The 139256-nt window shown below is 36.4% G+C and overlaps 3 protein-coding genes across 3 annotated transcripts; all 3 read right to left on the reverse strand.

Annotated features, from left to right (window-relative positions):
• Positions 1–65105: 65105 nt before the first annotated feature.
• Positions 65106–115972, reverse strand: LOC106053340 (conserved oligomeric Golgi complex subunit 1-like). Its single transcript, XM_013208881.2, has 28 exons — positions 115927–115972; positions 113888–113978; positions 113469–113513; positions 112668–112734; positions 112251–112357; positions 112066–112135; positions 111708–111887; positions 111281–111328; positions 111017–111103; positions 110526–110730; positions 110264–110326; positions 109442–109523; positions 109132–109237; positions 108938–109036; positions 108249–108343; positions 107806–107964; positions 107302–107472; positions 106157–106249; positions 105937–106041; positions 105737–105832; positions 104249–104342; positions 104039–104116; positions 103786–103862; positions 103311–103491; positions 102860–102991; positions 102059–102262; positions 101663–101834; positions 65106–66504 (listed from the first exon to the last, which is right to left on the reverse strand). Exons 1-27 carry the CDS (start codon positions 115946–115948, stop codon positions 101679–101681), a joined length of 2913 nt encoding a protein of 970 aa, XP_013064335.1. The 5' UTR covers positions 115949–115972; the 3' UTR covers positions 65106–66504; positions 101663–101678.
• LOC129926630 (RNA polymerase-associated protein LEO1-like) lies at positions 72054–73451 on the reverse strand. Its single transcript, XM_056032086.1, has one exon. The coding sequence runs from the start codon at positions 73449–73451 to the stop codon at positions 72054–72056; it is 1398 nt and encodes a 465-aa protein (XP_055888061.1).
• An 11040-nt stretch (positions 115973–127012) lies between the features above and the next one.
• On the reverse strand, positions 127013–136293 carry LOC106053343 (stAR-related lipid transfer protein 5-like). The gene is made up of 6 exons (XM_013208886.2): positions 135956–136293; positions 133268–133326; positions 132458–132593; positions 131584–131698; positions 131383–131476; positions 127013–130777 (listed from the first exon to the last, which is right to left on the reverse strand). Exons 1-6 carry the CDS (start codon positions 136055–136057, stop codon positions 130624–130626), a joined length of 660 nt encoding a protein of 219 aa, XP_013064340.1. The 5' UTR covers positions 136058–136293; the 3' UTR covers positions 127013–130623.
• Between the last annotated feature and the right edge of the window lie 2963 nt (positions 136294–139256).

Below are 139256 nucleotides of genomic sequence, written 5' to 3' on the forward strand. Positions count from 1 at the left end.
CAGGAGAGTCACATTAGTTATTTAGTAGGCAACGATATCAGGAGAGTCACATTAGTTATTTAGTAGGCAACGATATCAGGAGAGTCACATTAGTTATTTAGTAGGCAACGATAGTGATATCAGGAGAGTCACAATAGTTATTTAGTAGGCAACGATATCAGGAGAATCACATTAGTTATTTAGTAGGCAACGATATCAGGAGAGTCACATTAGTTATTTAGTAGGCAACGATAGTGATATCAGGAGAGTCACATTAGTTATTTAGTAGGCAACGATAGTGATATCAGGAGAGTCACATTAGCTTTTTAGTAGCAACGATAGTGATATCAGGAGAGTCACATTAGTTATTTAGTAGGCAACGATAGTGATATCAGGAGAGTCACATTAGTTATTTAGTAGCAACGATAGTGATATCAGGAGAGTCACATTAGTTATTTAGTAGGCAACGATAGTGATATCAGGAGAGTCATATTAGTTATTTAGTAGCAACGATAGTGATATCAGGAGAGTCACATTAGTTATTTAGTAGCAACGATAGTGATATCAGGAGAGTCACATTAGTTATTTAGTAGGCAACGATAGTGATATCAGGAGAGTCACATTAGTTATTTAGTAGGCAACGATAGTGATATCAGGAGAGTCACATTAGTTATTTAGTAGCAACGATAGTGATATCAGGAGAGTCACATTAGTTATTTAGTAGCAACGATATCAGGAGAGTCACATTAGTTATTTAGTAGCAACGATAGTGATATCAGGAGAGTCATATTAGTTATTTAGTAGGCAACGATAGTGATATCAGGAGAGTCACATTAGTTATTTAGTAGCAACGATAGTGATATCAGGAGAGTCATATTAGTTATTTAGTAGGCAACGATAGTGATATCAGGAGAGTCACATTAGTTATTTAGTAGGCAACGATAGTGATATCAGGAGAGTCATATTAGTTATTTAGTAGCAACGATAGTGATATCAGGAGAGTCACATTAGTTATTTAGTAGCAACGATAGTGATATCAGGAGAGTCACATTAGTTATTTAGTAGGCAACGATAGTGATATCAGGAGAGTCACATTAGTTATTTAGTAGGCAACGATAGTGATATCAGGAGAGTCACATTAGTTATTTAGTAGCAACGATAGTGATATCAGGAGAGTCACATTAGTTATTTAGTAGCAACGATAGTGATATCAGGAGAGTCACATTAGTTATTTAGTAGCAACGATAGTGATATCAGGAGAGTCACATTAGTTATTTAGTAGCAACGATAGTGATATCAGGAGAGTCACATTAGTTATTTAGTAGGCAACGATAGTGATATCAGGAGAGTCACATTAGTTATTTAGTAGGCAACGATAGTGATATCAGGAGAGTCACATTAGCTTTTTAGTAGCAACGATAGTGATATCAGGAGAGTCATATTAGTTATTTAGTAGGCAACGATAGTGATATCAGGAGAGTCACATTAGTTATTTAGTAGGCAACGATAGTGATATCAGGAGAGTCACATTAGCTTTTTAGTAGCAACGATAGTGATATCAGGAGAGTCATATTAGTTATTTAGTAGGCAACGATAGTGATATCAGGAGAGTCACATTAGTTATTTAGTAGGCAACGATAGTGATATCAGGAGAGTCACATTAGTTATTTAGTAGGCAACGATAGTGATATCAGGAGAGTCACATTAGCTTTTTAGTAGCAACGATAGTGATATCAGGAGAGTCATATTAGTTATTTAGTAGCAACGATAGTGATATCAGGAGAGTCATATTAGTTATTTAGTAGGCAACGATAGTGATATCAGGAGAGTCACATTAGTTATTTAGTAGGCAACGATAGTGATATCAGGAGAGTCACATTAGTTATTTAGTAGGCAACGATAGTGATATCAGGAGAGTCATATTAGTTATTTAGTAGGCAACGATAGTGATATCAGGAGAGTCATATTAGCTTTTTAGTAGCAACGATAGTGATATCAGGAGAGTCATATTAGTTATTTAGTAGGCAACGATAGTGATATCAGGAGAGTCACATTAGCTTTTTAGTAGGCAACGATAGTGATATCAGGAGAGTCATATTAGTTATTTAGTAGCAACGATAGTGATATCAGGAGAGTCACACTAGTTATTTAGTAGCAACGATAGTGATATCAGGAGAGTCATATTAGTTATTTAGTAGCAACGATAGTGATATCAGGAGAGTCATATTAGTTATTTAGTAGCAACGATAGTGATATCAGGAGAGTCACATTAGTTATTTAGTAGCAACGATAGTGATATCAGGAGAGTCATATTAGTTATTTAGTAGCAACGATAGTGATATCAGGAGAGTCACATTAGTTATTTAGTAGGCAACGATAGTGATATCAGGAGAGTCACATTAGCTTTTTAGTAGCAACGATAGTGATATCAGGAGAGTCATATTAGTTATTTAGTAGCAACGATAGTGATATCAGGAGAGTCATATTAGTTATTTAGTAGCAACGATAGTGATATCAGGAGAGTCACATTAGTTATTTAGTAGCAACGATAGTGATATCAGGAGAGTCATATTAGTTATTTAGTAGGCAACGATATCAGGAGAGTCACATTAGTTATTTAGTAGGCAACGATATCAGGAGAGTCACATTAGTTATTTAGTAGGCAACGATATCAGGAGAGTCACATTAGTTATTTAGTAGCAACGATAGTGATATCAGGAGAGTCACATTAGTTATTTAGTAGGCAACGATAGTGATATCAGGAGAGTCACATTAGCTTTTTAGTAGCAACGATAGTGATATCAGGAGAGTCACATTAGTTATTTAGTAGGCAACGATAGTGATGTCAGGAGAGTCATATTAGTTATTTAGTAGGCAACGATAGTGATGTCAGGAGAGTCATATTAGTTATTTAGTAGGCAACGATAGTGATATCAGGAGAGTAACATTAGTTATTTAGTAGGCAACGATAGTGATGTCAGGAGAGTCACATTAGTTATTTAGTAGGCAACGATAGTGATATCAGGAGAGTCACATTAGTTATTTAGTAGGTAACGATAGTGATATCAGGAGAGTCACATTAGTTATTTAGTAGCAACGATAGTGATATCAGGAGAGTCACATTAGTTATTTAGTAGCAACGATAGTGATATCAGGAGAGTCACATTAGTTATTTAGTAGGCAACGATAGTGATATCAGGAGAGTCATATTAGTTATTTAGTAGGCAACGATAGTGATGTCAGGAGAGTCACATTAGTTATTTAGTAGGCAACGATATCAGGAGAGTCACATTAGTTATTTAGTAGGCAACGATAGTGATATCAGGAGAGTCACATTAGTTATTTAGTAGGCAACGATATCAGGAGAGTCACATTAGTTATTTAGTAGGCAACGATAGTGATGTCAGGAGAGTCATATTAGTTTTTTAGTAGCAACGATATCAGGAGAGTCACATTAGTTATTTAGTAGGCAACGATAGTGATATCAGGAGAGTCACATTAGTTATTTAGTAGGCAACGATATCAGGAGAGTCACATTAGTTATTTAGTAGGCAACGATAGTGATATCAGGAGAGTCATATTAGTTATTTAGTAGGCAACGATAGTGATATCAGGAGAGTCACATTAGCTTTTTAGTAGCAACGATAGTGATATCAGGAGAGTCACATTAGTTATTTAGTAGGCAACGATAGTGATGTCAGGAGAGTCACATTAGTTATTTAGTAGCAACGATAGTGATATCAGGAGAGTCATATTAGTTATTTAGTAGCAACGATAGTGATATCAGGAGAGTCACATTAGTTATTTAGTAGGCAACGATAGTGATATCAGGAGAGTCATGTTAGTTATTTAGTAGGCAACGATATCAGGAGAGTCACATTAGTTATTTAGTAGGCAACGATAGTGATATCAGGAGAGTCATATTAGTTATTTAGTAGGCAACGATAGTGATATCAGGAGAGTCACATTAGTTATTTAGTAGCAACGATAGTGATATCAGGAGAGTCACATTAGTTATTTAGTAGCAACGATAGTGATATCAGGAGAGTCATATTAGTTATTTAGTAGACAACGATAGTGATATCAGGAGAGTCACATTAGTTATTTAGTAGCAACGATAGTGATATCAGGAGAGTCACATTAGTTATTTAGTAGGCAACGATAGTGATATCAGGAGAGTCATATTAGTTATTTAGTAGGCAACGATAGTGATATCAGGAGAGTCATATTAGTTATTTAGTAGGCAACGATATCAGGAGAGTCACATTAGTTATTTAGTAGGCAACGATAGTGATATCAGGAGAGTCACATTAGTTATTTAGTAGGCAACGATAGTGATATCAGGAGAGTCACATTAGTTATTTAGTAGGCAACGATAGTGATATCAGGAGAGTCACATTAGTTATTTAGTAGGCAACGATAGTGATATCAGGAGAGTCACATTAGTTATTTAGTAGGCAACGATAGTGATATCAGGAGAGTCACATTAGCTTTTTAGTAGCAACGATAGTGATATCAGGAGAGTCACATTAGTTATTTAGTAGGCAACGATAGTGATATCAGGAGAGTCACATTAGCTTTTTAGTAGCAACGATAGTGATATCAGGAGAGTCACATTAGTTATTTAGTAGCAACGATATCAGGAGAGTCATATTAGTTATTTAGTAGCAACGATAGTGATATCAGGAGAGTCACATTAGTTATTTAGTAGGCAACGATAGTGATATCAGGAGAGTCACATTAGCTTTTTAGTAGCAACGATAGTGATATCAGGAGAGTCATATTAGTTATTTAGTAGCAACGATAGTGATATCAGGAGAGTCACATTAGTTATTTAGTAGCAACGATAGTGATATCAGGAGAGTCATATTAGTTATTTAGTAGCAACGATAGTGATATCAGGAGAGTCACATTAGATATTTAGTAGCAACGATAGTGATATCAGGAGAGTCATATTAGTTATTTAGTAGGCAACGATATCAGGAGAGTCACATTAGTTATTTAGTAGGCAACGATATCAGGAGAGTCACATTAGTTATTTAGTAGGCAACGATATCAGGAGAGTCACATTAGTTATTTAGTAGCAACGATAGTGATATCAGGAGAGTCACATTAGTTATTTAGTAGGCAACGATAGTGATATCAGGAGAGTCACATTAGCTTTTTAGTAGCAACGATAGTGATATCAGAAGAGTCACATTAGTTATTTAGTAGGCAACGATAGTGATGTCAGGAGAGTCATATTAGTTATTTAGTAGGCAACGATAGTGATGTCAGGAGAGTCATATTAGTTATTTAGTAGGCAACGATAGTGATATCAGGAGAGTCACATTAGTTATTTAGTAGGCAACGATAGTGATGTCAGGAGAGTCACATTAGTTATTTAGTAGGCAACGATAGTGATATCAGGAGAGTCACATTAGTTATTTAGTAGGCAACGATAGTGATATCAGGAGAGTCACATTAGTTATTTAGTAGCAACGATAGTGATATCAGGAGAGTCACATTAGTTATTTAGTAGCAACGATAGTGATATCAGGAGAGTCACATTAGTTATTTAGTAGGCAACGATAGTGATATCAGGAGAGTCATATTAGTTATTTAGTAGGCAACGATAGTGATGTCAGGAGAGTCACATTAGTTATTTAGTAGGCAACGATATCAGGAGAGTCACATTAGTTATTTAGTAGGCAACGATAGTGATATCAGGAGAGTCACATTAGTTATTTAGTAGGCAACGATATCAGGAGAGTCACATTAGTTATTTAGTAGGCAACGATAGTGATGTCAGGAGAGTCATATTAGTTTTTTAGTAGCAACGATATCAGGAGAGTCACATTAGTTATTTAGTAGGCAACGATATCAGGAGAGTCACATTAGTTATTTAGTAGGCAACGATATCAGGAGAGTCACATTAGTTATTTAGTAGGCAACGATAGTGATATCAGGAGAGTCATATTAGTTATTTAGTAGGCAACGATAGTGATATCAGGAGAGTCACATTAGCTTTTTAGTAGCAACGATAGTGATATCAGGAGAGTCATATTAGTTATTTAGTAGCAACGATAGTGATATCAGGAGAGTCACATTAGTTATTTAGTAGGCAACGATAGTGATATCAGGAGAGTCATATTAGTTATTTAGTAGGCAACGATATCAGGAGAGTCACATTAGTTATTTAGTAGGCAACGATAGTGATATCAGGAGAGTCATATTAGTTATTTAGTAGGCAACGATAGTGATATCAGGAGAGTCACATTAGTTATTTAGTAGCAACGATAGTGATATCAGGAGAGTCACATTAGTTATTTAGTAGCAACGATAGTGATATCAGGAGAGTCATATTAGTTATTTAGTAGACAACGATAGTGATATCAGGAGAGTCACATTAGTTATTTAGTAGCAACGATAGTGATATCAGGAGAGTCACATTAGTTATTTAGTAGGCAACGATAGTGATATCAGGAGAGTCATATTAGTTATTTAGTAGCAACGATAGTGATATCAGGAGAGTCACATTAGTTATTTAGTAGGCAACGATAGTGATATCAGGAGAGTCATATTAGTTATTTAGTAGCAACGATAGTGATATCAGGAGAGTCACATTAGCTTTTTAGTAGCAACGATAGTGATATCAGGAGAGTCATATTAGTTATTTAGTAGGCAACGATAGTGATATCAGGAGAGTCATATTAGTTATTTAGTAGGCAACGATAGTGATATCAGGAGAGTCATATTAGTTATTTAGTAGGCAACGATATCAGGAGAGTCACATTAGTTATTTAGTAGGCAACGATAGTGATATCAGGAGAGTCACATTAGTTATTTAGTAGGCAACGATAGTGATATCAGGAGAGTCACATTAGTTATTTAGTAGCCAACGATAGTGATATCAGGAGAGTCACATTAGCTTTTTAGTAGCAACGATAGTGATATCAGGAGAGTCACATTAGTTATTTAGTAGGCAACGATAGTGATATCAGGAGAGTCACATTAGTTATTTAGTAGGCAACGACAGTGATATCAGGAGAGTCACATTAGTTATTTAGTAGGCAACGATAGTGATATCAGGAGAGTCACATTAGTTATTTAGTAGGCAACGACAGTGATATCAGGAGAGTCACATTAGTTATTTAGTAGGCAACGATAGTGATATCAGGAGAGTCATATTAGTTATTTAGTAGCAACGATAGTGATATCAGGAGAGTCACATTAGTTATTTAGTAGGCAACGATAGTGATATCAGGAGAGTCATATTAGTTATTTAGTAGCAACGATAGTGATATCAGGAGAGTCATATTAGTTATTTAGTAGGCAACGATAGTGATATCAGGAGAGTCACATTAGCTTTTTAGTAGCAACGATAGTGATATCAGGAGAGTCACATTAGTTATTTAGTAGGCAACGATATCAGGAGAGTCACATTAGTTATTTAGTAGGCAACGATAGTGATATCAGGAGAGTCACATTAGTTATTTAGTAGGCAACGATAGTGATATCAGGAGAGTCACATTAGTTATTTAGTAGGCAACGATAGTGATATCAGGAGAGTCATATTAGTTATTTAGTAGACAACGATAGTGATATCAGGAGAGTCATATTAGTTATTTAGTAGGCAACGATAGTGATATCAGGAGAGTCATATTAGTTATTTAGTAGGCAACGATATCAGGAGAGTCACATTAGTTATTTAGTAGGCAACGATAGTGATATCAGGAGAGTCACATTAGTTATTTAGTAGGCAACGATAGTAATATCAGGAGAGTCACATTAGTTATTTAGTAGGCAACGATAGTGATATCAGGAGAGTCACATTAGCTTTTTAGTAGGCAACGATAGTGATATCAGGAGAGTCATATTAGTTATTTAGTAGGCAACGATAGTGATATCAGGAGAGTCATATTAGTTATTTAGTAGGCAACGATAGTGATATCAGGAGAGTCACATTAGCTTTTTAGTAGCAACGATAGTGATATCAGGAGAGTCACATTAGTTATTTAGTAGGCAACGATAGTGATATCAGGAGAGTCATATTAGTTATTTAGTAAGCAACGATAGTGATATCAGGAGAGTCATATTAGTTATTTAGTAGGCAACGATAGTGAAATCAGGAGAGTCATATTAGTTATTTAGTAGGCAACGATAGTGATATCAGGAGAGTCATATTAGTTATTTAGTAGGCAACGATAGTGAAATCAGGAGAGTCATATTAGTTATTTAGTAGGCAACGATAGTGATATCAGGAGAGTCATATTAGTTATTTAGTAGGCAACGATAGTGAAATCAGGAGAGTCATATTAGTTATTTAGTAGCAACGATAGTGAAATCAGGAGAGTCACATTAGTTATTTAGTAGGCAACGATAGTGAAATCAGGAGAGTCATATTAGTTATTTAGTAGCAACGATAGTGATATCAGGAGAGTCACATTAGTTATTTAGTAGGCAACGATAGTGAAATCAGGAGAGTCACATTAGTTATTTAGTAGCAACGATAGTGATATCAGGAGAGTCACATTAGTTATTTAGTAGGCAACGATAGTGAAATCAGGAGAGTCACATTAGTTATTTAGTAGCAACGATAGTGATATCAGGAGAGTCACATTAGTTATTTAGTAGCAACGATAGTGAAATCAGGAGAGTCACATTAGTTATTTAGTAGCAACGATAGTGATATCAGGAGAGTCATATTAGTTATTTAGTAGGCAACGATAGTGATATCAGGAGAGTCATATTAGTTATTTAGTAGGCAACGATATCAGGAGAGTCACATTAGTTATTTAGTAGGCAACGATAGTGATATCAGGAGAGTCATATTAGTTATTTAGTAGGCAACGATAGTGATGTCAGGAGAGTCACATTAGTTATTTAGTAGGCAACGATAGTGATATCAGGAGAGTCATATTAGTTATTTAGTAGGCAACGATATCAGGAGAGTCACATTAGTTATTTAGTAGGCAACGATAGTGATATCAGGAGAGTCACATTAGCTTTTTAGTAGGCAACGATAGTGATATCAGGAGAGTCACATTAGTTATTTAGTAGGCAACGATAGTGATATCAGGAGAGTCATATTAGTTATTTAGTAAAGTAAATACAGACATTTTCATTTGTGTGTGTCTACATTAAAAATGAAAAAGTTATTTAAGAGATCCATTACAATATAATGTAGTTCTGTTTTTAACTCGCAGAGATAGGAAGTTTAAGTTATACAATTCTCTAGCCGATTAAGTTATTTGTTTTGTCTATAAAATGTCATTAAACAAAAATGTTATATCTTTAAATGACTTGACAACGATTGGTTGAACTGAACACGACTTGATTTAGCTGACGATAAAGAAGCGACGATTTTAATAACCACAGATTATAAAACATATGCCATTACATATTGCAAATTTGTTATATCATGAAAAAAAATAAATTACAAAATTTAAAAATAATAATATCAAGTAATATTTTATATCTAATATAAAGCTGTGAAGTGAATAATGACAATATTTAATTAGGTCATCGATTTCATTTGTTTTTCAAAGTTTATTTTATTATCTTTAACAAACAAAATAGAGTGAATGTTCATTAAAAATGGATTCAAAAATATTGCTATAAAATTTTATTTGAATTTTTATAAAATGTATTCTAATTTCACAACCCCAAAATAACATTTTTTAAAATATATAACTTTAGAAATCAATCTTTTATATCTCCATATACTTCCGCATATAGTGTAAACATGAATATTGAGGAGTGTTATTTTTACATTTGGAATATTTCATCAATCAATTAATATAGAGGCAAACTAATAATATCATTTATATAGTGTCGAATTAGATAATTACATATAACATAAATATGTTTATACTAAATGTAATGAAACTAAAATAGTTTTTTAATGAGTTTTTTTTTTTATTCATGATGGTCTTTACTTAATTTTGGGAATCTTTTGTCCCACCTCACCTCACCATGTCAATGGAGGTTTTATTACACAAAAGAACATTTAAAGTCAACATGTACATGATGCAGACAGACCAACTCTAAGACAGAGATCTACTGATGGTGAAGTCAAATGAGCTGGACATATTTTTTTTCCATCCACGATCTAAATGACACAAGAGTCTTTGAGTCGAGAGCCTTAAAAGTTATCTCCCTTCCTAGACCTCTACCGGAAGTGCATTGGGCGGCCGCAGAGCTTTCATCTCTGATTCAGTGTAAGATGACTAACTGCCAGTCATTTGATGTGTGCTACACTAAGAGGATGCTAGGAGACCTGGAGAGTGATAGATCTAGATGGAGACATACACTGCTGGAACGTCAAACACACAATTTAAAACAAAACAAAAAACCTTTTAAGAAAATTTAGTTTAAAAAAAAAGCAAGCTTAACTACAAGGACATATTGTTTCATCTGACATTTTGTAAATGTCATGTGACGTCTGTTGTTTTCTACGTCTGCTGAATTATTGGCTGATCTTCTGCTGATTTCCATAACTTACAGCGTACATCGATGAGTCCTTGGTTGTATGTGTGTATTTGTGTGTTGATATGTGTGTATGTAAGCCCTCACAGACTTGAAGGAAATAATTGTAGAACAATCCAAAAATATTTGTAAAAAGCTTTAATTAAGAATTAAGTTAAAAAAATGTTTTCTTTTCCTAATATGATCAAATAAAGAATAGGAAATCCAGACACAAAAAATACAAGATCCCTTGTTTCCTTCTAACTTTCTATTTAAATATTTCTGGGTTTCAATTTATTTCATTTAAAAAGTTGATCAATTAATAAAAAAGTGTTTCTTTCTGATACTTAGTATTAAGCGTTGACACCGCTGGGATTCCTCTGCTTCGCAGAAAATCTTATTCACATTTAAAACTCGCATCAAATGAGATCAAGTCTGTCTCTGAGAATTGTTCACGCTAATTCAAATGGCTGACTCCACTGACTGCATGCTATAGCACCAACTTGCTGGTAGACTACTAAACTGCTGTAGGTTTAACTTATAAACCTTAAATAACTTTTTTGTAAACAAAAGTAAATATAAGTTTTATTACAATATAGACAAATTTAACTTGAGGTGAAACGAAATAAATGTATATTTTAAATAAATCTAACTCACTATCAAAACAAGTCCTTACTAATGGTGCACAGGATGGTAGCTCCGGCTCCGGCCGAATATCCGACCATTTTTAACTATCCGGCCATATTCGGCTCCGGCCGAGTATCACTGCAGTATAGTTGGCAGGATAGTAAAAAGTACACCTTGTGCCTACATTTCTATTAATATGTATAAATTGGACATCGTTCCATTAATGTCTCTTATGGAATTTATTAACGTTTATATTTAAAACATAATAATGTGCATAAAAATATATGAATTTGCACCAAACTTATTTCATTACAAAGACAAGGCGTGTTAATCGAATTAGAAATGAAATTTAACATTATAAATGCGCCTTTAATACAGAGCAGCGACTGTGGGCACATTTTAAAAAAACTTTCTCTTGACCTTTGCATTGGTTAGTTAACATGGAATGTGGATGTTTTTTTTTCTTCTAGAATTGGTGTTCCTAATTCTCTTAGATCTACATAACTGTAGATCTAAACATAGATCTCAATAATCGGCCTACATGCTACAATTTTATCTATGCTTCGGCATCATCTAAGGTTGAAGCTATAAATAGGTGTACTTGCATATTCCTGCTTTTAATAAAATATCATTTGCGCAAGGACCAGAGACGGTCCGAGATGGCATTTAAAAAACAAGCTTGATGACCAATTTGTGATCTGTTAATAAATGCAGTTAAACTTTAATTTATCATTCAGTAATAGAGTAAATAAAAGTAATAAGAATAAATTAATATAAATATATGTATGTTATTTGAAGATTTGCAAAATGTTCAGTAACATGAACTATTTAAAAGTCGTTTAGGTATCCAGCTCCGGCCGGAGTCGTCTGGCGTACTAAACACAGCTTACGACACAGCTTTCGACAGCGCCGCTTATTTTTCATCATTCTACAAGACTAACATTAAATTAATGCTCTCTCTCTCTCTCTCTCTCTCTCAAACAATAAATACTCCATTCCATATCACAAACACACACACACACACTCTGTAACAGTCCACAAGTTGCCCAACATGCCAATAATTGACTGACCTCATTGCAAAGCATCTCACTGAAGCTTCAACAATCCTAAAGTTACACTGGACCTCGGTCAGATGGACGTGAAGATTTGACTGTCCGAGATTCAGTTAGAATGAGATACATTCATGAACAGGAAGAACTTTTTTTTTTTAAATACCAGTTTTAAAACAATTCTTTCTCAAGATAAAACCATCAAATTATAGTTTAGAAATTTCATGCAATCGTAAATTCTAGAAATAGAAATTGATAGAAAGAGAAAAAATGCCGGACATGTTATAACGCATATAACCAAAACTTCATATTTGACCTCTCAGAGTTCCGTATGTACTATACCATAGATCATAAAGTTGAGCCAATTAATTTAATTCGAAAACAGCGTTTCAAATTTAGAAAGGCTGCTGGCTAGATGAACAACAGCATCAGGAGAAATACAGGTAAGTACTTAGCATGGCATCTCGAGATAAGCGGGAACGTACTTTGCATATTTAAGTAAGTTATGGCGTGAGGTAGACTCTCCACTCTTGACTTAGTGTGGTATACGACTTTAAAGCCACTTGATTCAAAAAAAAAAATCCACTTGTCTAGGTAATGGTCTTATTTTGATGACTGTGTATATAATATAATATCGTATTGAGTATGTGGGTAGCGATATACCATGTAGATTAAAGATTGTGAACTGCTGGGGGGGGGGGGGGGGGAAGAGAGGGTAAGTGTTATTTAACCCGCGTGTTGGTGGAGGCTTAAAATATCGTCTGCTACGTGTAATGACTATATGACAGATGGACGAACAAAAGTCTGACCTCTTTATGTTTAATTCTCAAGAGCCATTGTTTCAGGCGTGGGCTAGCCAGGAGAATTTCTTCTTCCTAACATTAGATCTGGCTGATTTGAACAATCTGATCAAAATGACTTTGTAACATTGTCACAAAAGAAAGTGAAATATCAGCTCTTGAAATTCAATGCTAAAAACATTATTAGTAACAATAATTATTTTTTTTTAAAGAATCAATATTCAGTAGTTAGGCATTTCACATTATCTGCTATTCAATGGGAAGAATTAGATGTCAATAACTGACATGATGCCATCCACTCATGGCAGTAACTGACAGTTTGTCATCAACAATCACATTGAATGACAGTATGCCATCAATACGTATCAATAGCTGACCGTAAGTCATCAACACATGTCACTGACTGTCAGTATGCCAATAAAACATGACATTGACATTTTGTTATCAATGCGTCACCGACTGGCAAAGTGTCATCTATACGTCTACATGATATTGGTTTGACAAACTGTAGGCACCTTAGGAAGAATCCTCGCGATAAACCACATCATCTCCAACTTCTAATCAGCTAATCTATATAGTGTCCAGATAATGTCGTCACAAATCAGTCTAGACGTATACGCAATACACAATTATTAGTCAAACCAATTAGCATAGAACTAAGACCACTTGCACACTGCACGGTTTTGACTGTACGAAAAAAACAAGCAAAGAAGGCATGGTAGCTTTCACGTTGCAACGTAATTTAAACTAGCCGTATGGCGCTTTGAAACATCTATTTCTGGCCACAGAACACGATACTCGCTGTACGACTCCTTGGAGTCAGTACGTAACTAAATGCTTGCTTTCACCCTTGATGTTTAGTCGTACGATATGAAGAGATAAACCAATCACAAAGCATTAATTTTAAATGAAATAATAGAAATGTTGAATAGCTAGATACCGAAAGGCGAAATCCCGTCCAATGTGAAGGCTAAATCGACACGAAATAATCTCTTTCAGTATTTGCAGTACGGTCAAATCCATGTAGTGTGCAGGCGGCTTATTACATTTCTTTGTTAGCTAAATAGAAAATTACAATTTTTTTTTATCCCACCAAGAAGAAGAAAACTCTGAATTGAAACCCTAACATGGGAAAGGCTTCAGGGAACAAGCACGAGGATGAATCAGGATCCGACACGATCATTAACTAGCAGCACACAATGCTACACCCTGGCAGAGCCTGCAATGCCTCTAATCCCAAACAGTATCGGCACTTGCCTTGGATAGATCAGCTGCGTGGAGAGAAGGAACTGCTGTGTCCCAGGCACTAATTCCATTCCATCTCCATGAGATGATCTATTGTGTCAGGACTGGAGAACTCCATACTATCTTTAAAAAGTGGTTGCTATTTTTCGTATTTGGGTCACTTTTGTGGTGAGTGGCGAACTTCATTTCCTTGGCCAGCTACGCCTTGATTTTATACTATAGATGTATATACGTCTCATGAATTTGTTTCAGCATTTTCGTAGATACATAGGCAAGACATCCATCTGTTAAAGAAAAAAGGTGAAATAATCATCAGAAATCTAATGATTCTACCTCTATACCCCGTCAAACACATGAACTATTTGTCAAAGAAATGTCCACACAAATGTAGACATGCATGAAGTCTCAGACAACGAACATACAGCGCTAATAGAACACACTACCTTAAAAATGTTGAAATGCACATTATAGTCAACGGGAGCCTTCTAAAAACGTCAAGTGTTACTGTTTCCCAATGAAGATATTATTTTATGTTAATTATTAAGGCACCAGCTAAAAGAGAAAAACAACTACCTGACATTCGGAATGGCAGTCAACGTTTTAATCTCTGTAAAGGTCCTTTCATTTTGAGACCTTCCTCCGGAAATGTCCTCCTTACCATTGCATCACAAAGCCACAGGTGAAATAAATCTGCACTGGAAATAAATCTAAACATGAACCAAAGAAAAAGTCTAGTTCATTAAAGTAGTTATTATGTTTTAAAACGAAGAGATATTTGATCAAAGTGCGTGATCTCGGATCATGGTGCGTGATCTCGTGTTGCTGCGTGGAGTATCACTATTTTTAGACGCTGAGTGACGTCACACCAGGTAAGTTGTCTACATCACTGGAGGATGGTTCCTGAAAGAGAGGGGGGGGGGGGGGGGAGTGTGATGGTGGGGGTGGCACTTCACACGTCTGACTGTAAATAAATAAAAGAAAACGTCTGGTTCTATGTTTAACTGCGTCACAATGCAAGAAAGACGTGAGTTCCTTGTTGTCTTAAAAATAGAATAGATCTATGTTTTTTTTTACCTGAGACTTTTAGAGACATACACACCCACGTTAACCCCCCCCCCCCCCTCGCACACACACACACACTTAAAATTGCTTTTTAACAACCCCGCATGAATTTTTAAAGATATTTTTGACCTTTTATTTAAAAAAATAATAGCTCCAGTGCATTTCTTTCTCCCCCCCCCCCCCCCACTCCTGTGGCCTGACACTTCTAAGTATAAGCAGGTCAAATATTAAGTGTTTGTTCTCAACTAATTCGATATAGGCACATTTACTGGACTACACAGGAGAATGTAGGTAAAGGTAAAGATATTTACACCAAGTGGGGGCGGGGAGGTAGGTGCCCTAGACTCTTAAGTCAGTCTGAGAGAAGTGAGGGGTCTGGTCGGCAGGAGGTCTCAAACTCAAGCACTGACTGTAAACAAGGTAGGCTCAGTCCCCTTCTAACTGAACTTTCCAACTGAAACACGGACATCGCCAGATTACCAACAGTGCATTCTTTTCACAGGCCAGATTTCATGATCTCGGAAGGCGCAATATTGTATGACGTCAATTGCTGGAAGATTAATATTACACTTTTGAACATTTGAAACCTTTTTTTTTAAACTTCACATTACAGAGAGTTCGTTTCTGAAAGTTTCAAACCATTTTGTCTAAATTAATGTGTAGATAAAAAGATTTTCATTTCATACAATCTTGAGATTTTTATTTTGTTCAGGCAGCTCAGGATTGAAAAAAAAAATAGCGGGCTAAAATATATAAGAAACTTAATCAGAAAGTGAACCCCCCCCCCCTCCCCCCCCCAAAAAAAAAAAAAGATCTTGTCTGCCGAAGGTAGATTTTTATTTTCAACAATCTATTGAGAATGCGCGCAATGTTATACATTTGGAATGCGTCAAAGTATGTGTTCAATTTGGACAGGTCATTGTAAAATGTAATCAGTGATTCATTACCAAACATATTATTACAAAGCTCACATCAACTGACTCTGTCAGATACAAAGTTTGTACACGTTATATCTCTCACACCCAATCTCAGATTAAGCTGACATTTCGCACATTTATTTCTTTGACCTGATATCACATGAATCAATTAAAAAAAACAATTAGTTGATTAACTATTGGTAATTAATTATTTTGTTTGATATCTAGAATAAAGTAGTGGTACAAATTGAATTAGTTAGGTCGCCGTGCTAAATTGAAACAAACAATATACAACTCTACAATCTTCTCTAGTCATAAGCACCTCACTAGCAGAGTGGTTAGCTCGTCGGTCCGAGCAAGTGTGAGACACAATTTCGAATTCAGGCTTTTTTTTTGTTTTGTAAATGCTTTTAAAAACCAATGACGGTAAAATCCACTCAGATATTCCTTTCTTTTTGCCACCCCCCCCCAACTGGTTCAGACAAGTGATAGCATCATAGCGTATTGAAAAAAAACTAAAATCATGCAATAGCGCTACACAAAAACAATTGGTAAAAATATTTCTAATCGCACAGATTTATTGTTGGTCTAGATCTATTACAAATTTAATGACATAACTGATCCACTATAAAGGTAGATAGTTAAAGAAGATAGATGTAGATACGATTATTTTTGCATAAGAAACATAATTTCTTAATACACAATCACACTCTTTTACATAAAAGTAGTTATATAAAATAGAAGACTTTGTGTCAATACATATATGGATTGATAGATAGATAGATAGATAGATTTTAATATTCATGTTGTCATTCAACTAATTCTTGTTTCATCACTAATGAATTTGCCTGAGAGTCAGCAACTCAACGTGAGGACCTACCATAGGCCTATCTGTTGTCTGACTAACAGAAGAAAGTGAAGGGGGGCACTTTGGATGGGAGGATCGCAGGACTTGGGCTAGAAATGCCTAGGGATGAAAACAATAATTAAATTAACTGTTGATTGGTCCGAAAGAAAGGGGAGATCATTCAGACACTTGGCGTCCTCACGGATCGATTACCGAACTTGGCTTTAGATAGGAGCTGTTGCATCCTCTATTTTTTTGTATCTTAGTAGGTGTGTGTTTGTATGTCTTCCCATGTGATTTCTATCCTCGTGTGTGTGTGTGTTTGTATGTCTTCCCATGTGATCTCTATCCTCATGTGTGTGTGTGTGTTTGTATGTCTTCCCATGTGATCTCTATCCTCGTGTGTGTGTGTGTTTGTATGTCTTCCCATGTGATCTCTATCCTCGTGTGTGTGTGTGTGTTTGTATGTCTTCCCATGTGATCTCTATCCTCGTGTGTGTGTGTTTGTATGTCTTCCCATGTGATCTCTATCCTCATGTGTGTGTGTGTGTTTGTATGTCTTCCCATGTGATCTCTATCCTCGTGTGTGTGTGTGTTTGTATGTCTTCCCATGTGATCTCTATCCTCGTGTGTGTGTGTGTGTTTGTATGTCTTCCCATGTGATCTCTATCCTCGTGTGTGTGTGTTTGTATGTCTTCCCATGTGATTTCTATCCTCGTGTGTGTGTGTTTGTATGTCTTCCCATGTGATCTCTATCCTCATGTGTGTGTGTGTGTTTGTATGTCTTCCCATGTGATCTCTATCCTCGTGTGTGTGTGTGTTTGATTCTTGATGGAGGTGTTGGACTAAAACGAAGGGAGACGTAAAGTGAGGAAAAAGGTTTGGGGGGGTGGGGGGTAGCAATGTGGACATCTGAAAGTACAACTGATGGTTAGGTTGACGTCACTAAGTCCTGTAGAACGTCCCTTCAAGAACCGTTTCCTGTTTGATGTCTACGTAGTTATTGGGGCGAGTGTTTGTGTGTAAAATTAAAACGTTTAGTACCGCAGACCTTGCCATCAAGAAGGCAGATGTTGGTTGATGGTTAACAAGGGTGTCATGTGGCCTGCACAGCACCTTTACTTTCCCTATGAACAGTGTTAAAGTTAGTAAACTTAGGGCGTCTTAAAAATTCCGAAATTCAAAATCGGCGTCTTAACCGCGATTCGAACCCGCCTCCCTCCATTGGAAGCCAAGCGCTTTACCACTCTACCACCAAGCCTTATTATTTTGTGTGTGTGTGTGTGTGGTGTGTGTGTGTGTGTAATCTGTTTGTTTTTTTACCATCCTATCTTGGTGTCAACCTTTATTCTACAACATTGTTCCCCACTTCGTTCAATGTGGACTAACTATAGAAAACATATCTATGCATAAATTCTGTTATTGATCAGTGATAAAACATATTTGTTTAGTGTGTTTCGGGAGAAGGGTTAAGATTACAAAGAGAAGGGTTACAACGAGTGAAAGGTTAAATCTGACATGTAAATAGTAGAGACGATGACCTACAACGTGTGTAGGCCTGTGATGGAAGCTTACTTTCCAGGAAGTGATGTCATTGGAGATTTTCATGGTAAACTAAATAATGTCAAGGACGCTAAAATGAACTTCTTTGTTGCCAACAAGATAAAAGCTACACACGGAAGGCCTTAGATTCTGCAAAATGGATCAAAAAGAAAAGTTCGCCTTCATGTACTTGTGTCAGGGCCGGCCTTAGATAATTGGAGGCCCTAGGTGAAGTGAATTTGGTGGCCCCCAAATGAAATAGAAAAAAAAATAAATAAACAGCAACAAAATAAGATGACGCGATTGATTTAAAAACCTAGTGTACTCCAACGATAACATGGGGCAAAAGTTTCACTATTTATTCTCTAAAAATTGTTTTGAGTTTTGTGCATGAGCCCTACCAATCGGAGACCCTAGTTTGCCTATCCCCTATGGCCTGCTCTGCATGTGTGCATTACAAAGAAAGAGTTATAGAGCCAATGTATTACGGTAGTGGCAGAAAACAACCGTAAACATCCTGAAACATCCTGAAACATCCTGAAGTCGCACTAAAAAAACATCCTTAAAAAAAAAACAAAGCTTCTCTAAAGGGGAAGAACTGCGTCCTTAAAAATGTATCTACAAATAATGTACAAGCTATTTCCCTTATTTGATATCAATCAAAATAATTAACTATCAATACTTAATTGACTGATTGAGTATTTTTGTTAGTTGATTCATGTTTTGTTAGGTACAATAAATAATTGTATAAAGTATCAACTTGATCTGATAATGCGTGAGGGAGAAATAGCGTTAACAATTATTTGAACCATATCAAACAAAAAAATAATTTACCAATAATTAATTGTCGAATTGGTTACTTTCTTTTTATTGATTTATGTCTTGTGTACGACAATGAATAATTGTGAGAAGTTTCAGTTTGATCCGAGAATGGGTGTGAGAGAATTAACGTGTACACACTTTTTACCAGACAGACAGAGTGAGTTGATAGAAGCTTTGTAAAAATAATTTAATTTGAGATTTGATACAACCAATCCCGTTGTCACACGAATAGTAATCTAACAATGTTCACATCCGCGTTGCACAAAACACAGACAGTTGGCATCAATGTTACGTCAACTTATTTTTATTTACTTTAAAACATGTTAGCCATACCTCCCCCTCCCCACACACACACGTACCAGATACCTGTCACACAGCTCGGCTACACCTCAAAACGTCAGTGGGTTGTTTTGTTTTTAGTGTTCGTTTCACCGGAGCGATGGGGAACAGACAAACTCGCGCCACCTGGTAGTGGCAACAGGGAGTGAAAGGGAAAAACTATTTGTATTTAGATTAGCAAAAAAACAAAACAAAACAAGAAAGTCCTATTAAATGAATGTAGAAAGTCCCATTGAATGTTGAGAGTCCTATTAAATGAATATAGAAAGTCCTATTAAATGAATGTAGAAAGTCCCATTGAATGTTGAGAGTCCTATTAAATGAATGTAGAAAGTCCTATTGAATGTTGAAAGTCCTATTAAATGAATGTAGAAAGTCCCATTGAATGTAGAAAGTCCTATTACATGAATGTAGAAAGTCCTATTAAATGAATGTAGAAAGTCCTATTAAATTAATGTAGAAAGTCCTATTAAATGAATATAGAAAGTCCTATTAAATAAATATAGAAAGTCCTATTAAATGAATGTAGAAAGTCCCATTGAATGTAGAAAGTCCTATTAAATGAATGTAGAAAGTCCTATTAAATGAATATAGAAAGTCCTATTAAATAAATATAGAAAGTCCTATTAAATGAATGTAGAAAGTCCCATTGAATGTGGAAAGTCCTATTAAATGAATGTAGAAAGTCCTATTAAATGAATATAGAAAGTCCTATTAAATGAATGTAGAAAGTCCTATTAAATGAATGTAGAAAGTCCCATTGAATGTTGAAAGTCCTACTAAATAATGTTAAAAGACTAAAAGTCCTACTAAATGAATGCTGAAAGTCCTATTAAATAAAAGATGCAAAGACTCTGACACAATTGCTCTCGGTGTTTGGTCTTCACTATCTGATTGGATTTCTTCAAGCCAAGTAGAAGAGAAATTGCAAAAAAAAAAAAAAATTATAAAAAAAAGGATACATACTAGCAAAAGAGAACTAATCAGTTCGCCCCCCCCCCTCCACAACACCGCCTCTTTAAAGTTTCTTCTCAGCCTTCTCCCTTTCCCTGCCATTGGTACAAACTCAGGGAAACAAGAATCGAGAAGATTATATTTAGAAAATAGGTCGATTCCATGAAACTTTGACGTTTTTTTTCCTTGAAATCTTTTTTTTTTGTGAGATAGATCTATATCGGGCCTTTAAGGGAAGAAAATTATGTGTTTGTAGATATTATGAGTGTCTGGAGCTGCTGTACCAGTGTTTGGAGATAATGGGAGAGTGTTTGGAGATAGTGTGTGATTGGAACAGACGTAAATCACTTGACCAGGGGTTAACAACGGTTTCTTATGTAGCTGACGCAAAGAGAGAGAGAAGAAAGAGAGAGAGAGAGAGAGAAGAAAGAGAGAGAGAGAGACTAAGGAGACGAGAAAGAGAGAGGAAGTGGAAAAAATTGGCTTGAATAGTGAATTAGACAGAGCAGACAGTTTGGGAAAAAAAGGGAGAGACAGACTGAGAAACAGACAGACAGCGAAACAGACAGAACAAGATTTGATGAGAAAGAGAAGAATTTAGAAGAGAAAAAAAAAGACATTTCGCACACACGTCCACTAGAACTATGAGTTGAAACACTAGCCCGAGAGGCAACAAACTAGAGAGGCAACAAACTAGAGAGGCAACAAACTAGAGAGGCAACAAACTATGTTTTCAAATGAAACACTAGCCCGAGAGGCAACAAACTAGAGAGGCAACAAACTATGTTTTCAAATGAAACAAGAGACACACACACACACAGCGACACACCAACATGTTTACATCAACACACGAACTCTCACGTGCGCACGTGCAATCATTGACACACGGGCACAATTAATGCTGGAAATAGTTGAACATAAAACTCTGGACTCAACGAAATCAACGAATTATTTCAAGACAGCCTGACAGTCAATGGATCAATACAAAAGTTTTGTCTCAAAATGTATAATACTTACAACTGTCAAGGAAATTTATAGTAATATATACGTTTGGTACGAGATTTAGTGGCGCGGTAGCTGAAAGGCTTCCCAATGGGTCCCGAGTTCGAATCTCGATGAAGATTGTTTGTTTTTATTTCGGGACTTTTAGAGCCCCCAGAGCCAATTCTAATGGGCATTAGTTGGAGAAAGTAAAATGTTGGTCGTTGTGCTGGCCTCATAACATACTCGTTAACCGTCGGGCATAGAAACAGATGACCTTCACATCATCTGCCCCATAGGTCACAAGGTCTGAAAGGGGTACTTGAGGGTACGAGATGACATAGTCTAGAGTGAAGTCCTAAAATAAAAGTAACCAGTTTGAAACCTTGGTACATACCGACCAAGTCTTGTACTAGCCCATGAACCGGAACAGAACAACAAGTGTAAGCTAAAGATAACCATCTTCAGCGGCCAATGGTTACCGAACGCATCATGTCCTTACACAATGAGTCAACATCCTTCAGTTTTATTCCACTCATATCAGATACCCATCAGACTCAAGAACACCCTAGAGGCTATCATATAAAAAATAATAATGAACAAGTTAGTAAAGAGAGCTTGTGGTAAAGACTGATGGGCAGCCCCAGCGGATCAAACGAAAGCTCAGATTGTTATTCAATGTATTTATTACTAGATCTAGCTAGATCAAGTTTTTTGTTTAAATTGATGTTCCTTTTTTTATTGAAGACTTTCATGCATGGAGGTATATACTTAAATAATAACCTTTTTGTTGTCTAGAATATAAAAGTACATTACGATCTGCTCTAATCAGCCGTTACCCTCTTTTTTCACTTTTCAACAAGAATTTTCTAAGCTTTTTCGCATGTGTGACAAAAGTAATAACAAAGTTTATACCCACTCACTCTGTCTGGTAACAAAGCTTATACCCACTCACTCAGTCTGGTAACAAAGTTTATACTCACTCACTCTGTCTGATAACAAAGCTTATACCCACTCACTCTGTCTGGTAACAAAGCTTATACCCACTCACTCAGTCTGGTAACAAAGCTTATACCCACTCACTCTGTCTGGTAATAAAGCTTATACCCACTCACTCTGTCTGGTAATAAAGCTTATACCCACTCACTCAGTCTGGTAACAAAGCTTATACCCACTCACTTAGTCTGATAACCAAGCTTATACCCACTCAATCTGTCTGATAACAAAGCTTATACCCACTCACTCTGTCTGGTAACAAAGCTTATACCCACTCACTCTGTCTGATAACAAAGCTTATACTCACTCACTCTGTCTGGTAACAAAGCTTATACCCACTCACTCTGTCTGGTAACAAAGCTTATACCCACTCACTCTGTCTGGTAACAAAGCTTATACCCACTCACTCTGTCTGCTAAAAAGTTTGAACACATTTTTTCTCCAGTTTCCCATTCTCGGATCAAGTTGAAACTTTGCACATTTATTCCTAGTACCTTACAAGACATGAAGCGATCAAAAACATTAACCAACTTGTTAATTAATGATTGGTTATTTTGTTTCATATTGAAATAAGTGGAATAAATGCTACTTAATGAGAGATGAGGATGTACATATGGATTTAATCTCCTTATTATGTTTTTATGATGTATATATGGATTTAATCTCCTTATTATGTATTGGCACGTTTTTTTTTTCCCATTTCCCATTCTAGGATCAAGTTGAAATTTTGCATAGTTATTCATAGTCGATGACAATACACGAGTCAATCCAAAAATTAACCAATTATTTAATTAATTGATTTTGTTTTATATAGCAGAAAGGGAGCTAAACCCTGCCATTAAAGATAAATGGCAATAATTAGCAGTTCTTTCCTTTAGTTAAGCGTAATTTTTTTCTTTTAAAGTAAACTCTTTTCTATTGTTTGTTCTTGTTTTTATTATTTAGCTGACAAAAGTCTTTTCACTATGGCGTCCTTTCTTTCAGCATCTCTCCCAATCTTCCTCATTTCATTTTCTTACGTTTATACTTAGGCTCCATTTTATCGCCACCACATTTCTCCATAGCACTTTCCCTTCTTTTTTTTTCTCTGACTGAATTTTGATTGCTTAAAGAATGTAAAAAGGACCTTAAAAAATCAAAGTTTAAAAACAAAAGATTTCTGGGATTACACAGACCTATATATATCCTACATGTCCATGTGTGATTAATTTTTAAAAGTGAAAACGCCCACCAATTAACAACCCTATTTACAGCCAGAACACGTGTTGGAGATTGATACGAGAAACTAAACAATGTACAGGACGCCAAAATGAACTTCAATGTTACGAAGTAAATGAAACAAGAACTGAACTATGATACATATCTCAATGCGTGGCAGGTTGATCTTCAATTCAGATCTCCATTATTACCACTAGTTAGTGGCCCATTTGTTTTTCAACAGATTTCAAAGTCCTATATTCGAAGTGTAACGCTCCTTTCATATTGATATCATTTCATGCTATAAGCGGAAGAGTTTAGAACATTTAAAAAGTGCACACAAATTATCATATACCTCGTTCTTCAGAGGTGTATACTCTATCGAGAGGCCCGAGACTGGCACCTAAACGCCCCTATTAAACAAAAACGTATGATTGGAAATCTACCAGACCTGGAAATCACAGCGGGGGGGGGGGGGGGGGGCACTACTCCGCTGAGCCTTCCAACATAGACTTGAGAAGGAAGACGAAGAAATCTAAAGTGCACCAACACATCCTTGACCTTGTACACTGATACACCAAAAAGTTACTTTACTGGTTTTTTTGTCGCCATGTTTGAAAATCTCCAATAGAATCTTACTCTTACCTAGTCGGCGTTGTGCACACACACACACACACACACAGTCAAGTAGAGGCTTTCCAAAAGGTCTAAAATGCCCATGATATTACATTTAGTCCTGTATTGTTTCCGGATTTAAAAAAGTCTCAAGTTGTTATAAGTTGGTTTATTTGTCCTTTCCCAACATTTTGAATGGATACTACTCAGAGCTGAATTATTTAGTTAAGAAACGAATGGAGAGGCTAATTCAATCTCCACAGGGAACTGCCGTATTGTATAACTCTTTCTATAAGATTCCTTTTCTTTTGAATTTCGGTACTTAAAAAAATGTTCAATCAAATCTGATTGAGTAAGTTGGACGCCAGCATCTGCTCAATGAATCCGAGTTCCAAGTTGTTGTGAAGACTAAACACATGTATACTTTGAGTAACATTCTAAAGACATATTCCTAATTCCATATGCTAGGACAAATTCGTATCAATACTTCTTTCACAGAACTATTAGAGCATGGAACAAGTCTCCTAAATCAGTCAGGAAAACTAACGGCGTAGCATGCACGATTTGATTGACGCCTGGATAGGACTTAATGAGCTCCTGTTAAGGAACTTCTGTAATCTATAAGATAAGATACGATAAGATAAGATACGATAAGATAAGATAAGATAAGATACGATAAGATAAGATAAGATACGATACGATAAGATAAGATACGATAAAGACACTGTGGTAATGTAGAAAAGATAATCACACAGACAATGGCCCAGATAAACTAACAGAATCAACTAACAAACTAAGCTCTTATAATACACGATCAACTCACTCTGTCAACTCACCAAATCAACTCACACCATACAATCACTGTCAAAAGGAGAAAAGAAGATTTTAAAAAGCTGGACGGCGCCCTAACTTAAAAAAATAAAACTTACACCAAGTGTAATTATATCTATTAGTTTGGATCAGTCATGTAATTAAATGTATAATAGACCTAGGTAAACAACAATAAATCCGTGTGATTAGAAATATTTTTACCAATTGTTTTTGTTTAGCGCTATTTCATGCTTTTATCACTTATCTGGAGCAGTTGGGAAAATGGGTTAGTTTGGGGGGGGGGGGGAGGGATATCTGGGTGAATTTTACTGTAATCGTTTTTTAAAAGCATTTACATTTTTTAAAAAGTGGAACGACTTGAATTCGAACTCATGAATAAAGCCTCCTCAAGCCGACATTCTAGCCACTCTGCTTGTAAGGTGTGTATGAAAATAGAAGATTAATTAGTTATCTATTGTTTGTTTCAAACTTACTTTAAAGCGACGACCTATAAAGGAGACCCATTAAGCTTATACCACTACCTCAGTTAATTGCATTTTTTCCCTAGTTCGAGATTTTGAGCAAAAAAAAATAATTACCAATAGTTAATTAACTAAATGGTTAATTTTTTATTGATTCTTGTGTTGTCGGGTGAAAAAAATAATTGTGCAAAATTTCATCTTCATCCGAGATTAGGTGTTGGAGAAATAACGTGTACAAACTTTTTACCAGACAGACAGACAGACAGAGTGAGTTGATATAAGCTTTCTAACAAAAGTACATAGCACCGAGCTATTGAATATTGATAACATATGCTTCTTCTTGTTTCTAGAAATACTGCCGGCTATAGATGATTAAATATCATTTAAAAAATCATTAAAAATTGATGTATTAAAACAACTTTTGATGAGCTTGAATATCAGATAAAATAAAAGGCAACAATTACAAGTTAAAGTAACGAATAAAGATGAAGGCAAATATCAAGTTATGGAGTTCAGTGTTCTCTTTAGGAAAGACAATCTTACTTAATTCAAAGGAAGCTCTAATATGTTGTAAGATAAACCATTAGAACGATTATTCAAAAACTGAATTGATGCACCGAGATGGATGTCAACTTATCTGTATGAGCTTCATTGGCACTTTTACTATGCATCACATTTTAAAAGTACACAATTTACTTGAAATATGTTATATTTTTTTAAATTTGTATCATTGGAATATTAAGTCAAGGGGAAAAAAAAAAGATACGCTGACGCAAGCTTTTAATTTTTTTTTTTAAATGCTCAATTCAAAGGGAGATAAGTGAACTAGAGAGTTAGTGGAAGTGACAGAGGCCAGTCTGTGTGATACATTCATACAACGTCAGAGGGCGTGGTTGTAACAGAGGCACCACTGTATCCGGTTCCTTGAAAGAGAAATATTGTTAAAATTTTTATTACAGACAAAAACAACATTGAGTTCACCGGATGGATACAAACTATGTTGAAGTAACAAGAAATTCATTCTTCCAAATTATTCCCCCTTCAAGGGTTTTTGGAAAAAGTGTGTGTGTGGTTTTTTTTTTAAACTATAAGAAAATATGGGTGTTCGGGGGTAAAGCGTGAAGGTGTGTGAGTATTTGTGTGAGAAAGTGTGAGGATGCGTTATGTTTCTTATGTTTAGCTTTGAAAGATAAGGTAATGAATTAAACTGGTGAGGCTGACGAAACAGGGGATGCAATAACTTTAGGGGGGGGGGGGGAGATACTAGTGGCAATGACCTCCTCGAACATGCTATGGGTGTCCTGCTGAATGGCGTCTTGTATGATAGTATCAACAAGAAGGAGTGTCGTCTGGAAGGAGTGTCGTCTGAAAATAGTGCCGCGTGCTTGTGAACACATAAATGAGATTTATTTCCAGAACTGAAGAAAGAAAGTGTATTTATTTTGTGACTCGAATTTCAGGCATGTTGTTTTTGTTTCTTCGCTTAACTCGCTGCTGTAATGTCTTGAACAAGTGTGTAGCATCCCATAGACCAGTGTTCCCTACCTATGACCCGTAGTCCACATCCGTCCCCTCGAAACTTCCGACCACATGAAGCAGCAGATGTATGATTTTATTGGAATTGCTTTTTTTTTATTGGAAATCACCAGATCTATGGAGCCCAGGCCGAAACAGGTTGTACACCAGGCCATGATCTTTTGAAACTTGTGTCTATCTAAGATTTTAGAAACGCAATATATCCTAGACTAAGATAGGCTATACAAATAATAATGTATATATCAATTAATTTCTCTCCTTAAGTACTAGCAATCGTATTTTAAGACCATATAAAGTTTTCATTAGGACAAACACCCACACACGCGGGCACAGATCTGAAGTTGTATTATTTATTTAGTCCAATTGACATTTTGTTCAATAAATTAATAAATGCTAATTTAAAAAAAAAAAAAACAAGTCTACAGTTTACTATTTGGAAACAAGTTTCTAGAAAAGAAAAAAAAGCTATAAAACTAAAGAGGCCATTCTTCAAGTCCTAATTGTTAAGTCTTTGAATTTTATTGTCTCATCAGAGTCTAGGGTCTAATAATTTATGTTTTTTTTTCAGCAATAATAGTTTGTCATTTGGAAGCGAACTCATTAACCTGAAACTGTACAATCAAAATACAAGGAGCTCATGGGACTCTCTATCTAGGTGACCTTTCTGTTGACCTCAGTACGTCACATATAGATTGGCGTTTTTGTTTTGGGCCAGTGAGTTAACCATTGAAATAAATGAAATCTGCGTATCTAGGATTATTGACTGCTAACGTGGATCACGTGTTAACAGTTTTTCCCCATTGACGCCTTTTTGTTTGTTCCTCCAGTTAGTTCCTCGTGGAAGGAACACATGAAGAGTCTTGGAAGAAAAACTGACTTGTGTGAATGATGCTTAAAAAACAACGCATGATTATGGTATTGTTTTCTGCTCCATCCAGTCAGTCAGTAAACAATGTTCAATGATGTGGATTAGCCAACTGTCAACAAATTAGTTTAAAATAGCTAGTAGAGTGAAACTTCATTGAGAGCTTCTTGAAGAGAACTGAGGAGACCACATCATAACACACCAGTGACTGAATGTGGTTAATAGACCTTAGTGGAATCCAAGATATAAATGACAATACAAATAATCTTTAAACGCTTTGAGAATTGTAAATTACAATAATTGTAGATTTCACATTACAAATCATAACTATTATACGATAGCACACAAAATATACATTCATGCCCCAGTTTCTCTTAAACAGTACTTCTACAATTTATAACAGAAAGTTGTATTTTATTCAACTGTGACTGTCTATCAACAGAACACTTCTTGGGCTTTCCTGATTGAGTGATGGTAAAATATTAAAATCGTGACCTAAAGGTTGTTGTTTTTTTGTTATTGTTTTTTTTTTAGTTTTAATTTTTTTATCTGTCCTAACCATCATACATATAATGATAGCAAAGTATAATTTGATTGTTTCAAATGATCTTACTAGCAGCACTAAGGATTAAATAAAGTGTTTTTTTCTCTACAAATAGCGCAAACCAGACATGTTTAAAGCTTAAAATACTGCATTAGTGAGTATTGTAAAATATTGACAAGGCCTCCACAGGACACTAAAAAAGAGGACATGCTTCTTACTCATCTTTATTTGTTTGGTCCTTACTTAGTGATATAGTCACAATTCTGAATGTGTATGTGTGACTGTGTGTATGTGTGACTGTGTGTATGTGTGACTGTGTGTATGTGTGACTGTGTGTATGTGTGACTGTGTGTATGTATGACTGTGTGTATGTGTGACTGTGTGTATGTGTGACTGTGTGTATGAATGACTGTGTGTATATATGACTGTGTGTATGTATGACTGTGTGTATGAATGACTGTGTGTATGTATGACTGTGTGTATTAACTATTGTCTTTTTCTCGCGGGTGAGGAAATGTTTTCAGGCTTTATAATTAATACACATTTGTACAAAGTTTGCTGCTTCGTCAGTTCAGATTTTCAATAACATTTACTCAATCTAAATGTCTTTTCAATGACTATAAATATTGTGAGAAAGGTCAAAGTCTCTATAAGTCTACTATTTTTTTAATATTAACAAAACAAAACAAAAATTAATGGAAATTCAAATTATATTTCTTATACGCCAACAGAATAAAAAAAAACACTGACAATTAGGCCAAACTGTAATTCACTTGGTCTGTGACACTAACAGGCACGTAGCACTTATCAACATGAGTGTCTTTTGCAAGCATGCTACATCTCATTTTCATTTTATTCCCATTTATACAAGTTGCAAGTGACAAGTACAAGTATTTTAAATCATTACAATCGCAAGAATAATTTACAAAATATACTTCATTCGTCCGCTTATATTTATCTTATCTTACAAAATACAGGCCTTACTTCAAAAAAGAAGATGATTACATCTTATTCGTGTCACTAGGTCAACCTAGTCATGCATGTTAATCAATGACTTAAATTCTGCAAAGTCATTGGTTTTCCTGGCTGACTCAAGCAACACATTCCATGCTCTAATAGCACTATGGAAGAAGCCAGACGGAGCTTTTTTACAAATTGGCCCTAGAACAAGAAATGTGTCTTTAACTTTGTGTCTTTCTATTAAGTTTAGTTTTCGTATTTCAAGAATATTGTCCAGTGCTCGTTAATGTTTAAACTTTCTGAAACAAAATAAATGTCATAGAAATTCACAAAATAGGAGGAAATGACGACTCTTCGAACGCTTCCATCAATAGTGGCTTCTCAATACTGGGCATTGACTGACAAAACGACCATACCAATAACCAAATTCTGCTTAAGGCCGGTGTGGACAGTAAAGAAGCAGAACTTATCATTCGGCGGCTGCGCTGGGTCGGACACTTCTCCTGCATGGGAACACGTGCTGAAGGCGATCTTTTTTTGTTGCGAGCTGAAGGGAGGGCAGCGAGACAGAAGCGCTGGAGTGATCAACTCAGTAGCAATGTTACCGTCACTGGCATATAGGAAAACAGCTGGAAGAGCTCTCACAAAGGTCGCTGGACACACATTAGAGGCAAAAGAAAAAAAAACTCTAGTCAAAGTCAGGCGCAGGAGACGTAAAGATAACGTCACTAGAACCCCCGCTGGACCCCCGTTGGACCGGCGCTGGACAACGGCTTTTTGTCTGCATCCAAAAAATCCAATGGGATCGCAACTAGGTTTGTGTGCTCACTGCACTCGCCCATAGTCTGTAGATTGGAAGTGTAATACCTTTGATACAAATGTACGGCACACAGTCTGGGGTTTGGAAAGAGTAAATCAGATATCATGGAATGGCGTGCAGTTGTAGTAGTGGAAAGAGATTCGTTTCGTTGTTATTGTTAGGTTTTTCTTCCAATTGTATGAGAGGAATTTTTTGTTTTACTAAGTTAAACAATCTGGGTATTTCGATTTAAATTTATAACCTGTTTGTTATTCTTGGTTTACAGATTACCCACTGTCTGTCTCACCTCACAATTCGTTTCTGTTTAAACTAAACTAGATTTTGGAAACTTGAAATAATCCTCTACACACACACACAAACACACACACACACACACTTGCTAATAAAATAATGTTCAAATGTTCAACGTGATAGATTCTGAAATGAAATGTCAAGATAAAAAAGTTTTTAAAAAAACAAACAAGCTATTAAATGTTTCATTGACGTCACATTGAAACAGTTAAAAAGAAAAAAAACTTTCCATCCTAAACAAAGACACAAAGCATAAAGTTTAGACTCAATATTCTAAACTAAACAAATATTTACATCACAATGACTGACTTTCTCTTTTTTTTTTTTGCCCAAGACGTTTCCAAGTTGAAAACGACTTGGATCTGCGTGTGTGGTAAATATGTACCAGCCACAGGAACGGAGAGTTTCACCTGCAAGCATGACGTCACTCGAAAAGCATATTTTCAAAATTAACAGCCAAACAACACTTGAGTCTTAAGTGAGTATACAGTGCATTCCAGTTTTGTTTTTTTCAAAACTTTCTTTAGTGGCTCCATGACCATCTTAACACTTAAATAGCGCCACTCTCTTTATGGGGGACTGTTTGTTGAATCCAACGTAATTTGTTCTTTTTCTTATTGTTTAATTTCAATACTGGTACATTGGCAGATCTGAGGCGCGGTGGCTGAATGGTAAACCGCTTGGCTTACAAACTGGGGGGTCAAGGGTTCGAATCCTGGTGAAGACTGGGATTTTTAATTTTGAGAGTACACCCAACTCTAAGTGGTACCTGACCTTAATTGGGGAAAAGTAAAGGCGGTTGGTCGTTGTGCTGGCCACATGACATCCTCGTTAACCATGGGCCATAGAAAGAGATGACCTTTACATCACCTGCCCTGAAAGGAAAACTTTGCTTTACTTACATGGCAGTTCTGAATAAGTTATTGTCAATGGCCAATAGGCCAGGACCGTGACAGTGCAACGTGGCAGTTCTGAATAAGTTATTGTCAATAGCCAATAGGCCAGGACCGTGACAGTGCAACGTGGCAGTTCTGAATAAGCTATTGTCAATGGCCAATACGTCAGGACCGTGACATTGCAACGTGGCAGTTCTTCATCCGGCGTAACACAAGCAGGATGTATGCCTGGTTGTGTGGTATGTGCTCTTGACTGTCGTCTCGATGGTCTCAGGTTCAAACCCTGCCTGCCGCCAGTGTTAGGATGTAATCAGCTTCAGTTACATCCAGAACGCGTTAAAAAAGACAATCTAACGCCATGTACCAAACACTCAAAGCTCCAAAATGACTACATGCTACTTGAAGAGATACTTAGACATGTTTATTTCTGGACAGGACCAACAACTCCTATAGATTGCAACATGACCTAAAGAGGACATTATAGATGAGGTCCAGCTACCAACAGATGAGCAGCTGCTGTGAAAGGAAGTAGCCAACAGTCTCATTTATTTATAGCAACAGTTTCTTCAGAAAAGCTGACAAGCTAAGATGCTTTGCCATGTTACAAAAGAGATAACGTCCCTTGCTGCTTTGTTTTTGTTTTGTATTTCACCAATGTTTTATTAATCCGCTTTGTGTTCTGAATAGAAATCACTTTGTCAACATTTTCCCTGCAGCCATCTTGTTTTCCAAAGGTTCACTTCCTGTTTTCATATGCACGTGCACTTAGACTAATTTAATCATTTTAGTTTCCTTTCTCCCCTACCACTTTCTCCTCTGCCACCCCACCCCACCAACCTTTTTTAACGCATGCGTGCTACAGGGGGACACAAAAATTGCCTTGAAAATATTTTCAAACTAATTACTAAAGTGTCAGTCACCGACTAGATTCTAAATACATTCGGGTCTCTGTAATCAATCAAGAAACAGATTTTTATACAAAATCAACAATAAAAAAACTAGAGTTGCAAAAAATACAACAAAAACAAAAAAAAAATTGTTATAACATCATACTACATGACAGTCAGCCACGAAGCTTGTATGATTGATCTACAACTTTTAGAAAATGTATCGTTTAAGGTGTACAACAAAATGAATAAAAACTCGTAAAACAAACACAGAATCATCAAGTTGATACCAATGTTAAAAATGTTCTGAGAAGACACTAAAAAAAACAAAAATCTATATGGCAGATGATGTTAAGGTCATCTGTTTCTTTGGCCAACGGTTGTCATGCAGGGTGTCATGTGGCCAGCACAACTACCAACCGCCTTTATTTTCCTCTGCTAAAGTAAGGTACCCATTAGATTTGGGTGGACTCAGGGGTGCCCTAAAAATCCCAAAATTAAAAATCATATTCTTTATCGAGATTGGAACCCAGAACTCCAGATTTGGAAGCCAGGCGCTTAAACACTCAGCCACCGCGCCCCCGAGAAAACACAGGTCACATGAAATATCAAAACATTTTTTCATCAAATCTCTTATTTGAACTTACCTCCAAAACTCTTAGCACAGTCCCGCACTGGCCTGTGAAAAGACCACAGGCTCGAGCGTGCACATGACGTAACAATGTTCATAAAGATAAGTTGGCAGACGTTTACTAGGTCACAGACGTCATTGGCACCGAGGTCATAAAGCTTCCTAACACGTGTTCACTAATAAAGATAACAGCAATAACCTGCACATCCATTGCCCCATGTGAGATGTGGCAATACTACAAGTGCAAACCACAGAGATAAGGTCAGAGTGAAAGTTGTCCGTCAGAAGACAACAACAGTCTGATAGAGTTCAACTTCAAGGGAAATGTTAAACTTTGTGGTAAACATGAAAATCAAAGTCACAAATTATTTTAATGACATACTTTTAAATTGGAAAACAAGAATCTCATTTCCGTATTAATAGAGCCAACTTTCGATTTGATTTCTTTGATACAACTCCTCTATTCAGCTTGCGAATTGATAGGCGAAACATGGGAACAACCTGGACACGGATTTCAAAAACGGCTCAAACAATTTTCCAATTCATGTGACAGCCTATTACCTATGTGTTCACACTGGGGGAATTCTTGTTCAACCTTTATAATTTTTCAAAGTATAAAAAAAAAATTTACAATTGGCTAAAGGGCTAAAAAATCTTTATCTTCAACAGATTATGTCTTTGGGTATTTCCGCATGTAGAGAATATTCAGCATTATTCTGAGACAGATCATGTCAAAGTGGTTCAATAATTTTTTTTACATGACCCCGTCTACTGAGCACATTTTTTGACAGTCTACCATAGGATGCAATAGTCTTGGCAATACGCAAGTTGATTTCATTATGAATGTTTCCTTTTCGGGAGAAAGTGCTACGAAGATATGTGAATCTGTTGACTACATTTATTTCCTGTCCATTTATCATAATGTTTTGATCAGAGTAGGCTTTACCTGGAGCATGCACGTGGAATTGTTATGGGGTGTGTGTGTTGCTATGGTGACGGTGGGTAGAGGTTAGTGATTGGTTGAGAATGATGCAAGATAAGTAACATTATCGTCAGCGGCCTTAGGCAGGACAGGCGACTGCATATTGCTAGACTGAAAAGACTTGTTTTTGTAGTGAGTTAGATTTTACTCAGAATACTATTCTATATAATTACTCAAGTCTACTACATGTATTCATTTTATCTCTAGTTGAATTCATTTGAAGTTTTATAAGTTAAGATATATTATGCCTACAGTGGTTTATTTGTCTACCAGCAGTTTGGTGCTACAAGTCAACGATCATCAACAACAATAAGACTTTAAGTCTTTGTGTGTTTATAGTGAGACCGAAGTCTGAAAACGCTCTTGAAAAGTCACTGACGATGCTCTGCAGATCGATTTCGGATCAGACATTTAGGGAACAGTCGTCAGCAAATTTAGAAGAATTAAAAAGGAAGTCCATGGATTCTAATTTTCTTTGGGTTTCAAAAAAATTGTTTTAAAGTCTTCAACCATGTATTATTATGCCACTATAAGAATGCTTGGATTCTATTAAGTTTTGATACTAAACACTAAAGCTATGTATATCAATATTCTCTGGTTCTCAACAAAGATTAATAAACGATGTAAAATAATGTATCTTATAAAAATCTTATTTGTCAGCAAAATTCATAAAATACTCATTTAAAATGTGTAATGACAGCCTTATGATAGTTGTAATCAGATCTAAGCAGCTAAATGTAAAATATAGTAGCGGTTTCTTTCATTTAGAACTCGTCACTGTACTCTCACTTATTTCACTAACACCCTTCACGTGTTGCTAGGGGTAGATAGAAATTACCCTCGACATTCACATTTACTAGTGGCAGATACTTTAACAGAAATTACCTTCGACACTCACATTTACTAGTGGCAGATACTTTAACAGAAATTACCCACGACACTCACATTTACTAGTGGCAGATACTTTAACAGAAATTACCCTCGACACTCACATTTACTAGTGGCAGATACTTTAACAGAAATTACCCTCGACACTCACATTTACTAGTGGCAGATACTTTAACAGAAATTACCCTCGACACTCCCATTTACTAGTGGCAGATACTTTAACAGAAATTACCCTCGACACTCACATTTACTAGTGGCAGATACTTTAACAGAAATTACCCACGACACTCACATTTACTAGTGGCAGATACTTTAACAGAAATTACCCACGACACTCACATTTACATGTAAGTTGCATATTTGCATCATCTGGATTTAAATGATCGGGGTTACCACTAACCAAAGCTGATTGTTGGCACCAAACCATCGTTTACCACAGCCTCATTAACTGCAGCCTCATTAACTACAGCCTCATTAACTGCAGCCTCATTAACTACAGCCTCATTAACTACAGCCTCATTAACTACAGCCTCATTAACTGCAGCCTCATTAACTACAGCCTCATTAACTACAGCCTCATTAACTACAGCCTCATTAACTGCAGCCTCATTAACTACAGCCTCATTAACTACAGCCTCATTAACTACAGCCTCATTAACTACAGCCTCATTAACTGCAGCCTCATTAACTACAGCCTCATTAACTACAGCCTCATTAACTACAGCCTCATTAACTACAGCCTCATTAACTGCAGCCTCATTAACTACAGCCTCATTAACTACAGCCTCATTAACTACAGTCTAATTAATCACTAGTACATTAGTATCCTCATTAAATTATTCAAATCAAACAAAGCACAATGAAACACATCTTTGCTAATCAGTTATCTCTCACAGCCACACTGCACACATTGTACCCACACTTTGCTATTTCAACCACTCTGTACACATTGTACCCACACTATTCCAACCACTCTGTACACATTGTACCCACACTATTTCAACCACTCTGTACACATTGTATCCACACTATTTCAACCACTCTGTACACAATGTACCCACACTATTCCAACCACTCTGTACACAATGTACCCACACTATTCCAACCACTCTGTACACATTGTACCCACACTATTCCAACCACTCTGTACACATTGTACCCACACTATTCCAACCACTCTGTACACATTGTACCCACACTATTTCAACCACTCTGTACACAATGTACCCACACTATTTCAACCACTCTGTACACATTGTACCCACACTATTTCAACCACTCTGTACACATTGTACCCACACTATTCCAACCACTCTGTACACAATGTACCCACACTATTCCAACCACTCTGTACACATTGTACCCACACTATTCCAACCACTCTGTACACATTGTACCCACACTATTCCAACCACTCTGTACACATTGTACCCACACTATTCCAACCACTCTGTACACAATGTACCCACACTATTCCAACCACTCTGTACACATTGTACCCACACTATTTCAACCACTCTGTACACATTGTACCCACACTATTCCAACCACTCTGTACACATTGTACCCACACTATTTCAACCACTCTGTACACATTGTACCCACACTATTTCAACCACTCTGTACACATTGTACCCACACTATTCCAACCACTCTGTACACATTGTACCCACACTATTCCAACCACTCTGTACACATTGTACCCACACTATTCCAACCACTCTGTACACATTGTACCCACACTATTTCAACCACTCTGTACACATTGTACCCACACTATTCCAACCACTCTGTACACATTGTACCCACACTATTTCAACCACTCTGTACACATTGTACCCACACTATTTCAACCACTCTGTACTCATTAGATGACACTAATACAGTTTCGCGTGTGAACTTTTCTAATACTCTCTTTACTACAATACCAGTCACTTACTTTGACATGCGTTACCAACATTTAACCACATTTAACCTCATTTAACCACATTAAACCTCATAACTATGTAAGTGACTTCGGCTTAATCCAGTGACTAGCTTTCATTTCCAACAGTCGGTGCTAATTATCCAATAAAGCAGACGTGTCACACTCCAGGCCTACAAATCCACATCCCCCCGTTAGTCGGAGGGGATAAAAAGGATGTTGAGATTGAGGAGGAGGGGGGGAGTACAGATGAACGTCTGGGAGGAGGCAAGGCCTGCGGTCAGCAATTTAACTCTGTCCAGTGGTCATTAATGCTGACGATGACCACTACTTTACCCTTCTCAATGGACTGGCTGAAATGTAAAAGAAAAAGTAAAAGCTGCTTCTTTGTTTGTTTAGCTACCGCTATGGAACATATCATAGCCTTGAGGGTGAAGTCCGGTCCAGACACGGGGAATGCTGGGAAGTGGCCAGATATTAAATGTAGACTGGGAAAGGAATCGAGTACGAGCGAAGGAGGATATGAGACAGTGACTAAACAAGTACGATTACTGGGGGGGGGGGGGCGGGGAGATGGGAGGAAGAGAAGGAAATAAGGAGACACGATGTGGAGGAGAGACCACAAGGGAGAGATACACCGATAGTACCGTAGAGCGATAACGTTACAGAGAAGAAAAGAGAAGGATTTACGAAAGAAGGAACAACGCGAGAAACAAAAGAGAAGAGAGAGAGAGGGGGGAGGGAGAGAGAGAGAGAAAAGAGGGTGAAAGGAGAGAGTGAGTTACAAACTAAACACTTTTGCCTTTGAGTAGCTCAAATAGAAAAAAAAAATACTTTTGAGTTAGAGTTTTGTATTTCTAAATCTGTTCCAGAGAAACTCATTTAACCAACACAGCGAGTGATAGGAGCATAGGCTACAAAGTACATTAGAAAACATTGGTCTGTGTGTGTGTGTGTAGGTGCGAGTTGAGTGTGTGTAGTAATGACTTACGGAGCCAAGGAATGCCACTGCCGTGTGGTGGTCAGTACTTGTGTCCCACTTCATTCAATTATTATCGATTGTAAGGGGAAATCGTTGAGTACACAGCGAGTGAAGAGATAGGTGATAAATGTAATCGACTTACTGCCTACAATGACTCCAAATAGTTTTAGATTTACTCTCGACCCTCACTGACTCTTGATTGCTTGAAACAGAGGTTCTCAAACCTGAATTTGGATACCCAAGAGACAGACTTTTCTTGTAAATCAAAGTAGGACTGATGTATTTCTTTCAACACACTAACTGAAGCTGATATTGATTTTTAAACATTCACATAAACATAGGCTTTATGTGTGCACAACAATCAGCGGAAAGAGTCGATAGTAGTTCAAAAGGTTAGAACCACTGGAGGGAGACGGGTCGGACCAGACAAGTTCGATTTGGTCAGTAGATTTTTATAAACTAGTTCGTGTAATTTTTTTTACTACCATTTTGAAATCTGATGGCGAACAGCGAGTCGGTTATGTCGAACTGAAGATTCTAGAGAGAGAGAGAGAGAGAGAGAGTGATTTGAAAGTAAAAGTGTTTCATCATTGAACAACTCCTTCAGATTGGAACTTTGTGAAACACCTTTTAGATCTAGATAGAACTGAGGATTTCTAATACTGTTGATATGTTACAATTATAGAGCTGGAGTGGAGGAAGTGTTTCTATCAGATGTAGAGCCTCCTAGCATGCAACTGAGGGACCAAGGAAAGCTCCAGAGGCGTCTCCACATTAAGAACGCATCCGAAGAATAAGATTTCGAAAAGTCAAAACATAGTCAAGGAATATCTGGAATGTCTTGCAAGAAAATCTGTTCAACTCGTGGTGAAAATGTTTCGAATTTTTTTATTTCATTAAAAAGAGAGAGGAAAAAAAATGAACAGCTTAAAATAAGCGAAAACTGAATCGACCTCTAGCCTTTAAAACGACAAGAAGGCATTTTTTGTTGTTGTTATTTAACTGGTAAAAATGAATTAGTGACATCGCAAAAAGCACTACAATGTTTCAGTCAAAAGTGATCAGGTACTCATCCTAGAAACTTGTTAATTCAATTGTATCTTTATTTAAAAAATGTTCTATCACAATATGTTTGTGTTTATGATAAGTAGCTAACACCAGGTAGTCTGATTTGATAGTCTGCCTTCATTGGGGATGCATTCTATTCGTGAGAAGCTAGCAAAGTCTCAAACAGAGTGGAAACAAAAGCAATCGATATATAGATATAGACCGACAGACAGACAGACAGATAGATAGATAGACAGATAGATAGATAGATCTTAGATGTTTAAACCAGACGCTGTGAACACACACAAACATATATACTCGATCTAAGTAACATACTGGGCCATGTATTTCTCTACTGTATACATCGTGCAGTCCTTTCTGGTGCTATCGATAAAAAAAATAAACTCATTGGAAAATGGCGAGAGGGAGAGATCACAGAACCGTCTCATTTGTCGGCCGACAGGACGTCAGATGGCGCGTTACAGCCTCGCCTTATGGGTGAAATGGCAACAGGGTCTGAAATCATGCACACTTGAATTGTGGGCCACAGGAAGTGGTGAAACTACTTGAATATGGCCGACTGAGATGCCAAGCGACACGTTCTTATGACACGATTACGTTTTGAAACATTGAAGACTAACAAGTTCATTCTAACGGAGATGGTTTGCAGCCAAATCAGTGTTTATTAACACAAAAAGATCTTGTTACAAATTAATGAAGAGCATATTATAACAAATATTAACAAATGAATATCTACATTTGACTTGTGTAAAATCGTTAATAAAATCTCTAAATTTAGAGGCATTTCAGGACAGAAGATTACAGTAACAATAATAATACATAAAACACTGAAGTTCGATTGAAACATAATTTACACATACAAAAGCACAACCTAATAAAATATTCAGAGAGACACAATGCTAATATAGAAAATTTCTTATTCCATATGCTAGAACTCTTAGAAGTGCGCGTTCTCTATATAAACTCTAACCATAAAAGAAAACCAAATATGAGTTTGTAAGGAATTAGTAAAGATTAAGACTCTAATTAACTTGCACCGCTAGATTGACTTACGGTAACGCGTAGGACGTAACCATCTTCTTCTTTGAAGGATGGCCTGTAAGTTATCTTCTACAGCTTTAATATAGCCTACACATCATTGATTTATTCTTTCCTTTACGACTGGGGGGCTGCACATAATTTAGACCTTAGTGTCACTCCTCATTAAAATTCTTTCCCCTCCTTTACAAGTCTCTACTAGACAGGTTGTACTAGAAAAAGTTTCACCAAAATATCGCCCTCCCAAGATTCCCACCTTCTCTCTAAAGGTGGATGCTCTAGACTCTAGACTTTATTCCTTACGTAAACAAACTCATTATCAGTTAGGCAAACATGAGTAAGTGTGTTTATGTCGATCTGTGTGTACGTGTGTGTGAGTGTGTGTTCTTTAATTTACAGAAATCGATGTCTAGATCAATAAAGATGAGTAAATTACTTAAATAAGTAGTATTGATCCTGAGAGCACTTCTAGAGAAACAACAAAAAGAAAATCATTTTGATATTTTCTTTTTACTTTCTAGAAACGAAACATTACTTAATGACTGGCTAATCAATTTAATTGCCATTACGATTATAGCATTGCTGATTGATTTTTAAAGTATTACTTTTTTTTTGGGGGGGGGGGGAGTCATCAGTTGATGTGATATTTCAAACTCAATCACAAATACGTTCCTTGGCTTCAAAAAGAAAACTTGATTTGGCCACATTTGTTGGAACACACAACCCCTCCCCCCTTTTTTTTTCTTCCAATACTTTTTTTCTTCCCGAACTTTGTGGATTTCGAGACAGGGGGAATAAATCATGTGTGAAAAAATCAAGTATTTTTTTCTCTTCCAACATTCGTGTGTATATATTTTTTTTATTATTATTTTTCTTTAAAGCTTAATCTTTAATATTGATCACATCACGTTAAAGTAAGGGCAGTAATCAGGGATAGCTTTGTAGACCTGGGAGTCCTAGAAGAGAGAGAGAGAGATGAGACTACGTCCGTGGGAGAATGGCAGTGGGCACGTCACGATCTTTGACCTCCTGACCCCATGTTGCAGACGTGGATTAGCTAAGATTGTCCAAGCTTATGACGTCTAAATATTTTTTTTCTGGCTCTTACATTTTTAAACTTAGAAAGAAAAAAATTATATTCTCCCTTCATATTTCTAGTTGTTATCCCCCTTGGATGTCAAGAGAGTTTGTTACAATATGTGCAGAAATTGAAGACGAAGCCGGGACAATTTCTGCTAGTATTAAAGGAGGACAAAAAAAAAGAAGGGCAGAAGTCTGTTGGAAGAACACAAATTGTATTGAAATAAAGCATGACGTGCTCGTAGATTGGGACATAATCAAAGAGAAAGTTATCACAAAATAAGATTTTGGAAGAAGAAAAATGAACGAAGAATATTTTTGTTCTGAGACTGGGCAAAAAAAAAAGACATCAGAAACTGGGCAATGGAAATATAGTCAGAGACTGGGCAATGGGAATGTCATCAGAGATTAGGCAATGGATGTGTCTCCAGAGACTGGGCAACGGAAATATAGTCAGAGACTGGGCAATGGGAATGTCATCAGAGATTAGGCAATGGATGTGTCTCCAGAGACTGGGTAATGGAAATATCATCAGAATCTGGGCAACAGAAATGTCATCAGAGTCTAGGCAGCAGAATTGTCCTCAGAGTCTAGGCAGCAGAAATGTCATCAGAGAATTTAGAAATTTCTTCATGCAGCAGGACAAAAATGTGTTCTTTTGTTTGAGATTGAAACACTGTGTTGTCTTATAGTCTGTTTGTTATTTTCTATAAATGTTATTCGTTAGTGAGAAGGTGACATAAGATTAATATCTATTTATTTATTATTTTTAGTCACCGGTATCAAAGTTATAGTCAACTATTTTAACAGAACTAAAGAGCACCGGCTTGAAGCCGTTTTGTAAATGGAAATTATTTTTAATGAGCAACAGAAGAAAAGGGAAAGGGTACAAATCGTGAGCAGTTATAAATACATAACCATTTTGTAAGAGGTCAAGATGACATTGTGTCTTCCAGAGAAATCCTTAAACACTAAATAAATATTTATGAGATATTGGCGGGAAATTTGCATAAAAATAAAAATAAAGAGTTTTTGTGGTGAAGAAAATCAGGATTAGTCTAAGTCATTGTGTGGGGAGACTAAGCTAATGTGTGGGGAGACTAAGTCAATGTGTGGGAAGACTAAGCCAATGTGTGGGGAGACTAAGTCAATGTGTGGGGACTGGGGAGACGAAGTCCATTTGTGGGAAGACTAAGCCAATGTGTGAGAAGACTAAGACAATGTTTGGAGACACACAGACAATGTGGGGTTTGAACAAAAGACGACTAATAGGAGTGGACAGGGCCATGGACGTAGCCAGGATTTTTTTCCGTGGGGGGATTTTTCTCCCCCTCCCCGCCAAGTATATATATATTAGGTGCCTACTTGCCTTAGCTGACATAGAAGAGAACACCTGGTTGCATGCGGCCTCGAACGAGACAACTGAATGGTCTAAAATAATGTGATGTCACAAAGGCTGAGGGATACACATTTGAAACCAAAAGAAAATCCGCTGCCGAGGACAGATGCAGACAACGAAACGAAAATCTAAATCGACCACCTGCGGACAATGGTTATGCTTGCCCTGAGAGAGGCAAAATATGTAGGTCACAGCTGGGGCTGCGCAGCCACCGGAAATACTGCATTCCTCACTAATCTTCTGACTCGAAGACAAGCCGTACTATTATTATATAGATGTATGTGCCTGTCCCCCCCACCCCAAAAACTAAAAAGTCCGTCCTTCTGCTTCTTGATTCAATCTGTCTAATATTTCGACCGTGACATACACACACAAGCAACCGTTTTCACACTTTTTGGCCCATAGTTTTTAATGACAACCTTTCAGCATCCTCCGATTGGTCAACCGTTCAGCACACACTCTTTCAGCTTTTGAATTCTGTTTCTATCACCCTTGTGGCTAATGTTTCTGTTTCTATCACCCTTGTGGCTAATGTTTCTGTTTCTATCACCTTTGTGGCTAATGTTTCTGTTTCTATCACCCTTGTGGCTAATGTTTCTGTTTTTATCACCCTTGTGGCTAATGTTTCTGTTTCTATCACCTTGTGGCTAATGTTTCTGTTTCTATCACCTTGTGGCTAATGTTTCTGTTTCTATCACCTTTGTGGCTAATGTTTCTATCACCCTTGTGGCTAATGTTTCTGTTTCTATCACCCTTGTGGCTAATGTTTCTGTTTCTATCACCCTTGTGGCTAATGTTTCTATCACCCTTGTGGCTAATGTTTCTGTTTCTATCACCCTTGTGGCTAATGTTTCTGCTTCTATCACCTTTGTGGCTAATGTTTCTGTTTCTATCACCTTTGTGGCTAATGTTTCTGTTTCTATCACCTTTGTGGCTAATGTTTCTGTTTCTATCACCTTTGTGGCTAATTTTTCTGTTTCTATCACCTTGTGGCTAATGTTTCTATCACCTTTGTGGCTAATGTTTCTGTTTCTATCAGCTTTGTGGCTAATGTTTCTGTTTCTATCACCTTTGTGGCTAATGTTTCTGTTTTTATCACCTTGTGGCTAATGTTTCTATCACCCTTGTGGCTAATGTTTCTGTTTCTATCACCCTTGTGGCTAATGTTTCTGTTTCTATCACCCTTGTGGCTAATGTTTCTGTTTCTATCACCTTGTGGCTAATGTTTCTATCACCCTTGTGGCTAATGTTTCTGTTTCTATCACCTTGTGGCTAATGTTTCTGTTTCTATCACCTTGTGGCTAATGTTTCTGTTTCTATCACCTTTGTGGCTAATGTTTCTGTTTCTATCACCTTTGTGGCTAATTTTTCTGTTTCTATCACCTTGTGGCTAATGTTTCTATCACCTTTGTGGCTAATGTTTCTGTTTCTATCAGCTTTGTGGCTAATGTTTCTGTTTCTATCACCTTTGTGGCTAATGTTTCTGTTTTTATCACCTTGTGGCTAATGTTTCTATCACCCTTGTGGCTAATGTTTCTGTTTCTATCACCCTTGTGGCTAATGTTTCTGTTTCTATCACCCTTGTGGCTAATGTTTCTGTTTCTATCACCTTGTGGCTAATGTTTCTATCACCCTTGTGGCTAATGTTTCTGTTTCTATCACCCTTGTGGCTAATGTTTCTGTTTCTATCACCCTTGTGGCTAATGTTTCTGTTTCTATCACCTTGTGGCTAATGTTTCTGTTTCTATCACCTTGTGGCTAATGTTTCTGTTTCTATCACCTTTGTGGCTAATGTTTCTGTTTCTATCACCCTTGTGGCTAATGTTTCTGTTTCTATCACCCTTGTGGCTAATGTTTCTGTTTCTATCACCTTGTGGCTAATGTTTCTGTTTCTATCACCTTGTGGCTAATGTTTCTGTTTCTATCACCTTGTGGCTAATGTTTCTGTTTCTATCACCTTTGTGGCTAATGTTTCTACTTCTATCACCTTTGTGGCTAATGTTTCTGTTTCTATCACCCTTGTGGCTAATGTTTCTGCTTCTATCACCTTTGTGGCTAATGTTTCTGTTTCTATCACCCTTGTGGCTAATGTTTCTGTTTCTATCACCTTTGTGGCTAATGTTTCTGTTTCTATCACCTTTGTGGCTAATGTTTCTGTTTCTATCACCTTTGTGGCTAATGTTTCTGTTTCTATAACCCTTGTGGCTAATGTTTCTGTTTTCTTCCTCTAACCTTAAAGCATGCAATGTTCGGTATTAGGCATCGCAAACTTTTCTGGAGACCATCAGCTGTAGGCCTCATGACCCCAAATTGAATATTCCCACATTCCCGTTTCCCACTCTACATTTATTTTGGTATTTTGGCTGTCACGGGTCAACATATTTACCTTCTTTGTACTTTGATGAATTTGGATGTATAGAGAGCGTGAAAGTGTAAACAGTGAACATGAGTTATGTAAAGACCCGGCAGTACGGACGTTTTGAGAGATCGAGTGTTTAAAATAATGCTTCAATTCACTTCCAAACGTTTCATACAGTATACATACATGGTCGTCTGCTGTCTCCGGCTGGCATCATTCCTTTTAGACTCTTCTCTGAGATAGTCTTAGTCGTGGTTACATCAGAATCTCTTCAGCCAATACAAACAGGTACAACACACACACACACACACACGCACACACACTCTCTCTCTCACGCACACACACACACTCTCTCACACACACAAGCACGCACGCACACACACACACACACACTTTACAACAGATGACATGCAAAAGCAGTTTAGACTGAAATGAGCTCAAAGTCAGATGCTGTTATTTGAGTATGACCTTGACATCATTTTGTTTCTACCGACATCTCCATGACAACTGACTCGCGCACGTGTACAGATAACTTGAATTCCGCACACTATTCGCACGATCAAGTGTTGAAGTCCTCGCGAATCAGTCAGAGACAAGAAATAAGAAGAAATGTTAAGAATATTACAGGATCTTCCTTTTTCGTTTTTACCCCATTCCTTTCTATTTTTCTTTCCAATATCATTTCTCTTTTTCTGCTGCTCCTTCCAATATCATTTCTCTTTTTCTCCTGTTCCTTCCAATATCATTTCTATTTTTCTGCTGCTCCTTCCAATATCATTTCTCTTTTTCTCCTGTTCTTTCCAATATCATTTCTCTTTTTCTCCTGCTCCTTCCAATATCATTTCTCTTTTTCTCCTGTTCCTTCCAATATCATTTCTCTTTTTCTCCTGTTCCTTCCAATATCATTTCTCTTTTTCTCCTGTTCCTTCCAATATCATTTCTCTTTTTCTCCTGTTCCTTCCAATATCATTTCTCTTTTTCTCCTGTTCCTTCCAATATCATTTCTCTTTTTCTCCTGTTCCTTCCAATATCATTTCTCTTTTTCTGCTGCTCCTTCCAATATTATTTCTCTTTTTCTCCTGCTCCTTCCAATATCATTTCTCTTTTTCTCCTGCTCCTTCCAATATCATTTCTCTTTTTCTCCTGTTCCTTCCAATATCATTTCTCTTTTTCTCCTGTTCCTTCCAATATCATTTCTCTTTTTCTCCTGTTCCTTCCAATATCATTTCTCTTTTTCTCCTGTTCCTTCCAATATCATTTCTCTTTTTCTCCTGTTCCTTCCAATATCATTTCTCTTTTTCTCCTGTTCCTTCCAATATTATTTCTCTTTTTCTCCTGTTCCTTCCAATATTATTTCTCTTTTTCTCCTGTTCCTTCCAATATTATTTCTCTTTTTCTCCTGTTCCTTCCAATATTATTTCTCTTTTTCTCCTGTTCCTTCCAATATTATTTCTCTTTTTCTCCTGTTCCTTCCAATATTATTTCTCTTTTTCTCCTGTTCCTTCCAATATTATTTCTCTTTTTCTCCTGTTCCTTCCAATATTATTTCTCTTTTTCTCCTGTTCCTTCCAATATTATTTCTCTTTTTCTCCTGTTCCTTCCAATATTATTTCTCTTTTTCTCCTGTTCCTTCCAATATTATTTCTATTTTTCTCCTGTTCCTTCCAATATTATTTCTCTTTTTCTCCTGTTCCTTCCAATATTATTTCTCTTTTTCTCCTGTTCCTTCCAATATCATTTCTCTTTTTCTCCTGTTCCTTCCAATATCATTTCTCTTTTTCTCCTGTTCCTTTCAATATTATTTCTCTTTTTCTCCTGTTCCTTCCAATATCATTTCTCTTTTTCTCCTGTTCCTTCCAATATCATTTCTCTTTTTCTCCTGTTCCTTCCAATATCATTTCTCTTTTTCTCCTGTTCCTTCCAATATCATTTCTCTTCGCTTGTGCTCGGGCCAGACTTTTTTTGTTTCGTCTCTCAAGAAATTGAACATGCAAGGGAAGACAATTATAACAGAGAAAATATCATCAATCGAATCCGAAAAAAAAAAAGCTTAGAAGACGGGTCAAGGGTCAAATATTTCAAAGACGTAAGGAGGGAGGATGGGGGTGGAAAGAAATCAAGGCGTTGGTATTGATTTGACCTTACAGGTTGAAATGTGGACGGGATATATTGTATTCAGAGGCTGATGTATTAATCTAACCCAAACCTCCAGAAATAGTGAAATCTTTAACATTATTTAGAATACCTTCAGACTGAACACCATTGCAGCGGCAAGACCATTTAAATCGTTAAATGGAACATCGCATATACCGAACCAAAAAAAAAATTGAAATCGTCAATAAAGTTTCTTTATAAAGACGTTTGGCTGTCTATAACGTTCATGTGTGTGAGTTATATTGTGTGTGAGAGAGGCTATTATTATATTGTGATTTGTGTGTGGATGTGTTTGATCCCTCTCTAGATCTATATATATGCTAAGACAATGCCCGTGCTGTGCATTCATAATGTCCCGGAACCAATTGCGATACATCCTAGGGAAACTCCAACGCCATTCTTGGCGTGACCTGGCGAAGAAGGAAACAAATATTAGATCACAATTTGCATTCTATAGCTAAACATTAAGTGTCTCTGATGAATGATCTCCATACAGGCGCTTACACAGCGGCCACAAAACAGATGGGACGTTTTCAAGATCCAGTTGGAATATTCCATGACATCTAACACAAATGATATAAGGCCTCATAACCTAAGGTCTGATAGGCTAAGCCCTGATAACCTAAGGCCTGATAAATATAGACTATCAGATGTGCTATTACAGGAATGCCCAGCGAAGGGCCCGTAGCCCATTTCCGACACGTGACGAGGTGCTATCAGGCTCCTTTGAAGCTTCTGTCCTCTGTACCTCATTTTTCTTCTTCTTCATCGTTCTCATTGTTATGTTGGAGTGTTCATATGACTAGACCAATACATGAGATGAACTGCGCAGTGGTTTCCAAATCAGGGAGCTCTCCATATAGTTTTCTTTCTATTGGGGTGATTTGGGGCCAATGTCTTATACGGGCCTCTTGGTAGAGAGAGCAGTTTTGGAGGACGTGGTCGGCATTTTCTGGTGATACTCCACATGGGCAGATTTCACTGGTTCCAATTTTGAGCTTCCGGAACATGTGTTGTCGCATTCTGTTGTGTCCGGTCCTGAGTCGAAAGATTAGACGTTGGTCTTGTCGGGATAGCTTATAGTAAGCATCATCTTTCTTGTGATTTGGATGGGAGCTCGTCCATTTCTCATTTATTTTATCTACAATTAATTTCTTCATTTCTTCTGGATAGAGAGCAGAGTTTACTTGTGAGTTTGTTCTCCCACTCCCACTCTTGGCGAGTGTGTCAGCCTTCTCATTTCCTGTACCTCAGAGGATCGGGACTTTTTTGCGGTGATGGGGGCGGCCAATGAAACGTCGTGTCTACCAGGATGAGACAGATTGACCACCCACTGTTTTAGTAGTAAACTGGGTGTTGGTCTACATGGTCGTTAGGCTGTCGCTCCAAACAGCTAGTCCAACTCACCGGCTGTAGCTCCAAACAGCTAGTCCAACCAACCGGCTGTAGCTCCAAACAGCTAGTCCAACTCACCGGCTGTAGCTCCAAACAGCTAGTCCAACTCACCGGCTGTAGCTCCAAACAGCTAGTCCAACTCACCGGCTGTAGCTCCAAACAGCTAGTCCAACTCACCGGCTGTAGCTCCAAACAGCTAGTCCAACTCACCGGCTGTAGCTCCAAACAGCTAGTCCAACTCACCGGCTGTAGCTCCAAACAGCTAGTCCAACTAACAGGCTGTAGCTCCAAACAGCTAGTCCAACTCACCGGCTGTAGCTCCAAACAGCTAGTCCAACTCACCGGCTGTAGCTCCAAACAGCTAGTCCAACTCACCGGCTGTAGCTCCAAACAGCTAGTCCAACTCACCGGCTGTAGCTCCAAACAGCTAGTCCAACTCACCGGCTGTAGCTCCAAACAGCTAGTCCAACTCACCGGCTGTAGCTCCAAACAGCTAGTCCAACTAACAGGCTGTAGCTCCAAACAGCTAGTCCAACTAACAGGCTGTAGCTCCAAACAGCTAGTCCAACTAACAGGCTGTAGCTCCAAACAGCTAGTCCAACTCACCGGCTGTAGCTCCAAACAGCTAGTCCAACTAACAGGCTGTAGCTCCAAACAGCTAGTCCAACTCACCGGCTGTAGCTCCAAACAGCTAGTCCAACTCACCGGCTGTAGCTCCAAACAGCTAGTCCAACTCACCGGCTGTAGCTCCAAACAGCTAGTCCAACTCACCGGCTGTAGCTCCAAACAGCTAGTCCAACTCACCGGCTGTAGCTCCAAACAGCTAGTCCAACTCACCGGCTGTAGCTCCAAACAGCTAGTCCAACTCACCGGCTGTAGCTCCAAACAGCTAGTCCAACTAACAGGCTGTAGCTCCAAACAGCTAGTCCAACTAACAGGCTGTAGCTCCAAACAGCTAGTCCAACTAACAGGCTGTAGCTCCAAACAGCTAGTCCAACTCACCGGCTGTAGCTCCAAACAGCTAGTCCAACTAACAGGCTGTAGCTCCAAACAGCTAGTCCAACTCACCGGCTGTAGCTCCAAACAGCTAGTCCAACTCACCGGCTGTAGCTCCAAACAGCTAGTCCAACTCACCGGCTGTAGCTCCAAACAGCTAGTCCAACTCACCGGCTGTAGCTCCAAACAGCTAGTCCAACTCACCGGCTGTAGCTCCAAACAGCTAGTCCAACTCACCGGCTGTAGCTCCAAACAGCTAGTCCAACTCACCGGCTGTAGCTCCAAACAGCTAGTCCAACTCACCGGCTGTAGCTCCAAACAGCTAGTCCAACTAACCGGCTGTAGCTCCAAACAGCTAGTCCAACTCACCGGCTGTAGCTCCAAACAGCTAGTCCAACTAACAGGCTGTAGCTCCAAACAGCTAGTCCAACTAACAGGCTGTAGCTCCAAACAGCTAGTCCAACTAACAGGCTGTAGCTCCAAACAGCTAGTCCAACTCACCGGCTGTAGCTCCAAACAGCTAGTCCAACTAACAGGCTGTAGCTCCAAACAGCTAGTCCAACTCACCGGCTGTAGCTCCAAACAGCTAGTCCAACTCACCGGCTGTAGCTCCAAACAGCTAGTCCAACTCACCGGCTGTAGCTCCAAACAGCTAGTCCAACTCACCGGCTGTAGCTCCAAACAGCTAGTCCAACTCACCGGCTGTAGCTCCAAACAGCTAGTCCAACTCACCGGCTGTAGCTCCAAACAGCTAGTCCAACTCACCGGCAATAGCTCCAAACAGCTAGTCCAACTCACCGGCTGTAGCTCCAAACAGCTAGTCCAACTCACCGGCTGTAGCTCCAAACAGCTAGTCCAACTAACAGGCTGTAGCTCCAAACAGCTAGTCCAACTAACAGGCTGTAGCTCCAAACAGCTAGTCCACTAACAGGCTGTAGCTCCAAACAGCTAGTCCAACTCACCGGCTGTAGCTCCAAACAGCTAGTCCAACTAACAGGCTGTAGCTCCAAACAGCTAGTCCAACTCACCGGCTGTAGCTCCAAACAGCTAGTCCAACTAACCGGCTGTAGCTCCAAACAGCTAGTCCAACTCACCGGCTGTAGCTCCAAACAGCTAGTCCAACTAACAGGCTGTAGCTCCAAACAGCTAGTCCAACTAACCGGCTGTAGCTCCAAACAGCTAGTCCAACTAACCGGCTGTAGCTCCAAACAGCTAGTCCAACTAACCGGCTGTAGCTCCAAACAGCTAGTCCAACTAACCGGCTGTAGCTCCAAACAGCTAGGCCAACTAACAGGCTGTAGCTCCAAACAGATAGTCCAACTAACCGGCTGTAGCTCCAAACAGCTAGTCCAACTAACTGGCTGTAGCTCCAAACAGCTAGTCCAACTAACCGGCTGTAGCTCCAAACAGCTAGTCCAACTAACCGGCTGTAGCTCCAAACAGCTAGTCCATCTAACTGACTGTAGCTCCAAAAAGCTAGTCCAAATAACCGGCTGTAGCTCCAAACAGCTAGTCCAACTAGCCGGCTGTAGCTCCAAACAGCTAGTCCAACTAACCGGCTGTAGCTCCAAACAGCTAGTCCAACTAACCAGCTGTAGCCGTAGTATGTTCTCCATGTAGAACTTGAATGAAACTTGAATAAACTTCTTGTCAACCAAAATGAACGTATCGTTGATGAAGAGTACAGACACAGTGTTCAAGTGTAATGTAGAGACACAAGTGAACTAAGAGTACAGACACAGTGTTCAAGTGTAATGAAGAGACACAAGTGAACTAAGAGCACAGACACAATGTTCAAGTGTCATGTAGAGACACAAGTGAACTAAGAGTACAGACACAGTGTTCAAGTGTAATGTAGAGACACAAGTGAACTAAGAGTACAGACACAATGTTCAAGTGTCATGTAGAGACACAAGTGAACTAAGAGCACAGACACAATGTTCAAATGTCATGTAGAAAGACAAGTGAACTAAGAGCACAGACACAATGTTCGGGTGTAATGTAGAGATACAAATGAACTAAGAGTACAGACACAGTGTTCAAGTGTAATGTAGAGAGACAAGTGAACTAAGAGTACAGACAGAGTGTTCAAGTGTAATGTAGAGACACAAGTGAACTAAGAACACAGACACAATGTTCAAGTGTCATGTAGAGACACAAGTGAACTAAGAGTACAGGCACAGTGTTCAAGTGTAATGTAGAGACAAAAGTGAACTAAGAGTACAGACACAGTGTTCAAGTGTAATGTAGAGACATAAATTAACTAAGAGTACAGACACAGTGTTCAAGTGTAATGTAGAGACACAAGTGAACTAAGAGTACAGACACAGTGTTCAAGTGTAATGTAGAGACACACGTGAACTAAGAGTACAGACACAGTGTTCAAGTGTAATGTAGAGACACAAGTGAACTAAGAGCACAGACACAATGTTCAAGTGTCATGTAGAGACACAAGTGAACTAAGAGTACAGACACAGTGTTCAAGTGTAATGTAGAGACACACGTGAACTAAGAGTACAGACACAGTGTTCAAGTGTAATGTAGAGACACAAGTGAACTAAGAGTACAGACACAATGTTCAAGTGTCATGTAGAGAGACAAGTGAACTAAGAGTACAGACACAGTGTTCAAGTGCAATGAAGAGACACAAGTGAACTAAGAGCACAGACACAATGTTTAAGTGTAATGTAGAGACACAAGTGAACTAAGAGCACAGACACAATGTTCAAGTGTAATGAAGAGACACAAGTGAACTAAGAGTACAGACACAATGTTCAAGTGTAATGTAGAGGCACAAGTGAACTAAGAGCACAGACACAATGTTTAAGTGTAATGTAGAGACACAAGTGAACTAAGAATACAGACACAGTGTTCAAGTGTAATGAAGAGACACAAGTGAACTAAGAGTACAGACACAATGTTTAAGTGTCATGTAGAGAGACAAGTGAACTAAGAACACCGACACAATGTTCAAGTGTCATGTAGAGACACAAGTGAACTAAGAGCACAGACACAATGTTCAAATGTCATGTAGAAAGACAAGTGAACTAAGAGCACAGACACAATGTTCGGGTGTAATGTAGAGACACAAGTGAACTAAGAGCACAGACACAATGTTCAGGTGTAATATAGAGATACAAATGAACTAAGAGTACAGACACAGTGTTCAAGTGTAATGTAGAGAGACAAGTGAACTAAGAGTACAGACACAGTGTTCAAGTGTAATGTAGAGACACAAGTGAACTAAGAGCACAGACACAATGTTCAAGTGTAATGAAGAGACACAAGTGAACTAAGAGTACAGACACAATGTTCAAGTGTCATGTAGAGAGACAAGTGAACTAAGAATACAGACACAGTGTTCAAGTGTAATAAAGAGACACAAGTGAACTAAGAACACAGACACAATGTTCAAGTGTCATGTAGAGACACAAGTGAACTAAGAGTACAGGCACAGTGTTCAAGTGTAATGTAGAGACACAAGTGAACTAAGAGTACAGACACAGTGTTCAAGTGTAATGTAGAGACATAAGTTAACTAAGAGTACAGACACAGTGTTCAAGTGTAATGTAGAGACACAAGTGAACTAAGAGTACAGACACAGTGTTCAAGTGTAATGTAGAGACACAAGTGAACTAAGAGTACAGACACATTGTTCAAGTGTAATGTAGAGACACAAGTGAACTAAGAGCACAGACACAATGTTCAAATGTCATGTAGAAAGACGAGTGAACTAAGAGCACAGACACAATGTTCGGGTGTAATGTAGAGACACAAGTGAACTAAGAGCACAGACACAATGTTCAGGTGTAATATAGAGATACAAATGAACTAAGAGTACAGACACAGTGTTCAAGTGTAATGTAGAGAGACAAGTGAACTAAGAGTACAGACACAGTGTTCAAGTGTAATGTAGAGACACAAGTGAACTAAGAACACAGACACAATGTTCAAGTGTCATGTAGAGACACAAGTGAACTAAGAGTACAGGCACAGTGTTCAAGTGTAATGTAGAGACACAAGTGAACTAAGAGTACAGACACAGTGTTCAAGTGTAATGTAGAGACATAAGTTAACTAAGAGTACAGACACAGTGTTCAAGTGTAATGTAGAGACACAAGTGAACTAAGAGTACAGACACAGTGTTCAAGTGTAATGTAGAGACACAAGTGAACTAAGAGTACAGACACAGTGTTCAAATGTAATGTAGAGACACAAGTGAACTAAGAGCACAGACACAATGTTCAAGTGTCATGTAGAGACACAAGTGAACTAAGAGTACAGACACAGTGTTCAAGTGTAATGTAGAGACACACGTGAACTAAGAGTACAGACACAGTGTTCAAGTGTAATGTAGAGACACAAGTGAACTAAGAGTACAGACACAATGTTCAAGTGTCATGTAGAGAGACAAGTGAACTAAGAGTACAGACACAGTGTTCAAGTGCAATGAAGAGACACAAGTGAACTAAGAGCACAGACACAGTGTTCAAGTGTAATGTAGAGACACACGTGAACTAAGAGTACAGACACAGTGTTCAAGTGTAATGTAGAGACACAAGTGAACTAAGAGCACAGACACAATGTTCAAGTGTCATGTAGAGACACAAGTGAACTAAGAGTACAGACACAGTGTTCAAGTGTAATGTAGAGACACACGTGAACTAAGAGTACAGACACAGTGTTCAAGTGTAATGTAGAGACACAAGTGAACTAAGAGTACAGACACAGTGTTCAAGTGTAATGTAGAGAGACAAGTGAACTAAGAGTACAGACACAGTGTTCAAGTGTAATGTAGAGACACAAGTGAACTAAGAGCACAGACACAATGTTCAAGTGTAATGAAGAGACACAAGTGAACTAAGAGTACAGACACAATGTTCAAGTGTCATGTAGAGAGACAAGTGAACTAAGAGTACAGACACAGTGTTCAAGTGTAATGTAGAGACACAAGTGAACTAAGAGTACAGACACAGTGTTCAAGTGTAATGTAGAGACACAAGTGAACTAAGAGTACAGACACAGTGTTCAAGTGTAATGTAGAGACACAAGTGAACTAAGAGCACAGACACAATGTTCAAGTGTCATGTAGAGACACAAGTGAACTAAGAGTACAGACACAGTGTTCAAGTGTAATGTAGAGACACACGTGAACTAAGTGTACAGACACAGTGTTCAAGTGTAATGTAGAGACACAAGTGAACTAAGAGTACAGACACAATGTTCAAGTGTCATGTAGAGAGACAAGTGAACTAAGAGTACAGACACAGTGTTCAAGTGCAATGAAGAGACACAAGTGAACTAAGAGCACAGACACAGTGTTCAAGTGTAATGTAGAGACACACGTGAACTAAGAGTACAGACACAGTGTTCAAGTGTAATGTAGAGACACAAGTGAACTAAGAGTACAGACACAATGTTTAAGTGTCATGTAGAGAGACAAGTGAACTAAGAACACAGACACAATGTTCAAGTGTCATGTAGAGACACAAGTGAACTAAGAGCACAGACACAATGTTCAAATGTCATGTAGAAAGACAAGTGAACTAAGAGCACAGACACAATGTTCGGGTGTAATGTAGAGACACAAGTGAACTAAGAGCACAGACACAATGTTCAGGTGTAATATAGAGATACAAATGAACTAAGAGTACAGACACAGTGTTCAAGTGTAATGTAGAGAGACAAGTGAACTAAGAGTACAGACACAGTGTTCAAGTGTAATGTAGAGACACAAGTGAACTAAGAGCACAGACACAATGTTCAAGTGTAATGAAGAGACACAAGTGAACTAAGAGTACAGACACAATGTTCAAGTGTCATGTAGAGAGACAAGTGAACTAAGAGTACAGACACAGTGTTCAAGTGTAATGTAGAGACACAAGTGAACTAAGAGTACAGACACAGTGTTCAAGTGTAATGTAGAGACACAAGTGAACTAAGAGTACAGACACAGTGTTCAAGTGTAATGTAGAGACACAAGTGAACTAAGAGCACAGACACAATGTTCAAGTGTCATGTAGAGACACAAGTGAACTAAGAGTACAGACACAGTGTTCAAGTGTAATGTAGAGACACACGTGAACTAAGTGTACAGACACAGTGTTCAAGTGTAATGTAGAGACACAAGTGAACTAAGAGTACAGACACAATGTTCAAGTGTCATGTAGAGAGACAAGTGAACTAAGAGTACAGACACAGTGTTCAAGTGCAATGAAGAGACACAAGTGAACTAAGAGCACAGACACAGTGTTCAAGTGTAATGTAGAGACACACGTGAACTAAGAGTACAGACACAGTGTTCAAGTGTAATGTAGAGACACAAGTGAACTAAGAGCACAGACACAATGTTCAAGTGCCATGTAGAGACACAAGTGAACTAAGAGTACAGACACAGTGTTCAAGTGAAATGTAGAGACACACGTGAACTAAAAGTACAGACACAGTGTTCAAGTGTAATGTAGAGACACAAGTGAACTAAGAGTACAGACACAATGTTCAAGTGTCATGTAGAGAGACAAGTGAACTAAGAGTACAGACACAGTGTTCAAGTGCAATGAAGAGACACAAGTGAACTAAGAGCACAGACACAATGTTTAAGTGTAATGTAGAGACACAAGTGAACTAAGAGCACAGACACAATGTTCAAGTGTAATGAAGAGACACAAGTGAACTAAGAGTACAGACACAATGTTCAAGTGTCATGTAGAGAGACAAGTGAACTAAGAATACAGACACAGTGTTCAAGTGTAATGAAGAAACACAAGTGAACTAAGAACAGACACAATGTTCAAGTGTAATGAAGAGACACAAGTGAACTAAGAGTACAGACACAATGTTCAAGTGTAATGTAGAGAGACAAGTGAACTAAGAATACAGACACAGTGTTCAAGTGTAATGTAGAGACACAAGTGAACTAAGAGTACAGACACAATGTTCAAGTGTAATGTAGAGAGACAAGTGAACTAAGAATACAGACACAGTGTTCAAGTGTAATGTAGAGACACAAGTGAACTAAGAGTACAGACACAATGTTCAAGTGTAATGTAGAGGCACAAGTGAACTAAGAGCACAGACACAATGTTCAAGTGTAATGTAGAGACACAAGTGAACTAAGAATACAGACACAATGTTCAAGTGTCATGTAGAGAGACAAGTGAACTAAGAATACAGACACAGTGTTCAAGTGTAATGTAGAGACACAAGTGAACTAAGAACACAGACACAATGTTCAAGTGTCATGTAGAGACACAAGTGAACTAAGAGTACAGGCACAGTGTTCAAGTGTAATGTAAAGACACAAGTGAACTAAGAGTACAGACACAGTGTTCAAGTGTAATGTAGAGACATAAGTTAACTAAGAGTACAGACACAGTGTTCAAGTGTAATGTAGAGACACAAGTGAACTAAGAGTACAGACACAGTGTTCAAGTGTAATGTAGAGACACAAGTGAACTAAGAGTACAGACACATTGTTCAAGTGTAATGTAGAGACACAAGTGAACTAAGAGCACAGACACAATGTTCAAATGTCATGTAGAAAGACAAAAGAAATAAGAGCACAGACACAATGTTCGGGTGTAATGTAGAGACACAAGTGAACTAAGAGCACAGACACAATGTTCAGGTGTAATATAGAGATACAAATGAACTAAGAGTACAGACACAGTGTTCAAGTGTAATGTAGAGAGACAAGTGAACTAAGAGTACAGACACAGTGTTCAAGTGTAATGTAGAGACACAAGTGAACTAAGAACACAGACACAATGTTCAAGTGTCATGTAGAGACACAAGTGAACTAAGAGTACAGGCACAGTGTTCAAGTGTAATGTAGAGACACAAGTGAACTAAGAGTACAGACACAGTGTTCAAGTGTAATGTAGAGACATAAGTTAACTAAGAGTACAGACACAGTGTTCAAGTGTAATGTAGAGACACAAGTGAACTAAGAGTACAGACACAGTGTTTAAGTGTAATGTAGAGACACAAGTGAACTAAGAGTACAGACACAGTGTTCAAGTGTAATGTAGAGACACAAGTGAACTAAGAGCACAGACACAATGTTCAAGTGTCATGTAGAGACACAAGTGAACTAAGAGTACAGACACAGTGTTCAAGTGTAATGTAGAGACACACGTGAACTAAGAGTACAGACACAGTGTTCAAGTGTAATGTAGAGACACAAGTGAACTAAGAGTACAGACACAATGTTCAAGTGTCATGTAGAGAGACAAGTGAACTAAGAGTACAGACACAGTGTTCAAGTGCAATGAAGAGACACAAGTGAACTAAGAGCACAGACACAGTGTTCAAGTGTAATGTAGAGACACACGTGAACTAAGAGTACAGACACAGTGTTCAAGTGTAATGTAGAGACACAAGTGAACTAAGAGCACAGACACAATGTTCAAGTGTCATGTAGAGACACAAGTGAACTAAGAGTACAGACACAGTGTTCAAGTGTAATGTAGAGACACACGTGAACTAAGAGTACAGACACAGTGTTCAAGTGTAATGTAGAGACACAAGTGAACTAAGAGTACAGACACAATGTTCAAGTGTCATGTAGAGAGACAAGTGAACTAAGAGTACAGACACAGTGTTCAAGTGCAATGAAGAGACACAAGTTAACTAAGAGCACAGACACAATGTTTAAGTGTAATGTAGAGACACAAGTGAACTAAGAGCACAGACACAATGTTCAAGTGTAATGAAGAGACACAAGTGAACTAAGAGTACAGACACAATGTTCAAGTGTCATGTAGAGAGACAAGTGAACTAAGAATACAGACACAGTGTTCAAGTGTAATGAAGAGACACAAGTGAACTAAGAACAGACACAATGTTCAAGTGTAATGAAGAGACACAAGTGAACTAAGAGTACAGACACAATGTTCAAGTGTAATGTAGAGAGACAAGTGAACTAAGAATACAGACACAGTGTTCAAGTGTAATGTAGAGACACAAGTGAACTAAGAGTACAGACACAATGTTCAAGTGTAATGTAGAGAGACAAGTGAACTAAGAATACAGACACAGTGTTCAAGTGTAATGTAGAGACACAAGTGAACTAAGAGTACAGACACAATGTTCAAGTGTAATGTAGAGGCACAAGTGTACTAAGAGCACAGACACAATGTTCAAGTGTAATGTAGAGACACAAGTGAACTAAGAATACAGACACAGTGTTCAAGTGTAATGAAGAGACACAAGTGAACTAAGAGTACAGACACAATGTTTAAGTGTCATGTAGAGAGACAAGTGAACTAAGAACACAGACACAATGTTCAAGTGTCATGTAGAGACACAAGTGAACTAAGAGCACAGACACAATGTTCAAATGTCATGTAGAAAGACAAGTGAACTAAGAGCACAGACACAATGTTCGGGTGTAATGTAGAGACACAAGTGAACTAAGAGCACAGACACAATGTTCAGGTGTAATATAGAGATACAAATGAACTAAGAGTACAGACACAGTGTTCAAGTGTAATGTAGAGAGACAAGTGAACTAAGAGTACAGACACAATGTTCAAGTGTAATGAAGAGACACAAGTGAACTAAGAGTACAGACACAATGTTCAAGTGTCATGTAGAGAGACAAGTGAACTAAGAATACAGACACAGTGTTCAAGTGTAATGTAGAGACACAAGTGAACTAAGAACACAGACACAATGTTCAAGTGTCATGTAGAGACACAAGTGAACTAAGAGTACAGGCACAGTGTTCAAGTGTAATGTAGAGACACAAGTGAACTAAGAGTACAGACACAGTGTTCAAGTGTAATGTAGAGACATAAGTTAACTAAGAGTACAGACACAGTGTTCAAGTGTAATGTAGAGACACAAGTGAACTAAGAGTACAGACACAGTGTTCAAGTGTAATGTAGAGACACAAGTGAACTAAGAGTACAGACACATTGTTCAAGTGTAATGTAGAGACACAAGTGAACTAAGAGCACAGACACAATGTTCAAATGTCATGTAGAAAGACAAGTGAACTAAGAGCACAGACACAATGTTCGGGTGTAATGTAGAGACACAAGTGAACTAAGAGCACAGACACAATGTTCAGGTGTAATATAGAGATACAAATGAACTAAGAGTACAGACACAGTGTTCAAGTGTAATGTAGAGAGACAAGTGAACTAAGAGTACAGACACAGTGTTCAAGTGTAATGTAGAGACACAAGTGAACTAAGAACACAGACACAATGTTCAAGTGTCATGTAGAGACACAAGTGAACTAAGAGTACAGGCACAGTGTTCAAGTGTAATGTAGAGACACAAGTGAACTAAGAGTACAGACACAGTGTTTAAGTGTAATGTAGAGACATAAGTTAACTAAGAGTACAGACACAGTGTTCAAGTGTAATGTAGAGACACAAGTGAACTAAGAGTACAGACACAGTGTTCAAGTGTAATGTAGAGACACAAGTGAACTAAGAGTACAGACACAGTGTTCAAGTGTAATGTAGAGACACAAGTGAACTAAGAGCACAGACACAATGTTCAAGTGTCATGTAGAGACACAAGTGAACTAAGAGTACAGACACAGTGTTCAAGTGTAATGTAGAGACACACGTGAACTAAGAGTACAGACACAGTGTTCAAGTGTAATGTAGAGACACAAGTGAACTAAGAGTACAGACACAATGTTCAAGTGTCATGTAGAGAGACAAGTGAACTAAGAGTACAGACACAGTGTTCAAGTGCAATGAAGAGACACAAGTGAACTAAGAGCACAGACACAATGTTTAAGTGTAATGTAGAGACACAAGTGAACTAAGAGCACAGACACAATGTTCAAGTGTAATGAAGAGACACAAGTGAACTAAGAGTACAGACACAATGTTCAAGTGTAATGTAGAGAGACAAGTGAACTAAGAATACAGACACAGTGTTCAAGTGTAATGTAGAGACACAAGTGAACTAAGAGTACAGACACAATGTTCAAGTGTAATGTAGAGGCACAAGTGAACTAAGAGCACAGACACAATGTTCAAGTGTAATGTAGAGACACAAGTGAACTAAGAATACAGACACAGTGTTCAAGTGTAATGAAGAGACACAAGTGAACTAAGAGTACAGACACAATGTTTAAGTGTCATGTAGAGAGACAAGTGAACTAAAAATAATTATGACGAAATACAAATCACTCGTTAAACATCAAGGATTTCGTTTCTCGCTCGTCTCCACCACTTCCACTTCCATGATGTCAACTATGACGTCAACTACGACTGTCTTTCTCGTTCTGACGTCAGAATCTATTCAGCTTAGAAACAACCAAACTATCCACCATTGTTTTACTCATGGCGACATCAACAACTCACACATACATTCCATAACACGAAGTCAAGGGCTCAAGTTTACAAGTATCAGTTATAAAGACTAATGCAGTGGTTCTCAAACTGTGGTAGACGAATTCCATGTGTCAACTAGATGACCGCAGCGGGTCCACATTAAGATGAAAATCGTTTACAAATAAAATAACTTCTTCGCTTAAGGCCAGTTTATCCGATAGGAGGATTATTGATATAATCAACTCGTCCCTCCCACTGCTTATATGTCTATTAAGTAACTAATCCAAAGATTGGAAGACATTATTCACTTGAATATTCCCAACTGGATATTGAAACCTTTAGCGCTTGGACCAACTTCCCAGATCACATTCACATCGAATCCAAACTCATGCAGGAACAGCTTATTAAAATATCCACAAACGAGGATCTGAAACCAAATGTTTGAACAAAGATACGGTAGGATATCAAATATTCTGGTTAAGAAAAAAAGTTTCGAATTTTATATCCTGCATTATGTACAGAAGTTGTTGAGTGCTATTTGGTACAACGTGCACTCACGGCTGTAATGAACCTCATCACACAAAAATATTTTAAAAACTTGACTAGAAATCTGTGGTCTTTGAGCTTTGTGGTTGCTAATTCGAAACATTGAGCCGGACAGAGATACGCTTATAAAATCTCATCAAACTTATCCAAAACATTAATTTAACAAATTTTCATTTTAAACAAAAGTTATAATCTCAACAAACATTTCTTCAACAAAATGTTTTGTTTTTTTTAAATTTGTATTTTATTTACTATGCATTTATGTAGCTTTTACGCTTTGGGGTCCGTGGGCAAGTTTTGAATACATAAATGGGCTACCCGGGTCAAAAAAGTTTGAGAACCTCTGGACTTCTGCGAATCCCGCATTGAACTTTGCGAAACAGGCGATTGAAAGTTTATATAACAGTGATTTCCCTTAGCTAAAGGATAAATTGCGTCTCGGTTTCTCAGCTTCTTTGACCAAGGGTTCACGCGAGAGTTTGGGACCCCTCAACTCAAGAAAACATTAAGAAACTAGAACAGACACAAAATAGAGCAGTGCGATTCATAACAAATGAATATTCACATTTGACTAGAGTAACACCTTTAGTAAAATCACTAAATTTAGAAAGCCTTCAGGACAGAAGGCTCAAAAGTAAAGTAGCAATCATACATAAAACACTGAACCATAATCTTCAAATACAAAAACAAAATTTAATAAAATACTCTGAAAGACACAAAGATAAAGGCACATTCCTCGTCCCATATGCTAGGACAAATTTGTACAAATACTCCTTCTTCCCTAGTGCTATTAGAGCATGGAATGGGTTGCCTGAGCTAGCCAGGAAAACCAGTGACTTGGCAGAATTTAAGTCATTGGTTAATATGCATGACTAAATGCATGACGCGTAGGACGTAATCATCTTCTTTTTTGAAGTAACGTCTGTATTATATAAGATAAGATAAGAAGAGTCTCGTGGCTCCTACAATTCCTTACTTACGTTCGGCTCACTTCAGAGCCAGGTGGACTCTGCACCATAGTAGGTCACCACGCTCCGCAGAAGAATTTCTCCATCAATATATTTTAACTTGAACCTATACTCTGTGATCTGAGGCATGTGTCCAGTAAGTAGACTAAGTGTCATGTGTGTGTGTGCGTACAACCTACAGACTACTAATAACATAAAAGAATAGCAAAAGGCATTGGGTGTCAAACACCTAGACCTACGAATTAACGGACTTTTGCTTCGAAGCGGATTAATCATATATACGGTGACCTTTAATCTTCGCGCATTAATATATCAAAAGGGAAGATCCGATCTGACATTTTCGATCAACCAACAAAAACATTAGGCCGATGTGCTGTCAGGGACTCAACAGTCAAACCGAAATGTCAGTGCTTAAGCACTGATGAGGTGGAATAAAATCGATGACTTAATTATTGTTCCTCCACTAACGCTCGTGACTTGTTTCATTAACTTTATGTAGCATTTAATTAAGAGCTTTCCAAACAGTAGGAGTTCATCCTTCTTATTACGAACACTCTATGTATGGGTCTATTAAATCCCACAGACAAATCCTGTAGGCACTAGGCCCTATTTGTTTATATGGAATTTCGAATACACAGCCTTGGTCATATTGACTCATATTTATTATAAACAAAGTAGATTATAAATTTCATTCTATCTAAAGTATCTAATGTTTGAATGTGCTTGATTTATAGAAAGTAACATCCATTCATCCATGCCAGTGGCGCTGTAGCCCATGGAGGGCTCTGGCCTGTTACAACAGATCCTTCCATTCAGATCTCCTTTAAGCTTTTCGTTTCCATGCCCAAACATCTGCCTCTATATCATCAATCCATCGTATTCGTAGTCTGCCTTTTGGTTTTTGGCGGTAAACTATGTTAAGTAAATTTGCTCCTCAGTTCTATGATATTTCTTGAAGGTGACCTGCCCAGCGAAGTCTGCTCTTATTTATATCCATCACTCTAGGTGGGTTCACTATGTCTCCTGGTTAGTGCGTGCCCTCCATCCATTTTATATAGCACCGTTGACTTTCTAAGAATTTCCCCAATTATTTAGAAGATTTTCATCGTTTTATAATTCTTTGATATTTCTTAAATCTCTGGCGAGGCCGAAAGAAATGTTTGAACCTCCCCCCCCCCCTTTCGAAGATGAAGCAGGACGTTTTAGCGAGGGACATTTAGGTACATGATGTTCTTGCCACTTCTATGTACTGGGGCGCAAAACAAGTCAAATATAAAAACTACTTCTATTTTGATCAATCATGAGATTAATTTTTAATAGATCTAAACTAACAACATTAAGTGTGTGCGATTGGAAATATTTTTAATAGATCTAAACTAACAACATTAAGTGTGTGCGATTGGAAATATTTTTAATAGATCTAAACTAACAACATTAAGTGTGTGCGATTGGAAATATGTTTAATAGATCTAAACTAACAACATTAAGTGTGTGCGATTGGAAATATTTTTAATAGATCTAAACTAACAACATTAAGTGTGTGCGATTGGAAATATGTTTAATCCATTGTTTTGTTGAGTGGGTGCACAACTTTCATGCTCAGGGTGCAATCACTTTTGTGTACCAGTTGGGGCAGGGGCTATGGGGAAGGGGGGCTATCTCCTATTTTTTTAAAATAAAAATTGCTCGAGTTTGAATTCAAACTCGACGTTTCGAACCTTGAACAATGGAAGGTCACTGCGTTAGCCACTGTGCTGTTCAAGTACTAATAAAATAGGTTTTATATTTATCTATTCCTAGTTTAAAATTGTTAGAGAACAACTTCCTGCCCTACACAAGGCTTATCTCCCCTTAGTTTTGTAAATGTTTAAATGAACAAAATTAGTTAATTACGACTAATTGGTTAATTTTATTGATTCAACGACAGCGACCACAACAAAATACCGTTCGAAGAATCTTTATGACATATGAAGAGAATATTCAGTAGACCTGATCAGGGGTCACAGAGTATGTTATGCCCACCCGTCCCCATGTTGGACCGTTAAATAATTATCACAGTGATAGTTCTAATAACCAGTCGCCATCCCGGTAAGTTACATTACAATTATCAATGCAAATTTCTTTTTTTTTTCCTTCAGGGTTTGTACCCGAGAATGAAATGACGCATTGTGGATATTATGAAACAGGCCTGAGATACTTTATTCTTTGGATATAAGTCTTAGATGTAACAAGCACAAAGGAAAAGACATCACACTATTTTTCATTGATTTTACTATTAAGTAGTAAGCGCTCACTTAAGTCATTCATCGCTGCTGAAGCCCATTATCACAAAATGCCAAGTTGACACGCTACACTTTTCTATTGCTTTAACTGCTGCCTGACTGCAGCCGTATGTTCACTTTCTTGTGTGTAGACTATACAGTCGATAGCAATAGTAGATAGTAATGAGAAAAACAACTAAAGACGATACAAAAAATGGGGGGGGGAGGTGTAGGTGTATTTTCTTAAAAACGGGTCGAGTTGTGAGTTAACGACTTACGGTCACCACCGTGCCAGCCCATGGGTCAAGTACTCACTTAGAAAACTGGACACAGTAACGTGACGACTGTGTCTCCACTTCTTTGCGTTCCAAGACACGTCTACACACGTCTGTACACATTCAAGTAGGAACGAAGTGTATCACGTTAGCCAATAATGTTTTTTTGCCTTCAAAACCATTTTATTTACGATTGGTCAGCTCTGGTTATTTAAAAGCGATTGGTCATCTCAGGTGCCTGGTGTTGTCCTACATTAGTTTATATATCTGACAAAAAGAAATTGTCCTAAAGCAGCTTGGAACACACGCAAGGAATGTTTGAAACAGATCAAAACAACAAGATGTACCTTTTCATAAGAATCATTTTATTTTCATTATTTAAAATAACAATAAAGGTCTGGGCACTATGTCTAATGAGCTCAATCACCAGACATAGCAACACAAGCCTAGACACACATAGAATCTTTGTGTGTCCTTCCACTTAATAACATAGACCACTATTTACAAGGTAACCCACGCGTATAAATACACACAGATATAAAGTCTGATACACTAGAAATATGAGCTACCATTACAATGAGAGAAATACTAAGAACATATGATAATCATGTAACATAATTCAAAGTAAAGAAATCAACCATTTTGTTTCTTAATAGTTTAAAAAAAGTTAAAGAAAAAAAATATCACAAAACTAATAATACAAAGATTTGTACTGCTGCAGAAGTTCAATGCTGCATTCGTGTGTTCAGAATATAGTCAAATATTCTTGTAGAGAATTAGTTTAGAGACACATGTAGAAGTCTTCATTATAGGAAAACGATAGCTTCTATACAGGGTAGATGTATGGCATCGATTAGAGATTTTGCAGGCCTTGTGTTAGATACTGCGGTAGACAGACGCTACAGCTGGAAGTCCAGTAATGACCTTATGAGTCTACTCGCTAGTCTACTGTATACAGTCGTCAGTTATGGCATTAAAAAAAAAAAAGACTTTAACATGTCTTAGGTTTAACAAAAATGTTAACATATAAACATGGATTAAGGATTAAAATAAATTTTTGTAGGACAGTATAAATACAATTCTGTTTTCATCCACTTCGGACCACTTCTATATACACTTATATATATACTAAGAGAGAGAGAGAGAGAGAGAGAGAGAGATCTGTGCAACTATAACATGTATGTTAGCTCTACCTTCAGCTTGCTCCCCATTTAGTGTCAAATGTCATCTCAAAGATGCTGTAGACTATCTCTAGACAATGATAAACTCCTCCTGCCCCAACATGACAAGATGCACTACTACTCTGCAGACCTAGTGTGTCTCAATAGTAACTCAAGATCGACCAAGTGTGTCTCAATAGTAACTCAATATCGACCTAGTGTGTCTCAATAGTAACTTAAGATCGATGTAAAAACAACATTACTTCAATTCTACAATAGCCCTTAATGTCTAGTCAATTATACTATTAAGACATGACATTTCTCTCTACACCTTGTTGAAAAATGTGTAGTACACCCATATGTTTCTATTGATGAGCAGTTTCAAACCCTAAACAAGAAAGATAGTATTATAAGTAGCCTCAGTTCCTTCACTTCACCCCTATTTACACCCGGTTCAACAAAATCCAATCTTAGTGCGCATCCCGTCAGGAGACAAGTAAAGGAGCTTTCTGTAAGAAGTGGCATGTGTTGATCAAAAGATTCCCCAGTGTGTCTGCCAGATTCCTTCACTCAATACCACAGTCTGTGGAGGAAATAAAATTGGATCTTCTTTTAGTCTCAATAAAATCATCTACGTATAAATGATTACTACATATAAAACAGAATTTCGGAAATTAAAAAATGAAAAGCATTCTATTGACAACAATTTAGCGCTGCTATCAGAGCGAGGTTTAATTCGGGTTTCGAACCCGTAACGTCGTCTGCTCCAAAAATATGCATTTTCTGATTCGGCCATCGAGGCAGGTCTATTTGTGCGATGATTTATTGGTCTGTTCATTGTATGTACATCTAGATCTAACACTAGATCAAAAGTTCTGATTTAGAACTTTGAATATATAGTCAAGACCTACTTCTAGATCAAGAATCTAGGTGTAATCTATATTAGATTTACGTAAAAATATAAGCAATACTTATTAACTTTAATAAAAATGACTCAACTTTAAATTTACTGTTATGGAATAATTACGGTAATACGAGTGACTACGCCATGTTTGCTCTAGACCTAGATATAGTCTACAGCCAAATTTACATTTATTTTTTTGAAACATTATAACGGTCAAATTAAATTTCTAAGAAAATCGTTAGAACCGTTTTTGAGATCAGCAGTCCAGGTTCCTAGATCCAGATTTCTGCTGGATCCAGGTTCCATAAAGTTCTGACTTGAAGAGGTATTGTAAAAAAAAAATGTTCCATTTGCTAAAAGAAGCGGGAAAGAAGCAACTGTTTGTGCTTAAGTCCAGTCTTGGACACTGTTCAGTCTAACACTACACAGCTAATCTCTGGGATATGATTAGTCTCCACACACTGAATACAACAAGAAGCAAATTGATCGATTTGCGTATAAGCCGATTGAAATCTATTACGAGGAAGATAGAAGGGAAGAAATGGACGCAAGACAATCAGATTGATGATTTAAACCTACACTACAGGATTGAAATAGACTTGCGTCAAAGAGTTTCTATTTTTAAATCACAATCTTGTTTCACAACAGATCAATTTTTGAAGCGTCTAGTTTTTTTTTTTTTTATCAATCTTATAACGTCTGGATTTTTTTATTTCCGTCCTATAAACGTCTATGCTTTTGATTCAATCTTATAAACGTCTATGCTTTTGATTCAATCTTATAAACGTCTATGCTTTTGATGTTTATCTTATAAACGTCTAGGCTTTTGATGTTTATCTTATAAACGTCTAGGCTTTTGATGTTTATCTTATAAACGTCTAGGCTTTTGATGTTTATCTTATAACCGTCTAGGCTTTTGATTCTATCTTATAAACGTCTATGCTTTTGATGTCTATCTTATAAACGTCTATGCTTTTGATGTTTATCTTATAAACGTCTAGGCTTTTGATTCAATCTTATAAACGTCTAGGTTTTTTTAAAAACAATCTTATTAGGTCTGGGTTTTAATTCATTTCTTAAATGTATAAGATTTTGATAAAATCTTATGTCTATTGGTGTTCTTGTCTTATATTCATTTAAATTTTAAATTTCCTTAGGACACATATAGTACAATTTATTGTAAAGTATAAGAGTTGCGAGTACAGCACATACACAACAAAGATGTAGTGTTTCAGTGTAAAGATCAAACAGGCAGACAACAGAGATGTAGTGTTGCAGTGTAGAGATCAAACAGGCAGACAACAAAGATGTAGTGTTGCAGTGTAGAGATCAAACAGGCAGACAACAGAGATGTAGTGTTTCAGTGTAGAGATCAAACAGGCAGACAACAGAGATGTAGTGTTGCAGTGTAGAGATCAAACAGGCAGACAACAGAGATGTAGTGTTGCAGTGTAGAGATCAAACAGGAAGACAACAGAGATGTAGTGTTTCAGTGTAGAGATCAAACAGGCAGACAACAGAGATGTAGTGTTGCAGTGTAGAGATCAAACAGCCAGACAACAAAGATGTAGTGTTTCAGTGTAGAGATCAAACAGGCAGACAACAAAGATGTAGTGTTTCAATGTAGAGATCAAACAGGCAGACAACAGAGATGTAGTGTTTCAATGTAGAGATTAAACAGGCAGACAACAAAGATGTAGTGTTTCAATGTAGAGATCAAACAGGAAGACAACAGAGAAGTAGTGTTTCAATGTAGAGATCAAACAGGAAGACAACAGAGATGTAGTGTTTCAATGTAGAGATCAAACAGGCAGACAACAGAGATGTAGTGTTGCAGTGTAGAGATCAAACAGGAAGACAACAGAGATGTAGTGTTTCAGTGTAGAGATCAAACAGGCAGACAACAAAGATGTAGTGTTTCAATGTAGAGATCAAACAGGCAGACAACAGAGATGTAGAGTTTCAATGTAGAGATTAAACAGGCAGACAACAAAGATGTAGTGTTTCAATGTAGAGATCAAACAGGAAGACAACAGAGATGTAGTGTTTCAGTGTAGAGATCAAACAGGCAGACAACAGAGATGTAGTGTTGCAGTGTAGAGATCAAACAGGCAGACAACAGAGATGTAGTGTTTCAGTGTAGAGATCAAACAGGCAGACAACAGAGATGTAGTGTTGAAACGTAAAGAAAAAGTGTACTGTTTGGAGCTCAAATGTGACCAAAAAACAACAACACTACTTTCCCCAGGTCACCTGGGAGGTATTTAGTGGAGACATAACGATATCCATTCGATCTCACACACTGACCTGGTCTTGGACACAAAGGATACTTGAGTAGAATATCAATGATAGACTGTGACATGCAATCCAGTCAATGACGTTTTTAATATAAACTTACTTAAAAAAAAAATAAAGTTTACATACACTGACGTCAAACTGAAGATATTTTACAAAGAGCACTTGATTATGTCAATATGCCACACTACAATACCCTCTCTATATACACAATTATATACCAGACAACAAGAGAGAGAGAAAGAGAGAGAGAGAGAGAGAATGGATGCGCACAGATGATTCACTGGTTTTGGTTTCGTCTTGAGGCGTATTCTGGTGTGATTAGCCAAGCCAATTCTGGAGCGGCAGAGTTTGACACAGTTAGTGCATCTATGCATCTGTTTTAGGGCTAGCTGATCTTTCTTTTTCTTTCTCTTGACTAAGGCTGCTTCGTTTCTTTTGCTCTCGGCAAGGTTTGTACCAGCACGCACAGTCTCAAGCTGTCCGGGGCTATCTTCATAGCCACATATTTTCAAAGACGCCTGTGGTTCTCATGTCTCACTTGCAGACATCTCTGTAGCTTAGTCTTAGGCAGCCCTTGGGTTTACTTCCTTTTGCAAGCTCAGCATATAAAATGTTTTTAAGGATTCTTCTAAATGGCATGCGGGTGACATGTCCGCCAGCGTAGTATTCTTTGTGTCAACAGAGCATAGATGCTGTGCATATTGACCAGTTTTAAAACATCCTTGTTGGAGACATGATCCCTCCAGGAGATGCACATTATGCGTCGCAAGTAGCGTAAGTGAAAGCCATTTAACCTATGCTCTTAACACATGTATGTTTACCAGCTCTCACTAGCATGAAGGAGAGTGCTCACAACATAGGTCCTCTAGACACTCTTATTTTGGTGGCCCTAGAAGAAGATGCCGAATAGTGTTGGAGCCAGAAGACATCCATGTTTTACTCCGCGCTCTTGATGGAGAATGGCCTAGAGGTGGAACTGTCAAACTGTACGCTGCCCTGCATATTTTCATGAAAAGCTGACACAAGTTTCCGTAGCTTGTTCCGTAGCTGACAGAGTCAAACCAGATTTGGTACAAAGTTTTGTTCTTTAATAGAGATAACTTTAGCGCTTTTTTTCTTCTTTTTTTTTTGCCCCCCCCCCCCCAGTTGTGGGAGGGACGTTAAACATACTATGGTCTCCACATTGATCTAAGGAACATTTATGTAAAATTTTTATCAAAATTGGTCAAACGGTTTTGATTTTTATGCGGGAAATACACACATACATACTCCTTACTTTCAATTATATATACTAGATATGCCGGACTACAATACCCTGTATATACACAATTATATGCCAGACTTCACTAGCCTGTAAATACAAAGACAATGGTGTTGCACAGGTTTCTATTATTCCACTATGAGACAGAAAGTGTGTACTAACAGAGCCTATCGATGTGTGCGCTCTATCAACTCATAGAGCCGCCATGCACTAGAACGATTGCATCAAACCATCACGTTTTTACGTTCTCTCAGAAACAATTCAGCCCCCCCCCCCCCCCCGCTCGGAATACACTGTCAAACAATTTCAACAATGTTCAGGCGAAAGATAAAACTATAATAAACAACGAATGCATCAATATAAACAGGAAGCTTTTTCTTGACAAAAATATTGTAAAAACTAAAAAAAACAAAACGAAAATAAAATAATAATAAAAAAAACAACAACTTGAAATCTCGAGTTTCAGGGGCGATAATGACACCGGCTTGCAGCATGAAACAGAGAAAGCTCTAGAGGGATTTGCCAATTTTCATAATGCGACATAGCATAAGGAGGTGAATACTGTCAACATTGGGGAAAGCGAACTTTTTTTCACTGGAATACTGGATTGATTCAACTGTCTTATGTAGGCTGTAGTGGGTAACACTTATCCAAATACTATTGCCTCTGCTCAGAGGGTAACACTTATCCAAATACTATTGCCTGTGCTCAGAGGGTAACACTTATCCAAATACTATTGCCTGTGCTCAGAGGGTAACACTTATCCAAATACTATTGCCTCTGCTCAGCGGGTAACACTTATCCAAATACTATTGCCTGTGCTCAGAGGGTAACACTTATCCAAATACTATTGCCTCTGCTCAGAGGGTAACACTTATCCAAATACTATTGCCTGTGCTCAGAGGGTAACACTTATCCAAATACTTTTGCCTCTGAACAGAGGGCAACACTTATCTAAATACTATTTCCTGTGCTCAGAGGGTAACACTTATCCAAATACTATTGCCTGTGCTCAGAGGGTAACACTTAGATAAATACTACTGCCTCTGCTCAGAGGGTAACACTTATCCAAATACTACTGCCTCTGCTCAGAGGGTAACACTTATCCAATACTTTTGCGTCTGCTCAGAGGGTAACATTTATCCAAATACTTTTGCCTCTGAACAGAGGGTAACACTTATCCAAATACTTTTGCCTCTGAACAGAGGGTAACACTTATCCAAATACTTTTGCCTATGAACAGAGGGTAACACTTATCCAAATACTATTGCCTCTGAACAGAGAGTAACACTTATCCAAATACTATTGCTTCTGAACAGAGGATAACACTTATCCAAATACTTTAGCCTCTGAACAGAGGGTAACACTTATCCATATATTTTTGCCTCTGATGAGAAATAATAAAAAAAAAAATAAAAAAAAATGAAAAAACATTTTTTTAAACAAAGCTTATATTAAGTGTAGCTGTATTGTCTTGACATGAGAGTGTTTCTCTTCATTGTCTTGACATGAGTGTTTCTCTTCATTGTCTTGATATGAGAGTTTCTCTTCATTGTCTTGACATGAGAGTGTTTCTCTTCGTTGTCATGACATGGGAGTTTCTCTTTGTTGTCATGACATGAGAGTGTTTCTCTTCGTAGTCTTGACATGAGAGTGTTTCTCTTCGTTGTCAGGACATGAGAGTGTTTCTCTTCGTTGTCTTGACATGAGAGTTTCTCTTCGTTGTCTTGACATGAGAGTTTCTCTTCGTTGTCTTGGCATGAGAGTTTCTCTTCGTTGTCTTGACATGAGAGTTTCTCTTCATTGTCTTGACATGAGAGTTTCTCTTCGTTGTCTTGACATGAGAGTTTCTCTTCGTTGTCATGACATGAGAGTTTCTCTTTGTTGTCATGACATGAGAGTTTCTCTTCGTTGTCATGACATGAGAGTTTCTCTTCGTTGTCTTGACATGAGAGTTTCTCTTCGTTGTCTTGACATGAGAGTTTCTCTTCGTTGTCTTGACATGAGAGTGTTTCTCTTCGTTGTCTTGACATGAGTGTTTCTCTTCGTTGTCATGACATGAGAGTTTCTCTTCGTTGTCTTGACATGAGAGTGTTTCTCTTCGTTGTCTTGACATGAGAGTTTCTCTTCGTTGTCTTGACATGAGAGTTTCTCTTCGTTGTCTTGACATGAGAGTGTTTCTCTTCGTTGTCTTGACATGAGAGTTTCTCTTCGTTGTCTTGACATGAGAGTTTCTCTTCGTTGTCATGACATGAGAGTGTTTCTCTTCGTTGTCTTGACATGAGAGTTTCTCTTCGTTGTCTTGACATGAGAGTTTCTCTTCGTTGTCTTGACATGAGTGTTTCTCTTCGTTGTCTTGACATGAGTGTTTCTCTTCGTTGTCATGACATGAGAGTTTCTCTTCGTTGTCTTGACATGAGAGTTTCTCTTCGTTGTCTTGACATGAGTGTTTCTCTTCGTTGTCTTGACATGAGTGTTTCTCTTCGTTGTCTTGACATGAGTGTTTCTCTTCGTTGTCTTGACATGAGAGTTTCTCTTCGTTGTCTTGACATGAGTGTTTCTCTTCGTTGTCTTGACATGAGTGTTTCTCTTCGTTGTCATGACATGAGAGTTTCTCTTCGTTGTCATGACATGAGAGTTTCTCTTCGTTGTCTTGACATGAGAGTTTCTCTTCGTTGTCATGACATGAGAGTTTCTCTTCGTTGTCATGACATGAGAGTTTCTCTTCGTTGTCTTGACATGAGAGTTTCTCTTCGTTGTCTTGACATGAGTGTTTCTCTTCGTTGTCTTGACATGAGTGTTTCTCTTCGTTGTCATGACATGAGAGTTTCTCTTCGTTGTCTTGACATGAGAGTTTCTCTTCGTTGTCTTGACATGAGTGTTTCTCTTCGTTGTCTTGACATGAGTGTTTCTCTTCGTTGTCTTGACATGAGAGTTTCTCTTCGTTGTCATGACATGAGAGTGTTTCTCTTCGTTGTCTTGACATGAGAGTTTCTCTTCGTTGTCTTGACATGAGAGTTTCTCTTCGTTGTCTTGACATGAGTGTTTCTCTTCGTTGTCTTGACATGAGTGTTTCTCTTCGTTGTCATGACATGAGAGTTTCTCTTCGTTGTCTTGACATGAGTGTTTCTCTTCGTTGTCTTGACATGAGAGTTTCTCTTCGTTGTCTTGACATGAGAGTTTCTCTTCGTTGTCTTGACATGAGTGTTTCTCTTCGTTGTCTTGACATGAGTGTTTCTCTTCGTTGTCATGACATGAGAGTTTCTCTTCGTTGTCTTGACATGAGAGTGTTTCTCTTCGTTGGATAGCGTGGCTTCATCTCCAGGAATAAATGACGATCATTCCTAGACGCTGTCAGCATGAGATTTAACAACGGCGAATATCTTGTGTAGGCCCATGGATGAAGCACTTTATACGGATGTAGGCTATTACATTATTTCGGAAAATGCGTATGATTAGTAGCCTTAATACACTGTAGAGTCTGTAAATCACGACGCTCTGAGTGCTCCTTTTAAAATAGAATATTCTAAACTCTTTTATACAATTAAATATAAGTCTTAGTGGCATCCGTGCGGCCCTCCACTGGCCCTACCAGCCTAATTGGGTACCGGCCCACCGGGCTTTTGCCCGAATGTCCATATTGTCAGTACAACCGAGAGCCACATGTTCCTAGGTTCTATGAAATATTCCACCACTGGCTGCAATGCTCATTCTACTGAAACACTTGATTCTAGTTAACAACATTGCAATATCGCAATTCATGTATTATTCTATCTTGTAAACGGTTTGATCTGTATAACCCAGACAAAAAAAACTGACACCAAAACATCTCCAGAATGGAATGCTGAGAGACACTGAATCAAGACAGATGAATAGGAAGTTGAAGCGTTAGTTGATAAATATTCAATTGCTTCCAGAAAAAAAAACAGAAATAAATAAAACAATGCGCCAAATTTAAAAAAATTGTTCCATAGTGGTTCTAATACTAACTCGATCTACTATGCCAGGTAACAACTTTCTGAAGACAAATCTTTGAAATAGAAAATTTAAAAAAAAAGATGTGCTTCCACCAGGAACAAAAAAAAAAGTACGTTGGCGCCTAATTAGCAGACGTTAAGAACAAAGATGAATAGCTTCCAGAATCTAAAAAAATGTCAGCACATAACAATTTTCAGGAATTATCGGGATGGTGCTCCATCTTAGGAAAGAAAAAAAAATTGTTTCATGTCCACACACAAAAAAATTAAATTAACAACGCAATAACTTGAACATTATAGAGGTTTCAAGATGAAAGACCATTGGTTAGGACGGAGGTAATAATAGTGAGTTATAGAGTTCATACATCTTCTGGTGTACACAAGAACAGCACATGGACAACAGAAGTACAACAGAAGTACAGCACAAGGACAACACAAGGACATCACATGGACAACACAAGGACAACACAAGGACATCACATGGACAACACAAGGACATCACATGGACAACACAAGAACAGTACATGGACAAGTGTCGATGTTCATCAAGTATTAATTAATTTTTTTAAAAAGTCAAATTTTAACCTTTCTTTCATCGTGCCCAACGTTGTTTTTCCCTCATGTTTTTCAATCCAGTGCAACCACTGTATCATTGTGTGTTATTGTGTTGTTTCAAGACAGGGTGTACTACAGTGACCTCTAACCCTACACCCAGAAACATCGTCCTGCTCTCAGCTACATCCAATGTTGACCGAAACCTTTCAATAAGATGAGTCGGCGAGCGGATTAGTTTCCTTAGACAGAAATTCCTGGCTACATTAAAAGACGATCTTGTAGCTCAAAACTCAAACAAATAAACAAACCTGCATATGTTGAAAGGAAAAGTTTCAGAGAGGGCTTAAAAAACAAAACAAAAACATCAAAGACGGAGGGAGGAGAGGGGAAGAAAAATTCCCCTCCTCTTTGAAAAGAAAAACAAAACAAAACATTCTCACTGAGATTCGCAAGTTTTTATCACTGGGTGCTTCCCTCCAGACTGGGCTCTGCGCTTGTTGGCTTTGTCAACAATGGCGGAATATGAAAATCAACACAAGTTGCATGGAGGCTGGATTTGACGTGTACCACGTGATGCATTCCGTGTCAAGCACGCCCTGACACTGGAGTAGGATGGATGGGTCCCACGGGACTCTCTTGCACAACACAGGAGAGAAACAATACGATGGGATTGAAGTGCCAGCACATCCAAGTTTGACTAAAAAAGAAACTTGCACAAGATTTGGGCGTAGTGGCTAGGGGACCTTCGGAAACGTGCCCCAGCATTGGGTTGTTATTTTGTGTGACATATGACGACAGCAAATACACAAGATTCTATAAAGGCTATAATTGAAATCTCAAAATAATACAGGGGTTCTCAACCTGTGGATCGCGACCCCCCTTGGGGTTCGAATGACGATTTGCCGTTGGTCGCCTAAGACCATAAAAAATATGGACTTTTTGTCTATTCCATTGGAAATTAATTTATTCTTTAGTTATTCATGATAGACAACAGGATGATTATTGTTGCAGTAGAAATAGTTTGGACAGTTTAAATTCATGTAAATTAGTGAAGAACACTACACTACACGCCATGCGGAATGATTGATGTTTGTTTTCGTCGTGACGCTATTGAAATGCTACGCCATCAATTTATAGTCAATTTATATAGCATAGCAAGTATTCAAGAGGTAAGTTTTCTCTTTTGTAAGCCTCTCGAGACGACTTCAACGAGATGTTGAAGAAAATGTTGGTTTAATTTTGGAAAAATATTAGATTTCTTGAAAAAGAATATTAGTTGTGTCTGCACAGATGGTGCTCCAAGTTTGCTATTAGGTTGACGTTTGGTAATGAATAAGTCAGCAGAAGTCATTGGAACCTTTTCTTCGATTCATCAACAAAATAAGAAACAAAGACACAACTACAGGAATTCCTGGAGCAATAAAAACGTCACTGCAAGATCAAACGCAACATGCCTCGATTTGAGTGACAAGATCCAACCCTCGTAAATGAAATTTAAGCTTGGGAAACAAAGTTGGATGAAATTAATATTCACATCTTGCCAACCTTATTTAGTTTCTATCAGCAAAATGACATTGAACATGACAAACGAATAAAAGGATAATTTCTGTGAAAAAAACATTTGCGCATGCTTACGGACACAATTTCATCCTACTTTCTACATTGTCAGAACTCAATTGACAGTCAAAGTTGAAGATGTTACGGAGACATCACATAAAAAATTTATTGAACACAATGCAACACGATGCAGTGATAAATAATTGTTTTCAATGTTAGTTACACAAATCTGGATCAAGTGTTTGAAGTGCTATCCAGATTTGTTTGTGTTGTGCCTTCTTCTTCCATTTCCCAAAAAATATATTTCTGCGAAACAAGGTTTTCTAGTTATCAAGTCTAAATACAGAAGTAATGACTCCAAAGTATTACTCTTGCGAAGACAGTCCCGAGAATTCCTAATCTCGTGTAACAGTGACAAGCATTGCCTTCGCATGGACGAAATATATAAGACAAAATATTATTACATATTGTTTCGTTATTAAACTTAAAGCTTTTGCAATAAATACCAAATACTTACATTATAATTACAATTTTATAACATTTGCTAAAAGCACAGTATTCATGCTTATGAACGAAAATAAGTTTACTGTTGGGGGTCGCCGCCTAGTGAGGAATTGTTAAAAGGGGTCGTCGAGCTAAAAAGGTTGAGAACCGCTGAAATAAGCCACAGATTACTTCACAAATGTACTGAACGACAATGTTAAATCTTGTTAAATCAATAAACTATTTGTAGACATCGATACTATGGGAGTAGTGGATTATAGTGATTCTAAAAGATCTACAACAAATGGTGTATGTCTGTATATCACGTTTCTAAACTAGAGAGTGGTGTAGAGAATGCTTTAAACAATGAGACTTTTCCTATGACTTTCTGAAGAAGATCTTGGAAGCAGTGAAGCGAGACAATGCAATATCGTAATCAGAATGTAATCAATTACCGGAAGCCTTAGAAACTGACAATCAATCGGCTTGAGATATAGAAAGGAGATCAAATGAACCTTTCTGGGACAAAAAAAAAAGAAGCAGGTTAATAATTTTTTTTTAGGGAAAAACAACATTTTCTTGTAGTGTGCAATGTCGATGTAGATTCAGTGTTCAGACCTCAAACGCAGCAGATTATGGCTAGTCATTTATGACTCATTTTCTACGAGAAAATTGTGGCTTCAATAAATCAATCGCTTCACAATATATGAATGACTAAATAATGACAGGATAAAGCTTCCAAACAGATCAAACGGGTAGTTTGTTCATTCTGTTGGGATGACGTTGTGGCAGTAAGGTTGGGTCTAGGGTCGAAAGCGAAATTTATGGACTTCGAATTGTTCAATCAAGAGCCAGATAGTCGATGTAAATCATTCTAAAAAATTAGGTCTTCTAATTATTTGTCTAACAATGAAACAAAATACTGTCCGGGAGATCTACTATGTCGATGTATGCTGGTATTTAACTACTATGTCGATGTATGCTGGTATTTAACTTCTATGTCGATGTATGCTGGTATTTAACTACTATGTCGATGTATGCTGGTATTTAACTACTATGTCGATGTATGCTGGTATTTAACTACTATGTCGATGTATGCTGGTATTTAACTACTATGTCGATGTATGCTGGTATTTAACTACTATGTCGATGTATGCTGGTATTTAACTTCTATGTCGATGTATGCTGGTATTTAACTTCTATGTCGATGTATGCTGGTATTTAACTACTATGTCGATGTATGCTGGTATTTAACTACTATGTCGATGTATGCTTGTATTTAAATACTATGTCGATGTATGCTGGTATTTAAATACTATGTCGATGTATGCTGGTATTTAACTACTATGTCGATGTATGCTGGTATTTAACTACTATGTCGATGTATGCTGGTATTTAACTACTATGTCGATGTATGCTGGTATTTAACTACTATGTCGATGTATGCTGGTATTTAACTACTATGTCGATGTATGCTGGTATTAAGCGCAACTGACTGATCAATTGATGGAGTACAAAACAAGAAGAATATTTTTGGGTGGAAAAGGAGGGGGGGGGGGGTACAAGTTGTAGCAGTTGAGACTGAAAGCGAGGGCCATTGATTAGTTGAAAGTGCCCTATCATATTCCCAAGTCGTCTGCCCTCGTCGATTGGCCCAATTCGAAACTTCACCGTTAGAGAGAGGAGGGTAGGGAGGAGTGGTTCAATAGAGCGAATGAGAGAACAAGAGAGTGAAAAAGGAAGAGTAAATGAGAGCAGATTGTATCGAGGTCTGTCCTAGTACGCCAACTGCGGGACACTCTGCTGCACACCACATAACAAAAAAGCATGGACTTAAAAAAACAGGCCTGCGACACTGTTTGGGGAAAGGAAATGAGAACTATCTATGGAGGCGCTAGAGAGAGTGGACAGAGGTCAATCTGTTGTCGATGTTTTTTTTATGTTCGACATACATTATTCCAATATGACACTTGTCTGCCCCCAGTTGGACATCGACATTTTGAGAGCACAACGGTCCTACAGTAGAACCAGGAGAGCACATAGCAGCTCAGAATGGGGGGGGGGGGGGGCGCGTGTCGAGGCACGTGACTGCAATGATAAGCATGTCAGCAACCCAACGTTAGCAACGTCTAGGATCATTTCCAGGAAGAACTAAATACAATCCAATAGTTGTAGCTAGAAAACGTAAAGATGTAAGGGAGTCCTCCACCCCAACCCAAACTTTCTTCTCTTTAATCAGGCTGCCAACCCACTTACGTTCTGCAGCTTGTTCGTTGACTGGACAGCAGAGATTAAGCTGAACACTCTTGGGACGTGTGGAATGGATTCTGTGGAGTGAAGTGCACAGCACACACATGTCACTCTTGTTGGCCCTATCACGAGCAAACACACACGCCAAAATATTACTATTGTATTCGGTCTATTTGGGCAGGTACTGTGTCCACCACTGACCTAGATCCATTCTCAGCTCGTGCTAACAAGATACAATGAACTCCCGATCTTCTTGAACTAAATCTTAGACAGCAAAAGCTCAATGATTATTTAAACAAAAAAAAAAAAAAAAAACCTGTGCCTAACTTAAAACTTTCGTGTTGTAAATGCAACTTCGGTACGAGTTCATGTTTGTTGTGGTTTTGCACATCGTTGGCTTCAATGGTGCAGCGCGGTGCGAATGTTTTCGTAAACGTCAGGATGTAACTGGGCTGTGATGTCAAAGAGATAGAATGCAGGTTGCCAGGATGTAACTGGGCTGTGATGTCAAAGAGATAGAATGCAGGTCGCCAGGATGTAACTGGGCTGTGATGTCAAAGAGATAGAATGCAGGTCGCCAGGATGTAACTGGGCTGTGATATCAAAGAGATAGAATGCAGGTCGTCAGGATGTAACTGGGCTGTGATGTCAAAGAGATAGAATGCAGGTCGTCAGGATGTAACTGGGCTGTGATGTCAAAGAGATAGAATGCAGGTTGCCAGGATGTAACTGGGCTGTGATGTCAAAGAGATAGAATGCAGGTCGTCAGGATGTAACTGGGCTGTGATGTCAAAGAGATAGAATGCAGGTCGCCAGGATGTAACTGGGCTGTGATGTCAAAGAGATAGAATGCAGGTCGCCAGGATGTAACTGGGTTGTGATGTCAAAGAGATAGAATGCAGGTCGCCAGGATGTAACTGGGCTGTGATGATTTGATTTGATTTTCGATTTGAGGCACATCGGCACAATTTAGGCCATGTCGTGCCTGCAGTCCCTTAAGGACCACTATCCCTCTAAACAACAAGGGCCAGATTCTATACAGTCATATAATTAAAATCAAGGTCTATTCACAGTTAAAATAGTAAAGGTAGTAAAAATTTAAATATTTGGTAAAAATCTAATGTAAATAGTGCATGTTCACAAATTCAGAAATCAGATCTTCGTAGATAGCCCCACTTCCCGAATAAAGCCCAGTACCTTCCCAGGGTCGACATTATCAAATAGTGTTTTTAAATTAGTGGCTCTAAAATATTTCGCCCTGACATCCTGGTATCTGGGGCAATCAACGAGGATATGTTCCACGGTGAGGCGAGAGTCACAGTACTCGCAAAGTGGGGGCTCCTCTCTCTTCAGTACAAAAGAGTGCGTGATGTAGGTGTGGCCAATCCTAAGTCTGGACATGGTCGTGCTACCACGCCTTGTCAGACCCTTAGATGTGGGCCGCCACCTGACATCCGCCACAATCTGCCTGAGTTTACTGTGAGTCTCAGCCTCCCATCGGTTCTGCCACTCTCGATAGGTGGCAGAGGCAATACTTTGTCTCAGGTCCGAGTAGGGAATTTGGGTTCCTGACACCGCATGATTTAGGGCTCTCTTTGCTTCTCTGTCTGCGGCTTAGTTTCCCTCAATGCCAACATGGGAGGGGACCCAGATGAAGGTGACATCCCTACGGTCGGCTGTTATTTGGTCCAACAGCTTCAGGCTCTTATGTACCAATGGGATGTCAGTCTTCATCCGCCCCAAAGCTTGCAATGCAGATTTGGAGTCGGAGCAGATTATAAATTTCCTCCTTTCTGATGCTTTTACGGCCATAAGTGCAAGCAATATTGCGTGCAATTCGGCCGTAAAGATGGAGCGGCCATCGGGGAGTCTACGGGAGATTGTTTTGTTCCGAAAGGAGCAGGCACACGCAACCTTTCCCTCCATTTTGGATTCGTCTGTGTAGATGGTGCCACAATCTCCGTAGCTCTCCTGCAGTTCCCTAAAGTGGACTTGTAGTATGCTTGGGTCTGTATTTTCTTTTTTGAAATTAAGGAGGGATAAATTTAATTTGGGTTTATTCATTAGCCAAGGAGGATTCTGAGGGGTTTCTATTGTAGAGATTTGGTCAATGGGTGGGGTTAAATTTTGGATGGGTTCTCTCATTCGAAGGCCCAACGGCTGTATGACGTTAGGCCTTCGATTGTATAATTCTACCTCTGTGGGGTTAAATATGGAGTCAAAAGCAGGGTTCGTGGGGTTGGATTTTAGCTTGACTATATACTGCATTGCAAGCTTTTTCATTCTTATATCCATGGGGAGTTCTCCAGCCTCCACATGGAGACTTGGGATAGGTGATGTACGAAACGCGCCGAGACAGAGACGCAGGGCAGCATTTTGTATTGGTTCCAGTTTTTTTAGGTACGACTTCCTTGCTGCTCCATATATTATGGATCCGTAGTCTAGCTTGGATCGAATTAGACTCCGATAGAGCAACAGCAAGGTATTTCTGTCAGCTCCCCAGTCCGTATGGCTGAGTACTCTTAGTATGTTTAATGACTTTTGGCATTTCTTCTTAAGTTCCTTAATGTGGGGGAGAAAATTAAATTTGTAATCTAAGGTGAGGCCTAAAAATTTTGTAGTTTTCACGACAGGGATCTTCTTTTTGTGTATAAATAGTTCAGGGTCTGGGTGGGGTCCCCTTAGATTACAAAAATGCATACTAACTGTTTTGGAGTCTGAGAATTTGAAACCATTATAGTTTGCCCAACCCTGAATTTTGTTTAAACATAACTGTAATTTTCTTTCTAAGGTGTTCATGTTTTTCCCATAAGTAAGAATGACAAAGTCATCAACATACAAAGAGCACTCTATGCCAGGGGACAGCGCATTTATGATGCTATTTATTTTAATGTTGAACAGGGTGACTGACAGAATGCTGCCCTGGGGTACACCCATTTCCTGGTCCTGAGTGTCAGAAGCGGAGTTGCCCACTCGAACCTGAAATTTTCGATCTTTCAGGAATTCCTCCACAAAACGGGGGAGGTGTCCCTTAAGCCCCATGAGCGCCAGGTCACGTAGAATGCCATGTTTCCAGGTTGTGTCATAGGCCTTTTCTATATCGAAGAATACAGCTACTAGATGTTCTCTTATGAGTAATGCATTTCTAATATAAGCTTCCAGCCTTACCAGGTGGTCAGTTGTTGTCCGCCCCTGCCGGAATCCGCACTGGTAGTTTGAGATCACTTTATTCCTTTCCAGGTACCAGACCAGCCTGCTGTTAATCATTCTTTACATGGTTTTGCAGATGCAGCTTGTTAGTGCTATTGGTCGATAGTTAGCTGGGTCAGAGCCGTCTCTTCCCGGTTTAGTATCGGTATAGCCAATGTGGGTTCGGGAAGGTGCTTGAGGAACTGGTAATGGATTTCGTCTTCTCCAGGCGCTGTGTCATGTGACTTATCCAGCGATTCCCTCAGTTCCTCAAGCGAGAACGGTTTGTTGTAGTCTTCATTGTTCTCTGACCTGAAGTCAATGGGGTGTCTTTCCTCCCTGGTTTTGACTTTTTGGAACTCTGGCGTGTAGTGTGCAGTGGATGATTTTTCTGCTATTGAGGATGCAAGGCAGTCAGCTATTTCTCTGGGGGACGTGACAGTTCGTCCTTGGTTTTTCAAATGCCCTATTGCATTTGATTCTTTCCCTTTGATTCGCCTTACTGCCTTCCAAACCGCTCTAGCAGAAGTTTTGGCATCCAGACTGCCGACAAAACTTCTCCAGGAATTCCTTTTGGCTGACCGTATGGTTTGTCTAGCCTTTGCTCTAACTATCCTGAATAGCTTTAGGTTTTCCTGGGAAGGATTCTTTATAAATGCAGCCAGTCGTTTTTTCCTATCACCAATAGCACTTTTGCAAGCTGTATTAAACCATGGTTTGCTAGGCCGTTTTGGATTTGCAGAGGTTAGGGGTACAACTTTCCTGGCTATACTTAGTAGCTTGCTAGCAAAGGTATCAGCTGGGTTCTGTTCATGGAGGATATTTTCTGTGATATCCTCGGAGCATCTTTTTTGGATTTGTTCCCAATCGGCCTTATTCAGTTTCCACCGCTGAGGTCGTCCCACTGAAGGGAGATTGTTAGTAATGATGATTGGGAAGTGATCACTTTCCAGTAGATAATTGCTAACTGACCATTTAAAATCGTCCAGAAGTCCGGGGACGCATACGGTGAGGTCAATGCATGTGAGTGATCCAGTTCCTGGGTGCAAGTAGGTCGGTGATGCATCATTAAGTATGCATAAATCATGTTGGAGGAAGATATCCTCCAGCATACGACCTCTTGTGTCGGTATTGTTGGATCCCCACATGGTGTTATGGGCATTGAAATCCCCAAGGATTAAATAAGGCCGGGGGAGTTGTTTCAATAGGTCCTCCATGTCTGTTCGGTTTAATGGAGCGCCTGGTGGTAGATACAGGCTGCAGCAAGTGATAACCTTGTGAAGGGTTATCCTAGCTGCTACGGCCTGTAGTGTGGTCTGTAGTTCTACCCTCTCATGGGGGATGCTATCCTTCACAAGGATACAGACTCCACCTGATGCTCTCTCTGCATCCTCAACATTCTTGCTATAAGCACGGTAGCTTCGGAAGCTGATGCAATCTTTCAGAAATGTTTCCTGTAAGCAGACAGCTACAGGAGTCTCAGAGTCCATCAGTAGCTGCATTTCCTCGTAATTGGCCTTGAGGCCTCTACAATTCTACTGTACAATTCTGGAATCCATGGCTTATTCTAGATGACCTACTTGGAGCTATTTGGCCTTGGGAGGCCCCCGGAGGGGTTTCCCTTTATTCCAGTGACCTTGGTATTTTTATTCTTGGGTTTGGATGGAGAGGAGGACAACCCCCTTTTGGGGGAAGTCTTTCTCTCTGGAGAGGGGAGATCCCTCTGGTTAGAGCGGAGGTCATTTCCTCCTCTCTCGCCTCGGGTATCCTCTCCGCTTTGATTTCTCCCCTTAGGGAGTTGGTCAACCTCTAATTCGGTAGTTTTGGGCGTTACAATGTTCATTTCCGAAGGAATGTCCTCAACTTTCAAACCAATCTCTCTACATGTCGATGTATATCATTCAACTCTGCCTTGCATGAACTAGGCTGTCTTAAAAAAGTAAGTAAAGCGAATATCTATAATTGTTTAGATTTTAATTTGTTTACCACTGTTAATTATTCAAAAGACAGAATGGGCCAAGAGATGAAGATTGCCTTTAGCACAGAAATTAACAGTTGAAAACACAAATTATCATCACAGCAAAACAATTCTATTTTCTACAAATAAACAATCTTTATCAAATCTAAACTATTCTAATTCGTGGTGATTTAAAAAAAAAAACATTTTGGAAAATATGCACAGCTCTAAAAACAAAACTATAACAATTTTAAAGCGGAAGAAAAAAAAATTAAAAAAACGGAAAGCTATTAATCAAAATTGAGCAAACGTATTTTTATACAGGCTCCATTACGTGACAGTGTGTTGAAAATTCTAGTCTGGATTTCATTTTTTTTCTAAGTTACAGGGGCCACAAAACAATTGCATGCAATTTGGTTTTTTTTTTTTTTTGTTGTAGTGTTATTCTTTTTAAAATTCCATTTTGATCTCTTGTATAAAACTATGCAGTGTGTATATTATTAAAGTGATTTCAAGGTCCTAAATAAAAGTTTTGCGTTCATTTATTTATTTCAGTTTTATATATCACGATATTGTTGGATAATTCAGAAATTGTCTCATAGAGAGAACTATACAAAATTAGAGCATCAGAAACACATTGTCTCTTCAACACAATCTCATCGTAACATCAACCAAGACATGGAGACAATCAGCAATAAAAGAATCTTGTCATCGGACACTCTAAACATATCGTCACACCAGGTCGTTGAACTTTAAAAAAAAAAATAAATGCATTTAAAAAGCAATCGTAATATTACACAAATACTCCTTTCTTTCCCCCCCCCCCCCTTCCCCTTTCAACTGGTCCAGTGATAGGATCATAGCGTAGTGAGAAAGCTAAAGGCACGAAATTGTGTCAAACAAAAACAATTGGTCAAAATATTTTTAATCGCACAGATTTATTGCTGTCAGTCTAAAGCTATTACAAATTTCATATCATGACTGATCCAAACTATGCTTAATATATGCTTTTTTTTTTAAAATTTTTTTTTTTTTTTTTGTTTCTTGATATAGAACACTAGTCTAGCATTAAGTTGTGTGTGTGTGTGTGTGTGTGTAGCTATCTTGTTTCTTGATATAGAACACTAGTCTAGCATTAAGTTGTGTGTGTGTGTGTGTGTGTAGCTATCTTGTTTCTTGATATAGAACACTAGTCTAGCATTAAGTTGTGTGTGTGTGTGTGTGTGTAGCTATCTTGTTTCTTGATATAGAACACTAGTCTAGCATTAAGTTGTGTGTGTGTGTGTGTGTGTGTGTGTGTGTGTGTGTAGCTATCTTGTTTCTTGATATAGAACACTAGTCTAGCATTAAGTTGTGTGTGTGTGTAGAGCTACCAATTCTAATTATACACACACACACCCTAAACACTAAAGAATGTATTTTATCTCCAATACCCAAATAAGATCAAAGACGTGACTATATCTGATGCCCAAACAAAAGTTGCGATTAAAAACCATTGACGACATTAAACTTCATTCCAGCGATACATAGAGCCCGAATAGTAATGTAAAAGCCTTATTCATTATTTTTAAAATAGAGAAACCCATGGGCACACTTGAAGACATACTGCATGGCCAAAACATAATGTACTCTCATACACGCGTGCAACCCACCGAGATTTGTCCCGACACTCCACTGATTTACGCTCTTTAATAAACTTACATTCACAATAAATCTCAATATTAGCCTGACTTACAATCCAATCAACGCAGTAGTACATTACAACAATGATTAGGTCTAAAAATGTCAACACTAGAGCAAATAAACGAGCAATTTGTTCAAGTGTTTGTCTCTATTGACTCAACCAGTGGAACACAAACAGTTCTCTGGACGTTTCCTAAGTACTACATCAGACCCAGCATCACAAAAAAAAACCCACTCAAATATTAGCTGGCTGATTACAGTCGAGGTGAATTCTACAGAACGTACTGATGACAAATTTTCATCTCGTCCCCTTGGTCGCTGTCAGAAAAGGTCTAGTCAATTAGAGAGACGGCCTCTCTCGCGAGACTTGGAGATACTTACAGAAATATTCCGAGACTGAACTCGCCCTGTTGCTTTCTCTAATACATTCATTACTTTGCAGTGTTTGAAGGGGCAGACAACCTAAACAAGGGCAGACAAAGCAAACCAAAGTGCTTTTGTCGATTTAGTCTTGATACTAAGTCAGATCACTCTACACTGGAGGGCCACAACAAACAAATGCTAACTGGAGAAGGGAAGAGTATGGGCTTTTCAAGCTAAAAGTAACAGTAATTAAAGATTTCATGGACCAGAGAGAAAAACTCTCATAGCCCAAAAATTAGAAGATCAAACTGCCATTTAAAAGAGAAAAAAATTACGCAAAAACAGCTTCGGATCTACGGATAGAGAAAACAAAAGGCCATTAAATGGAGCCAGACAACAGGCGGTCAATAGGAAGACGAGGCCCCTCATTTCTAGGGACACAATGATTGTCATTGAGGGACCGGACGCCACTGGTAATGACCGTGAGGTAGTAAGAGAGTACGGATGTCGCCCTCCGCGACCTGCAGCGGGACAAGGGGGGAGAGAGACAAAACGAAAGAGGGTAGGACACAACTGATGTCAAGGCGGAAAGACTTCAAATTCTCCCAGCAAAGGTTGCACCGTGAGTAACTCTCAATAAATATTTATGGGGGAATGTTTGAGCATGGCTGCCCACTTACGCACAGAGCTCCCCCAGAAGATCTCAATTCACCCTAATGCTAGATATCGTACTCCACCCTTCCCCACACACACACGCATACAAACATACGATTCGAAGAAATCAGAAAAACACTCACAAACACTGTCTGTCAACATAAGCTTATCAACATACAGACATTGGATGGGACTTGTCAAGGGTAAGGGGAGGGAGGGGTGGTGCGCCACATTCATGATTGTGATCTAATTGACCCGACAATATTTCATTGAATTAATTGGGGCCTGGGTGAATTGATAAGGGCTTCTCCTCCCCACACTCTATGTAGCCACATACTCAGTGAACGAGTTCAGAATCAGACACTATTTCAAAGTAAAAGGGGAGAGGATTAAAAAAAAAGCCTGTACAGGAACACGTTGTTTTTTGTTTTTCGATTTTGAGGTCAGTCGAGTTTGAGGTTAATGGGCCATCGGGGGTCTAAAGTCATTAGGTTTCTAGGTTATAAGGCTCAGTGGTGATGACGTTACAGGTTTCGTCACATATTAAAGGCTCTTGATCAGATTATTTGATGCTTAAGTCATTAATTATTTCTATCGTTCTCATCTTGCACGAGACAGCCTGGTGATATATCCTAGTTCAAACAGCTGAAAAATCTACACAGGAATGCCATATTTAATATATCTACCCATACTAACCCAACTACCATTTTATTTCATTAATTATAATAATTCTATCAAGTGACTGTCACCTATGCGAATGAATCATTCAGTGTATAAGCTAAGGTATACACCAAAGGACTGTCAGAAGGGATCCAAATGACTTAAAAGCTTAGAAAAAGAGCAACAGATCTACACCAGATGGGAAGTATTAAAGCCATTAAATGATAAAAAGGCGACACTGCAGTAAATTAAAGTCGCCATGTAGCACAAAACGAATGACGATTAAGGTCGCCCCTTTTTGTGTGTGTGAGTGTGTTTATTTGTTTTCCTTATCAAGTCAACGCCATCATTGTTCTAGACAATAACTCCCAGACTCCCACCATACATGCCAGGGGAGGGACGAGAATAGGGGAGGGGGGGGGGCTACATGGCGCGATAAACACTGGTCGCCGGCAGATCGATCGTGATTGATGAGAAAAACAAATACACTGATCACACTTTTTGTGTAACCCCCCCCCCCCCCCCCCAATATATTTCCCTATTGTTAGTCTGCTCAATAATTGTGAGAATTTTCCTTGCTTTGTGCAGACGTAGAGATTTGTTATTTCAACAGGGGGCGCCTTGTCCCCCTCCCCAACACTTGTCTAGCTACCTGAAGTTCTCAGCATCACGTCACTTACAACTACACTCGCCGATACATCCATACCTTTCCTAATTGAAGAGTAGGCAAGAGGCAAATGTTCAATTGCAAGAGATCGTAAGGTCTGACCGTATTGATTGAACGCTCTATAAAGTATTCTCTAGATGAAGCATTCAGTCTTGACAGTTCTAGTTGAATGCAGTAAACAGAAGCTCCTCAAAAGTTTAGTTTGTGATACGATCGTCTGTTATGTGTACGAGAATCAGTATGGCAATATTAAGGTTTACATTGTGTGGGAAATTTAAGGTTTAGGAAAATGTAGAAGAAATAATAGGTTTTGTTGTATTTCGAGTGACAGACGTGCGTCCGATTACAATTGTAACTTTGTGTTTCCCCAGCAGCAAGAGAGCCGCTTGTCTCAGCATCACAATAAAACCAAGACTGAACTTACCCAAAGCAGCAGCATGGGGAAACGGGGGAGGGATGGGGCGGTTTTGTCCAGAGTATTTAGGCAAGCATTGAGATGTCCCAGAGTATTTAGGCAAGCATTGAGATGGAACAGAGAAAACGGAAGTCTCTATTCACTCCGAGGACCAGCTCGAAAGGACAGCCAATTGGTTGGCTGACTGAAAGGAAGGACTGGCGGACATTAGGGACAGTGTCGCGTTGATGTTTCGTTCCCTGTCCCTGACTAGACCTGGATTTAGAGTTGGCACCCGAAGAAACAAAAGCTAATAAACAAGCAGAAACTGTTTCAATGTTTCAACGTTGTTTTGTTGTCCTCAGAATGCAATCAAAGCTCGTTTACACGGCAATCTAATAGTTTCTTTTCCCATCTAATAGACATACATAGAACATAGACACACAGATACACATGAAGGAGACAGGGGGGGGAAATGGGAAGTACAGACAGACACACAGATAGATGGATAGATAGATAGATAGATAGATAGATAGATAGATAGATACATAGATACATAGATAGATACATACATACATACATACATAGATAATGGATCGTTCAATGGTTAAATCGTATAGGCCTAACATATTCAGTTTGAAATCCGATTGCATGATGTAATTATAACCATAAAATTTGAAATAAAACAAATGTAGAAATCAATCCTTCTAAACTCGATATTTTTCCCCTCTGCATTTTGTTCCATCTTGAAAAGCAAGAAATGACTAAGTGTAGAAATTTTTCAAGTCTGTAGAAATGTTTCAAGTCTGTAGAAATGTTTCAAATCTGTAGAAATGTTTCAAGTCTGTAGAAATGTTTCAAGTCTGTAGAAATGTTTCATTGTTTCAAGTCTGTAGAAATGTATCATTGTGTTAAGTCTGTAGAAATGTTTCATTGTTTCAAGTCTGTAGTAATGTTTCATTGTTTCAAGTCTGTAGAAATGTTTCAAGTCTGTAGAAATGTTTCAAATCTGTAAAAATGTTTCATTGTTTCAGTCTGTAGAAATGTTTCATTGTTTCAAGTCTGTAGAAATGTTTCAAGTCTGTAGAAATGTTTCATTGTTTCAAGTCTCTAGAAATGTTTCAAGTCTGTAAAAATGTTTCATTGTTTCAGTCTGTAGAAATGTTTCATTCTTTCAAGTCTGTAGAAATGTTTCAAGTCTGTAGAAATGTTTCATTGTTTCAAGTCTGTAGAAATGTTTCAAGTCTGTAGAAATGTTTCAAGTCTGTAGAAATGTTTCAAGTCTGTAGAAATGTTTCAAGTCTGTAGAAATGTTTATGTTCACCACCTGGAAAAAAAAACTGTTGCCACAAATTACTGTCATGTCTGCCATATGACACTGACACATTGATGGGGTAAAATAAGGTTATTCGAAACTTGTGCTGAGAGACGGCAATACTTGGGTGTGAAAAGTAAAAAAAAAAAAAAGAACAAGACTTGAATGTAGCTCAGCGACCCACATGTCCCCGTATGTCTCATTAAACGATCAAATGACCAACAGTCTCTGTCCACGCATTGAACAGAAGAACTACTACAAAGAAATCCAACCAACTTTATGAAGCTGTTGGTGCTCTCTCTCTCTCATTCGATTTACTTCTTGGAATGATGCATCATTGCTAGCAGTAGTCCCGCTGATGCCTTGTGACCTCATGTCATACACATTTTGTTCTGGGATTTGAAGTCATTCAGAACGAATTCATTGATAAAAAGACGTAAGCCAAATTTAATTTTGAGAAGATTAAATATTAATGAAAAAATATAACGGTCAAACCGGAGTTTTCACAGTGTGGCCAATTAGTTAGTGATTTTTTTTTCCAAAAGATATAAATATACTATCAAATTTCTGGGGGAAATGTTATTAGAGTCTTTTTCGAACTACAAGATGTTTTTCCTCCCAACTTTTCCTTCCATCTATGAAGAGTAGGAAATGAAAACAAAGAAACTTGCGATCAGAAGGTTGGAAAATGTTCCATGTCTGAGTACCTAAAGGTAAATACAGGACAAGGAGAGAAGACAAGAAAAGGAACGGGGCGATAGAAGCCATTCAATAAAGAAGTTAAGATCTTCAAGTCTATCCTAGAGTCTAGTTAGGAATGGCATGAGAGTAGTGTCCACTGAAGTGAGTGCATCAAAAGTGTCAACGTTTATGAAGCTCAGCCTCATGCCCTTTCATGTTACAGTGTGCACTAAATGTTTATAAAGATGAGCAAAACAACGAGAACAACAACACAACGGCCGAACACACTCAGTAGTTAGGATTCAACATGATGGGTTGCAGGTATTTTAGAACTAAGTGGCCTTAGGATTCAACATGATGGGTCGCAAGTATTCTAGCACTAAGTAGCCCTAGGATTCAACATGATGGGTCGCAGGTATTTTAGAACTAAGTGGCCTTAGGATTCAACATGATGGGTCGCAAGTATTCTAGAACTAAGTAGCCCTAGGATTCAACATGATGGGTCGCAGGTATTTTAGAACTAAGTGGCCTTAGGATTCAACATGATGGGTCGCAGGTATTCTAGAACTAAGTGGCCTTAGGATTCAACATGATGGGTCGCAGGTATTCTAGAACTAAGTAGCCCTAGGATTCAACATGATGGGTTGCAGGTATTCTAGAACTAAGTGGCCTTAGGATTCAACATGATGGGTCGCAGGTATTCTAGAACTAAGTGGCCCTAGGATTCAACATGATGGGTCGCAGGTATTTTAGAACTAAGTGGCCTTAGGATTCAACATGATGGGTCGCAGGTATTTTAGAACTAAGTGGCCTTAGGATTCAACATGATGGGTCGCAGGTATTCTAGAACTAAGTGGCCTTAGGATTCAACATGATGGGTCGCAGGTATTCTAGAACTAAGTGGCCCTAGGATTCAACATGATGGGTCGCAGGTATTCTAGAACTAAGTGGCCTTAGGATTCAACATGATGGGTCGCAGGTATTCTAGAACTAAGTGGCCTTAGGATTCAACATGATGGGTCGCAAGTATTCTAGAACTAAGTGGCCTTAGGATTCAACATGATGGGTCACAGGTATTCTAGAACTAAGTGACCTTAGAATTTAACATGATGGGTCGCAAGTATTCTAGAACTAAGTGGCCTTAGGATTCAACATGATGGGTCACAGGTATTCTAGAACTAAGTGACCTTAGAATTCAACATGATGGGTCGCAAGTATTCTAGAACTAAGTGGCCTTAGGATTCAACATGATGGGTCGCAAGTATTCTAGAACTAAGTGGCCCTAGGATTCAACATGAAGGGTCGCAGGTATTATAGAACTAAGTGGCCCTAGGATTCAACATGATGGGTGGCAGGTATTCTAGAACTAAGTGGCCCTAGGATTCAACATGATGGGTCGCAAGTATTCTAGAACTAAGTAGCCGTTCATTCAATAGTTCATGTTTTACCCGTTTCAAAGTCCGAGTCATGGAAATGTTTCATAGAAATGTTTCATAGTAGCTAATATTTTTTGTTAAAACTACAAAACCTTTAAAAATCGAGGCTAGGTCTGCATATTTAAACCACACACCACATTCAAATATCAGAAACCTCAGTGAGTATCTGTTAAATGTCCAGCTTGCGTCTAATTACGATCCTTGACCAAAGAAAAGAACGGGAGCCCGTGGAGGAACTATTTCCTCCCCTAACTGACGGGAGTGTCACGATGAGACCTGGAATGTAGCCCCGAATAGCAGCAACCATCTCATCAACAAAGTTTAACAGCAACTCAGTCCAGCCGGTCAACACGTCAATACTGGTGCTCAGATGGTTAAGATCAGCCAGTATACAGTCCTGTCTGTTACAATAAAGGTCTTTAAAAACAAGAGCTCCCTTTTGTCTTCCTAAACAGCGTGTGATGTTTAATAGAAACACGAAAATTTGTAGACAGAACTAATTAAAAACCAAACAGCCGACAAGCTGATACCATTGGAGACGTTCATCCTAAAATGTATAGAGATCTCGACCTTAATAGATCTAAGGCAATTCCAGACATTTGTGAACGTAATTGAAGTCCAAGTGGAAGTGAAATGCACTACCAGTTTGTTGTTTTATATTTTCTATTAATAGAACACCACGGGGGTGTAGACACTTTGCTGTACTGAATTGGATATCCTCAAACATGTTCTCTCGAGATGATACTCTTGCAATAAGTCAAGAACGTAAAATATATTTTTAAAAAAATAGGCTACTCAGTGCTTTGTATTTGTTTAGAACAGCGGTTCTCAACCTTTTAAGCTCGGCGACCCCCTTTTTACAATCTCACTCTTCGGCGACCCCCATCCACACAGCAAAAGAAGAATAGACAAAAACAATCCATATTTTCGATGGTCTTAGGCGACCCCTGGCAAGTAGTCAATCGACCCCTAAGGGGTCGCGACCCACAGGTTGAGAACCCCTGGTTTAGAGCATAAATGACCCTACATCTAAATGTATTTAAGATTCGACATACTGTAGATGGGAATTAAGCAATATATCACAATGGTATATTAGAATGTTGAATAGAAGTTTAAATAATGATAGAGGATAAGGCGAGGCTGCTTTTAATAAGTAACGAAATCAACAATGAATGTTGAACGTAGACCCATAAAATGTTTAGCACCAAATAAAAGCAGATCAATGTCTGGCGAGCTTGATTTCATTTAGATTGGGCGACCTAAATATTGTCGTCAATGGTAAAAAGGTAGCATTTAAAAATAAATGAAATCGCATTGTGAAGTCACTGGAAGAATGGCCACAATTGTCTTTTAACAAGTTACACTGCTACACTATCTCCATTTGGTTTTTCTTGTCACTGAAGCTAACTGTATGCTCCAAATTAAGCAAGACTTCAACACAGAGCACCTGACCCTAGAAAGTGAAGAGAGGCAGGGCAGGGCACACTTTAAAAAAAAAAAGAACACCACGAAAATGAAGAGTACAAAAAAATCCCCAGTAAAACCAAGAAGCTAGCAATGAGGAAAGTGGGACGGCATGTACAGAGGACAGTGGAGAACGTCAGTAGCACTGGGTCTGTTCAAGAGAGGAGAACATCACTATGTCTTACTAACCAACTCAATCACAGAGAATGAGCCCATGTCACGTGTACACATTTGTCTGCTTTCTATCGGTACAAATTGCAATAATGATATAGTCTACTGAAAATAAAACATTCAGAGGACCCATCATTACGGTTGTACAGAACAAAAGATAATGATGTCTCATGCAAATGTACAGAATTTCTATGAAATTTGACACTGGTCTGTCCACGAGTGATATGCAAATGAAGATCATTAGATGTAACGCGGATTGACAGCTGTGGGAAGACGATGGAGGAAATCGCATTTTTGTGTTTGGCTTGACTTCTACAGTTTCCATCTATTATACTTCTGCTAGAGTCATTATTGTCAACATGACAGAGTTATCAGCACTTGGTTTCTAAGAAAAGCATATCGTGCGTCTAGCCTAGAGTTACTTTCAAAGTGCTTTCCTTCACTCGAAAATGTGCACAAAAACAACAGCATCAGAAGACTGAATATTAACATCCGACTGCAAGGTAAGCAGCGTACAAAAAGGGGTGGGGGGGATTGCCCTTGTAGAGATTAAAACAGGAACAGATCTTATTTGTTTTCAAGAAAGAACCGAGCTTGTTTTCCCTTGGCGCCACGGGTTCCCCAAGTTGATCAGCCAGTTATTAAGATTACCCCTACACCAAAAGATGCAATCAGCCATTGGTAAGCAAATAAACGTTTTGAAAGTAGATCTAATACAAGTCATTTCTCTTTGTTCTAAATCTCCGTCAATAGTAACTTTAATTTGGCTCTACAATTAAGTTGAGTTGAAACACGGCGAGGACAAAATATCCACAGATGAGCGCTAAGTAATTCTCTGGGATCTATACTGTGCATGGTTCCGTAAGTTAGTAATTGCCGGAAGTGGTAATGAAAATGAATACTCCAGTACCGATAAATGCTTCCAAATTCCAAAGGCATGCATCTCAAATAGCCTCTGACAACCAGTCCGACTCCTGGCCTTCACATGTGGCTCCGATATTGAGTCTGGCGGAATTGTTATCATTGGAAGAAAAAAAAAGGCAAAAGCGAACAACTGGCGTCTAAAGCAGTAAGGCTAGTTAGCCTTGGCTGGGTACACATCTTGGAGAAGGTAATCCTAAATCCAAACCCTCTGCTTCCTTGTGGCTATAGCCAAACATGGGAAAGGCTTCGGGAATCGGATGTAAACCCTCAAGAAAAATCAGAGCACAAAGTGCTACACTCTGGCAGAACCTACGATGCTGCTGACCCCAGACTGTATCGGCACTTGCCGTTCTTTTGGATACATCAGCTACGTGGAGAAGAGGAAATGCTGTGTTGGCGAATGGTAACGACTCTAGTTAATGCACAAGTTCTTATCTCATTTCTATGAGATGGTCCAGACTCGCTTTGCGATTAAAGGAGGCAAAGATTTTCAGAGCCGTCCATTCAGACAAGACTAAATCATTTTGCAACGAGTGAATATACAGAGCTACCAGCCCAACAGTTGGCTGTGCGCATGTGCGGTGCTCCAAGGGATAAATGAAGGTCTGTATTTATATAGCACTTTCTACGTACTCGAAATGTGGGAGTTTCCAAACGACATCTTCAGGTAAGTAAAATGTTAGCAAGAACAGGAACTTGAACTTTGAGAAATTCAGCTGGTGGAACAATGTCCCAAAAACTTTCTACCGGACGTCGGGTTCGCTTCACAATGTTTCAGAAGTAAGAAACTTACACAGTAGGTGAGAGGGAGAGGTAGATGTTTAAAGCCAAGATACTGTTCTCAATCCCAGTGGCTTAAGACTGTCATTTCAGTCAGTCTAAATGAACAGTAACAGTTGCTTCCCAAAGATTATAGTTCACGATGTGGCCGTAGAAAGAAATTGTCAGGTGGTGTATGAAAGTGTGGCGAGGTGGTGAAGTACGTTCTGGAGAGAAGAGCGGGACTGAAGTCTCTAACGCAATGGGATGGCACACATTGGTTGAAGCTAAGAAACTATCTCGATTTAAAAGTACATTGTAAGACATTTTTAAATATTATAGATGGCACACATTTTGAAGCATCTGGTAGGTTTGATAATGGATCTCATTCACCAAAACGAACGGTCACGTGATAACCATTGATAAAACAAGACAAAAATGTCACGTTATAACCACTGTTGATTCGAATTAGGTCGTAAGTTATATAGAAGAGATAGGGAAGCACGTGGCTCAATGTTGCTGGTTTACTATTGGTGAATGAGATCCAATTTAAAAACGTTCCCATTGTCTATATAATTTTAGCGTTATTAATCTATCATTGAAAAAGAAATTAAAAACGTCAATCTACTTTTTAAAAGTGATTTTGATGTCAATGTTTTTTAAAACTATTTGCTAGCAACAACAAAAAAAAGTGGTTTGTATTACAGATAAGAAATCCAGTGACTTTTATCGTGTTAATATTTAGTTTGTAAGAAATCATTTTAATCATAATTCAAAACAACCAAAATGTCAACATTTGTGTACGCTGCTAATAGTTTTGAAAGAGAGAGAACAAAATCTAAATAAAATACATGTGTTCAAGAACTAATGGAGGAGGATTTCGAACAACAAAAACATTTTTGAAGCCCAGGACATTGAGTCGAGTGTACTTACTTGTGACAAAGCAAATGTTCATATTTACAGTAGCTTACAGTAACTTTAGTTACTATTCAACTTAAAACTAACAAAGAAATAGTAAAAAAAAAAACAAGGCGAAGAGAAGGGTGAGACAGTTAACACGGATTCACACACAAATATTTATGTGTGTGTGTGTGTGCGTGTGTGTGTGTGTAAGTTATGTGGCCCATGAGGAAGACGTTTCTTCCAGCTAAGAAAACAAAAAGCTTAAAAAGAAAACATGTGTTGAATAATGTGGTCAAAGAATTAACAGAAAAATGCCGTTGTTCTAAAGACTCTGATGTTGTCAAGGACGCAGCCATGTTTGATCAGATCATAGTGAATGTGCAAACTTCTGGAGAATTCCAATGACAACAAGAGTGCCGCTAGTAACAGTCAGTCAGTCAGGTCATAAACCCAAAGCTCTAATGTACTCAAACTAAGAGGTCCGGCAGCTTTGGCACAAACAGTATTCCAGTAGAATCTGAAGAGATCTGTTGGGATAAGGGGAGCAGAATAAGACTTTTAACTCTTCTCCATGTAGTGACGTTATTGGGAGACAGACACGGCCACACATTTCTCCAAGTCCAAAAATATCAACATCATTAGTTCAAGCAAGAAACAAAATTCCATTGAAAACAAAAAAGTTGACCAATAAAATACAGTCGCGGCTAAATACATTTTATTTAATCAACAAACGTGTACATAGACAAAGAAACCAAAAGTTGGGTCAACATCAACCCAATAAGTTTCCATAGAAATCAAACAACAGCCCAAATAGCTGCCTTAATTTTCAATCAACAGCCCAAAACAAGCCGCCATAGTAATCAATTAACAAACAAAAACTCTTTAGAAATCAAACACAAATAAAAGCTGCACTAGTCAAGCTGCTGGAGAAGCGCCCCCCCCCCTTTTCCACCCAATCTTAAGAAGAACATAAAATAAAGTGTTTAATGGACAACATTTTGTAATGATAATATATCAAGCCGATATCAATTACAATTTTTGTTTCTGGATCCATTAATAATTCTTATCAGTTTCACACTTCTAATCAATGGTGTTCCGGCTCTCCTAATATTCAATGCTCTACCCACTTTCTGTTCCTTTCTCTCTACATTCTCTCCCTGGTGGAGAACGTATGGAACTGACCCATCGTCCTTCATCTTTTTTTTTTTTCTATTATTTGATTAACTAGCAGACAATTTATAACCAACAAGCAGGGAAAATAGTCATTGGTCCCAGTACTAGCCACTTTATGACTGACATAACTACAGATCTACTGGTGACCACAGAACTGACAATTTCCTATTCCAATGCCGTGATGCTGTATTGATTGCAGCGTACTAAACAATGTTGGCAACTAATAGACTGTAAGTGTTTTATCCTATAGACTTCATCATATATTACATGACAGGCTTGATCATGTCTATATAACAGCAGTACTAAATTTGTAGGTTTGTCAAATGTTGTACATGTTTCGGATGTTTCTTCTCAGTCCAAACCTCCCACAGGACGACAGCGGATGGCAGTGAGCAGGGTATGAACTCTAGACCATTCAGACAACCTAACGACAGACAGCAGTGGCGTGCGTAGACCTACTGCATGACCAGGCAGCTATCCTTTAAGTACAGTGTAATAAATGATGTGTTATCAACTATCTCTTTACTTTAGGGCCACACAATTCACTGGGATATCAACAAAAGTAAATCTTCAGTATATATGTGTGTAATATATCTACACCAGAAATATAACATAGGGTTTGAACTAAATGAGATGATCTGTAAATTCTAATCTTCCAATCAGGAGACAAAATGTAGTATTACCAATATAAAATTTGGTGTGTTTATTAATTTACTAATCTGAAAAAAATATGTCTCCCGTCAAAACATTATTTAATCTTATGGTAACATATTGACTATGGATATTTCAGGATACATTTTAAACTCATAATCTCCCTTTAGTCTTTATTCTTAAGGTCCAGTTCACATTCTTTAATCAATAAAATACAAAAGCATAGAAAAAGAAGAGAATGCAATATTGGAAAATGTGGAGGAAAGCTAAGGAAAAATATAAGAAAGGCATACAAATCTTGTAAAAGTTTTAGCTTGAAATAAATGACTCAATTTTTTATTATCAGCCAACTTCCAACTTACATTATACTTTGGCCATAGCCAGGGCCGGTCTTAGGCCACTCCATCCTATGTGGCCGCAGTTGGCCCCGCACTTTCATAGGCCCCACACGAATTCTAGGTGTAAATTATTAAATTAAACCATTTTAACTTTTTATTAAAGGGTTCCTGGAATTCTACTGAAATTGCAAAATTTCAGAAAAAGCGATATTTTGCTAGAGGATAGTTAATCTAAAAGGCAGATCTGACTGTTTATCAGCTTTTTGTTGGAAAACTACTATCTACTGTAGATGGCTCGTAAAGTTAATTTGACAGTGATTTTGTACTTAATAAAGTATGAATAAAATGCAGAGACAAATTTATTTCTTAATAAAAATCTCAATTTTCACTTATTATTCTTATCCCTACCCAGACTGGGCCCCGCGCAATCCATTTCGCATAGGGCAATGCAATCTGTAGGACCGGCCCTGGCCGTACCCCACCTCCACACACACTTTTTGGCACTTTCAATCAAACTTCTAGTATTTAAACAGTGTATTCTAACATATGCTACAGGTATTTGGAATGATCCCCTTTCAATCGCCCTCCCAGGCAACTCACTTCTGGTCAGTGAACTCTATAGCACTTTCTCTCCCCTCCCTTTCTTTTTTTAATGTCAGATATACAAAAAAAAAAAAAGGTTGGGTTTATATCACAAATAAAAAAATCATTTTTGATAGATTTAACCACCTAAGTTTCAATTGTGAAAAGAGCTTAGTTGTTATAGGCACATGGAAAGTTGTAATTGGTTAAATTTTCATATTTTTTCATCTATGGCAAGTGAGAGATTAGTGATGGGTCAGTCAGTCAGCGAATGAATCAATCAGGGCTCATCACTCTTATAATATAGATTATTTTTACTATTCTAGAAAAATCAATAGCCTGTAAAGATTTTTTAAAACAAAACTGCAAGTTTTTTTTTATACAATATATATGTACAAGTTGTACAAGTATGTTCTTTTAAATTCATTTTTTTCCTTCTAATTTTTAGATAACGGTTTGTTTCAAACTAAACCACAAGCAATGATAATGCAAATCAAAACCTAACAACCCTGTCATATTGACTATTTTCATATATGATGGAAAAACTATCAATAGTTATCTTTTTGGAAAAACTATCAATAGTTATCTTTTTTGGAAAAACTATCAATAGTTATCTTTTTGGAAAAACTATCAATAGTTATCTTTTTGGAAAAACTATCAATAGTTATCTTTGTTGGAAAAACTATCAATAGTTATCTTTTTGGAAAAACTATCAATAGTTATTGGAAAAACTATCAATAGTTATCTTTTTGGAAAAACTATCAATAGTTATCTTTTTGGAAAAACTATCAATAGTTATCTTTTTGGAAAAACTATCAATAGTTATCTTTTTGGAAAAACTATCAATAGTTATCTTTTTGGAAAAACTATCAATAGTTATCTTTGTTGGTGTTTCCAGTGTACACAAATAAAGATAGTTTTGTTAATTGTTCAGCTATGTTTTTAAAAAGATATATGATAATTTTTGTGTGTGTTTTAGCACTGCAGAATCATATTTTCTAGCTCTTCTCCTCGTAGCACAAAATAATTTTAATATGGAGGAAGCTTTAGAATTTCATTCTATAACTTAAACCTAACTTAAAAACAAATGGGATTAACTAATTTTAATATATAAGATTTGATACACAATAAGATACTTTTAAAATTACAGCTCAATTTGTTTTTTTAGTTGGCAACAATGAATTTAAACTTAGTGTCCTTGACATTGTTTGGTTTATAGTGAAAATAGTTCCAATAAAGAATACTTTTACAAAAGAGTTGATATATAAGGAAAACCAGACAAAACCAGACAGACCACCACAATGAAATACAACAACTTAGAGTTTGGGCATGGACGTGAAAAGCTCAAGAGAGATCTGAATGGATTTGTTGAAGCAGAACAGAGCCCTCCACCGGGATGTATTGTAATCAATACAAAAAGGCAAAAGACATTTTATATTTGTGCCTTCATAACTTCATGGAGATTAATTATTACAACCCACAACCAAACTGGGAATCTCCAGATGTATGGTCCTCTCTTTTAATCAGCTTTCTTGATTCAATGTTTTCATAAACAGAAACAATATTATATTCCTTAAATTATGTGTGCTATGACTTTATCAGTTATATGTTATAAAAATGTACAAGAAAAAAGGTATGGACCATAAAGATAAGTAAAGTAATAGTTAGGAAAAAAGGAAGAAACAATGTTTCCAACTTTTCAGACTTCTACTATTGTGAGAGAATGTGTTTAAAGTAGACTTCTAGTAGCAGATTGTTCAGAACAGAAAGAGAAACTTAGTGACTTTTTAGTAATGAAAATTAAGTTTATATACTTCTTTTCTGTTTTCTGAACATCTCTAAAACATACAACTCATTGTATTAGTCCTCCTTGTGCTATGGAGTCACTTATATGCTGTGGTTTTGTTCTAAAGGTATTTAAATGAAAGCATATTTTTATTGAAACTAGACATATTGCTATTTTTTTTTATGATATATATTTTTTTTCAATTGCTTTTGTTTAGAGATACCTCTGTTTGCTTAGGGGTTAAAGAAAGCTTTTTCAAAATTGGTAATTAATGAGTTAATCCAACAGCTCATGCTTTAAAAATAAGTGGCAGCTACTTCTAAGCAAAGAGAGATAACCCTACATAAAAATATTATTTAACATTTAAAATAAGAACTTAAAAAATATGACAATAAGTCTTTGTTTCAAAAAAAAAAATATATACACCAACACCTTCAGAAAAAATTAAAAAGCTTCATAAACATTTAATTTTTAAAATATATAGTTATGCCTGTGGCATAGACACTTTCATTCTAAGATTAAATAAAAAGATTTTGGTTTTCTATAGTTGTAAGACAAATATCCTTATGGATAATAAAGATTATTATTATTATTAAGTTTTACTTCTTATTCCCAATGTTCTATTGTACCACTTTAAGAGTCTATCGTAAACACAACATGCTATCCCAGTTAAATATAAAAAAAAAGTTTTCAAAATGATAATTACCTTTCTTTGTCTTATTTTAAGACTTGCCACTGATATTTGAAAAAATCCTGGAGCCCATGCTCCCAAGTTTCTCCATTTTATCATAGAATGAACTGCTCAGATCTGCCTGGGATGTTGTAAGTGGCAAGGTGGCCTCCACAGCTGAAGTTAGGGTGGAACTTTGTTCAGGTGCCTGGCATAAATAGGAATACAAATGATGTATCTAGCCGAATATATTTGTAGGGCTTCTTATCTCATAAAGAGAACTATCAAACAAAACGTACAAATTGAATGCTAGTCTTGTTTAAGGATTTTTGCTTTTGAAAGTATAATTATAAAGTGCCCACAACTTAACACAGATAAAAGTAAAGTTTTAATAACAAAAGATAATTTTTTGTGCAAAATAGGCAAACTTACCCTACTTATTGTCTGAGAAGGCAAAGGCTGTGTGGTCAAGGCTGGCCGACTACTTTGTTGAGAGCTTAATGGAAGTAGAGGAAACCGATGAGGACATGTGGACAGTGGAAGAACATTATGTGGCTCTTGCCCTGTTAGAACTGGTCTAGATCCTATTGAAGCCTGCCCATGTTTATCCATGCAATAAAGGCCACCAAATATCACCTGGAGTTAGATTTGTTTGGTTTTTTAATATAGCTTTTAATTTTTTTTATTCAAAAATATACTCTGAAAAAAAAATCATTTATTAACCTCAAGTAAAACAGAAGGAAAAACTTGATGTAATCTGACAAACCAAAAAACTATGGTAGTACCAAAACTGTCAATATTGTCAAAAGGAAAGGTTGTAATGTTGCTAATATCTCTTATGTTCCGTCAATAGAATAACAATTTACTTAAATGCCATTTATTTTCCTGTTACAGTAACAGCAGATATATCGTAACTGTATTCCTTAAACAGTTGCCATTTGTTTTAAGTTCCAAAACAATTTAGTTATATTAATTTAATATACACACACAAAGATATCTTTAGAAGTATATAATTTTTCTTTTTTAAAGGCAAACACAAAACTATAAATGAATAAGTCCATTGAGCTCTTAGTCCATGTTCCTTCCCATTTCTATCATAAGTGCTTCTATTTGATATCCTCAAATCAAATTCTTTTTTTTTTTATTTGACTTCTATATTTATGGAAAATCTTGATTGAATCTTATACAATGAACTATGACCTCTGTGAATGAATGAGAGTAAAAGGTACTTACAGAACTTCGTTGTATCTGTTTGTTCAGGTTTGCTTGGATGTAAGGGGAGAACACATCCATGTCAAATGGATCAACAAGTTCTTCTAAACGATCAATGATCGCTTGACATCGCTGTTGGTATTTCTTATGAATCTGTACAATGGTAAAATTGTTAAGTTTTCATTATGTGATTTCGCAAACAAACAAAAAATACAATAACAGTAAAAATTAATCATTACAACTTGGAGTGATTTACAACTATTAGAGTAGCTGTAGTGGCATGGTAGCTGAGTGGTAAGTTGGGAAAGTTGGTTGATGTGCTGGCCATGTGACAACCTCATTAATCCTCAGCCTTAGAAACTAATAACTTTTACAACCTCTACCTTACATGGTACTTCAATTCTTTTAAAATTAGCAACTGATGCTATCAAACTACAAAAGAAAAAAAAAACTTCTAAAACTCTTAACTAACCTCATCATCCTCTCTCCTGGGTATAGCCAAGAAAATAAACTTAAAATTGAAGAGTTCTTGTAAAACTTCATGTTGGCTTAAAGGTGTCGCCACTTTATTGTTGCTTCTTTCTTCTATAAGTTTTTCATAAATTGATACCAAACCATCAGTCACAAGTACCAACAAATCTTTAACCACAGACCTGTCAAATGATAGCATTTAATAAGCAAAAAGAAAACACAAAAAAAACAACACTTCAAGTAAAAAATTATAAGCTCAAATAAAAAAAAATCAATGTGACATTATCATATACAGTCAAATCCAACTAATCAGACCATATCAGGGCGCTATCATCTTGGTTCTAATAACCAACTGGTCTGATTAAATTAATTGGACTGTACAACTTGATTTGTTTTAGTACTTTAGGATTTGATCCAATTTAAAGGCTGGGTCGATTAAATGGATTCAACTGTTTTTTAGTTTTTCTTCTACTCACCATGGCAATGCTTGTATTCCTATCTTGTTCAAATTCTCACAAAGGTTAAACAGCAGTGTTTGTATATGCCATGAAGCCTAACAAAAAAAAAAGAAGTGAATTCACTTAAAGCGTTAATTTACAAGTAAAGATTTATTTTAAACCTTTATTACAACATCCAAACTATTGAATCAGAAAAACTAAACATTGCAATAATTAGTTGTGAGTTGTTACTCCAGTAGTTTTGTTGAATGAAAAAAAAAAACAAGCTTACTTGCATAGGGACATAAATTTTGGAGGATAATTTTTTGCCTTCTTCTGTTTCTTCTGATATGTCTATCTCATCCCATTTCTAAAAAAAATAAATTATACAATAAAACAACAGACAATCAGATAATTTTTTTTAATGGCTTAATTTTTGTGTGCTTCAGATTATCTTGAAAGGAAAAGTTTTACAGCAAATATTAATTAATGCTATACTTACAGTGGACCGAGATAGAATGTCATCAGGACTTGTGTTGCTTACAATGTTTGTGAATTGACTTATATATCTGTCTGCTGTGTAATCTACCCAAATCCTGAAAAACAATTGATCTTGTAAGTGTTTGAGAAATGTGCACTGCAGAAGCACAATATGACAACACAGTTTAATGGTTTAGAAAAAAACTAACAAGATAAAATGTTAAACTCAGACCTGCCTACCAAAAAAAGTCCAAATGCGTAACACTTACGGTCAAAATGCGTATTTTGGCACCAGAATGCGTAACACTTACGTGATCCTCTATTTTGTCATATATATATATATATATATATATATATATATATATATATATATATATATATATATATATATATATATATATATATATATATAATATTAGATGTCATGATTAGATCTACAATCTAAATCTAGATCAATAGAGATGATATCTAGACTAGATCTGGATCTATGTCTATATAATATATAATGAATATAATCTACTCTAGATCTGGGAATCTGGGCTCAAAAGTGTTACCGATGCCGTGGATCCGCTAGATCCAAACTTTCGTAGGCCTACCTTCATACTTGATCTATTCTATACTAAGACTAAGAATCTAGTCTAGATCTAGACTAGATGGTAGTAGATGTTATCGATCTAGATCTAGTCAATCTAAATTCTAAATCATACTAGATCTATAACTAGTTTGTAGGGTAATGTAGAGAATCATAACGTAATGACTAGCTAGACTCGAGCTACATCTATTCCTGTATAACAAGTTATCTAGATTCTAGATCTAGAATCCAGATCTAGATCTAGACTAGATATCTACAGTGTCACTCAATGTGTTTTTGAATCGATAGCTCTTCGATTTTTTTTTCTATACAAATGAATACGAGAATCAGGAATGCACCAACATAATTAATTTCTACTCATGAACTTAAAAAAAAAAAAAAAAAAGTCACGTTGGTGTATCAGCTAACTGACGGTACCAACCTGGTACCAGCCCGCCACTCCCTCACTCACGCGTTCTTCATTTCTAGACATCTAATTGCTATTAAGTACCAATCAACTTATAGATCTGGGCACATTGTGTTCACCCCACCTTTTCTGTTTCGCCCCTCTTCCCACAGGTGGGCTTAGCGTGACCTCCGTGACCGCTTGTAAGCTAGTCTAGAGAGGAGAAAAAAAAAGCATACGAAATGCGTAACGCGACGGGTTAAATGCGTATTTGCGTACTGGCGGTCATTTTTGGGAGATTTTGCGTAACGAATACGCATTTTGCGTAACGGTAGGCAGGTCTGTAAACTGTTAAAATAAAAAAATCAACAACGCAGAATACTATGTCATTAAAATAAATTCTATTAAGAGCAGATCAGTGAAAAAAATATTTCTTTCCTTTGTATGCTGTAAATTTTGCAAGTATTTTCAAAATCGTACATACGTAATGAGTTGAAGGTAATACAACTCTGAAGTTAAAAGACAAAGCTTACTTGTATGCCAGCATCTGACAGTGTCTCAATTTTGTATTTAAGGACTGCCATTCTGGATACTCTGATGATTTGAGTGAGCGAAGTTTCTTGGAAAGTCTAAAAAGGATTTTGCTATAATTATTTGATAACATATACTTTAGATTGAATATTTTTAAAAATAATTTATTTTTGAAATTCTTTTTAAAAAAAGCAAAAATTACTTGAATGATGATTGTGTATTCCAGTCTGGTAATGCCAGAATACACCTTTGTAAGTGTGGGGTCATTTCACTCATAGCAGCAGACGTTCTTGCTGTCAACAATAACCTGAAATATAGTTATACATTTAGTTCAAATACAAACTTTCTTTTTATGTAAAATGAAACCACTAAATTAGAACTGTTCTAAATCATTTTTATCAAATACATTTTAGCATACTTACTTATTTTCAGTTATTTCATTTGTAAGAGGGTCTGGTATTACTGACAAAGATTTCTTCCATAAATGTAATTGTTCTATCAAATAGTCTAGAATCCTGATTTAAAAAAAAGGAAATTTTTAATTAAAAAAAATCATTTGATTCACTTGTTTCATTCCATTCAATTTTGATGCTTCTTCATTCATTCTAATTGTTATAAATAAGTAGAGAGATGAACAAAAACATTGAACAACACAAATTTGTGTTGGGTAGGATTCAATAAGCTTGTGTATATGTATATATATATCTTATCTGAATATATATATATATTCTTTAAATAATAGTTAGTCGTTTATACCACAGGTCTTTAGTATTTGTTGATATAGTTAGTCATAAAGTGCTTCATTTCTAGTAAGAACATAAGGGAAACCAAAGTAAGTTATAGCAGTTTAAAAATGTTATTGATTTAAAAATATATATAAGGTATAATTCATTACAGCCCAAAATAAAATTAAAAATTAAAAAAAAAAGACCAAAAAAAAAAAAAAAGATCAAGTCAAGATGGAACTAAAAGAATGAAAGCTTCAAGAAAGATAAAACAAGTATCAATAAAAAAAAGTTTTTTTAAAAAGACAATTCCTCCTTTAAGCAGCTGATAATTTTTTGTACGAACAATTAAAATCCTGGTTGTGCAAATGTATACGATAAATCTACTTATAGTATATAAAGAAATAATGTACAATATGAACATCTCTTTATGTATTTAAGTCATAAATACATTGAGGAATACATACAGGAATACATACAGACGTATATGTTCAAGAATGTCTTTAATTCCAGACCAATTTAATTTTCAAGATTATTATATTTCAAAAAATAAAAAATCATAATGATCAAACCAATTTCTTTTTTTAAATTAATAAAAAATATGTTTAACTAATAAAACCGCTATATATATATCTGATTTTCACTTTAAAAAAGTCACAATGCTCTCATTCTGAATGAGACATAATGAGTTCGTCTTATATGAAAGTGTAAAAACTGCTGCTAGTGCTTCCTATGACATCCTATCGCTTTAGGATAAAACAGTAAACAACACATCCTACCACAATATGCCCTTTTAGGTTAAGTAGCACTGGAGTTCTAAATTACAAAGTAAACCAACTTACTCCTGGACACATTTGACACATGACACTTGTAAATACTTGAGAATGTCACAAGTGTCTGCATATCTGTTGAATACTCCCTGCTGCTTAATGTCTTCAGTATCACCTTCCATAATGTAGGTCTCTGTGTCTTCAAGCAGAACTTTTAGTTTGTCATCAACCGTGTGGCAAAGACTGGAAAAGTGAAGATATCACTTCTAGTATATCTCTCATTGAAATATATATTTATATTAAATGACTTCAACGCACTCATTTTTTAAAAAGTTTTCAAATATTTTTTATTAACGTTAATAAACCAAAGAGATGATAAAGTCAGGAGAGAAACAAAAACTTCACAAAGTTTAACTAATTATATCTAATGAAGACAAAGACATACAAATTGAAATTTAAAAAATAGAGATTGTTTTATAGAACAAAATTTAAATTAATGCTCACTCTTCTGTGAAAATATTTGATTTGGGCTAAAAAAAAAAAAAGAGCTAAGTATTAATTTGCTTAATTACTAACTTTTGTACAGCTGGAGTGAATGCTCTTGCTTTAAGAATAAGACCACCGCCATCAGCAATAGTCTTGGAAGCAGCAGTTTGCCAGATATCTGACATGATGAGATCTGCAGCATTTTCTGTCCAGACAAATGTTGCTAAATTTCTCTCACACTGCATCGAGCTAAGTAAGAAATTGTTTTATTTAAACAGTATTTTTGTATCCTAATAATTACAAATTCATAATACCAGGTAACTTGCAATAAACCATTTGTCAAAGAAATCCATTCTGTAAAAGTATGTAAAAGTCAAATAATTTCAATCTATTGAGAGACTATCATTAAATTAAATTTCAGATTAAAGTATTTATATAAATCTTTAAAAAATTTTGACAAATTATTATCAACTACAGAGAAATAACACAGTTTTATATGATAATGTTTAATTGTGCAGAGATTTAAAAAATACCTGTCATTTATATCTGATGTCAACTCCATCATTACTTTGGAAACTGTTCGTTTTGTCAGATCAGCTGTTGTGTCTAACTGAGACTGTATAAGAGCCTAGTTAAGAAATTAAAAAAACTCCGTCAGTAGGAAACATACTAGTACCTCTAAGTGTCTACTGCTTAAACCAAATAGTAAAGGCTCAGATGCATTAGCGGAATTCAGAAAATTTAAATAAATATATGCAAGAAAAGTTAAGAACAAAAAACTCTATGAAATAATTGAAGATAAAAATAAAATTCACTGTGTAAAAATAGGGTGGGAAGAAGATGATAGCTTGGTCAAAACTGAAAATGTCCAGGAAAAACAAAATATGGTACTACAATAGAATCCACCTGGTGAAGGAAAGAAGTGAATGACAATATGGGGTAATGGAGAAGAAAAATGAAGGAAGAAGGGCATAGAATGGGAACCAGGACAGAGATTAGTTGTTGCTGTATGCTTCATTAAGAGTAAAAAGGACTTAGTTAAAAATTTAAACAAGATGTTGAATTTAGGTAAAGTAAATGGCTATGTTAGTATTCTCTGCAATTCAGAGGCTAATGGAGATTTTCCTATTCTGAGGAAGGAAATCTATTTTGTAATGTTAGCCAAAAATGATTATTTTAAGGCCATTAATGATAAAAATAAGCTGATGTTAAGTTGAATTACCTTAACTCTTTCCAGAAAAAGAGGCTGAAGGAAATCTTCCCAAACCCTTAAAGTCAGGATGTTTTCATCAATTAACTTCCAACAAGATTCACCACGAACCTAGTGAAAGGATTCACCAAACATGAAATACTCTTTGCAGACATTGAAACAATCAAATAATTTTATGAAGAAATATAAAGCAAAGAAAAACTTACTTTGGACAAAAGTCCCCAAACTTCATCTCTGATATCTGCTAGCCTCTTAACTGTGTTAACGTAATTAAGAAGTTTACCAACACCAGCCTGTGCATCTTGCAAGCATCTGACAAATCAAATCAAAGTTTTTAAGTTATAGACATTGCATTTAAATTAGATTATTAGATCATATTTATTATTTGATTTTCTCATCAAAGTTAAATATCACAACAATGCAAGAAAATGTAAAACAAAAGTTTGAATAAAAAATCTTGACAGTTGGTCAATAAGAAGCTTGACATGCAAGCTGTGCAACTACATTGAAACTCACATGTGCATCCACTGTTGACAGTTTTCCTTTAATTGTTTCACTTGCATCTGTGTGGCTGGTGTTCTGATAAGTGGTTTGAAATCTGATCAAAAATAAAAACGAAAAAATAACATCATTAACTTGTTTCTAACATCAAAATGTTTGATCATTAATCACACGGATGACATTGCAAAGTAGACCAGCAGTAGACACATATTTAACAGTTGTGAAATAATGACATTTATTTAGCATTCAAACAATTTAGGACTTTACCAAACCCTTCTAAATGCTTATTTAAACCCTTCTCACACTTGTTACCATAATGAAACTATTTTTAAAAACTTTAAATACTTTAATAAATGTTACAAAACTCTTATTCCAACATCCTTTTAGCAATAAAAGTAAATTGATTGTAATGTTTGAAATAAAGATTGTGCTAAAGTTGAACCAAAAGAAGTAGCAAGGGACTACTGCAAAAGCTTTTCATTTTGTGTTGCCTGTATCTGTCTATCATTTTTATTTAGCTCTTTAAAAAAACGGCATTGTTAACTGTGCAACAGCAATTTATAACCTTATGAAAGCATGGAAAAAAAAAATAAGCATGTTTCCACTTACAAATCAGCATTGCTTAAAACCAGATTTAGTTGGCAGCATGTGTTAATTCCCATTGATTTATAATTTGAAGCACACTGCAAATATGTGTGCAAATTATTGTGTGAATAATGTTGACTGCTGGGGATACCCACAAGTGTGTGCGCTAACTCCCTTGATTACATTGCTTCTTTTAATTATTATTTCTAAATGTTATTTAAATTAGAAAACTATAACTTTAAAGTAGCATACTTTTCACTGAAGCTGGTAAACATTTTGAGGATATAGTTCCATGCAGTTCCAGATTGAGAATCCCTAGGATAAAAATGTACAGTTGAATAATAAACATTTAAGTCATCTGATATTAATTAACTCAAGAAGAATATAATATGAAATAGATCAAAACTAATTCAAAATACGAATGTCAAGTTTGTATTCAATGTGATTGAATAATAAGACAAATCTGTTTTATATAAAAAAAAATAATTCATGCAGTGTTAGTGCATTTAATAACCTTGTCCAGGTTGAGACAGAACCCTATTCAATGTTGTTAAAAGAAGTCCAGTGGTCAATGTGGATGTTTCTGATGTAGGCGACTCTTCACTGTAGAAAACAGAGTAAATCTGTTTTAAGGTTGAGGTCAGAAGTTTAGCAACACCAATCACTTGTAGCTTCACATTAGTTTGATGGCCCGAGTGTAAAATTTGTTGTAAGGCTTTCTAAAGATAAAAATAAAATTTTTGTTTCAATATACTAAATTAACTACAAATTTTCATTGTTTATAGTAATTTTTTTTTTTAAAAAAAAAAAGGAAAATTAATTATCTCTTTTTTCATTAACATTTATTTCTAATCCCAGGGAAGAGACAAGAGGTGAGTCACAAATATATATATACTACAATTTAACTTCTCATTTATCAGTTAGAAAAGCAAAACCATAAAATCATATACATCACAGAAAGTGATTAGACTGCAGATTTTAAATGTAATGTAGACCTAAACTTACTGTTCGTGCCAAAAGAAACTCATTAAAAACTTGTCTTGGAGTGCTGTCTTCAAGAAGAATGATGGAACATAAAACCTCAGCCATATGCTAGTATGATGCAAGTTTGAAGTAAAATTATTATCAAATACAATTAAATACAATATAAGATTAAAATAAAAATATATTATTCTTATTATTAAAAAATTAAATTACAACATAAGATTAAAATAAAAATATATTATTCTTATTATTAAAAAACACACAAAAAAATCTCAAATATTATACCTGATCACTTAAATCGGACTCTGTATCAGTTAAAAGTTGTCGACAGCCCTGAAATTAAATAATGAATATTTCAACAACTTAAAAGACAGACCCAAACAATAAACAAATCAATCAATTTTTTTAAAAGTGTTAAGGGAAGGTAAAAAAAAATTAAATTAAATACTTTGGTGAATAGGTTATTATTATAATCATAGAAAATCAAAAAAAATTATTCTGATAAAGCAAAGATAGTCAAAGCTAGTTTGGATATTAATGCTAACAAATTTTGAGATAAAAATGTATAGTAAGTAAAAATAAATTGTGTCCTGTGAAATAGATACTTAAAAAGCCTATGTGTATTTATGTTTTCAGCAGCTCTCAAATCAATAGCTCTAATTAGTTTCGAGTCATAAGGCTGGACACAAAAAAAAATATGTTGCTAACCAACCTGCAGGATTGTTGATTTAAAATGGCTTATGGCTGCCCATTGTCTTGTTAACACAGGAAACCAGGTGGCAACATCAGCTGAAAGCTGTGTGTCCAAATGGAGACTGGCATTGATGTGTCTGGCTAACAAGTACAGCTGGGTTGCTTTTAAATATTCTTGACTGTCAACATTACTCCAGATCTGTAGCACAATGTTCGAGAAAAGATCAAAATAATATTCAATTTAAGAATTACTATTAAATAAATGTTGTTTTATTAAAACGAAACCAAATAGAAAGCAGATGCTTACAGAGTGGAAGCTCAAGGCAAGGCATGATTAAAACTTTGTATCTTTGTTAAAAAAAAAAAAAAGAACAAACCTTTTCTGGAATATCCATAAGTAATTTGATTTGAGCAGCTGTTCCATAAAATTCCAGCTCTTTTCTATTCCTGAACAAAAAAAGAAAATTGTTATATTTAAAAGTTAGCAAAAGATTAAATAAAATTTAAAATATATCATTGTAAATATTTATAATGCATAGCTAAGTTAATTTTGAGAACTTACTTGTCAGAATCATTCTTCACACTCATGTGAAAGGATGCACCTCTGACCATGTGCTTCTGTCGCATTGATGAACACAAATCTTCCATCCGCGAGATTGATTTCATCACCTATTATAAATAAAATATTATAAGCAATTTTTTTTTTCATCACCTATTATAAATAAAATATTATAAGCAATTTTTTTTTCATCACCTATTATAAATAAAATATTATAAGCAATTTTTTTTTTATATTTGAAAGTATTTTTTAAAAATCATGCTTTAAAAAAAATTATAAAGAATTGCATTATTATCTTTTAATTTACATATAAGTCTTACTGTCATAAATTAATGATATAGAAAAGATTTGTAGATTGATTAGAGAAGTTTGTAAATTGAGGACAAAAAAGAGAGATCCAGTATATTAATAAATATTTACATTTTCTGCACTATTTTTCATGTCTGTAATAGTATCTGCAGCATCTATTAGATCCCTGTATCTTTCTCTGAAATAATGTTAGTACAAATATGGGGAAGAAAAAGGAATTAAATTATATGCATATGATTTTTACTTTGTTTTAAGCATTAAACTAAATACTAATTACACCTGGGAAAATGCTAATTGCTATAAAATAAACATGAGTATTTTTACTAGAAAAACAAGACACATGGTCATAGAGTTAGTAGGTGACCGGTCATTTCTTCCCCAATTAAATATTTTTTTCTTATTCATTGTTTAATTGTGCTGTTAAGGCTTTGACTTTAAGCCCTCATTTCATCTAATATATAAATTGGATTATGGAGAATGCTTTTTGATATTTTTTGACATGTTATTAATGCGTTTATAGTGTTTTCCATTCCACTTTAATTCTTGATGATAAATCTTATACTATATTGTAAATCTGGGTGTGCACTTAGCTATAGCACTTCCATTGGATATGGGGGGAAGTAATATTAAAATATTATCCTGCGAATGACGTAATGATCAAAGGCCAGGGTGTGGTGGAAGTAGTGGAAATCTTTTGAGAGATGAGAACAATTAAATAAAATGATCAGATGATGAAAAGAACAGGGGATGAAAAGAACAGGGGATGAAGTGACCAAGGATGAAATGACCGGGAACCAAGTTAGTCACCCATAACCTAGTTTTATAGCTAAGCCCAATATAAGACTTAAAAATAAAAATACAAAAAAATAAAAAACTTTCATGTCTAGAAAATAAATAAATAAATGTACTTACCCCACCATCACCCTAAGATCCTCTTTCTTTTTTTCTATGTCAGACCTTCAAAAAAAAAAAATGTTAACAATAAATTAGTGCAAAAATATAATTACTAAATGATAATTATCAAAGTGATAACAAATATTTTTATGTAACAGCTTGGTGAAATCTAATCATTAGTTAGGCATCATAAGGATAGTTCAATTTGTTTCATTTCATTTTTACAAGTACAGTTTGATAACTACAAAAATACATTTTAAAAAGGCCTGTGATAATAATTGAGCCTGAAGCTATAAGAATTGATAAGTGCAATAACTTTGAAAACTAATGTTAAAATACTTTAATAGTGATTTCTTTATAAATTCTTTTCAAAATTGTGTTTTGTCAATATATATTCATTTCTTAATGTATCATAAAGTAATTTCAAAATACTTTACCTAGTCTTCTTTTCCAAATTACGAATTTCTTCAATAGTATGACGCTCAAATAAAACATTTGAATCTGCCCTTTGTACATTATTTACAGCATCTGTTTAAAAACAAGGTTTTTTTCATCCTCTTCATGTATAATAAATAATTAGGATATTAGCAAATGTATTTGAATTAGGCTTATGGTATACAATCAATATACTGTGAAATTAATATCAAATATCCTTCATAAAAGGAATCATCTTTTTAACAAAGCTCTAATAAATAAGGGCCCATCTTCTGACCATTAGAACCAACAAAAGAAGTTTTTTTTTAAATGTTAGTTGTCTTTACTAGTGTAAGTCTTATTGGGTGTAAAACTGTAGAACCTGTTAACAAAGATTTGTGTATTTGAGGACTTAAGGTGTCCATAACAGAGTCAAGAATGTTTTCGTGTAAAAATTCAGGAAATCCAATACAACACATATTATATGTTGATGAACAAATTAAAACATGAGGACATTTGGTTTTAAATTTTAAGTCTTCATCCCTTGATATCCAGTATAAGATTAAGAGTATACAACAATAGCCTTCCCCACTTCACTCCAGGCAGGTCCTAGTACTACAGTCTTCAGGCGGCACAAAAGATAACACTATTATTACCAGTAACACTCAAAAGTAGGCTAAAATAGTATAATAATTATATAATAATTCATTCTCAGTAGCTATATAGATTATAATTTATAGATCTAGATTTTAGATCAAGATCTATGACTATGACTTAAATAAATGACATTCTAGACTTTATCTAATTAAATTCTATGATGTCTACTCATCTACTCCTATCAATATCAAATATAGATCTAGAATCTAGATCTATATTATTATAAATTATATATATCAAGTAAATAAAAGTATATTAACTATATAATATATTATTATTAAAATTTAAATTATATATATCTGATTTTTGAATACTTTTTTAATTACTATTTTAAAGTATTGCTATGATTCTTCCATGTGCATCTTCCATGCGCACCGCCATTCAGGCTAGTGCAGAGATGTGCACCTCTAGTAACCAGACTAAAAAAGGATGTTGACATTAAGAGACAAACGATTTCCGCCGAAGAAGAGAGCCAATATGGAGATGCTGTACTCAAGGCAGATGCCCCATTGTGTTTGTCATGTCTCCGTGTAAATAAACGTCTATATCTCGTTGACTTGCATCCCTTCAGTTATTACATTGGTTAAGTTATTACAATTGGTGTCAGAAGTGGGATTATAGGCAACTCAACAAGAGGAGGTAGGATTTACAATGGCAGCTTTGAAACAATTAGACCAACTCTCAGTTAAAGAGATGCGCACCTCTAGTAACCAGACTAAAAAAGAATGTTGACATTAAGAGACAAACGATTTCTGCAGAAGAAGAGAGCCAATATGGAGATGCTGTACTCAAGGCAGATGCTCCACTGTGTTTGTCATGTCTCCGTGTACATAAACGTCTATTCTATATCTTGTTGAGTTGCCTCACTTAAGTTATTACAGTATTTTAAGTATTTATTACGAGTGTTATAGTAGTAAAAGTTATACGGAGTGTAGACTAAACTAAGAACTAGACTTAATTAACTTATCTTAAGTTAAAAACTTTTAAAAATTTACTATTATTAAGATTAAGTGTAATAACAAACTACAAAGAGTAACTCAAGACTGACAAGAGTTACAGTAGTAAGTTACTGAAGTAGACTAGAGTCTAGAGTTAGACTGTTAGAGTCTAGAGTGAATAGAGTTAGAGTTGACTAGCCCTAGACTAGTCTAGACTCTAGCTAAGCTCTAGAGTCTAGACACTAAAAGTAAAAGAAAGATTAAATCATAAAAAGAGTAATCAGTAAAAGACAGATTAAAGACAGTGATATTTTAAAAAGCAACCAACTAATTAAGAAATAAATAAATTATACAGATTTTGCATCGTTATGCATATGATACTTTTGCATTCTTAGGAAAGGGTTATTTTACTAAAACAGTGAGCGTAATAATAATAAATTATTTTTTGTGACACGTCAACCTATTACCTGATAGCCGGTGGGCGGCCATTGTTGTTTAGTGTAAACAGCAAATGTATCTTTTTTGTAAGAGAAATACATTCTTTCTCACAGACCTACATATTTTATCACTTACTCGACCATTGAGTAGCGTTTTATTCTTCGTTATTTTAAATAGTCACTTAATTGTGGACTTCCATCTAACGAGACCAATACCCAAAACGATTGGTCTCACTTCTAAAGAAAAGACCTATATGGTTGTAAAACTTGGACGCTGACGTTGATGTCGAAAGAAGAATTCAATAAGCCGTTGAGATTTGAGTGTAAATGCTTCAGAAAACTGCTAATATCAGATACCAATAAAATAAAATAAATGACTTGATACGTAACGTAGTTTTACAAGTTTGGCAAAATGAGGAGCTACGGGGTTAAAATACTGTGAAGAGACGAAATCTGAGCTGCTTTGGTCATTTTGTAAGACATAGGCCTAACTCAAATCAAATTAATTTTAAGACATGACTCAATGTCAAAAGTCATCCTTCAAGGCAGGGGCGGACTGGCTATATGGGCATTCGGGCAAATGCGGTAGGGCCAATGAACGGGTCGCATGATTGCCAATAAAATGTTTTAAGATTTTATATTTTCTTTATATGCAACACTTTATATATTGAGCGGTGTGGTTAAAAAAAATCTTTTACACTTTAAAGTGCACAGCCACGGAAATACGTTACTGCACTCCTCACTAATCTTCGGACTCGAAGACATTCCTTATTATTAGAAATGCACTGCGTCTTTTAAATATAAATTTTATTAGGCTACAATATATAAGTACAAAATTATTTTTTTCTTGTAAAATTTTTTAAATTATTAATTTCAAAAATATTTTAGTAATATTTGCCATTTGGACTATTCACTGTAAAAAAAAATAAAAAAATTATCAAATAAAATGCAAAATTTTCTTCTTAAAACACCTATAGATTCGAGTTCTCTATGTCGTTGTACTACGAAAATAAAAACCGAAAGGTCATGCCTTCAAAGGTAGATAACTGTTGGAAAGGATGTCTGTATTGTGCTTACCTATTTTATTTTTTTTTAAAACTATTTTGTCATCATCTGTCCATTAAATGGTGTATAAAAGTTACAATATGCGTAATAAAAATTCTTCAATCTTCCCAATTAAAAGCAGAAATTAAGACGTATGTAATGATCTCACGTCGATCATCTCGCTTTTCTTTATCATTTTATTACTTTTGTACCTTTATATATATTATAGATGATTTTGACAGCGAATCGTGTCAAACAACATGACTGAACCAGCTTTAAATGCCTTGAATTTGAATGTCAAGTACATGTACATGCATATGATAGCAGAAATTTTTTTTTCATAATAAGAGATTCACTATTTCAAGTGTTACACTTTATTCATTTAGTAATAGTGATCATCAGATAGTTTTAAAATCATCTAATAATTTATTTATACATCAACATACTTTCGATACATCATTAAACTTTACACAATGCTTTTGAGGACAGATATGATTGGATGGCCAATCATATGGCATAGAATTTATGGGCCACATTTATTAGTCACCACGAAGATATGGTCGAGTCGTCCAAAAAGAGAAGCTGGCTGGACAACTTATAGAAGAATAGTCCAACTCGCTCTTGATATTCTGATTAGGACAGCTGCTGACCGGAAAAAGTTAATAAGCAGTACAGTACCTCTACGAAACAAGTCAAAGAACAGATGAGGATTTATGATGATGATGAAGGTTCGTATGCTCCTATAATAATGCCGCCTCTGACGAGTGATAATCACGTACAAATATACTCCTTGCACGACATTTACACTATCAGGTAGAAAGAAATAGGCCTACAAAGATCGGGGGGTTCTGGGTCGCAGATGGTGAAAACAATAGAAGCGGAGCTGAAAACGCTGAAATGTTTATCAAGGATGAGACTTTTTAGTCACACGAGAAGTTGCAAAGGGGAAAGATGCCGATCTCACGTGATATAAACATGCAACAGAATCTATAATTATTAAACGTTTCTACCAGGACCTAAATCTGTATGTAGCTCATAGGCCTACAACGAATGGGGTTAGCACATCCTTATTGTTTACAAACTGTGTTCCCCCCCCCCCCCCCCCAAAAAAAAAAAGTTCTTTTTTTTTTTTTAAAGTTGGTTAGCCTACATTCAGAGCGATAATATCTTCTTCTCTTTAATCGCTGTAATTCCATATTTCTTGTCTAGGCCTATTAATAATAGGCCTAATAATAATAATAAGTGTGGCATCATAAGCATTAAAAAGGGCAAGGCAACGAACACCAACATTGAATTTGAAGGCATCGAGGAATTGAACTCCGCCTCTATTTATAAATATCTTGGAATAAACCAGAATGCCAAGATAAACCATAAGAAATTAAAAGAGGACTTTCTTGGAAAATATAGGCAAAGAGTTAATAAAATCCTCAACACCAAACTGTCTGGCAGTAATCTCATCACTGCATTAAACAGCTGGGCCGTCCCTGTGCTCCTTTACACGTTCGGTGTGATCAAATGGACTGACACCGACCTACATGACATTGACAGACTCACTAGAAAATTACTAACCAAGTTTCGATGCCTACACCCCAAGTCCTCCACAATAAGGTTATACCTGCCCAGGAAGGATGGGGGTCGTGGATTGCAGAACATCTTCAAATTGTGTAAGATGCAAGTTTTAAAAATACGATCAAAACTGCTCGCCTCCAGCAACAAATTAGTTTCCTTCCTACGGAAATACGACTCTGGTGCAACCCCTCTGAACCTACACAATGCTGATGTCAATATCGGTTTGGACGACGTAGGGCATGAGATTCGCCAATGGGAAGAAAAAACACTCCACGGAAAATTTCCGGCTTCATTACATGGGGACAACATCGACAAGGCTGCTTCCTTAACATGGCTCAAAGCAGGTCATCTCTACCCTGAAACAGAAGGCTTTGTTACAGCAATACAGGACAGAGTAATCAGGACAAAAAATTACGAGAAGCATATCCTGAAACTCAATGTTGTCGACAAATGCCGAAAATGTGGAAATGTGGGCGAGTCGATTGAACACATTATGGCAGGATGTCCAGCCCTATCAGAATCAGCCTACCTAGGTCGCCATAACCAAGTTGCAAAGTTAATACACCAACACCTGGCTTTGACGTACAAATTGATCGGTAAGGACACTCCCCCTTATTATAAATACTTTCCGCAAGAGGTTCTCGAGTCTACTGAACATCTGCTGTACTGGGATAGGCCTATTCTGACCGACAAAACGGTAGATTTCAATCGCCCGGATCTGCTGTTCATCGATAAAAAAGAAAAAACCGCTACCATTATCGATATCGCCGTACCACTGTCTCATAACTTAAGAAAAACTGAGATAAAAAAACAAAGAAAATATGGGAACCTAGGCTTGGAGATTAAGCGTCTATGGAAATTGTCCAAAATAACAATATACCCCATTTTTATATCAACCGAGGGGATAATAACAACTGACCTCACAGACACCTTCAAGGCCCTTAACATTCCTAGGAACATCTTCGTTGCCTGTCAGAGGGCGGTACTGCTGCAGACCTGCCACATCACCAGAAAATTCCTCAGTGGAAACTGTTAAAGGGACTACGATGAATTTTGTTTCTCTTTAGCGAAACTCGACCCTGGCAGCGCCAGAGAATAACTACTCGTTCATTTCTAACACAATAATAATCTTTATTATCCGTAAGGAAATTTGTCTTACAATTTGTGCATTACATCAAACAAAAACATTATAAATATAAGAAACCAAAGTGTACATTCACACCAGACTCACTCATAATTTAGGCTACATGTGACAAAGTTTATACCAGATTGTTCTTATTTAATGATTTGATTTCCAGGGGAACAAAAGAGTGTTTGTGTCTGTTTGTCTTTGCTATTGGTGTTGTAGTGTAACTGAGTTGATTTTCTGCGTGCGTCCAGCGTGTCTGAAGGTCATGGCCATTGTGTGTGTTTCATGTCCAGTGTGTGTGTGTGTATAGACTGCATCAGTGGTATGCTAGACGTGCTGGTTTCATTCACTGTTTACTGTAGTCTAATTTTGTTAGAAAAATTTGGGATCCACTGTGAGTAGTACGCCAACATGCCCACGATCCGTTTTTGTGAGCGCATATCATGAGGGGGAGGAAGGTTTCTTAAAGCCTGGAATCTTTCAGGGTCTGGCTTGAGAAGGCCTTTAGAAATTTCGTATCCCAATAGGCAAACTTTGTCAGTGGCTATCGTACTTTTGTCTTCATTAAATGTGATCCCATACTTTCTAGAAGCATCTAGAAATCTTTGCATATTCTCATCGTGCGACTCTTGATCATGACCACATACCGTTACATTGTCCACGTTTGCAAAGGTGTCCTGCAACTTTTCATTCTCAATAATTTGATTTATTGTTCTCTGAAAGCATGCAACTCCGTTGGTAACACCGAAAGGGATGCGACAGAACTGGTAGAGTTTGCCACATGCCTCAAATGCAGTAAACGGCCTTTCCTCAGTCTTGATTGGTATTTGATGGTAGGCACTTTTGAGGTCTAGAGTACTAAAAACGGAATAGTTGGATATCCGTTCTACCAGTTCATCGACTCGGGGCATTGGGTATGCATCCAGTAAGGTGAAGCGATTTATTGTTTGACTGTAATCAATGACCATCCTTCTTTTATGTCTCTCGTTTGTTGTCACAAGCACCTGTGCTCTCCAGGGAGACTTTGAAGGTTCAATGATTTTGTCCGAGAGGAAAAATAGACAAGGTTCAAAATATTGGTCTAAGGATAATGACAGGAGCAATCAAAACAACACCCATAAGAGCTATGGAGGAAACCGCTGCCCTGATCTCTCTGGATGAAAGAAGAGAAATAAAAATCCTTTCCCAATTCACAAAATTGGAAACCTTGGAGAGGCACCCACTCAGAACCAAAATCCACAAAACTGGCACAAAAAACCGTCTCAAAAGGACCAATTTCATACAGGAATCTCTAAACCTAAAAAAGAAACACCAACTTGAAAAAATTACTCTGGAATCCTCGATACACTATAATGAATCTCCACCCTGGGACGAAAGCCCTCTTCCTACTATAAGGGACCATATTGAAAACATAAAAAGAAAATCTGATTACAGACCAACAGAGCTCAAGGAAATAGTGAACTGTTTTCTACATACCAATTACCCTAGCAATCAGTGGATCAGAGTTTACACGGATGGCTCATCCCATAAAGCCACCACAAATGGAGGAGCTGGAATACTTATCGAATGGCCAGATGGAGGAAAACTAGAAAAATCCTTTGCAACTGGAGAGCTCTCTGACAGTCACAGAGCAGAAAGGGAAGCACTAGCACTAGCTGCTACCATGCTAGCAAATCATCCAAGTTCCCCTCACAGTCAGATTGTCTTTCTAACAGACGCAAAAACAACCCTCCAAAGCCTGCAAAACTCTGATTCCCCTTATATTAAAAACCTCAGAACAGCACTCACAAAGCTCAACCACAACAGCAAAAAAACTGTCATTCAATGGATACCAGCTCACATACAACTAGCAGGAAATGAGAAGGCTGACACACTCGCCAAGAGTGGGAGAACAAACTCACAAGTAAACTCTGCTCTCTATCCAGAAGAAATGAAGAAATTAATTGTAGATAAAATAAATGAGAAATGGACGAGCTCCCATCCAAATCACAAGAAAGATGATGCTTACTATAAGCTATCCCGACAAGACCAACGTCTAATCTTTCGACTCAGGACCGGACACAACAGAATGCGACAACACATGTTCCGGAAGCTCAAAATTGGAACCAGTGAAATCTGCCCATGTGGAGTATCACCAGAAAATGCCGACCACGTCCTCCAAAACTGCTCTCTCTACCAAGAGGCCCGTATAAGACATTGGCCCCAAATCACCCCAATAGAAAGAAAACTATATGGAGAGCTCCCTGATTTGGAAACCACTGCGCAGTTCATCTCATGTATTGGTCTAGTCATATGAACACTCCAACATAACAATGAGAACGATGAAGAAGAAGAAGAAGAAGTCCGAGAGGAGTTTTCTAACTTCGGACTCAATAAATTTGTTATCACCTATTGAGTGCTTTCGGGACTTAGTAGCCACCGGTCTGCAGTCAGAAGTTAGATTACTGAATAGGCTCGGTGTTTCGACTCGTGCTGCTTTAAGACCACAGATGTGTAGAGGATTGCGTTTTCCTCCGTACGGTATGGTCAATTCCTTATGAAGACTTATAAAGTCTACACCAAGGATTACATCCGAGCACAATCCAGCAAGTAGAGAAAGTTTGACCTTTTTGTAGTGTTCTCCCTTGTACTGGACATCGGCAAATGTATGTCCCAATGTCTTTTCAGAAAGATGTGTAGTGGCCATGAATATTCTGTTTGTAGACGGACGTACTGGCCATTTATTTCTCTTGACGATGGCTTCTGATATGTAACTTTCACAGCTGCCAGTGTCTATGATCGCTTGCAACAGCAACCCGTTGACGTTCACTTGGGCCGTAGACTGTGTAAGCCCAGAGAAATGCGTTGATGACAAGGTACATGGAGTTATCACACTGGTCAGTGATATTTTGCTGTCAGCTTTGTTGGCTGTTGTTTTACTTGATTTACAAACAGTTTGGAAGTGTCCCTTTTTACCGCACTGATGACATAATGCATTTCGAGCAGGGCATTCAGTCCTAGAGTGTCTCCTCCTACCACAAAAGTAGCATAGCGACTTAATGGCATTTAATTCCTGGTCTTCATTAGAAATGTATGTTTCTGGATGGGAGCTAGTTGGTGTTTTCATTGCCCCACAGGAGATTTCGTTCGTTGAATTGTAAGCCTGAGCATGCGTTGTGGCTGTTTCTAACACTCTAGCTTCGTCAAAAGCGCTTTGTAGAGTAAGAGATGTCTTTTCCTTAAAGATTCTACAATGGCATAAGCTTCTTTTTCTATAGCTGAGTGCCGCCTTTCACTTTCTTTTCCAGTAACCGCTGTCTAATAGTGTTGGATGCCAGACCAGTTATGAAGGCGTCTCTAATGCAAATGTCTCTGTGCTGTTCAGCAGTTACTTCATTAAAGTCACAGTCCCGGGCCAGGCTTCGCAACTTTATCATAAAGAACTCTACCGTTTGGCCCGGCTGCTGTTTACATGTAGCAACCAAATGTCTAGCAAAAATGTCCCGACATGGTTAGCTCAACCAGGAAAAGTGTTGTTAAAAAAGGGAGTCCGTGCATCAAAATATGACGATGGTACAATAGCTGTGGACTTAATTACATGCAACCCACAGTATGCCATTGTAAGACTTCCTGATGGAAGAGAAGAAACAGTGTCATTGCGACATTTGGCCCCAGCTCCAAGAGAGGGACAATCAGAGGTGTATCAAAATATGGAACATGAAGACTTTGAGCCGGAGACAAACCCTATAACACAGATGCAGGTGCCTACTGACCATGTGACTATAGAACCAATGGCTGCTCCTAACACACATGTACAACAAGGGGAAAATGGACATCAAGAAGAAGTAAATACAGGGACTGAGTCTTCAGTTAGAGAGCCGCCGATGTCACCAACTCCAAGCGACGGCAGTATTGGTCCTGGTAGATATAACCTAAGACCAAGAACAAGCAGACCTAATTATAAGGTCTAACATTTATTTAATTATTTTTCCATATCACAAGTTCTAACTCTGTATCTGTAGGCTTAATATGACACACTTTGAACTGATCATTTTATAGTGTATAGCTTTTCTAGTTAGACTTTTGTATTGTATTACTTATTACATTATTAATCAAGACAACTGGTCTTAATATTTGTATGCATAATATGACACTAGGGACTGATAATTTATAGTGAATAACGTGTTTGTTTATAGTTATACAATGCTTTTCAATAGAGTAACTCTGTAAGTATTCTGTAGGGATACTAAGGCCTCTTATATCGCTGTCCTTCACTATTATTTACATGTTTATGTTCCTATAACTTTTAGGCGGGGTGATTGTAGTGTAACTGAGTTGATTTTCTGCGTGCGTCCAGCGTGTCTGAAGGTCATGGCCATTGTGTGTGTTTCATGTCCAGTGTGTGTGTGTGTATAGACTGCATCAATGGTATGCTAGACGTGCTGGTTTCATTCACTGTTTACTGTAGTCTAATTTTGTCGAATAAAGCCATGTTATTGGTATTCTAGTCGTTATCATTTCATTACAGGTGTCTTGTATCTCTTTTGTGACGGTAAAATCACAAAATCCTGATACAAAGGGTGATTCTTTATTTCGAGGATCTTGTTAATAGCTTTTTTAGAGATGTTTGTCTCAAACAACTGCCCAAATTGGGTTTGTTTTTTGCCAATGATTTTGCCAGAACCATTCTATAAAGTTTATTTTTAATGCTCAGATTGCCATACCAGGCAGTGATATTGAAACTTAAAATATTGCAGATGTGAGCGTGATAAAACATAGCCAAGGCCTTTTCGCTAACATTAATTTCTTAGTAATCGTAATCTTTGCTGCCCTTTTTTTGCTGATATAATCAGTATTTGCAGTAAAATTTAGTTTATTGTCTAGGATAGTACCAAGGTATTTAAAGGTTTGCACGATTTCAATAGTCTCTCCAGCTACAGAAACAACATCATTTTCCTTCTTGTCCCTACGAAAATCGATTATCATTTCTTTGGTTTTTTTTTACATTTAATATTAGTAAGAATATGAGACAAAAATGCCAATAACTCTCTTATTTTCTTTCTTTTCATGTTTATTTTGACATTGCTAAATGGACCTCATTCACCAATCGTAAACAAACAACATTTTACCACGTTACAATATTGATAAAACAATGCAAATTACGTAGCACCTGACAGCCTTTATAGATTGCGTAATTTGTATAGAAGATATAGAGAACCACGTGGCAAAATGTTGTTTGTTTACGATTGGTGAATGATGTCCATTGTAAAAAGAAAAAAAAATGCAGAAATTTGTAAAATTCTTTTGATCGATAATTTGACAAAAAAAAAAAAAAAAAAAAACATGTAAAAACAAATAACAATCAAGAAAAGTAATCAAATTAAGGATAGAGTTTTTAAAAAAATGTTACTTGACAGAAGCTGGAGTCGAGATCTACATGATATCTAAATTATCTGAAATCACAAAAGAAGAAATTGACTGAGATCCTCCTATTTCTATTATGTGGTCTAGCTGTAAATCGCTGGACACTATGCCGCGCAGGTACGTAGTGGAGCATGACCTCTGTTCTCCTGGGGTTGGTAGACCAAACAAGGCTGCAGCCTCAGCAAATTCATTAACTGCTCAGTGTAGGCCTACTAAAGAAATAGACAACCGTCTGGCTAAGACTAATAGCGTTTTCGGTCACATCCAAATTAGAGTATGGTGGAATATGTTTCTTACCAACGAAAATCAATGTCTACAAAGCAGTGGTTCTCATCACACTTTTGTATGGCTCTGAGACCTTGGTGCTTTATAAGAGGCATCTAGGGCTCTTCAAACGCTTCCATCAAAGGTGTTTTCACACGATAATGGGCATATGCTTGAAAGACTAATATAGGCCTACCTCACAAATAAACATGTTCAGCTTGAGGCTGGTGTGGACAGTATAGAAGCACCACGAAAGCTGAGCTGGGTCGGACATCTATATCATATTGGGAATGACCCATGCCAAAGGCGATCTTTTTTTTTTTTTTTTTGCAAGCTAAAGGGAGGGGGGCGAAACAAAGGTACCAACCGGAAGCGCTATAGTCTAACGATTAAATCAGGCAGATGGCCTCTGCAGGAGACAGCCGGGGATTCGATCTCTCAAGAAGGTAGTGGGACATACATTTGAGGCGAAAGAAGGGTCCTTGACGAAGACAGCCGCAGATGACGAAAAGACAAGTAGACCTCAGCGGACAACGGCTTTGTCTGCATTAGGTGTGCCAAAATATGCAGTAACAACTGGGTTTGCGTGGTCTTAAGAAATACTACACTCATCCTTATCTTAGGAATCGAAGACAATGCCTTAGCTTTGTTGGAGAATTCAGTTTGTGCTGTAGATTTTCGTTTGACTTAAAAAAAAAAAAATGATTACATTTTTCCATCACTTTTCTTAGTTATCAACTAGGAGATAATGATAACTAAAAAAAACATCTTTTAAACTCAGTATAGAAGAGAAATAAAGTTATATAATACAGATTTCACTTATAGGAGAGAAGCTTAAGCTTGCAGTGAAAGAGAATAAACTGAAAAATAAGCCTTGCCTTTGGTAAAATACTCTTGAAATCATTTGAAAAGACTTTTTTTTTAAAGGTATTTCTCTCAATAATCACATTTTCGCTTTGGTCACCTTCTTTAATTTTTATCTACCTTTTTATTTATTGATGTATTCTTTTGAAATTCCGAATATATATTAACAACCTAATTTGATTCTATTCTATAGAGTCAGTTTTTCAATATTTGTCTATATCTTTTAAAATTGTCAGCATTTTGTCTGAAAATTATTATTTTTTCTAGAAAAAAAAATGAGTTTTCAAAAAAGGAAAAGATTTATCCAATTTCTGAGTCTATAGCTTTATATGTATTTTAAGTATTGAATTCAATTGAAGTTGTTTCATTCATTTTTAGCAAAAACTTTAGAAGCAGAATTGGTTCAAATTTACCTTTAATCATTGCTATGTGATTCAGAGCTGATGCTACGTCTGAGGAAGGCTATCTCACATGGGCGGATTTTCCACTCCTGTTGAACACAACCTCCCTACCTCATCATGTTTTTATTAGTGTTCCTTCCAACCACAGCACTCAGACACTTGGGACTACATAATGACATTTCTGTAATGTAAAGGTAGCTACCCTTAACATTCCTGTTTGGCAGCACAAAGGTTATTTAACCATAATGAGAATAAGAATGCTCCATTTACTTCTCTTTGTTTATTTAATCAATTTAATGTGTTGTTTTTAAAGGCTTTAAAATGAACAGTTGTGTATCAAATGTTACACATGGATACTATCATTGAAGCAGAAGCGTTTGAACAATGAATGTAAGCTTTAAAAAAAAATGAAACAATCAAAGAAACAACACCAGACAGTGGATGGAAGGCTATCTATCAATTTATTTGTTCCTACTAATACTAAATACTACAAGGCTATAAAGACTATCAACATATACTACATGCATATTGATATGTAAATGATTATGCCTCTGAAAACAAAAGGCATAGGCAACTAATTAATGAGGAGTTATAATAATTACCCCATTAGATAAACACATTTAAACTGTTATAACAGGTTTGTAAGTTCCATTTGAGACCAAACAGTCCATGTGTCAAAGTATGTACAAATCACTTGTTTGAGTGAACACCAAATGACAATGGAGACATGCAACCAGAAAAGCCACCAAGTCTCCTTTATTTTATTCAACAAAATCAAGAACTCAATAAAATTCATTATCCTCACCAGATTTGAAATGGATAACAGTACAATAATTCTACTCAGACAACACATATGTATCCTATACAGGTTTACAGAATACTGGTACAGAGTCAAAAAATAATCTCAAGCACATAGTGAGTATAAATGTAATACTTTTGATCATTAAAAAAAATTGTGTTTACTGGTTTCAACATAAATATAAAAAGAATTGATGATTTCAGTCTAAAAAATCTGAAGAAGTAGATCTAGAATCATTCAACTGCATAGGCTTCAACAGAACTCAAGACATCTATTATAGTTTCATAAGTGATGATAATAAAAATACCTTTTAAGCTCGTCTTGGTTAATAGAAGAAAAAAAAAAGAACTTCCAATGTTTCTGTTGAAGGCAGGGTGGCAACAAGTAAATACATTTCATTATCTTTTGAAACAACTCAATTAAACAAGACATCAATGTATAACAAGTTGGCATACCAAAAGAAAAGCTGATATAGGAGAGCAAAGTTTCAATAATCCAAATACTATCCACATCATTAATGTGGCCATAGAACAAATAATGGATTTCAAAATGCTGTAATGAAAAAGGTAAACATTGTTTGGTTCTGTTTTTTTTTAAATGAATACAACACAATAAAACATATTAATGAATCAAACAAAATATTCGACTTTGTGGGACTTCAATTAAAAAAAAAAAATGTATATGATTATGATTCACCAATTAACATAAAATAAAGTATAACATTATCCACTTGATAATGTAAACCAACAGGATGATTAAAACAACTACACAGAAACAATAACATTAACTATATCGTTTTAATATAAATTGTTGCACAATAAAATTATACAACTCACAACGTAAAAAGAAGTTTATCTTTCTTTGAAAAATTTAATGTATAGGGAAAATTTTGATTAAAAATATTTTAGATCACGTAAAAAATGTGCATGCATAATAAACTTTGTATAATTTCTATCAAATAATTTTTTAAAGATATAGTCACAAAAACAAAATGTTTTATGTAATAAGCTAAACAAAAACTAAAAAAACAACAACTTTGTCCTCCTTATTCAAAGAAAGTTTTTGCCATAAGGTCAAGTATCACAAGAAAAAATAAAATTTGGATCCAAGAAATTCATCAAAAGGTCTATAAAAAAAAAAATAATAAAATAAAGTGGAAAAGCTATATGATATGTTACATTTTAGCTCAGTTGTCAACTAAAAAAAAGGATAATAAATCTTATTTAAACACAATTTATGATTTGTTTAAAAGAAAAGTTGCAATGTTAACCAAATGTCCAGAGCATTGCATAAATGTCAGACAGATGGGATATCAATTAAAGACAAGTGTTTGACATGCTTTTTATTTTTGCAACTTGAAAATCATTTGAATACTGTTCATTAACTCTTTCTCTTCATTATTATTTTTCCATGTTTCATTCTTCTCATTACTATTTCACTACCCTGCTATGATTAAGCTTCAAAAGCTTTGTTGTTTGTTATTAGAAAATGTTGTATTTGATATAGAATTAAAGGGAAATGCATGCTCTTTTTATATAACACAAAGTCAAGTTTATAAAATTAAAAATTTATTTAATTTAATGAGGTGGAATCAACGATGGTATTGTCGATTAAGAGAGAAAGAGTTAATCTAGACTTCTAATCCACATACAGAGACATCATCACATCAAATACAATTACAGATATTTGATTGACTAACAAAGTTCAGAAAATTAAAAAATGTTACCTTTAATTGAAAAAGTTATTTAAAAAAAGAATGAATTGTGAGACAACACCCCCCCCCCTCCAACAGGAATGTATTTTATTTTAAAAAAATATTAACAACATTTGCATTGCTCCATACATTTTCTTCTCAAAACAATCCAAAAATAAAGTATATTGGTTTTACACCTAGAGTACATTCTAGGCAATAAATAGACAGTGTACAATAAGAATAACAACTTGATGTTTGTATATAATTATGTGAAAGTATTTCATCTCTCATAGAGATATTAAAAATCATGTTTGAGCTGCTAGGTTTGTTTGCAAATCATCATCACAATTGTAGATGCATTTAAACTATAACATGCTATACAACATTAATATGTAGCTAATGTAATTACAAAAACTTTAAAATGAAGTGACCATACCAGCAAAAACTGTGGCAGAAAAAAAGGTACTCTGTATTGAACTTGTAAATGTTCTTCTTTCATATCACACTTGTGACAAAAAGGAGAAAAGAAATGTGAAAGTTTAATTGGTACAATCCCACATTTAGCAAACAATCTATTACTTTGCCACAGGGACTAAAATCAATCAGTGCAGTCATGCTGGCTGCATTAAAGAAAACAATAACCATTGTATTGATTTTCTGTTTAATTTGCTTTTAGAAACCGGTGTTAATTTGTTCTATGTTGCTTAAACTAGGTCAGATATCTCTGTACAGGTAAATAATGTGATAAGAGACCATGTACAGTTTATAAAACCTGATCTCGTTTACCTTAAGATAGTATAAAAATATTACCAAAAAGAAGATTTGATTTTATATAAATCTTTACAATCTATTTTAAAATACATGTCATTTATAGATTTGACCAAAAAAAAAGGTTGCTTTTGTTAAAACAGAAAAAAGAAAAAGTCTATTTAAACTTCTGAATGAAATAAAATGGATTAATTTTAATAAAAAATTTTAAAAAATGTGATCACATTGCTTGACAAATTGACATATTACATATAGTAAAATATTATAAAATTTAAAATAATACAAAGCACAGATATTAAATTGTTCTCAATAAATAGAAACTTTTTCCCCCTCAAAACAAACTAGGTCAATGGCTCAGTATGTGAAAGGAAAACATTTTTTTTTAGATATATGTAAGATAATGTAAAAAAAAATAGTTTAATCTTTATATTTGCTGTGATTAACTTTTAAAATGAAATGTGTAAGAAATTATCTTAAAATGTGTTTTCATGTGCTATTAAATTATATTTTAGAAATAGTTATTTAGTTTCATTCTAATTTTTTCTAAAAAACTGTTGCAAAGATATAATGTTATTTAACACTTAATTTTATTTAATAGCAACTTTTACATTTGTTTACACAATTTGGAAAGTAATGACAATTATTTCAGGAAAACATGTATGATACAATACTTCACTTCTGTATCATCTCATTGGCTATTGTTATGTTTAGGTAAAACAGATAGTAGAAAACAACAACAACAACAACACTGGTAAATATAAATAAAAGCAAAAGGTTTGTTAACTAATAAATATTATTTTATATGGCCATCCTTTTTGAGTATTGTATGCAGATTGTGAAAAAATCCAACCATAGATGCAGGCAATGCTGAATCCACCAATGTCTTAGGAATGCTACCTTTTATATCAGGTTGTATAAATGTCATTAATTTGGTACACCCAGGTTTTCTGAGGGGAAAGGTATAAAAAAAAGTTAATAAACGCATTTACAATATCCTTTCTGACTTGCATTATTAATGTGGTTCCCCCCTTTTTTATTTTTACATCTGAAACCCCAATCTCATTTTTTTGTTATATGAGTTCTCCATAAACTAATTTTTGATAATAGATGTAAAGATGTATTACTCAGACAACCATTATTATTCCTTATAAATATTTTACAAGTACTATCATTCATTACTTGATACATATGCATAACACACAAACTACATATATTATCAGAAATAAATTATATTTGAATGAAATGATTTTTTTTTTAAAGTATGAATGGGAAGCATAGGTTAAAGATATAATTTAAAAAGTTTGAGGTACTCAAGACATCAAATAAACATATTCTACTTCATCTTCCACACTGGAGATGGGAGTAGTTGAGTTCAATGAATCAAGCAAAGTAAGATTCATAGTATCATCTTGCATTAAGTTATAATAGCTTATTCAAACTTGCTTAATAGTATTTATGATATTTTAATATTGGTCAAACTTATAAAATAAATGATACATTTAAGATTTTTTTAACTTAAAATAAGAAAATATATATAAAGAAATAATCTTACTCTGGAATGCTAATGCACATCATGCCACAAGGGTAGTTCCAGCCTCTGACATAGTCCTTGTCATGAGGACACTCCTCATACTCAATACTGCGACCTAAAATTGAAAATAAATTTGATAAAGAACATTAAAGTGCTAGAAGAGTTTCTGAATCAACATGTGTATTTAATAAACATGTTGTTTTATTTACAAATGTGTCTTACCATTGGTTGAAATACAGTCATCTGATTTCAAAGTCAGAATGATATCTATAAAGTCACGAGGTGAAATTAATCCCATGGCAGCACTGTTGGTAAGGGAGCGAATGATTGTTATTTCCTAAAATGCACAAAACATTACATGTAATATATGTAATTTATAATATATTATTTTTGTAAAGTATAAACTATATAAATATAAATTAATGCTTCTGTTTAACAGGAAGAGTAATAAGTGAAATTGTGTGATAATTACAATCTCATTTTTGACCTAACTTAAAAAATATGATTAAAGTTAACTAGTGCCACATGCAAGAGAGGTCATTTCACTTATAAAGTCTCAGACCCAAATATTGTAGCTCAATGCTTCGATGTTTTTGAAAGAAATATTTGTAAACCAAAATTTATATTAATCTGATTTTATCAAAAAGTTAAAATGATTTTGAAATATTTAATTCCTACATTAAATCTAGGGAGATATATGAATTTGTATGTAGGTTATGGGGACAGTTTTTTTTTATTTCACCTAACTCTAGCAGATATCTCATAGACTAACAGGGCATTATGGGAATTTTTATTGTTGATAATCTTAAAATCAAGACCTAAAGTAATGTTCAGAGTTTAAAATATGCAACCTAATAATGAGCCAAGACAGTTCAAAGGGAGACTGAATTAAAGCAAGAGAGTATTTTTATTCTAGAATCCTTAGTTTCACTTGATCTTTGTACTTTGTGTTTCCTGTACTGCATTTCCTCTCTCCATGTAAGCATAAGTCACTGTTTTAAGCTTATGGACTCAGAAGAAGACTATTAGTCAAAACCCAGTGAAATAGTAAAAAGAAAGAATATTATTGTCTACAATATAAAATTGGCATACTTACTGGATTTACTTGCTTGAGAAGAACAATTTTTCTGATATCTTTGTCCCATTTTGTTCTCAGACAGGGATCATGTAATGGGTCTAAGTATTTAAACAGGATTTCTTTAGAACAATTATATTCAGCTTGACCTCTGTATCTGTAATTTTAAAAAAATTCTTATTAATCTATTTGAATCTAAAGCAGTATTTTTTTCAAGTTCTTCAATTTGTAACTATCTCACCAGCTATAGGAACAGAATAAAAGTCCAAATAAAAATCTAACTGCTGTGCAACTAATTATGGAGAATATTTCTATCTATATTTTCATGCTCACCGACCAGTACTATTTAGTGAGGATACTGTATAGAAATTACTTTTTGTTGGGATGTGTGAGCAAATAGCCTAAAGAGAAACAAGTTCAGTTAGCTTAGTTTAGCAATTATTTTATCTTCTATTTATCTAGTTTTGCAAAAGGCATCTTCTGTACTCCTCCTAAATTTTCAGACTCAAAGATAAGCTTGTTAATATATAATCTATAAACCTAATTCTATCTCAAATTATTTTTTTTAGCTGCACGTTTGTTGATTTATTTGTTCCAAAATGTGTATAGGAGACATGTCAAGTTAGAACTGCAAATGAAACAGAAAAAAAAGGACACATTTTAATGGAATGGGGAAAAATTATTCCTAGGAGAGATAATAAATGATTAAAAAAAAATAATTTTTAAGCAATAATTAAATCATAAATTATTTTGGGATATGATTATAAAGTAATTTAAACTAAATAATATAAATAAAGTTGATTATCTTGTATAGTTTTACACTCGACTTACAAATAGCCATGCTCAAATCCATGACATTTAGAGTGCTTATATTCTACAATTATGTCTTTCTGAAAGAAATGAAAAAGAAAAATTACTAAAATAATAATGGGCTGACATAATAGCTACAAAACCTGATGTGTATAAACAAAATATTTTTTTTTTAAATCTCGATTGCTGCTAAAAAAATAATCTTTATTTTAGAGCAAATAATACAAATCTGAATAAAAGACAACAATAATTTCTCCCACAATAGTTTCTCAAGATAAGCTGAGAGCTCTAGAGATAAAGTATCACATACAGAGATAAAGTGAATGCAAGCATTGCCCTATAGAGGCTTGTCTAATAAAGGAAATGGTAAACTCCATTTGAACAATTTGATTCAAATGCACTAGTGCTTTATCACCAGCATGATAAAGACAGTTACAATTAAAATTCTCGTTAAACTGATGTAGCCTACTTAAGACTATTTTATTTTTAGGTATATGCCCTACTTAAATTTACATAAACATTTAACTAAGCAATGAAGATCAACAGAAAAAAAACACTTTTTAAATGAATCATTGACTATTTCTTATTTTTACCTCTTCTAAAATCTACTTAAAACATATGCTTCAAATTTAATACATTATTCTAGAATAAAAATAATACCTATATTATAGTCATCATATGTGATTCCACAAAACTAATATATAATAATTTAGGAATGTAAAATTTTCAAAAGTACATTTTTATTTGCATAATATTTATACATTGAGGTGGAAAATTATGTGTGGTATATAAGGGTGTTTTAACTCAGCCAGAACATGTTGATAAAGATTTAGGCTAAAGGTTAAATTAATTTGAAATGTAGACCAAAGATACCAGACCTGATTATAATATTAATAAGTAATAGATCTACATATCTAGAGCAATTAATTTAGGCTGATTATCTAAGATGCACACAATTATATGATCAAATTGAATCAATATTATGTTTAAGATTTTTTTTTTTTTTTTTTTTAGTTTATGAAAGACAAGATGTAATAAATGGAACAAGAAATCTGAACAATGACCACATTTGAAAAGATAAGCAATGCATTCTACACTGACATGAGGAGCTTCCTCGTAAACTGCACTGCAAGACTTCAAGCCTTTTTTTTTTTGTGTGTGTTTTGACAAAATTTTGTTCTATTTATGTTTCCATCCCACAAATTAATTTTAAATAAAAAAAACTCAGCAATTGTTATTTGTGAGCAGACTTTATGAAGTGAGCTTTAAAACAAAAGTGCTTCTAATCCTAAAAAGCATATTAGTAAGAGAAGTTTGTGTTTTTTTACTAGTAAGAGAAGTTTGTGTTTTTTTTACTATCTTCTATAATGAGGAAATTAATGAAGACCATGGTAGCCTAAACCAAGTTAGAATCCTGAAATGATCTACTATATTCAAACCTTTGGAGTTTTGAGTCATACAATTTACACGGCATCATGCATCCAGGCTTATAATACACTTACCAATTGAGCTAGGTTGCTGAGTCAGCCTATTTAATGTACGAACACTAGCTGGCCAATCTGTGGCTAAGGTCGATGGTGATCTGCTAGCCAAGACCACCCTCAAAATGAAGCCTAGCCTCATCATTACACATATATTATTAATTTTATCCCTAGACATCCTGGACTGTCCCTAGATAAAGCAGCAATGGACTAATTCTGGCCCAATCAAAGATTCCATCCAGGACACCACATATTTAGTAATAATTTTAAAAAAAATTTCAGACAAAATAATTTATATTCTGTTGACATTAAGTCTGTCAGCTAAGATTGATTAGTCTCATTTGACAAATTTATAATATTCACAAATTGTTGTTCAGCCCAAATGTATTTTTTTTTAAAGATATTTTCAGCATTCCTTTTAATGTGGATCTGCATATAATGAATTAATTGAGTTGCAATTTAATCAATGTCTCAAACAATTATTTTTAAATGTTCCAAAAATTTTTTTAGAGTTCTACAAAGGCTTGTCAAAATTTAGTTTTCCAAATTTAAAATCTTAGTGTGCAATTCTGGTAATATATGCATTAACTTGTTGGCAATGCAACAGGCAATCTAAACTGTTGTGCAGCTAGGACAGTTTTATTGGAACCAAATTATAGAAGTCTACCAGAGTTGTTTCTCTTCTGTCTTAGTTACCTTAGAAAGAAAGTCTAAATAGATATGAGTGTCTTTCATATATATATATATATATATAATATTATAACTCCATATATTGGCCTAGTTCTTCACAATATGAATCATATTGAGATTTTTTAAGACTCTATACTAATTTAAAAGACTAATTAAGACCCTAGATACTAATTTAAAAGACTAACTAAGAGAATAGAATTTCAATCAATTAGGTAAAGCTATACATGATTTGATTGTCATAAGCAGACCTAGAACTTTGTATTTATCATAGATTCATATTATTAACCTAAATCACTTTTGAGTTTTGGAAGTCTAAGACTACTAAGAGTAAGAGACTTTAATCTTAAAGAGTCAGACTCAAACTCAAAGCCTACCTACAAAAATAAAGAAATAGATCTATCTAGAATGTTTAGATCAAAATAACAGTGAATTTAGAATAGATCTAGACTCTAGACTAGAGTGTAGATCTTGTCTATATTCTTGTAACTAGACTACTAGGTATTATATAGATCTATGTCTAGTCTTTACTTTTACTTACATGTTTTTTAGCAGTATGCCATCCTACAGAATCTTTTTGATATTCTTTTAATAAATCGGCTGTTTTGTGGGCTTGATCTATTAATTCCTCCAATGAAGGCATACTTTTCTATCGAATTATTTTATTCTCTAGGACTCCAAGCTCTAGATCGACTTTAGATCAAGACTAGACTCAATAGATCTAGATCTCTATTTTAACTAGATTTTTCAGAAGCTAAATCATTGAATGCGATTATCAAAGGTTTGTTTACATCCTGGCAGGGCAGAGACAGAGTAATTCCATTTATATAAGCGAGGACTAACATTGATCATGTGACTGCAACGATTAACCGGTGTTACTCTAAACAAGACTAATGCACCATAATTTCCATATAACCAGATAGCCTACATTTTTTGTTTCAATCTGAACAAATCACGTTCTAATAAAGTTCTTATGACAATAAAAGGGAGGCCTAAGTTGTATGCAACTTGTGCGGTACGTTTACTCGAGAGGAGAAAGATATATACACTAGCGGATCCAGAACTTTGGAGTGGGGGGGGGGGCGATTTTTTTTCCAAACCCTAACCCTATGCATAAACGTTCGTACAGCACACACGCACGCACACATATATATACATACATACAATATATATATATATATATATATATATATATATATATATATATATATATATATATATATATATATATATATACAGAGAGAGAGAGAGATATAGATATATATAGATATGAGAATTAAAAAAGCAGCATTTCTCAACCTTCGGCGAAAAACAAAACAACTGGGGCAGCGCTATTTAAGGTTCCCTAGTGTTTTCTTGCATTCTTCACTGAAGAAAGGCATTCTCCTGACATCTACAGCTCGTTATTCATCAATGGAGTTCGCCCCGACGCCAAAAACTTTTTCTTGCATTCTTCACTGCAGAAACGCATTCTCCTGACATCTATTACATCTCATTTTTTATCAGTGGAAAAATGTTTTCATGCATACTTCACAGAAGAAACGCATTCTCCTGACCTAAAGCTCATTATTCATACTATTAAAAAAGGACCATCTGAATAATGTTGTACTTGAAAAATATTCTAATATGAATTTATAGGCCCTTAATTGAGTTGCAATTTAATTAATGTCTCAAACAATTATTTTTAAATGTTCCAAAAATTTTTTTAGAGTTCTACAAAGGCTTGTCAAAATTTAGTTTTCCAAATTTAAAATCTTAGTGTGCGATCCTGGTAATATATGCAAATAAAACCGATTTGTTCCTTGATTTTGGCTTTGAGGATCGCCGCCGAAAAAAATTATTTGTCAAATAATATTCAATAAAATTGAAGTGTAAAATTTGAGTTATAGTTCCAAATTTATTTAACTAGAAAAATATCAGATTGAGTAAAGGTTGGAAAAAGGCGACTATGAAAACATTATTCGGATTTAGAACTCATCTCAATCGAGACTCTTATACTGAAAAATTTTGTTTGAATTCTAACTTTTCCAATGCAAAGTCTTTCTTAAAATAATTATGATAAATTCATCTGAAATTACATAAACTCTGTCTGGAAATGGGAGGGGCGGTAAAGTGAAACCGATTAATCCTCGCTCCTTTAATAATTTCTTCTAAAGATTGCATTTGGCATTAAAGAATAGGGGTGGGCCGACTCGATATAAGAATTTAATTTATAGTATTGTTATAAATGACCAGTGACAGGAAGAGGTTAACGTGTGACCCCGACGAGATAACACAGCAGCGGGTGTTCCCTGGAATGTACATGTATAAACAGAGACAGGATGTGACGTGTCCTTACATGTTATTCCAAAAGGTACTAGCAATGTCCAGTGACAGATAGAGGTCACAACTTGTGACCCCGGCAAGATGACACTGCAGCCGATGTTTTCTGGAATCTACATGTATAAACAAAGACAGGATGTGACGTTTCCTCACGTGTTATTCCAGAGGATATATATACTAGCCGTGTTTGTGCAACTTTGGACAAGCGATTAGGGACTCTAAATAAGCCAGAGAGTTAATGTGAAAGTCAGTCGTATGGAGTCGTGAGTTAGCCGTTACAGTCGATACAGACGATGTAAGACGTGTGCGGCTCTAGTGGAAGAGAAATGTGTACGACTCGATGCAAGTTAACTAGGGTAGAGTTAACTGGAGTGGACTACTGTCGTTAAAGTCTATACAGCGAACTACAGTGGAATTCAGCCGTTACAGTCGATACAGTCGATGTAAGACGTGTGCGGCTCTGATGTGGGAGACCTGGAGCGACACTGGGAAGTGTGTCGTTGGTCTGTTACGACTTGGTTCAGTTTTGGAGACCTGGAGCGACACTGGGAAGTGTGTCGTTGGTCTGTTCTGTGGAATACGACTCGGTGCAAGTTGAGAAGAGATGAATTGCAAAGAAGTGAAGAGATGAATTGCAACGAAGTATAGCTAACTGTAAACTGACAGATATTGTACATTCTTCTACGCTACATGTTACAGTGACGAATTGTTAGAGTTAATAGTCATTAAAGTTATATGAAACTGAAAGTTTAGTCGTCAAGTTCTTTACAGTGTTTTTATTTGTGTGCCTACTAATACTTCTAGCCAGAAGATTCAGAAATACGTAACAGTATATATAAATTATATTATTATATTAGTGACAGATTTTTTTTTTATTTTGTAATTTCTTAACTATAATATAAAAAGAAAAAGTATTGGTTTGTCCGATGGGGGAAAGGCGATTGCATGTATCACCCCTCCCCCTCAGGTGCGCAAACTCTATAATGTTCTACCAGTCTTTCTTGTATGGTAATGGTCGAACTTCTCCAGAGTGTTGCGCATAATATATAGATGTAGGCCTGGCTATAATATCGTTGTTGAAGTCTTAACTCTTTAGCGTACCGGTACACATTTTTTGAAAATAAATAATTAAAAAGAAAAGGACTCCCTACAAGTTGTTTTGTTGAACACGTTACAACGACCAAGCCCATTTCAGACATGCCTTAAAGCATATTTGTTTCCTAACATATATTTTAGCACTAGGCCTATATGGCTCGTTCCCTTCCTTTCTTAATGCCACTTATTTGATCTGCACTTTTTACTTTCAGGAAAGTGAGCTGTAGAGAACGGGATAATGCATTTAATGACCAATACTAATTGAACTAATTGGCTCATTTTTATGGATTCATGTAATCTTTGGTACAACAAATAATTTTGTTGAAGTTTTAATTTATTCCGAGAATGGGTGTGGCAGAAATAGGCCTAATGTGTAACAAAATTGTACCAGACAGACAGATATTTTAATTGAACTAAATTTGATT

This window comes from Biomphalaria glabrata, chromosome 1 (genome assembly GCF_947242115.1).
Source record: "Biomphalaria glabrata chromosome 1, xgBioGlab47.1, whole genome shotgun sequence".
NCBI classification, from domain to species: Eukaryota; Metazoa; Mollusca; class Gastropoda; family Planorbidae; genus Biomphalaria; species Biomphalaria glabrata.

What these genes read in the sequence shown, in the direction of transcription:
- LOC106053343 (XM_013208886.2), bottom strand. Translation starts at nt 136,057, where the DNA reads ATGCCTTCATTGGAGGAATTAATAGATCAAGCCCACAAAACAGCCGAT. An exon ending in GGCATACTGCTAAAAAACAT is followed by an intron (nt 133,327 to 135,955) that starts GTAAGTAAAAGT and finishes CATTTCTTTCAG; the next exon opens with AAAGACATAATTGTAGAATA. An exon ending in GGATTTGAGCATGGCTATTT is followed by an intron (nt 132,594 to 133,267) that starts GTAAGTCGAGTG and finishes TTAAAATTACAG; the next exon opens with ATACAGAGGTCAAGCTGAAT.
- LOC129926630 (XM_056032086.1), bottom strand. Translation starts at nt 73,451, where the DNA reads ATGTCAAGACAACGAAGAGAAACACTCATGTCAAGACAACGAAGAGAA.
- LOC106053340 (XM_013208881.2), bottom strand. Translation starts at nt 115,948, where the DNA reads ATGGCCGCCCACCGGCTATCAG. An exon ending in AATGAAATAACTGAAAATAA is followed by an intron (nt 106,042 to 106,156) that starts GTAAGTATGCTA and finishes ACTATATTTCAG; the next exon opens with GTTATTGTTGACAGCAAGAA. An exon ending in CTTCTCAGACAATAAGTAGG is followed by an intron (nt 101,835 to 102,058) that starts GTAAGTTTGCCT and finishes TATTTATGCCAG; the next exon opens with GCACCTGAACAAAGTTCCAC.